General features: G+C 37.2%; 1 protein-coding gene across 1 annotated transcript; it reads right to left on the bottom strand.

Moving 5' to 3' along the window:
* Positions 1-40,269: 40,269 nt before the first annotated feature.
* Positions 40,270-107,444, bottom strand: LOC131041891 (uncharacterized). Its single transcript, XM_057975121.1, has 3 exons — positions 107,217-107,444; positions 40,511-40,572; positions 40,270-40,399 (listed from the first exon to the last, which is right to left on the bottom strand). Exons 1-3 carry the CDS (start codon positions 107,442-107,444, stop codon positions 40,270-40,272), a joined length of 420 nt encoding a protein of 139 aa, XP_057831104.1.
* Positions 107,445-144,179: the final 36,735 nt, after the last annotated feature.

The raw sequence follows: 144,179 nt of genomic DNA, 5'->3' as shown, positions 1-144,179 counted from the left end.
TTTAAATTTTGATGTGTAAAGATCACTGTCCTTAAACAATATAATAATGCAGTAAAATAATTAAACTATATAATATAATAATTTTTTTGAACCATAATAATCACGATTCGCATAAAAAAGATGCTTAAAAGAACTTTTCTTCAGTAATACTCATTAAGTATATTCAAACATAGAATATTACATCAAGCTAAATAACATAGCTCAAATAAGGACTTGGCTCTTGACAAACAATAAGGACTTGCAGGTAGATTACAAAACATCTTTATAATTACATGGTACCAGAAGAAATGTTTTGAAGTGAATATCTTTGAAATCTGCAGGAGAGAGAGAACATTATTAGGTCACTTTTCCACCCATCCACAAAGCAATAAGCTTCCCTGATTTAACTCTATTAGGAGAAGCTTGACCTTTCACCAAGGATCTAGCAGTCTGAAATCGGTATGCATGAAGGAATCTGGAGCAATATGTAATCACATACAATATAGTATACACATATCTAATGTATCATGCTTGCATACTTATATCTAATGCACATGTCTTTAGAATACATGATATGGGAGAGAATAATAAATCAAATAAGTAGTACATTTGAATTTGATTTCAAGCTTTGGCCAAAGCATCTTTTATATGCTGTACTACATGGCATATAAATTGCAGGCTAGAAAAGTAACCTACTATTCTATGGATACCTATATTTGGCACTCATCCATTCTCTCTCAAGTGCCTATATATATTGTACTACACTGAAATGTAGAAATTTTCATTTAAAAATGTTAAAATAACAATCAATCCATAAGATGAACAAAATCCAAATTGCCTTAATACATTAGGCAATGATTAATGATGTAAAGCTAATGCAATCTGTTACGTCCCGGAGACAACTGAGAGGGGGGGTGGGGGGGTGAATCAGTTGTCAAATAAATTTAAACCAAAAACAATTTAACCAACTTAATGCTTAATACCGGTAAACCAGTTAAGTATGCCGGTAGACAGTTATAATAGTTAATTGCTATATCGGTAAGGATTAGTGCATGAAACATAAACACAAAGTCATCCACAACACATAACACCAATATTTGTACGTGGAAACCTTGTAAGAGGAAAAACCACGATGGGAAACCTTACCCACAATCAGATGATACTACTACAGATAGTAAGTGTACATAAATTGGGTCTGCACATGCAGAAAGGCCAACAGCCTAGAGCTCACTGCTCAATCACAAAATGGGAGTCACACTGACTACAGTTGGATGGTTAAATCCAATAAGAATGTACTGCACAAAATAGCATCTTCATATGCTGGATTCAGTATCGGTGTAATGCTGATATGCTTCCACAAAAACCCTCCTTCAATCTTCAGATGATGTCTGCGTGTATAGCTCTGCTTAATCTCGCATATACCTTCACACAATCCTTTTTCGCATTCCACATTTGATCTTACAAATAAGATCTTACATTTATACCATAACCTAAGACCAATTTTAGTAGGTCGTCTCTACAAGATATTACAATAAAAACATTTTACAAACAATATAATATCCGATGCAATAACCGATTGAACATGTCGGCTTAATGTATTTATAACAATAATTAATCATCTCCATAGCGTGCCATGTTGATCTGGAAAAGACAAACCTGCCGGTGTAACCCTAGACCTATTTGTCGGTAACAACAAATATGCAACTATGAATATATCAATGAACAAAACTCTAGGACAAGATGTCCAGACGATGTCTTCGACATTACCAAGTGTTTTCCATGCCATTCCAAGTGCCGGTGATCATTATATCTTGCCGGTGAATCAGATACCAGTAACTGTGCAATAGTTACTTGCTTGCCGGTGAATGCTGCTGGATCTCCAAAGTGCTAGTGTTTTAGTAGGTGTTGACATCAATGACAAAACCATGCCAAAATACCAACACAATCTAGGTATGCCATGTACTACCACGAGGTCAAATGTTCAAAAACTTAACCTCTTAATGCCATGATTTTTCCATTTCGTCTTCGTAAGGATGCAACATTTTAAATGCACATGTGTGCAAGGTATTATACACCATTAATGGATAATGGCCACATTCTTGGCCTATTACGACATTTAAAATAGTCAAGACCTTCCTATCTTAATTACTCTCCTAGGCTAAGCGATATGTCACGAGTTTGCATGTAGATTGTAATGTCCCCTTCCTAATTTGACCTAGACTCTGCCCTAAAATCACAATTGCAACAAATTAGGGTTAGGGTTACATCTTAACAAGTTAATATCTCTTTAATAATGTGATCTTGAAATTGAATCCTACAATCACAACTTAAACAAACACACACACACATACATACATACATACACATATACATAAACACACACACACACACACATATATATGTACATACATACATGTATATATACGTATACACACATATACATATATACACATACACATACACATACACATACACATACACACACACACATATATGTTGTGTATATATATACATATATATAGGTATATATGTATATATATATATATACACATAATATATTGTTATGTGTATATATACATATATATAGGTATATATGTATATATATATATACACATAACATAAACACACACACACACACACACATATATAATATGTATATATATGTATATACCTATACATAACATGTGTATATATATATATCTATCTATATATGTATATATATATCTATATATGTATATGTATATATATACCTATACTTATATATATATATATATATATATATATATACATATACATGTATATACATATACATATACATGTATATGTATATATGTATATATATATCTATATATGTATATATGTGTATATACATATACATACATATATATACATAACATATGTGTGTGTATATACATATACATACATATATGTGTGTGTATACATATACATATCTATATATATGTATATACATACATACATATGTACATACACACACACACACACACACACACACATATATATTTGATCATTAGGGTTAGGCAAACTACATCATATTCATAGATTATCAATGATACTACACAAGCACATTAAGGTTTGGAGGAAGAGACATGATGAGCCTGCCCGAAGCCATTTCTACACCAAGCCTAAGAGTGGATGTCTACCACAATCCTCTTGCTTGGTGGCTTGTACCTACTTTCTCCAACCATTTCTCGTCTTCCTACAATCAATTGCCATCTTGTGGAGTTGGGTGGAGGTTGTAAGGGGTTACTTGACTCTATAAGTGCCCTCTTTGTCTTAGGCTGCAATGGTCCTTCTAGGATGGCCTGCTTACAAGCTCACTCGCCACCCTTCTCTTACTCCTGAGGCCCTTTCCCACATGATGGATTTCAGACAATCAGGCATTTCTCACATATTTAGCCACCATAGGCAGCATAATTATTATAGGCCGCATTATTCACCTCTTCTATGTACTTAAGCATTATTCATTATGCACAAACAACATATATTTATCTAATGTGCATGATGAAGAAGATCTAAACGTAATAGATATACCACTGAGAATTAGTTTGCTAACAATAGTGGAGATACTTAGGGATCTGCGGTACCCCGAGTTCTTGACTGGCATTTGTTTCCTCCTTGATGGCTGCTTATAATCTTTGGAACTAACTTTCTCGCTACTTGATCTGATGGTTGTCTGTGTTATTCAATGCTGATATTTCTGATGATGTTTGTTGATGATTCCTGATTTTCCCTTAAGCATGTTGAGTGCAGATCAGATATTGTTTTGGTGATTTTCCTTTTCCTGATTCGATGATTGATGATTCTAAGATTCTTAAGTGTGATTTGATGCTTGATGATTCTAAGATTCTTTAGTGTGATTCGATGCTCGATGAACTTATTCATAAATTTACTTCTTTCAGACAGTTCCCATTAAATCAGATTTTTGTTCTTAACTGGATCATTTTCTAATTTCAGATCCAATGCCTCCTCTTCTTCTCCATATCACTCACTGCCCCTTGTCTCATTAAATGACTTCTCTTATATATCTTATTTCATAAAGAGACACACCAATTTATCAAGCTTTTTGATTTAACAATACATATCTATTAATTACACCCTTTGCCTTTTCTAATATTAATCGCTGCCTTTGTTGGTAAATACTAATCATTGTTTATTCTTTGTCATCTTAAACAAACTCTCACCTTTTGCTGTTCTTAATTGCTTCACTTTATGACTAGGACAAATTTGTCTTATTAATATATAGCGCATCATAAGCAAGAAGGTCCATCATTTAAGCTATCTTTGCTGCTCTATTTAATTATTGTCCAATAGTTTTACTTTTGTTTATTCTTAGTTTTTTTCCTTTTAACACTTGATTTTTTAGTAATCTCTGCCACTTAATTAATGGTTGACTATATTAAGCATATTAATTGTGTGATTTCTAAATCACATTCTTTGCAGATCTTTTTACATACGTTGTATATCACCACACACCATGAAGTTGACTCTCTAGTCACTGCTTGTACCCTTTGACCCTGTGCCTCTTCATCTCACATGGCTTCTGGGAATTTGTAACTGATTCGTTTCTTTCACAATTTGCCGATTAGGAAAAAGACTTCAATCTTGACTGTAGCAATCAGTTTGGGATTGGTTTAGGGAGATGGAAAATGGCGAAGTCTTACTAGTAAGGCCATTTTCCGATTACTGATGCACAACAATGTGTTTGTATAAGGTGCAACGGAGGTACATCATGGTGGGGACATGAAAGAGATGGTTATGCATTTGAGTATCAAATAATATAATCAATAATATTCTTGTGTGAATATTGCTTTATCCATGTGCATCTGTGTGTTTGGTCAACAATGCAGGTTTATAGCAGCAGTGATTAACAAATAAAATACTATAATTCAACAATAAAATCAGCCTTTCTATTTATTCTGTTTCTCAATATGAACAAATATATACTTGATGAACAGCAATATCATCATATAAGTTTACAACAATATCTTTGTATTGATGCGTGACAATATCATCATATTGATGCACAACAATATCATCACATTAATGACATTAATGTGCAGCATTGTCATCATATGGATATACAAATTGGATAGCAATAACATCATTCCGGTATACAACAATATCATGTTGTATTTGTGTGTGTATATATATGTATACACAGACAGGACTATGGATAATCCAATCCCACACCTGTATTAAGGAATAGATAAAATTGCAGTGAATAGTTAAAGTTAGTCTGATCAGGAATATTTTGTACATATCTATTCACACTCTTTTTTAGAGGCTTACCCATATTTCTACACGTTTATTTTATGTTATACTCTTTAGATTGGGGCTTAAAGATCCCTTTTCTCAAGATCAAGGACATTCACATGTAATGGACTGGGACCCGAGAGACTATGTATTTGATGGAGCCACTTCCACTTTGGGCTGTAAATTTTCCATCCTTTACATGTTGATAGAGCAACAACTAAGCTTGACCATGAGCAAGCATTAGGTATATGGTGATTTATGTTTTGAGACTAACATGTTGACACATCTTGATGAGATCATATAGGGTTACAGGATGCTTGTTGAAGATCTGCAACATGATAGAAAGTCACCTAAATTGGGCCACAATTTCTAGCTCCCTTGCCTTTTTGACAATTGCTAACATGAGGAAAGAAAACACCATAATGATACACATTGACTGCACAAAGGTTGACCGAGAAACATTTGAACTCTTTGGCTCCGAGATCAATGAGCTCATTGAACGGTTAATTTTCAATCATGAGAGGAAGGCTTCTGGTATGCACATGATAGGTCTAGGAGGGGCCAACATGGACACTGAAGGACAATGGACATATTCACCCAGTTGTCACTTCACCCCATTTGAAGACCAAATGGAGATAGTTACGAGATAGTTACCTTGGGGTCTTTGATGCTAGATGATGGAAAATTGGGTTTATTTGCACCTACGTCAGTTAAAATGAAGATACCATTTGCAGTTTGTCCTTGGACAGATTCTCAGCAGAATGTTGAAAATTTATTGATGGTTTGGAGGCCTTTGCAGATGTTCTTGGTCTTTGGCCATTCACTCTTGACAAGTTTGTACCAGCCCTACATGATTATGATTCAAGATTACTGTGAGAGACAAATGTCAATCCTTAAAAAACAATTGTCAAGGACATAGAAGATATGGCAAGTGTCATTTCTAATGGACTTGGAGCAAACCAGAACAATGTTGGTTTGGTTGGAGGGGGGCACCCACAACTTGTTGAGGCTGCATTTGCATGGGGTTTTAGCATAAATGAATGGCATCAACATTTAAATTTCTTAAAGTGGCCTGAAGTTCTACACCAATTTGCATTAGTAGCAAGCTTTGGACCTCAGTTGGAGAAATGTAGATCATTTCACGAGCACTTGAGAGATGACAACGAGGGCCAAGAAACTGAAGATGCAAGATCGACTCTCTGGTTTGGTGCAATGGTGGCAAGTGTTGTTGATAAGATGCAAGGCAAAGGCTCAGGTCATTCACACAGATGTAGGTACTGCTTGACACATGGTATAGTCAAATATGCAACCTTTCATGTCCTGTCCTGTTCTTGGAAGGAGGTAATGGGCTAACAATCTTGGAAGTTGCAGAAAAGACTCAGGAGTTTGGTTTGAAATACCTGACAACCAGCGAGACTCTATAAGCAAGAATAGTTGTTGTGCCATCAAGAGATTCAAATCTTTTTGAAAGGGTTGTTTCTTGTCACAAATGGAAGTAGACTATCACATTTTGAGAAGAGTTCCTCTCATAGAATTGTTGGTGGAAGGGTTCCACTATGGAGGACAGTCACTCCAACCATTGCAACTCAAGTTTTGGGCAAGAGGTTATAATGCTATAGCCATCAGATGGAGAATTTCACTTTTGGGAACCAAGCTATAGGAAATGATGTTGGAGCTTACACTTATAAGGAAGTGGTCATTAGAGGAAAAGCAATGATGAAGCAAGGAGAAGAGGATAGTTTGGTTGTTGCAATATGTTGCCTTGGAATGAAGTGGGTAGTGCCCCTAGAGTTGTCATTGCTTGAGGATAAGCAATATTTGGGACAGGAGGATTGTCATGTCCCCTTTGTGCAAGAGACATGATTTAATTATTTAATTTAATCAGTAGTGTTTTTTAAACACTAATAAATAATAAAACATAATATAATATTAATATTATTAATAATAAAGATATATTAATAGATATTTATAAATAAATTAGCTGGGTTGACCAACATTGTAAATTATTAAGTTTAAATATTTGAATTTTCTTTTTGGAGCTGACTTGGGGTTTTTGGGATCCAAGGACAAACAAGTATAAGAGCAGGTTGATTTCTTTGGTTAGTTGTGTACGATTACTTAGACGATTTCTACATTTTTTATTTTTCGAAGGTGTTGTATGTTCAGATGAAAACCGTTTCATGAATGCATGGAAGGTATTTGGATAGACATCCAAGTGCCTCTCGTTGGGGGCTCCATCTAGGCTAGTAGGTTGAGCTAATAGAATCATTGTTTGTTTCAGGGAATAACTGCAAGCGAAATTGGAAGGATCCACATCTCATCATTGAACTTATTAGGGTCGTTTGTGGAGTAATTTAAAGCAAGTGTCTAAATTGGGTGAGAACATCTCATCATAGCCCGTAGCCCCAACGGGTTTGAAAGGGCGTCAAAAGGGCATTCACATAGTGATGTGGCATTTGGTTTATGCATCCAGGTGATTCGCAAGACAAGAAGATACCTACTCAAATTTACTGATCAAAGGTTCATTTCAAATCGACATCGACCTCCAAAAAATGCAATGCACATGTGTAAGTTTGCATGCTACAGTCACCATGCTAAAGATAGAGATTGTCCTCCACAATCAGTAATCAGATCATTCATCCAATTGCTGAACTAGGGGATTTCTCAAGGGAATGTGTTGCTAGGAAAGTTAATAATTGGTGAAACTAAGTGGAAACGCATCATAAATGTTCATAGTGATTCATTGCTAAGAAAGTGCAAACCATGGAAATTGAGGTATCATTGGCACCAAAGGTTGGCCAATATTTTGAAAATTGTATATCTTTAGATCTGAGTCAAAATAAAATATATTTGCTATCCATGCAATTTGAAATTTACACTTTCTTCTAGCAAACGAATTGTAGTAATCTACATTAGTTGAATACCATTTATATGTGACTGGAATTCTAAGATGCAAATTTGAAATGTCAACTTAATGTGAATAGTAAACCTTTCAGTCAATTGTTTATATAACTAGTTTCTAATTCTCAGTTCATGATATTTAATGAGAAACAACTCCCTCGTGGTGGTAAATTACATCATATAGAATTCTCAATGGGAGACTATCAACATGGCATTGGGGTAGTACTTATGCAAGAAGGGTGCCCATTGGCATTTGAGAGATAGACAACTTAAAGGAAAGAACTTGGTAAAGCCCACATACAAGAAATACATGTTAGCCATAATTCATGCAATTAAACAATGGTGTCGATATCTAATGTGAGGACATTTCAAAGTCAAGGCAGATCATAATAGTCTATAGGTTTTGGAGCAATGATTGTCTTTGGAGGAGCAACAAAAATGGGTCACCAAGATGCCACGGTATGAGTTCAAATTATTTATAAAAAAGTAAGGAGAACATTGTAGCTGATTCCCTTTTTTGATAGGAAAAAAAGAGGAATCAATAATTTGTGTCATTCGACGGCTGCAATAGGTTCCATCTTGTTTAGATAAGTATATTTGGAAAGGAGACTCCTTACGGTACAAAGACTGGCTCTTTTTGTCCAAAAATTCTTAGTAAAAATCTAACATATTGTCTCAAATGCATGACCTACCAATACGAGGACATTCAGGGGTCTTAAAGACCTATCACCATATAAAAAGGATTTGTTTTGGGAGGGTCTTAAGGGGGATTCAAAAATATATATGGCTGAATGTTTGATATGTTAACAAAACCAATGGCAAAAACGTAGGCCTCTTACAAGCATTAGGCATACCAGGACAATGCTGGAAGGAAATATTGATGGACTTGATTACTGGTTTGCCAAAGTGAGATAACCTTCATGAGATTTTGGTTGTTGTGTGTAGACTTATCAAGTATGGTTGCACATTTTTGTGGATCCTCTCATTCCTTTCAGGCTAGTACTATGGGAGAAGTATTCATGGAAATGGTACAAAAACAACACAATATTCCCAAAATCATTGAGATTGATCATGACCTTCACGAGTATCTTTTGGAAAAACTTATTTACAGCATGGGGCACAAAACTAGTACGTAGCTCATCTTATCGTCCACAATTAGATAGCCAAACATAAATTTTGAATAAATATTTGGAAGGATGTCTACATTGCTTTGCCTCCAACAAACAAGTACAATGGTCCAAATGGCTTTCACTGACAGAGTGGTGGTATACCACATCATTCATAGATTAATGAAAATGACCTTGTTTGAGGCTCTTTACAGATACTCACCCTCCACCATCTACTAAGAACATATTTATAGGGTCATCCCAAAGATTTTATAGTAGAGAATCATATTCAACACCAACAAAGAATACTTCAAATCCTCAAGGAAAATTTAATTGTGGCTTAGAATAGGATGAAACGAGAAGCAGATCAACATTGCAGTGAGGCATTTTAAGGAGGGAAAGTGGGTATTCGTTTGATTGTAAGTCTGCAAACAAATGTCACTTAAGAAGCATAAGAAGATCAAGCTTGCACCTTAATTTTATGGTCCCGTTGATGTGTTTTTTATGCACTTGCGAACACAGAATAAAATACCAAGGTATCTTATCCTCTCTTGAACAAAGTCTCTCATATGCTATGCTTCGCGATCAAATGAGACAACTCCAAGGTTACGAAACGTCAGGTCTTGACTTGTGGATAAGCTTAGTGGTTTGATGTGATAAAGCTGGAATCACAAGGGGACTTACGTTGTACATGAATGCACAATCTTATTATGGATCAGTATAGGTATGTCGATAACTTAGGATTTGGCAATGAAGCTCCAGACTTAATTCTTACTAAAAAAGCGGGGGGAAAAGGAATAGGGTTCAGGAAATCTATTCTAAGCCGGAAATGATGAACAAATCTAGTGGAATCAAACTAGGCAAGGTCTCACAAACAGGTATTGACACAAGCTTAGTGCAATCGTCTAAGGTATACTTAAGGATTTTCAGACGTTGACACCATCCAAGTTGATGCTTGTCAAGGGACACGTAATAGTTGAAGTTAAGCTTACTCAAATTTCCAGTTGACCACACAAAGCGCACTTACCAGCGGTAAGAGGTTAGTGGTATGGATTAAGGATTCCACACAAATGAATTCAACAAATCTTTTACTCAATCTAACATACATGAAAATAAATTCTAAACTAAAATTTTAATCTAACTTGGAGGAATTGAGAACTATGAATGCAAAGACAACACTTGAAGAGCAAAATCACCAACAATTGAACAATGATTATGATTCAAATAGCTGCAGTATATACCAACAATTCTACAAAACTCTCTCTTACAAATGAGAGGCAATGAGGTTTATATAGAGCCTCAAAATAAATGAATGGCTTAGATTGATTCAAGATCAACAACCAAGATTACAAGATAAAACCCTAATTAGGGTTGTACAACCACCATTACATTGGCCAATAAGAAACGAGGGTAGGTAAGATAAATAATATTTGATGTAGCACCATGTGTCACCTATTCCCTCCTTGAATGAATGTTGACTTGGTACCCTTTGATTGAACGAATGGTGACTAGGATGCCACCTCAACTTGCCTTGCAGACTTAATCAATTTGCCTTGGACATTCTTCATCTTCACAATGTTTGGAATCCCTTATGATACTTTGCATTCCATCCTTATGTTAAGGAATTCCATGAATTGTTTGTTAGGAACCAGAAGGGCAACTTGGGGGGGGGGGGGTGAATCAGTTGTCAATGAATTTTAACCCAATTATAAATTAATCCAACTTAATACTTAATACCGGTAAACCAAACTTAATGCCGGTTAATAGATTAGCAGTTAATATCAATACCGGTGAAACTTAATGCATGAAACAGAATGAGAAACAACATCCACAACACATAACACATATATTTTTGACGTAGAAACCCTATAAGGGGAAAAACCACAGTGGGAAACCTTACCCACAATCAGATGATACTACTGCAGATAGTATGTGTATACAAATGGGGTCTGCACATGCAGACAGGCCAACCGCCTAGAGCACACTGCTCAAATGGGAGTCGCAATGACTACAGTAGGATGGTTAAATCCTAGAATAATGTATTGCTTCAAAGTGCATCTGCAATGCTGGATTCACTACCGGTTTAAGCTTTGATAAACACCTTTAAACTTTCCTTTAACCTTCAAATGATGTCTGTTGATTCGCTCTATGATCTGTTCATATGATCTTCAATATTCGCACATACCATGACCATACCACAATTCCACATTTCATCTCACAAATGAGATCTTACATTTATACAAAACCTAAGACCAAATGCTAAGGTTGGCTCACTAAGAATATTACATTTAAATCAATTACAAATAAGTTTTGATGCGATACAACATGTCGGCTCAATACATTTACAACAATATCCAATCAATAAATCATCTCCATAACGTGCCGTGCTGATCTGGAATAGATAACGTATACTGGTCCATAACCTAGACCAATCTGCCGGTAACAACAAATATGTCAACCCGATTAGACCAATAACCAAAACACCAAAACAAAGTATCCAAACCATGTCTTCGACATAATCAAGTGATATCCAGATGATAACAAGTCATCATCAGTATCGGTGAACCATATAACTTGTCGGTGAGCATATACCGGTGACTCTGCATAAGTCACTGACCTTGCCAGTGAACACAATGTGCCGGTTCAATAGTAAACCAATATAACCATAGTGCCAAATCAATAATGTAGATCTCCAGAAGGATAAGTGTTGACATCAATGACAAAACCAATGCAACACATCCATAATACCAACATTGTTCCCTCCTTATGTTTGGAAAATTTCCCAATCTTGGAATCCTAAAATATTTCCTTCCTTGACGCACTTTGATATTGAAATTCCTTGATGTAGTTTTGGATTTCTTGATGTAAAATCCTTTGTGTTCATTTCTTGAACTTGCTTTCCTTCATTTGTTCACCATCAAAGTGAAGTCTTCTTCCTGATTGATCTAGTCCTCATCTTCGCCTTCTAGAATCTCTATCCTGAATTCCTCATCCAATCTTTGAAGTATTGATCTTCCTTATCCGCATTGCGTGCATTCTCCTTCACCTCAAGCCTTGATCATCATGCTTCCTTTCCTCATAACAATCCTACAAAACGAATAAGCATTGAATCAAACACTAGTATGATAAACTTAACTTCAACCTTGGTGGGAAATTCATCCGCATATGGACTGATCATTCCTCAAAACCATCCGCATTATCCTTGTCCATTCTTCACTTGGTGGAAATTTGATGCCTATCTGGACAACTTCCTTCCTTTGTAATTCCGCCTTGCAGTGGAAATCTGACCCTCATACGGACTTGTTGTCCTTGAAAATCTTGTGTTGACTGGATCACCATTCTATGGAGTGGAAATCCGGACACCATCAAGACTTTGTTCCTGACATTTGTCCCAACATGTGATAGGTAATCTTAGAAAATTGTAACACCAATTCTGGAAAATATGAAGGTTCAGATTAAAGTCTGGAAGATTTTCCTTAAGAAAAACCGATTTTCATACTTAGGATAAGTCTGATCATAATTGCTAAGTCTGAAGACACCCATGTAAACTCAGAAAATCAAGTATTTGGAGCCCAAAAATGAATGTCCAGGTCTGGAAATATCACTTGGAGGTCTGAAAATGCTTAGAAAGTGACTGATTTTTGATATCAAAGTTGTAATAAAAGTGTGATTTTTTGAGGACAAAGTCTGAATACGCTCTCCAATGCCTGAAAATACTTAGAAAATGGTGTATTGAAGTCTGATTTTTGATTCTTAAGTCTGAATACACCCTTTGAAAGTCTGAAAATGGCTCCAAAAAAGTTTAAAGACACTCTGAAAATGATGAATATCAATGGCTAGAAGTGGTCACAGCCCTGTCACATGCTTGCATTTGAATTATTTTGACCTTCAAAACTTAGAAATGGTCACATCTGGGCACAACTATGTGGCTGGAAATGAAGTTTCAATCCAAAGACAACCTAGTATACTTAGAAAAATATCAAAATTAGTGGCCAATAAGTATACCACAATTCTGAAAATGCTTGGAAAATGGTGTGGAAAAGTCTGATTTTTAGTTCTTAAAGTCTGAAGCCACCCTTCCAAGGTCCAACAATGGCTGCCCAATGTCTGAAGACAACCTGCGACTTCAATAAATCAGTCATTTAAACTTGTCGCAGTCATAGGAAACACCTGTATTTGATGGATTTCACCTTCCGAAAGTGAAGTTTGTCAAATCTAGGCACAAACAAAGGGCTGGTAAAAAATATCTAAGTCTGAAGACAAATCTGAAAATGGAGTTTCAGACTTAGATCAGCAATGGAAGCTCCACCAAATGCCCAAAAAACTCATAAGAAATGATGCCCAAGTAAAAATTTTCAAGTTGGCAAGTGGCTGGAAATGAAAATCAGTCTGAAGACAACCTACAACTATGGAGTTTCAGACTGAACAACAATGGCAGCCCTTGAAAATGCACTGCAAACTCCTCCAAACAGCCCTTAACTAAAATTGCCTTAGTGTGGATGAGTTGGGCAATGAAGAATAATTCTGAAAATGTGTTCCCAGCCAACAATGGAGTTCAAATCACTCCCAGCAAGATCTGAAAGCAAGGTTGCATGGGTACGGGGGTACTTGGAGACTGGTGCTGGTACTGGTACGATTATTTTTTCAAAATAGGAGACGTGGGTACTTGGAGATGCCAATTTCTTTTAAATATAATTTAATAATTTATAGAAATTCTGAAAATATAATGACATTGAACATTAAATATAATATAATAATTTAGTAATGGCTGTTGCAATGTTTTAAGAAATCCTTGCGACTTGCATTTGTTTTGAGCATTGTTTTTTTTCCATTTGTACTACATTTTGATTTTTTTGTTGCCTGTGTTTTTTTTTAAAAACATTTTAAGGCTTCCTTTTTTTTTGTTTGGCTTGGAGACGGTGGGAGACGGGTGGATACATTAGCGAGAAGTCTCCTCTCTATGGAGACGTTTCCAACGAAGTTTCCGGTGCGGGAGACGCGTCCGAGTCTCCGGTACGAGTACCTAGGGGTTTGGTACGAGTACCCATGCAACCTTGTTTGAAAATAATGGCAGCCCCTTAACACTAAAAAATATCACCAAAATTCATCAAGATATGGAGGAATCAGCCTCCCAAATAAAATCGTCCAACTTCAGCCATGGCGCCACCTTCCAAATCTTTAAATCACTCTCAAAAACTTGCTCCAATGGCTGCCAAGAAATATCGCCCAGTTGGGAATAGGCAGGCAATGAACAACAAAACTAACTTTCAGCTCCAAATGTGTCAAGTAGACACTTCACCAAAATCACCCAAATCAGCAACTTAGCAATCACACTCAGCAAATATAATGATATTTTAATGCTGGTCACCTCTCTTTAAACATGTTTTCACCTTGAGTTTTCATCACACAAGCAATGTGGGATAAAACATTTGCACTTTTACACTTGTTGTGGGAAAATCAACTTGCTTGGGAAATAATATTTTATTTTTTATTTTTTAAAACATTGCAAGTCATTAAATAATTGTTTTTTAATTTTTAAATAATCGTCAACACTTATAAAAACAATTAAATTTGGGGTCAATTTATTTAAAATATTCCAAAATTTAGATCAAAATTAGCCCTTGGGGGAAAATCGCCCCATGTTGGGATAAAAATCCTAATAAAAACGCATTAAAAATCATTAAAATGCTCTTGGGGGAAATTCGCCCCATGTTGGGATAAAAATCCCGACAAAATTTCATCAAACTTGCACATAAAATAGGCCAGGGGAAAATCGACTTGGGCATGGATAAAGAATCCACACAAAAATTCACGTCATTTGCAAAAAATACTCCCTGGTGGAATTTCGACCTCGGTCTGGATGAAATCCGGACTCAAAATTCATCATATTGCTCTCAGTGGAAAATCGACTTGGGTATGGACTGAGAGTCTGCACAAAAATGTGCACTAACTTGTCACAAAACAGCTTGGTGGAAAATCGACCCAGGCATGGAATTATCCTCAATAGTCCGCACTCCTGGTGGAAAGTCGATAGCAGTCTAGAAAAATCCTGACACTTAGCCAAATTTTAACACTTCTAGGGGAAAAACGACCCAGGCATGGATAAACAGTGGTGGAAAATCATAGCTAGTATGGATTTCAGGGGAAACCCATGTGTAGTGTGGATTTTGAGTGGGGGAAAAGGGTGGGTAGTCTAGAATATGAGGGGAAAAGAACCTCTAGCATGGAATTCGACCTTCTAACCCTTGGAATATGGATTTCCCTTAGGAATTTGGCATTTTAACCACTCAAAATCGCTTAGAAACTTCAAAATTTGACTTGACTTAGGCAAATTTTCCAAAAAAAAAGAGCGAAATGCTAGGAAATTATCGGGATAAAGTGCGAAATCAACTTGAATAATACCTAGGAGCGAAAAAACAACTCCAAAAAGTCTGAAAATACCTTGGCACTTTAAAATCACCGATATGCGTGTTTAAAACACGTTAACACTCAAGAAGGTCAACACTTAGCAAGAATAAATCAAAACCCTAAGGCAACCCCTAGACTTAGGCAAAACTCAAGATCACTCTAACATTTTGACATTTTAAACACATAATCCTATTCAAAATTCAAAAAACTCTGTCATCGGCAAAGGCAAACACTAGGAAACTAGGCAAAACTTCTACTCTAAAAAGTGAAAAGTGGGGGTCCCCTGTTGCAATGGGGCAATGTGTGAAGACGTCACAACAAGTCCCTACAAGGTTTTTCATCAGATCAACAATGTAGTGTAGAAGTTGGAACTTCCACTCTCTTCTGAAATTGATTCTATATTCATGCATCTTGCCAAAGAAAGTAGTAGACAAAAGGCTTCCAATTGAGTTAGGATAGCTTAAGTTAGATGAAGGCAATTTTATTTTGGAACTTAAGACAGTCATAGAGAAACCAGTGAAGCAGTTGTGAAACTAGCCATTTCTGAATTCCTAATTAAGTGGAAGAATCTGCCAGCTGGAGATGAGGAATTCAGCAGAAGCATCTAGAGCTTCTAAGCATTGAGGACAGCACTTTTTTGAATGGGATGGGTACGTTACGCCTCTAATATTCTTATTCCCAAGTGAAATATTTTTAGGCACTTTTGGCATGCTTAAGCTTAGTTTTTTTTGTTTATTAGCTCTAGTTAATTCCTCAGGCCTACCTAATTAGGATGAGGGGTGTGCCCCTACCTAATTATGTCTATATATAAGGTAAATAAAGGCTCTTCCAAAATATCATAAGTTAAAAGATGAATTTCATATTCTTTTATTCTTATTTTTGGAGGTCGACCCCTCTCAGTGTAGTCTGATATTTTATTACTTTTTGCCTTTTGTTCAAAGAAACATCCTAAAATTCCATACCAATGCATCTGTGAATTGCTTTCCCCCATGCTGCATTCTGTCTTTCCCCATTCTCTCTTGCTTGCAAAGTTTCACTGCTCAGCGACCATAGCATATGGTATGAAAATATAGTTGAACTCACAAGTGGTTTCTCCAAGGGTAGAGCTTTATGGTAATGCTTTTGATGAACTTGTTGCAATTCTTCAAAGAGGAGGAAGCAATAGGTGATGAGCTACATCATTGTTGTTACAAGTCTCTGGGGTAGAAAACTTAAGTGTCACATGCCCAACCCTTTATTTTTCTACATGCTAATTAAATCCTTGCGATTAATTGTCAATATTTTTCAATATTGCTGTACATGGTGAGATAATGCATTCTGTAGGTCAAGACTATGAGTCCACACGTTTCAAGAGGAAGGTGGTTGTACACTTCTGCTACTAAGTGTTGCAAGAATTCTTGAAATTATCTTTGACATCAGACACCAGATTTTTTATATCCCTCAAAACCCAATGATCCCAATTATTTTGGCAACTTTTAATAGTGAAAAACCACTCCAACAATGATGTAGAAAGGCAAAAGTGAAAAAATTATCCAGCATTATCAGAAGTTTTCTTCCTTAAATAAAAACCATGAACCTTGTCTTTCTGGACTGACAAAGAGGGGTTAAAATGATGTTTAACGTTATGCTTTGTGGATGAGAAATTTGCTAGTATGGTTGCCATTTATTGTTTTCAGATTTTAATTAATCAAACTAGATGAAATGTTGAACCCTATTCCCTTTAAGGACTCAGTCTATGCGCACAATATTTAGTTCATTTAACATGGTGAAAATCTTAAAGGGTCTGAAAGGATCAATTTTTGTGTTTTTGTTGGATAATGTAAATCATCGACAGTTTTCCTTTTCCAAATCTTGTTTATCGGGGGTTTACTCTTATGTCCACATGGGTATAGAATGTGGTAAACATGGCCACATTCTTGAAAAAAATTTCTTGGATACATCTGAAGTTGCGATGGAATTTTTAGGTTGTTGATATTTATCAACTTCATTAAAATTTAGAGGCAAAAAAGCTATTCTGTGCTTTTCATATTCTATTGTCATTGTTAAACTGCAAGAAAATAGCATAATGAATGTTGTGTGCCCTGGTATAGGCTTCGATATGAATTGATACCATTTTTGAATAATATAATTACCATGATGCAGAGGAAAAAAGTCACTGAACTGTAACATTTTTAATTGCTACTGCTTGTATTTTAAGAGAAAAAGCGACTTTGTGCATTTTGATATTCTATTGTCATTGTGAAACTGCAAGAAGATAATAAAATGAATATCTTATGCTACCCAATGCTTAAGGAAGCACCGATTTTCTTAATTGTGCTCATTGGCACTTATTCCTTTTGGATTCAATGCTTTTGCAACTTAAAACGCTTAAATTTGAGAGGCATTTGTTTGGTATCACAATGCTCCTAGGAGTTTGCATGTGAACATATAAACTCAAATTTTGGTTAGTAACTCTAAGTCAAGTAGTATGCTGGGTGACCAAGCAGCCTGGGTGCTAAGCTCTATAGCTGACTACTCTCATGAAAGTTAACTACGTACTGTTTAGATGTGATATGACTGATGACTCTGGTTGTATCATGCACATAATAGAATAGGAGAGACTTGGTTTCAACCTCTCCTGACAAATGTCACTTATGCTCATCTTTGGAAGGAGATGCTGTTGAATAATAGTACGGAGTGGCCCTGGGCTTGCACAATGCGACAGGAGGGAACAGGCAAGGAAGAGGGCTTCTAAGCTCCCCTTGACTATTGGGCCTCTCGGAATCAATCTGAAGGTTGGAAGTCATCCTAAAGGTCAAGGAAGTCGAGGCTCTCAGCCAATGGGAGAGGGCCCTTATGAAGTCAACCTGTAGGTCTAGGAAGACCCTTGACCAATGCGAGAGAGCCTTTAGCTTGGTGAAGGTCTTACCTCAATCCATAAATTGAGTTTCAGCTATAACAGCATTTAAGCTATTGAGGATGACCAACCCTCAATGTAATATTTGTACGTAGTTTAATTTCTTCAAGACATAAGAGTTTTAAATTTGTAAGCATCACAATTACTTAAAATTGCTCACTGAGTTGTAGCCATAAAAATAAATAGCAGAAACAAGATCCAGATGAATCAAAGTGGCGGGGGAAGATATAATAATAAAACACAAAATTTTGGATCACTTGTTGACTTTTCAGTTTACCAAGAAGAAAAACATATACAGAAGGGCAATGAACACCCCAAATAAGCTACTAAATGTTGTGTTCATTTTTTGTTTGTTTTTGCAACCAAGTTTATTGCTTAATTATTGACAATAATGATACAAGTTTATTTGCACCTCCTTTTCTAGAATTAGCATTGCGTCCATGAATGATTGTGTTGATGTATGTGGTTAGCAATGGGAGTGTGTTGATGTATGTGGTTAGCAGTGGGAGATATCCCAAAGCTATTACTACACTATGTTTTATATTTGCTAGGTGAGCCAACCTTGATGGAGCAATTCATATATTAAATATGAAATGGAATTAATTAATTAATGCATTAGTCATGAGGGCTGACCCTTTGTGAAAGGGTACCACTATGGATTATACCAAGACATGTAGGGCTTTTAAGAGGAAATGTGCTCGCGGGTGACGATAGCAGTTTATTGTTTATGGTTGGGAGGGCAACAATGACCTGAGTCATTGCCCGTGGTTAAACGAGCACCCAATTAACATGTTTGATTGCTTACATCTTTGATCATCAAACTTCAACATGGTATTAGAGTGGGTTTCAAAATTTGATCAGATTTGTAAGTTTCTTTCTTAGTAATGATAGATATTCTGGTGCCTCATGTGCGATACATTGGTGATGCCTCTGCTAGGAGTGGGGGAGGATGTCACCTGTGTGCAGTATAATGGGGGTTTCATTAAGGAAATGGAAAGCCCTCATCCGACTTCACCTCCACCCAGCGCTGTAGAAGGAGTGGTGCTGCACCTAAGAATCAGGGACGATTGCTTTGGCGATTATTGTTTACAGTCGGATGATGGAGCGCCACATCGGTGCTACATTGGGCAGTCTTGAGGCAGTGACAACAACAAGAGGGATTAGGTTTCCTGTTACAATTGGCGACTATTATTTGGGCAGCGGGTTGCAACTGCTCATTCAACAATTGGTCGAGAAGGATCCAAATCGCTATGTCACCTTGCCGGCATTGAAGGCCGCAATGCAAGCTATGCTGGTGATCAAAACTATGGATGAGCATTTCAATTTCGATGTCGGGCAGTGCATTGTTTGTTAAGATACTTTTAAGGAAGGATCAGAGGCGTAACAGATGTTTTGTAAGCACATATATCATCAACTTGATTCATTTAAGAGATCGTGTGCTATCTGGCAGAGTGTGAAGGACGGAGTGGAGGGCGCTATATATTAGAGAGTGACCACTCTTCTTGCAGGAATATCGATTATCTTGCCGTGTCTTTGACGGACAAGGATAACATCGACAACCAAAGCAAGTGAGATTACAATTGTAGGAGGATCGAGGATGTCGATGTGATGCTCTCGCGGGATCTTGATGTTTGCCTTCCCCTCTCAAGCATACATCGACGCCTCCACTTCGAGCAGAAATTGGAGTTTGTGAAGAGAAATTGGACGCGCAGAGTAGAAATTGGAGGTGCAAAGGAAAATATGAGCAACAACAATGGAGGAAAGAAGCTTGATGCACAATTCAGTTAACAATTTCATGGGATATGAGGGTTTGGAAGTAGTTAATCCTGAAGGTGGACAAGATGATGTTCATCAAGGAAGATGGCAGAGAAAGTTGGAACATTGGAGACAATACCCTTCAGGTGCAAACTTGCTTCTGGGGGAGGGAAACCCTCAGGTGCAGTACGTGGGATATTTTGACAGTAGATTCGTACAGATGGCTGTCAACATCATCAGTGAATTCAGACGTGTAGTCTTGAAAAGCGCTCAAGTGTGGCACTTGAAAAGATTTTTGATTTGAATGAGGACGACCCAAGAAGCACAAGAGATTGCATTCAAGGAAGGAAGACCTTGATAATTGCTGCAATGAGATTGAGTTGGTCGCTGGAGACGTTTCTTTGAAGAGGAGGAATCAATATTCAGAGGGAGTGATATTTCATCAGAAGCAACCTTGGACAAGGAGGTCAAAAGGTTGATATCAGCTTCAGAGGGAGTCTGCGAGAGAAGTTTGAGGTGCAAGCCTTTGTTAATGCATTCTTCTCTGCGAGAGAAGTTTGAGGTGCAAGCCCTTGGTAATGCATTCTTCTTTGCGAGAGAAGTTTGAGCTGCAAGCTCTTGTTAGTGCACTCTTCTTTGCGAGAGAAGTTTGAGGTGCAAGCCCTTGTTAATGCATTCTTCTTTGCGAGAGAAGTTTGAGGTGAAAGCCCTTGTTCCACCCTCTGCGAGTAGGTATGGTGGATCCACCCTCTGGGAGTAGCCATGGTGGATGTCATGTGAGAGACTCCATGACTTAACACTTGTGTTTATTCACCCTCTGGGAGTAGCCATGGTGAACGTCATGATGAGACGACATCGCGTTGAGGATTACGTGATTGGCACTTCTGTTCATTTGTTTTTCCACCCTTTGGGAGTAGCCATGGTGGATGTCATGATTCCATGACCTGTGCTTATTCACCCTCTGGGAGTAGCCATGGTGACGACATCGCATTGAGTGACTCCGTGATGGGCACTTGTGTTCATATTCATTTTCATGCATGGGAGTAGCTATGATAGATCCACCCTTTGGGAGTATTCATGGTGGATGTCCCTGACATGAGTACCTGAGAAGATGTCTCCCTAGCTAAAGAGGGAGTGTTGATATATGTGGCTAGAAGCGGGAGATATCCCAAAGCTATTAATACATTATGTTTTATATTTGCTAGGTGAGCCGACCTTGATGGAGCAATTCACATATTAAATATTAAATGGAATTAATTAATTAATGCATGAGTCATGAGGGTCGACCCTTTGTGAAAGGGTACCACCCATGTATATATGAGGTGCGATCTCATTCACTTCACTATGGATTATACCAAGACATGTAGGTCTTTTCAGAGGAAATGTGCTCGAGGGTGACGATAGTAGTTTATCGTCTATGGTTGGGAGGGCAACAATGATCCGAGTCATTGCTTGTGGTTAAACGAGCACCCAGTTAACATGTCTGATTGCTTACATCTCTGATCATCAAACTTCAATAGATTGATCCTGTTGACTCGAAAGGCTATATATTGTACATGAGAATTACTTTAGTTCTAGAGTATATGGGTGGCTCCACTTGGACATGCTATCTCAATTACACGACTTTTAGACTTTTCGATCAAACATGGGCTTTGATCAATGGCACTTCATCCTATGGTGAACATTGGTGACTTTTGAATTAGTTAGTTGTTTTAATAGACTTTGTGATTCTAGTGTTAAATTATTTGAGCATTACGAGGAAGACACATCGCCAAGTTTGACTGGTTCGATCCTCTGCCTCTCAAAACCTTGGATGACTTGAGTTATATATTTTTATGGACATGAGAATTCCACGAGTCCAATTTTATTCCATGCTTTGGGTTTGGAATGTTGATGTCTTTAAGTTCAAGGTTCAAGGAGATGTGGGGTCCCTATAAAACTTATTTAATAATTGACTTGGGCTCAGAATTAACAAGGTTGCTTCCAAGTGCTTGTCCTTCAGTATACACATGTCGCACAATTTTTTTTTACTCGAGTGGATCAATGGTTGAGGATTCTCCTGTGAATCAATGAACACTAATAATTCTTAGACTAACTACAGACACAAGCCATTATTAGTTCTAATTCATTCAATCAACTTTGTTTCATAATTAACAAGTTATTGCCTCCAAGGCCACCTACAGATGCGAGAACATTAAGGACTTGGATTTACTTGGGTGTCTTGATTTGGATTTCTCAAGGATTCATCTTTGGGGTCATATGGATGCAAGCCTCATACTAAACTAATTCATACACTTGAGTCTGGACTTTTCAAGATAGACTTGCAGATAGCTACATTTCCATTTTTGCTATGATCAATTTTAGATTGGAATTGAATTCAGGAGATATATTATCAAGAAATTGCTTGGCAAATAGATGCCTAGAACCTAGAAACCATGGCTTCTTTGTATAGATTTATATTAAATAGAATTAAATTGGTCTCTTGAAGCAATTCTATCTGTTTTCTTCGTGCAAGGAAAACATGGAGACTTGAAAAGGAAAACCAGATCATGGTTGAAGAGTAGAGAATTAATCTTTTTGCTATACATGGATCATTATGGGTCTCTTGGAATCTTCCCCAAGGACTTGTTTTAGCTATGTTCCTTTAAATATCCATTACACTGATTCCATCACAATACAAAACTTAGAGGATAATGATGAAGCCTTAGTATTAACGATATGTTCATATCAATATAATTCATTCAGACATAATAAATAGTTGAGTTCCAGGGCCTCATTCTACAAGCGCGCTAATTGGCATATAACTTTTCTGAACTACACATTCTGGGATGGATATGCTATTAAATTTACTATCAGTTAATATGATTAGTGTTTTTATGTATATTGCATAATATCACCTAAAGATCATTTAGGACTTGATTCAAAATAAATCTTAGATTTAGTTGAGAGAAAGAAAGTATTAGTTACAATTGACATTTACAAATGACAACATGAAATTCCTAGAGATAAATTGGACTAATTAGCATACTCTCACTAGCTAAGCTCTTTAGATGGCTTATAAGTTCACTCTCCATTAAATTACAAGAACTGTAGATCATCCTCACATAGACAAGATGACTTCTTGCTTCTTGCTGCACGACTTTGATGATACTTGCAGAGTCTTAACATTATCTTCCCTTTTTCATCTGCAGTCATATTAGGTAATAATGAATATATAGTTCAATCTTGCAACTAGACATGAATACAATTAAATTATCAATTCATTGATAATATCATTCACCTTTATTGCAACCATAACTGCATATAAATCATAGACTACAAGAGCAAGTATTACCTATCTCTCATAAGAGTGTAAAGGGCTTTGATTGGAAGCCAAACCTAAGTATCAAACTTACTTTTCCACTCGGCCACCCTCACAACAAGGTATTCAACTTCACAAGGTGACAGTGAGGTGTGTGGCCATTCATTAAACGACCTCTTGGATTTTAGAAGTTGTCTCTTCATATATTTTGGTGGGTGAAGGGAGTGGGGGTGGTGAAGAGGGATAGAAGGAAACATCATTTTAGAACAAAATAATTAGAGGCAATATAGCAAGAGCTTTTGAGAACTAATCATAAGATGAGAAACATGATATTTCAACAAATAAGCACATAACACCACTGTCTCTTCATATTTGGAAAGAGAAAAACATATAAGGTCATGTAGACACATAACATAATATTCAGATCCTTCCATAGCTGCAAAATATCTTACTGACCCTTTAGTTCATCAAGTAGCATGATATGATATCAAATAAAAAATTGCAAATTACCAAAGGAGTGTAACTACTCATGATTCAAGGATCTACGCAATTGAATTGGGATCATAAGAGCTAGAAATTAAGACAATATATTATACTCACAACTACATAGAACATTAAATCATTCATCAATGAGATCTAACACACAATAAAGGCGAACTCAATTCAATGTGATATGTTTTCCCTCAATCATTCACGAACTTAAGATTAAAGTTTAAGTAAAATAACAAATTCTCTAGAGAATTCATAAAATTGATGAACCACTTACAAATTAAAAGTTGCAGACTTAAATATATCATAAGCACTAATTGGAATCAATGAGCATGACAAAAAAATTGCTAGCATATTTGCCACATGTATTAATCGTCATGGCATTTGTTGCAACGACTTGAGCTCACAATAAAAAATCATCATCAGTTCCTCCTTTAGGCGAGAAAAAATGTCACTTGGTTATCCGTCACTTTTAGTTGCAACTGCTTGAATGCAAAACCTCATTTCATGAACAAAACTTCTCTTCAGACACCTGTCACATCTTGGTCTCTCCTTGGGATGAACCTTTGTCTATCTAGGCATCAAAAATGAAAATACCAAGAAGAGTTAAAAAAAAACTAAGTCCCTCCTTGGCAAGATTTTCATTTTTGTTGCTGAAAATGCTTCAAGATCTTAGCTCAACCACCAAGTATCAACATCTTCGCATTTCTTGTTGATTCCTTTTTAGCTTTCCTCTTCTTTGAAATGTGGCACTTTGTTGGGCTTTTCCTAAAAGTTTAACTTTCTACCCATTTGAGATTTTGTGGGGCTGTCGATATTTTGATAGAGACTTTGAAAGCAAGAACCTATTTTAGAAGAAAACGTGTGAAGGTGACAAATGGTGGCTCCGCACGTCTTTAAAGAGAGAAGTGGATTGCAAACCTTCCAAAATCTTGCCTTTTTACCAATTGTCCATTGCATGCGAACTACCAATCACCTCAAAAATAAAACGAAACCCAAGGATAATGGAAATAAAAGGGAGGCAAACTGACTATTAAAATCAATAGATAAAAATATAGAACAACCTGCAACCGCTGTAGACAAGTCTATAGATTTGGTGACTTTGTAGGGCTCCCTACCTGTAGGGAGAAAAAACTCAGGATCTTTGGTTCTGCACCAAAACTGCAAAAAGGAAAGGAAGAAAAAACTTATAATTTTTGAAGCATAGACTATAACGGTGCCTGTTCGCATCAGGTGGCTGATGAAATAGTTGCAAAGCTTCATAAGCTTGATCAAGATCAATCATCTCTCAAAAGTAGATGCTTGTTAAAGCAAGAAGTGAAGCTTCCAAGTGAAAGTTTAACTAAGTGAGGGGGTGCAATATCTACTCTATTTCTGCCAAAGTGGGTTCAAAACTTGGTGCTTGTAAGGACAAGTGATCTTGCTGTCTTTGATCCAGTAATTGCGTTATTAGTTCTTCATTCAACACTGCCCCATTTGGAAGAAAAGAAGGGAGCCCAAACTGGACTAATTGCTCAATATGACTTCTCATATGAGTCACAAAGAGCTCAAGGGTTTTAAGACATTCTTTGGTCCTAAGAGATGTTGAATTGCATTCAATGTATTCACTGGTCTTCTTTGCAACTAATCTTTTAATACTAATGCCAACAACAACCAAGAAGTCATTATTCACCACATATAACTTTTTGATCAATGACTTAGATTTAGTTACCTTAGGAGCAATGTTTTGCAATATTTGCTCAACTATAGTTCCAACGTTTGTTGCCAGTTTTTGAGCATCCACAATGAGTTGAAAGGTTGGATGGCAGGAGGCGACGAAGGTCTTGATGTTCTCCTAGTAAGATACATACAATTGTTGTATCATGTGGAAAAAATTAGCTGGCTGAGTTGAAGAAGTTAGGGTAGCTTGCAAATGTAACAAGTTTTGATCTTGAATCTCCTTCTGCAATCTACTAACTTCCATCCATTAAAGAGGCAACATTTTCTAGTTGGAACTTAACCAACTCTTGATTCCTTATTTGTAGAGTAGACTCCACCATTTCCTTATTCCATTTCTCAGATTCTATTGATGCTCAGGCATCTTGTAATTCCTTTTGAAGTTGGATTAATTGACCCTCTATCAATTCTTTAGCACTTCTCTCTTTTTCTATATTGGCCTTCATATTAGTTATCTCTTTAGCAATTGTTTGCTCAATTTGCAGCCTTTGTATTACTTGTTGCTCCCGAACTTGGAGTTGACTCAAATCTTCCCTCTCCTTTTTTTAGGGGCAATTGTAGTTGTCAAATTATCGAGTTCAGTTTGAACCCTTCTTTTCTCTATAATTTCCTCAAGAAGGGTTGTTGATGATCTTTCTTCACGTTCCTTTCTTAAATCATTGATTTCCAAATCTTTTGTTCTTATTTTATCTTCTTTCCTTTCGAGCATGGCATCCATATTTTGCAACTTTGTCTCTAACTTGACTTCTTGCTCATCTTGAGGAAATCCAAAGTAATCCCTTTCTGTGTTACTTGCATAAATTCAACTTTATCTTGGGGGGTGGGGGTGGGTGGAACTCATGTCAATTTCGATGGCATGCACTGCTTAATCGTTTGATTGCATATGTCCTTTTGGTTTGTTGACATTAGGAGCCTTCGCTACAATCATAATGATCCGGTGTTGGCTAAGCAACATCTTTTGCTTTTCTTTTCAATGTTCTTTCTACTAGATTCTATTGAGATGCTTGCACTTGATTATCCCACACAATTGGGGAACCAATATCCCGTCCTGCAAATGGAGCACCTAGAGGCAGACCAAAAGGAAATTGAATGATAGGGACTTGCTTTTGCACTTCAGGTGAAGCCGTTATTGGGAAACTCAAAACTTTCGAGGAAAATTGAGGGATGCTCTGCAAAGTAATTGTTGTCCCCGAAGAGCCAAAAATGTTAGATGAGGTAGAGAAAGGACTTGATAGGGAAAAGGGTGAGGTTGATGTAACTTGTGCAGAGGTAGGAACCATTTTCATGGATGCAAATTGCGGGGTAGGGGTTTGCACTGATACTTGAGTGGTAGCTACAATTGCAGGAGATGTTTTACTGATGTTGGGAAAAGGTGAAACTTACGATGTAGGTTTGGAGGCCTTGGCTAGTGACACATTTGCAAAATATGACGTTGGGGAAAAGCCTTGTGTGCTAGGGAAAACATCTACAAATCTTGAAACAAAGACATGTGCAAAGCAATTGACTAGAGATTGAGACGAAGAAAGGGGGAGAAAAACTTGTGTTGCATAAACCATAGAAACTTGTGTGGCGGCAATTACCTCTTCTTCATTCTTAGAGTCTTCGAAATATTTAGGATTGGTTTTTTGTCTCCTTTTCTTTTTCTTCGGAATTGTTTTTGTTGGAGAACATTCAAATTTAGGGCTCACGCATTGAATCACTTTAGGGTTTTGAATGATACTTCTTGGACTTCCCCTTTGAGTCACTATAGGTTCCATAGGCATTTACACTAGTGGAGGTCTGATGACTAGCCGTTGTTCTAGTATTCTTTCTTCTTGTTCCCGTTCAACCACCGCCTTCTGGATTGTCAGATGATCTTAAATGCCCTTCTTCCCATTTTCTATCAAAGGCATCATCTAGATGATTATCTTCGATTTGGGAAGTCACATCTTTAGTTTCTTGATGAAAAATCCAGAAATCTGCTATTTTTTCTTCACTCCAATCCTGATCCCTTAATTGCTTCTTTAGACTTGTATTTTGTGGGAGGGTTTTGCACTATCTTTCACTGTATAGAAATCATGCTAAGACGACCTTTGGTGAATAGGTATAAATTTTAATTCTATATAGGTTTGAGCATTCAAGGCAATAGGATTATGCCTTTGCTCCTAGTATGGCCACGATTGATAGATTGGGGCAAATTACCTATCTCTCAAACAATTATTTGGGTTATGTTTCCAAGGGTCGCAGATGACATCAAGTAGCAGGTGGATGAGTTTATTTGTCAATAATAGCTCGACTTTCTTTTTTCCTAAGGCAATTCCATCTCTATTAAGCGGGGGCTTGTATATCATAGTCTTACCCCTCCCTGCCCCAATTTGATTGTTGACTATTGAGAACTTTCTCAACAATTCTATGGCCAAGGTTTTGTCTGTTACAAAATTAGGTAACCTAAAATGTTCTTATGAAAAGCCATGTATGCAAATTATGGTAAAAATTAATCCCATAGAACCAATTACAAGGGAGAGACCTTTGTCTCAACCACTGTGTTTGCTGTACAGTGAGCCTAGCAAAGGGGTGTTGGGAATTTTGCTGAACAATGGACAAAAATTGATCCGAAAAATTATAATAATCATATGTTGTGGATAGAACATGGGTACACCTATTGACTATGAGTTTCTTTCTTGATGCATCAGTTCATTTAAATGAATATGACCATATCTTTGGAAGAATTGAGCATTTTGATATAAAAGCATGTGCACTAGGAATGAAAAATACCTGAATTTAGATTCTTTTTTGTATTCTTGTAGTTGCTCTGTCATATCCTGTGCAATATTGTCTGCAAAATCTAGTCGAAAGAGATCTTTATGTCTTTGAAGCCTATAACCTAAAGCTACCTAAGATTATGCAACCTCTTCATTTGACTCCATATCAAAGATAAACGCCATCATTGAAAATACATCTTGCAAATCTTGCAGAATTTTTTTCAAGGCTATCAGGAAAGCTGAAAGTTTTGTCTCATTTGTCTCAAATTCTCCATTAAAGAAATTAAGTTTTTACCATTTATGCTTGGAATAATATTCCAGCTTTCTCTTGTCGAATTTCTAGATTTCGACTACTTCAATGGGGATGTGTAGCATTTCTCGAATAACCTTTGCGCTAATAACTACTCAGATCTCTCCTCCTTGAATAATTTTCGTACGTGCATCAAAATACAATGCACAAATACTTACTAGCTTAGGAAATGCAATGCTCAAATACTTACCAGCTTAGGGGATGGATGGATCCATGGAACCATGAACTATGGAAGGCCTGAATAGTAGAACCCAATGTTGAGACATGGACCAGCTAGGACTCGAACCTAGGACCTTCCATATGCTGTTGGAGTGCTCTACCATTGAGCTACTAGCCCCTCTTGGACCGGTCCATCATCGGTCCGGGTGTGGCTTATTTCCAACACCAACACCCCCCCTTAAGCCACACCTCTTGTGTGCTTGGGGCTCTTAGCCTGGACCTGGCTCTGATACCATGTTGAGACATGGACCAACTAGGAATTGAACCTAGGACCTTCCATACGCTGCTGGAGTGCTCTACCATTGAGCTACTGGCCCCTCTTGGACCAGTCCATCGTTGATCCGGGTGTGGCTTATTTCCAACACCAACACCTGATGCCTACAAACTTATATTTCTATTTACTTTCTCTTTTAAGCCTTCTATTTAGAGCACCTTCATGAAGGCTTTTGGGATTATGGCACAAACTCGGGTCGTAGATACCATCAACATAATCAAATACCTTCTTGAGGATTCTCTTCTTGAGGAAGTGGGTGAGGATCTTGGGGACTTCCTGATGCTCGATTCTGATTCCTTTAATATTCACCATTCTACCTATGCTCGCATCTTGGTGGACATTGATGTGTCTAAGGGATTGCCTGCAGAGATTAAACTTAAGGGCCATTGGATTCAGCCTTTGGACTATGAAGGGATTCCCTTTAGATGCAGAAGGTGCTTTAAAACGGGTCATGTTGCTGCCAAATGTGATCTTGGTGTTACTAAGAAACGCTCTGTGTCTTGGTGGAACGGTGCTTCAACTCAACATTATTCTGTTGTGAAGAACTCTTCACAACGAAGTTTTTCCCACGTGGTTACTTAGGACAGCCCGACTGCCACAACGGTCCCGTTGACGGATGGGGTGGCTTCCCCCTTGGTGGGTGACTCTGTTTCCTCGCGGCCTGAGGTGGCTGCTGGGGGTTGTGGGTTGCCGATTGGTGTTTCTTCTATTGAGTTTGTGCCTCCCGTTGCTGTTAGCAAGGAAGGTGATGTTGCTGGCTCTTTGGTTACTGTATTTGCCCTGGTTGCTAGATCTGACCGGTCTGCTGGGCCTATTCCTGTTTTTGGGGAGATTGCTGGTGCAGTCCTTTTGCTTGGTTCTGTTACTAGGGTTGATTCTAGCTCTAGCCTTGCCGGTCCTACTGGAGCTGCGTCGTATGCAATTCACTCCATGGTTGCTGGGTTTCTAGCGCTAGATTCGTTGTAGTGGCAAGATGAGGCTGCTAAAGTTGAAGATGGTTGGATTAAGGTCAAAGGCAAACATTCTAAGTGATCCTCGCCTTCTTTTGACTTGACCCTTCGATCCCGCAAGAAGGGTTCCATAGGGAAATCCTAAGTTAGGGGTAGGGTTGTCTTTACCCCTATGAACAGCTGGAACTTTCTTTGCTTTTTTCTCATTGCTGCCCGTTGTTTGTTATAGTCTGCCTGCAGTTCGGTTTTTCTTTTCAGACAACTTTTTCTTTGGGGTCTCTACTCTTTCTTTGTTTTGTTCCGTCTTGTATTGGTTCTGTTCCGTGTTGTGAACTTGACTGAATATCTCATGTAGTGGGTTGCAAGAGCCCGTTTTAAAACGTGTTTTGTATAGGGTTTCGGGTCCCTTAAAAACCTGTTTTTACTTAATCAAAAACATAATCAAATGCCAAGAAAGGATTGACAATGTCCTTTTGTTTTACATGCTTTAATGTTCTGGTACCTTCAACTAATGGCTTCAACTAATGGGCTGTAGCATATGATATGTTTGCAAAAACATCAACATAGAGTGATGGAATCACTAGAGCACCCAAGTTGGAACCTTGTTCAACCATACTGATAATTCTCCTTAGCAAATCCTTTTCAACAAATTTTAATTTTTTTTTAGAAATTCATAATTCTCTGCAAACCCATAAAACTTCACCCTTCTCTTCATCTTCTTTTTCCTTTCTTAATGCATGCAAAATGGGTTACAATAAAAGGCTCATTACTTTTTTAGTGTTTGTTAATCTTTATAACTACCACCTTCTTGGGAAAAACACTTTAATGGCCTATTAAGCCACCACACAATAGGAATATGGCTTGAAAGGCGACATAAGGACTAGGGTGGAATGCAAGTAATTAAGGCCTTGGTAAAAGGTGACAGATAGTGGTAATTTCATTGCGTATTTTAAATTTGAAAGAGGACACACTGGCAAACTCTGGAAAGGACACCTACCAACTTGTACCTTATGGTACTTATTGGAAGCTAAAACAACACACAACTAAAAGAACAAAGTAATATTTACAGTCCTGAAAGGGACATGGCCTTCAAAAAAATGTTTAAGCTGGATCCCATTGACAAGAATCCCGAGAGAATCACCTTCCATATTTCCTAACTCAAAAGAGTTGCTCTTTTTGCATTTAATGATGCAAAAATGACCTCCCCACAACATTGAATTTCGCATGCTGACTTGACTTAGTGGCGTGCTCATCATATTTCAAAACTAGGCCATCTTCCTTAAAACTGGGGTTTGATGACCTGTTGGTGATTGGCTAAGGCATCAATAGCCTTCTCTCTAGTTTCCTAAACATTTAACAACTCTGATAACCTTACATCAGCAAGACCATTTTCCTCTATTTCCATAGATTTGAGCAATTGTAAGGTGGGGATTTCCATGGAAATTTGCAAAACAATTTCTTTATCGTACACTAACTCATAAGGAGTCATTTTCAACACTTAGTTTGGTGTGATACGATCAATCCGCAAGGGCGACTGCAAATGTTTATGCCATTCTCTTTGATGTTTTGATCCTACTTGTTTAATAATCTTGATTAAATTTTTATTCATTGATTCTGCTAAACCATTCCCTTGTGGGTAATAGTTTGTGGATGTTTTGAGGAAAATCCCATGTGGCAATGCAAATTATAACATCTTGCAACTAATAAAATCTCTTACATTATTTGGGATAATCGCTTTTGGTGGGCCGAACCTAGCTACTAGGTCTATAAGGAAATTGACTATCTCATACTCAGTAACATTTTCCAAGGGAGAAGCTTTCGATCAGGAATTGAAATAATTAGTGGCGGTTAATATCCATTTATGTCCAACACTAGATGCAGGGTTAATCATTCCAATGAAATCTAAACCCCATTGAGCAAATGACTCATCTGTCGCGATTGGATTTAGTGGCGTGGCTAAATTTTTTCGCTTGCCAACAAAGAATTGGCATTTTTGACATTTTTTGATGATTTGGTGGCAATTTGCAAATATAATATGCCAAAAATATTTCGCTCGTATGATCTTGACAACAGTAGTCTCTACCGAATAGTGTCCTCCTGAGGGGAAATTATGCATTCCATCTAATTTGTTTTGGCTTGAACCTTATCCACATAGCGGAGGACATCTTTAAAGTTCTTCTTAAACATAACCACTTCTTCAACTAAAGAATATCCAGATCCCTGCAATCTAAAAATCTCCTCTTGAAAGGAGGCAAATTCAACGGATATCTACCACTTTGCACAAAGTTAATTTGATCAGCTATCCAACCATTTGCAGGGTCATATTGATTAATCAATACAAGCTCAGGAATTTCATTTTTCTCTATTTTTGGCTCACTTTCTATGGCTAAGTATTCACAAAGCTCTTTTACACGGATCACCTTAGTTGGTTGAATTTGAATGTCATATTCCAGGATTTTGGTGATGTGATTGGCTCTTTTTTTTGTGAGTTCTCCTTCCATTATATACTGATGTACACTAAGATGTGCCATGTATATCAAAAATTTATTACTTGTGATCATACATCGAAACTTCTCGAGAGCTTTGATAATGACAAAAGCTTGTTTTTCCACGAAGTTATATGTTCTTTCATATCTCTTAAGGGTCCTTGAGTGAAAATCAATTGGTGCTCTCCTTTTCTTTCTTCATCCCTTTGGGTTTAACATTGCTGCAATACTATGCTCGCTTCCATACACATAATGAAATCCTTCGAAAAATCCAGGTTAACCAACACTGGTGCTGAAGCTATAACTCTAATTTTTCGAAGGCATTTATTCCCTCAAGGGTCCACTTGAAGCTTTGGTCTTTCGTCAACATCAAAGTGATTGGATGGACCAATTCAACAAAATAAAAAATGAATCTGCTAATGAAAAACATCTTCTTGAGGAAAGATTGCACACCTTTTTTATTAACGGGTAGGGGTAACTCTTTAATAGCTTTCACTCTATCAAGGTCAACGGATATCCCTTCTTTTGATACAACATAGCCAAGGATTTTCCTTTGCGGAACTCCAAACACACATTTCTTGGGGTTCAATGATACCCCAAAGTCCTAACATCTTTTGAAGACTTCTAGATGATCATAGTGATTTGTTTTCCTTTTTGAAAACACACTAAGGTAATCTAGATAAATCAAAGTTATTAGATTTATTGGATCCTTGAAAGCAATATCCAGAACTAACACTTAATAGTGAATGTGGTCTTATGTTGATCTTCCTCTAGAACTAACACTTGATTATATCCAGAAAAAACCATTTAGTAGTGAATATCTTAGACCCTACGATCATTTGCAAAATTTGTTCCGTGGAAGGCAATAATTAATTCTCCTTTAGATAAGCTCTATCTAGATCATGAAAATCCACACACAAACGAGTATCCCCATTCTTCTTCCGAACTGGCACCAATTTGGATACCCAGGTACTATGCTTAATTATATATATGATTTTAGGATCAATGAGCTTCTTTAACTCTTGAGCCATAAGAGATTCAATTTTGGGGTTCACTAGCCTTTGTTTTTGCCAAATTGTCTTAGCTCCTATAGGCTCTATAGTATGCTGAATGATTCTAGGATCATATCCTTTGAGATTTTCATAAGACCATGCTATGACTCCTTTATACTAGTCACATAGAGCTACAAATCATTCAATATCCTTTTGGGGAACTTCTTTTCCAACCTTCAACTTCTTTCCATCACCAACTTCTAGATTAGTGTAGTCTCCTTTATCAGTAACAAATTTCTACTTGTCATTCCTCACATCCAGGGAATCAAAGAGGTTCTCCTAGGTTATCAGGCCCTTGGGAAGCTTATTGCTTTTAAGATGAATAATTTGATCTTCGTAAATTTCCTCTCTCTTTGGCTGGAGCTGCTTTGCGAATTCTCCATCTTGTTGAATGCATAGTGTAATTTGAGCATCATTTTCAAGAACCTACCAATTCATATCATTATCTGGGATTGACAATCTCATGATCACCCAGATCGATTGCTTATTTGTGATCAAATTTGTAACCACGTCGAGTTATGATTTGATCATGGTCAGTTGATTTGTTTCAACATTTTGTCCCCTTGGAATCACATTAATGTCAAAAGCTTCAAATTTTTTGATCAAGTCCTAGACTCTATGTCTATAAGATCTCATACGCATGTTCTTCAGAGTAGAGGTGTTCCACACTTACTTGATGACTAACTCAGAATCTTTGAACTCTCTCAAATTTTTTTATCCCCATTCACTAAGCTAAATTGAGTCCTTTGACAGGACCCTCATATTTAGCTTCATTATTGGTGCAGGAAAATTGGAAGTGGAAAGCTCTTTGAGTTCGCTCTCTAGTTGGAGAAATTAGATAGACACCAGCTCTTGAACCGGCTCTGCATCTTGCATCATTAAAAAAAATTGTCCATAATTTAGATTTATGGGCATTATTGTCTTCAACAATGCTTCCTTTTTTTAAGTGATTGACAAAATGGGTTGATCTTCATCATAGATGACATATGTCCCAAGACTAGTAGCATGATAGTTGCCAAAAGGGTCACTATCTATGAATTGTTTGAGCAAAACTTCTTCTTCGCTCCTATCCCCAATCAATTCGTCTTCCTCCAAATCTTGATACAATACATCTCGACCTTGGAAAAGGAAGTATGAGTGGGTTCAAAGGTCATCATAACATCATCTTCTATGTGTTTAGGGTGTAAAGGTGTTGAACACACTAGATGTTGAGAGGGGGGTGGGGGGTGAATCAACATTCACTAAAAATTTCAGACTTTAATCTTGCATCTAACAAGTTCATTCCTAGCACTCACTTCAAAGAGTATTAAATGATAACATCATAAAATCATTCACACCATTTACACATGAACACCGATATTTTATACGTGGAAAACCCAAACTAGGAAAAACCACGATGAGCACCAACTCACATAAATGATCTACTATATAGAAATGTTTTACAAAAAGGGAGCTCACTGCTTTGGACTTGTAGACCAAGGCTAACTACTCTTGGTGCAAAATACAACAAAAAGGACTTGCACACTAAAGCTAACTACAACAGGCCAAGATACAAAATTACGACTTATAGAAAAAGAAGTGCATGAATGAAGGCATCTTAGTATGCCGATCACAGTCTCTGTTATAGCACAAATTCTGACCTTATTGAAACATCTGGACCTCCAAGCCTCCAGATTACTGTTCTTATATCAATTGTCACCTTTGTACTGCAATCTCTTCTAATGTAGTAACTTTACTCGCATCGTCATCCTTACATCAAGTCACAGGGATTCACCATTGTATTCCACACATCATATATCTATATCTTTTGTCTATCCTGCACACACACACACACACACACACACACACACACACACACACACACACACACACACACACACACACACACACACACACACACACACACACACACACATTCAGAACAAAAACATCTTCACCAAGTCGACCAAAAGAAAGATTGTAACATGGATGCATATCTCTGACCCAAAATATACAACCAGACCAAAATATGAAATGCATAGAACATAATCCAGACGAAAACAAAAACCAAACGTGCAACACTGGACCAAAATAATACTTCACATGCCATCACCAGACCAAAAATATATGTTACATCTAAGTCTGATAGCATAACCCGAATACATGTACCAATCATATCATTTCATAATTGCGTAAGTCTGGACTAAAACAACCAACACCCGAACCACAATCATCAAATTTCCAACGGTCCTCATCACAAACAATTAACCAACACATACTAATATCAATCAGATCACCTACCAATGCAAACTATAAATGTCCAAACCATAGTACCAATCCATAGTGACCTTAGGTCCAAAAGCATAACCGTAAATACTTCATCACTATAGCTAACTTTGCTGATGTCCAAACTAGAACCCATCCGGATCACACTGTTTGACATCAATGACAATAAGGCATTTATTTGTAACAATCTCCAACAACTTTCATTTTTGTTTCACCCCGTGTCTTTCTTATTTCAAAATTTTCTTCTCTAGTCATCTCTTTGCAAGTATCTACTGGTATTTCCACGACATCATTTGCAAACTGATTTTCATTATTCTGATCCTCGGGTACATTCTCCTAACCAATGACCTCAATATATTATTGTTCTATTACATCAACTGTCTCCTGTTCAACTTTCAGTTGTTCTATAATAATAGGAGCTAGCTCAAGTTGAATTTGATAATCCGAAACCGCTTCCAATCGACTAGTGTCAATTGTTTTATCTCCTTCTTCCCTTTTACGAGCAACTGCACTACCACTAGATTCATGGACACTCAATCTTCTGTTTGTTTTCTCTGGAGAGGCAAACAAGGACTTTACTACTTCTACTACAACTTTGGCAACAATATCATCTAATTATCTAATAATCCTTTTGATATCCTTAGGATCTTCACCCATAATTAGATTCACCCTTTCCTTCTTTCAGAACCTTGTGTAAAGAGCTTGCTGGACCTTACCTCTAGCAACTTTAGACAATGGACTACAAACCTTGTCAATAACAACGATCCAAATATCATTTTATTTCAATATGGCTGTGTTCCTCTTCTCTATCAATGCTTCATATAAATTTTTAGGAACAAAATCTTGAATATCACATAGATTTTTGTCAAAGATAATAATAAATCCGATTATAGCCTTCTAATCGTTTCTTTATCAAACGAACATGATCTCAATCATTTCTTTATCAACCGAACGTGATCTCAATCGTTTCTTTATCAACCAAATGTGATTCATCATAGATATCCACTGCATAATCCAAAGATTTTCTACCAAAAATTGCGCTAACAAGACTATCTAATTTAAGAGATTTGACATGCGGATCTATTTGTGGTTCTTTCACGTCTTCCATCTTTCATGTCTTCCATCTTTGTTCTCTTGGTCTTAGGACTGATAACAAATTTTTCTTTCTTAGCTTCCTCATCATTGCTACTTTCAGCCTTTTCAACTTCTACTTCGACAATGATAAGCTTTCTTTGTACTTTTACCCTTTTCCTTGGTACATTCTTCTCACTGGATGCAAATTTTGAGGGAGTTTAAGAGGAAATGAACATCATCGGAGGGGATGCAGATACCGATCTTGTCACTCTTTGTGCATAAATGTTTGTAAATCTGGGCAACCCCATATTATTGAATATCTTTTTCATTCTTTTGTCAAGTACCTTGCTAGACCTTTCATTTTTTAGCTTCGCTACAATTTCCTCCACAATTTCAAAGCAAGGTTCATTAAGGTCTCTTTCCAACTCACTTATTTCTGCAATCTTAGTTTTAGCCAGTTCTTGCTTAATCATGCAACTAATCAGGAGCCAAGGAAGAATGGTCCTCCATTAGTACTCATTTTTTCATCAACACTTCCTATCTAATTTGCATCAGTATAAGCTTTCAGAGTGAAGTCTTACCCTTTGGTATACCACAATCCAAAATCTTCTATTCCTTTCAAATATTTGAATATCCTCTTTACTGCAACATGTGACTCTTTTGGTTCTTGTTGAAATTTGGTTGCAAGACAAATATCATATATGATATCTGGTTTGGTAGCAATCAGGTATAACAATTATTTAATCATTGATCTGCACTTGCTTGCATCAGCCTTAGGAGATTTATCATCATTAGTCAACTTGCATCCGATAGTCATAGGAGTACATATTGATTTGAAATTCTCCAATCCAAACTTATTTAACAATTCTCTAACATATTTTGACTGAGAAATAAAAATACCTTTATTGTTTTGATTTACTGGCAATCCAAGAAAGAATTTTAACTCACTAATCATAGACATTTCAAATTCTTTTTGCATTTCATTAGCAAACTTCTTGCACATGTCATCATCTCCTCCAAAAATTACAACAACAATTAGGATCTTACTTGAGTCAACTTTGAAGTAAAGATTGCTATCAACAAACCCTTTTTGAAAACCTCAAGATTTAGTAGATACTTGTCTAACCTTCCATACCAAGCTCTACGAGCTTGCTTCAACCCATACAACGTCTTCTTCAATCTGCAAACAATGTTCAAATCATCTGACAACTTAAATCCTTCTGGTTGCTCAATGTAAACTTCTTTTAGCTCTCCATTTAGAAATTGAAATGTTTTCATCAACCTCCACATTTGCAGTTTCAACGATTTTACTCAACCTCATGTTATAACATTTGTAAGCCTTGCTCTTTATAGAATAACCTAGAAATATACCTTTATCAGCTCTGCTATCAAACTTTCCAAGATTCCCTTTATCTCTCCGGATATAGCATTTACTTCCAAAAAAATTGAAATACCTTACTGATGGAATCCTTCCATGCCATAACTCATATGATGTTTTCCCATACTTCTTGAATAGAACTCTGTTAAGGGTATATAATGCAGTGTGTATTGCTTCTCTCTAGTAAATTTTTGGTATATTTGCCTCTTTAATCATAGTTTTTGCTACGTCTTGTATAGTCCTGTTCATTCTGTCCACTATATTATTCTGCTGAGGTGTCTTCTAATTCTATATTTCTCATAGAAAGTATCAAATTTATTAGAAGTAAACCGACCTTCTCTATCAGATCTCAAGAATTTAATCCTTCTATCAACTTCATTCTTAACTCTAGCTTTGAATATCTTAAATTTTTCTAATGCCTCTGATTTTTCTTTTAGAAATGCAACCCAAGTCATTCTAGAATAATCATCAATTAAGAACATGAAATACGTCTCACCTTGTAAACTGCTTGTTCTATTGAGACCGCATAGGTCTCTGTGTACCAATTCCAATAATCAAGTAGAAGAATGTTCCTTTCCTCTGAATGTTCCTTTTGTCTACTTTCCCACTTGACATTCTTTGCAAATACTATTATCTGGTTTAGTTAGTCTCAGTAAGTCTCGCACATCTCTTGTCATAGTAATCTTCACAAAATTATCAAAGTTGATGTGACACATCCTTTGATGCCATAGCCAACTTTCATTGATCTGAGATAATAGGCAATGATCAGTAGCAACTTCCAATTGATACATGTTTCTACTTGTCTTTTTCCCTGCAACAATAACAGTTCCATATCTCTTCCGGATCTCACAACCACCATCCTAAAAAAACAACATTGTAATCATTTTCACACATCTGCCCAATGCTCAAGAGATTATGATGTAATCCTTTCACATAGTAAACGTTGTCAGTGTTATGCTTTCCATCAAAAGTAATAGAAATAATTTTAACATTCTGAGTGGTCTGATCATCCTCAAATCTAATAGAACCACCATCATACTTTTCAAGCTTTACAAACTTACTTTTGTCTTCGATCATATGATTTGAACATCCACTATCAATCAACCATTCATTTCTATCTCTTCTAACATAAAATGCTGATGCAACAATTTCAACTACCTTAGACATCTCATTATTGCTAGGTTTAGATTCATCTTTTTCAACCAAGAGTAAACAATCACCATCTTCATAATCTGACTCATCATCTGAAACACCAACATCATCTCTAACATAGTAGGATTTCTTATTGAACTTTCTTTTGTTTTCCTTAAACTTTTGTTTTGTTCCTCTCTCCGGACATCTAGATGCATAATGAGTAAGTTTTCCACACTTAAAACATTTAAGAGGTAACATACCTTTATACTTGTCGGTTCCTCTCTTTAGCTTTCTCACAAAGTTCGCTTCCATTTCATTCAGGCTCTCATCATTTGAATCTTCATCTGAAGCTTCTGATGTTTTAAATGTTGTCTCAGTTTTTGCTTTGTTTTTTCCAAACTTCCTCATCTCGAATGCTGTTAAGGTGTGATAAAATCGTTCTCTGGTGAATTTTGACGGATCATAAGTTTCCTCAATAGCCGAAATCTTATCATTGTAACATTCCCGTAAAGTTCTCATAATCTTTTCTATCTCCTTGTCATCCAAAGTGTCACCAAGATCTTAGATCTCATTTACTACACTATCAACTTTATGAAAATAGCTTGTTATATCTTCATCTTCTTCCATTCTCAAGTTCTCATATCTACCTTTAGTATCGCCTTTAGCAGCCCGCATCTTAGCTAGCTTAACTCTATCATTTTATTCATAGATATTGTTCAATCTTTCGTAGACTTCATAAAAAATATCTAATGCAACAACCTTCGCCAATTCAGTTTTAGATAGGGCACTAAAGATAACATACCTCGCTTGCTCATTTTCTTCATAAGCTTCAATCTCATCCGGTGTAGTAGGTCCATTTTCCGGCTGCACATACTTGGTCTCCACAACTTTCCAAGTCTTGTAACTTAGAGAAATCAAATATCCTCTCATCTTCACTCTCCAGAAGCTATAGTTGGATTCTTCAAAAGTAGGAATAGTTAGTTTATGTGCCATCGGATCTTACTTGAGTAGTTACTCTCACTTTCTGGAAACCAAAGTTCTGATACCAATTGTTGAATATCCCAGACAACTGAGAGGGGGGGGGGGGGGTTGAATCAATTGTTAATTAGAAATATTTTACTTTTCCCACAAAAATAGATCCAGTAACGTAAACTCAAATTACTTAACCATAAGTATAAATAAACATGAGAGAGCATACACAAGTAATACCAGATATATGTGGAAAACCTAAGGAGTGAAAAAAACATAGAGAATGCTAATTCTCAATTATAAAAAAACCTATTAGGGTGACATTGGTTAAGGTGATTTTTACAAAGGTGGCTCATTGCCAGAATGCTCACTGCAGGTGGGCTGGCTAAAACTGCCAAAAAAAGGAGGGCTCACTGCTCAGAAGAAGAAAGAAAGAAAAATAAAGAATCCACCATTGAAGCACAACTCCCACAATGCTGCAATGCTAGAAGAAACCTTTGGCTCATTGCCTCCGATATCAAACAACAATAAAACACATCCTAACTAACCGCTCAACCACAACTTCACATAACCTCACACACATTCGTAGATTATAGATCTTCTTTTTCAATCAACTTACTTCTATATGTTCTTCATTATGATCATCCTTATTTATACTAATATCTGAAATAGAATTTTCCAAGTCGACCAAGGAGATAATGAAATATAATTCAAAATAGGTTTTCACTAAACATTCCCACAGTGAAGAAGAATGAGAAGTGGACCACACCACAACACATTATCTATCAAATCAACACGTTATAAAAATGCCACAATCTATGGAACAAAATATAGAGCATTCAGGATTAACTGGACCCAAAATGGACATATCTGAACGACCACAACTCTAAAGTATACCATCATGTGCCAAATCATAATAGCAAAGGTAGATACATGAATAACATAAATCCGAGATCTTATCAACCGAATTGGAAATGCGCATAAATGCAAAGCTTTGCAAACTCTACCAATTAACATCATCATCACTGCACAGGCTTCCAAAGCACAACTTTCGGACCACCAAAACACAAGAATAACATCTCAAGGAAATATCCAATGACATACCAACACATCATGAACACATATACAACATATAAAAAATGCAGAGAAAAAAAAAGCACTGAAACATAGATTCAGTATGTTGACATCAATGACAACCATACCGACTCATTAAACATCTTCACATTTGCAACATTTTCTCGGATTTCTTTACCGGTAGGGTGCCATTTGCACATAAACCTGTCAAAGCCCTAATAGAATCCTTTGGAATTTTATACGGTTTGTCCAAGAATACTGTGTCCCCGTGAATTCCACTTGAAACAATTTTAATTCACTCCATATCATAGGAAAAATCAGGAAATACCCTCCAGATATTTAACCTTAACTGTGCAATATTCTTAGACTGGTTTTTAAGGGTAATTGAGTTTTCTTCTGTCAAATCTTTCTCGAGATTGTTGAATTTCAAGCGACTTACCTCTTCCATTTAAGCATGGATATAAGCCCTAACATCCTTGGCAAACAAACAGTGTAGACGAACCTTATAAAATACACCTACAATATCTTTCTCGATGACCACATATGGATATGGCTTGACTATAGGTTGTGGCTTTAGCTCGAGATCATCAACAACTAGAATTGGCATATTTTCGGAAACTAGGGTTTGTTCTTGACGAACACTAAAATCACTCTTGATCACACTGAAATCCTCTTCTCAGATAGGATTTCTTGACATACCAAATTTGCAAGTGAACAAATGAGCTAAAAAGTCCCAATATATTCATATCAACTAGGGTCTGACAAATATTAAATGCACTCTCACAAACATATTTTTGAAAAACTGATAAATGCAATGTTTTTGTTACTTTTCTCGGTTAACAGTGTTGTGAACCAACCAGATCATCCAAAATCCTCCAAAAATGACTTCCTTAACTCTATCATGTAGAAAGAACTTTAGCATCAAACTATGCAGGGGTTCTTAAGATCTTCTTTCAACTCTCCCCCTCAGACCTAACTGTCTTTAGCAATTTTCAGAAGAGGGCTCAACACCCATAGTAAGTGCGGATCCATCTTCAATATTTTCCTTAACCTTATCTTCTATTTTCTTTACCCAAGTCATCTTCATTTTTTTCTTCTCCCGATTGATATCAATTTTCTTTGTTGAGCCATTAGATTTCCTAGTCTTAATTTTGCAATGTCTCGTAATGTGTCCTATTTTGTTACAACTATAATATATTGGACCTTGCTGAGATACACCATGATTCATTCTGCAATTACCAGTTCTTCTGAATCTCCCATTTTTCCTACATTCAACAACTTTGTGCCCATATGAATTGCAAGCATATCATACTCCACTAAAAGACTGAGTGTAACTCATATTTCTATATCCATTCCATATTATTCTACTTCTACATTTAGTAGCCTTATGTCCAAACTTATTGTAAGAATAACATCTTAAGATAATAGATTGATTTTTGATTTGATTTCTGCATTCACTAGCTCTATGTCCAATTTTGTTACATGAAAAACAATTGCCATTAAAATAGTATGTAGTACCCCTACCCTGTATAGACCCTTTTTGACCTGATTGACCAAGGTTGACTTTTTAGTGGCTTATGTGGATGGTTAATTTATTGTGATTGTGATGCTTTATTCTGGTATTATGCTTGAGAGTGTGATTGGTGAATTTGGTTATGCATTATTGCTTATTGATGAGTAGCTGTAAACTTTGCTTCTGCATTGTATTTTATAAATGATGAAATGTTAAGTTTATTTATGTGTTACTAACGATTGACTAACACATTTGCTTCATGTACGAGTTGGTTTATGTGTATGTTATCATGTTGTGTGGAAGTGTATGGGTGCGAGAAGATGATTTTCCGTCACTCATTTTGGTGAGACACGAAAAGTCACGATTCTCTTTCACCGGTGTGTTTACCATGTTTGTGTTTATATATGTATGCGTGGTTCGGTGATGCAAGAAATTGTAGGTACAAGGTACCGACTCCACTTGGCTCCACAGGTCTGAGCGTACCTAATTAACTCGATGGAAGTGGAAGAGATGGTTCTAAGGCCCTAATGTTAACCCTAGCCTTGTTCGTTGTGAGCGTCGTCAGTTTATTGGCTACCCTATCAGTTCGCCAAGTAGGCCACTTTTTCGACATTGGTATGTGGGCCATGTCTTTATTTTGTTTTAGTCAAATGTTGTGTGTTATGCATTTTGTGTATTTAATTATTCTTTTATTGAGTAGTTATGGGTAATTAATGTGTGTTGTGTTTTTTTATAAATGAAATTAAGGATAAATTAAATTAAGGTCATTTTTGTGGTTAATTAGATAATCGATTATTCTTAATTGTCTAGTTAGAGTGAATGTTGAATTATTAGAAAAAATTATATTATGGCTTGAGTAATTGTTTTATTTTTATTTTTAAAAGAGAAAGAAAGTTGATTTTTAATTATTAAGTTATTAAATTATTTATTGGCTTTTAGTGTTTTAGAAAAAAGGATAGAATTTTTAAGTTAGTTATGTAAATGTTTTAAAATAAATTAGATTTTCTATTATTTATTAAAAAAGTGAATTTATGCCCTAAATTAGATTTTGGAGGAAAAGGGCTTTATAATTGGAAATTTTTTGGAAAAAGGGGATTCTTCTCATGCTGGAGAAAATTTCTCCTTTCTGCTGGTTATGGGGGTTTGGTGTGAACCCTGGTATTTTGGGGAGGATTGAGATGGCTCTTCTCAAATTTCCTCTAGGAAAGCTCTGCAGGTTGGCTGTCTGAATTCTTTTGCTTGTTCTTTTTTTTAAAATTTGTCTGTGATTGTGTAATTGTTTGTTCCTTTCTGTTGGGGCAAAATTGGATTCTTGGGTTTTGATAATTCCCCAATTTTCTGTTTGGGAAGAAAAAAATTGGATAGTTTTGGTATTTAAATCTTTGTTTCAGATTGTTTTATCAGTTATTGTGAATGTTTTACCCTTTTATTGGGTTGCCAAAAATTCATACCTAGTTGTTGGGTAGAGGATTGGTATTTTATTTGTTATGCTGCTGAAAACTCTATTCTTAAATTTTCATTTGGAAATTTTGTTTTTAAAAAAAAATTATCAAATAAAAAAACGGGGGGGGGGGACTGTGCATCACAAACCCCATGACGTGGGAAGAAGGCACCACAATGTGGTGCCACTCAATCCACCATGGTGGGGAAAGACACCACAACCGTGGGGTTGGGGGGAGAGCCCCTTTCTACCACATAGTGGATGGGGGGGTAAAATTGGTGCACAACACATTCCATTACACATCTATTTTCAAGTACATGGTGGTGTCTACAGGTTCATTTGTGATGCAATAATGGGTTGGATCAATGATCACCCTTAATGTAATTGAATGCCTATTTGTATGGTCAATACTCTCTTAGGTGAGCATATAAACCTAGAGGTCTATTAGGCCATGAAGGCTTGGAATTTGGATTTTCAAAGTTAGTATGTCCAGGATGTTGTCTTAGGTGTTTGGAGTCTAAAAAATGGCAGATAATGACCTTGGATGTGTTTCCATAAGGTCTAGGTGAACCGATGTTGTCCTAAGTTGCAAAATATTGCATTTGTTGTCAAGCAACTTTTCAAAGTTGCCGGTAGGATGCCAACTACTTCTCCAATGGTTCTAACTATTCAAAAGTTGGTTATGTTGGAAAAGGTTTATATATGCTTGGACAACCGTAGGAAAAAAGGATAAAAAAAGGAGTCAAAAGTTTTGTAAAGTTTGGTGGAGAAAGTGAATAGAACAAGTTTGATTTTGCCATAACAGTGATATTTTTCTGTACTATCTGTACAGAGCGTGAGATCTACTGATGAATTTTTTATCTGGTTAGAAAGAACCTTGGAACACCCTTCCAATGCATTTGGTCTGACCTCTTGAAGTAAAGTTTAGTGGAAGTTATAAGCGTTTTATCCTCCGTAGGTTTGAAACCCTCCATTTTCAAGGGTTACCATGCAAATAAGACCCTTACTCGCAATCTACTCATTGGGATCCAATAGCCATGGGTAGAATGCAAGTTAGGGACATGTATTTTGAGATTCTAGAGGGGCGAGGTCAGAGGAGTTGGATAGTACATTACCACCAAGCCCTAGTCTAAACCAATTGAGGGTTTAGATTAGATTAGATGAGTTTCATTGAGTATACAATGAACAATGATGAGATGATGAGTTGAATTGATGGAATTGGAGTATTTGAACATAGAAGAAACTTCCCGAAGAGTTGGAACCTTCTCGTGATCCCATTCTCATATACCTCCTTTGTGAAATTGGTCTAACTTGATCAATTAGGCCTGTGACCCAAGTAGGTGTTGAAGAGTGCTGGAATAGGGTGGAATTCCAATCTTTTGTAATCTGATAGTAATCTCGAAAGGGTGTCTGAAACCTAAATTTGTCTAGGGAGTTTTTTGGTGTTATCTAGAGAAAATTCCAAAAAGACAGTGAAATAGGGCTACTAACAGGTAGACCGGTGTCGGTAAACCTGTGTCGGTAGACCTGTACCGGTAGGCTTGTCTAGACCTCAAAAGCCAATATTTGTCTTGTTCTTCAAAATAGCATTGTGGAAGATCTTGATAGGTCTTAGGAAGTGGGTAGAAGTGTTGTGTCATCCCTGGTTAGGGGTAAGAGTTTGATTTCATAGTTGAGGTGTGAATGGTAGGGAGACTCAAGGTAAAGAAGACCAAGGTGTGTAGGTGGGTTTATCACCCTACTGCTGCCAACCTCTGCAGCAGGTGGTATCAAAGCGTCAGAAGAGCCTTGGAGAAGAATAAAGCAATGGAAGATGCAACAGAGAATAGTGAGGAGATTCCCACTAGACCCATGATAAACATGGAGTTGGCCAAGATAGTGAGGGAGCAGACAACTAAGAATAAAAGGATGGAGGAGGAGATAGAAAGGTTGAAGAAAGACCAGACAGGCAAGGGAGTTGCATTAGCATCTGATGGAGAAGGAGAAGAGGAAGAAGAGAGACTATTGATGCCGACAGATCAAAGGCAATTTGTTGAAGCCCTCAATAGGTTAGGAAGAAGAGATAATAGAGCAGAACTACCTACATTCTCTAGAAAGATGAATCCAGAAGAGTGTATGGATTGGATAGAAGCAATGATCAATTATTTTGAATGTGAAGAGGTACCTGAAAACCAAAGGGTGAAGGTGGCTAAATCCAAAATGAAAGGTCCAACTCTTAGTTGGTGGAACTTTCTACAAAATGAAAGAGACGAAGAAGGAAAGAGACCTATAATTTCATGGAAGAAGATGGAGATAGAGATCAAAAGGTAGTTTGTACCTAAGGACTATGCGATAATCTTACACTAGAGATTACAAAATCTAAGGCAAAATGATTTGGATGTCAGTACTTACATTGAGGAGTTCCACAGGATGACCCTTAAAAAAAAGATGCTAGAGAGTGAAACACAAAAGCTAGCAAGGTACATGAATGGTCTTAAGTTCAGTATTCAAGATGAACTGAGTTTGTTTAACCCTGAATCAGTTCACAAGTGTTTTCAAATGACACTTAGGATTGAGGAGAAGCAAAAAAGAGAGAGGAGAGCACAATAATAGAGGAAAGGGTACAAGTTTTAGAGGCAAAGGTAGATTCAATGGAAGAGGATCATCTCCTAAACCCCAAGGAGAGTCCAGCCATCAGGAACAAGAGGGAGAATCAAGGAACAAAGGTAGCTTTAGAGGAAGGAGGGAAAATGGTAGAGGAAGATTCGGTGGAAGAGGACCTAGTGTCTTTACCGGTAGGTTTTTTTCATGCAACCAAGTTGGGCATCAGTCATTCAGATGTCCTGAGAAACTAAGCAATGGTAGCCATGGAGGTGATAGGAGGGCACATCTAATACAAGAAGAAGATAGTCAAAGCACGACCTCCTACCACACAAACTTCAAAGTATGTAGATCTAGAGAAAGGAGAACTCTTGATGATCAATAGGACCCTCTTGAAAGTGCCAACCGTCAAAGAACCACCTCAGAGGAAATCTCTTTTCAGAACCTCCTGCAAAGTGAAAGGCAAGGTATGCAAAGTCATTGTGGACTTAGGGTCCACATATAATATAGCTTCTGTTGAAATGGCTTCTAAGCTTAAATTGCAAAGAATACCTCATTCCCATCCTTATAAAGTGTCTTGGTTGAACAAAGGTCAACAAGCCCTGATTAGTGAGCAAGTTTGGGTATAATTTTTAATAGGTGAATACAAAGATATGGTGTTGTGTGATGTAGTAGAAATGGATGCTTGTCATCTGCTACTAGGAAGGCCTTGGAAATATGATTTAGATGTTAGACATGAGGGAAGGAAGAATGTTTACACCATCACCAAGAATGAGGTGAATTTCACTATGACACCTCTTCCGGATGACAATAAGGATAAGCACACTATGACTAGTGTCATGCTAGTAGATGAGAAAGAGTTCATGAAAGGTTTGAAGGAGAAGGATACTCCTTGTTTTGCAATAGTTGTCAAGCCTAGGACTAAACCTAAGAAGCAGCTTAAGAACCAAGAGACAGAAAGGAAAGTAGGTCCTAAAGAAGTTCAAAATCTACTAGACTGGTATAAAGGAATAGTTGCAGATAGTACCAATTCCTTACCCCCTCAAAGGGAAATTAGTCATTGTATTGATCTCATACCAGGTGCTACACTACCCAATAAGGCAACATACAAGCTTACCCCTGAACAAAATGCAGAAGTTGCAAGACAGATCCAAGAATTTCTTGAGAAAGGGTTCATTAGAAAGAGTATAAGCCCACGTGTAGTCCCGGTAGTGCTAGCTCCTAAGAAAGAAGGGCCATGGAGGTTGTGTACAAACTCTATGGATATCAATAAGATAACAATCATATATAGATTCCCAATGCCAAGAATGGAGGACTTGATGGATTGTTTAGGAGGGGCCAAGTATTATTCCAAAATGGATTTAAAAAGTGGTTATCATCAAATAAGGATCAGAGATGGAGACCAATGGAAGAAAAATTTTAAGACCAATGAAGGCCTATTTGAGTGGATGGTTATGGCATTTGCACTTTCCAACACCCTTAGTACATTCATGAGACTCATGAATGAGGTTCTTAAGCCTTTCATTAATCATTTTGTAGTAGTATATCTAGATGATATATTGATTTTTCAGTAAAGATATGAATGAACATCTAACACACTTGGATTTGGTGTTGCAAAGGTTACATGAGGAGCAGTTGAAGATTAATTTGGATAAATGTGTCTTCTTGTAGGAAGAACTAGTGGTCCTTGGATTTGTGATTTATCAAGGAAATTTGAAAATGGATCCATCTAAGGTGGAGGCAATCTTTAACTGGTCAATCCCTTAGTCAGCAAGTGAGGTAAAAGGTTTCTATGGATTAGCAAGTTTTTATAGAAAATTTATGAATAATTTCAGTGGGGTTAGTGCACCAATGATAGAAACCATAAAAGGTGGTAGGAAATGTCAATTTGTTTGGACTAAGGAGGCTGATAGATCTTTTGATTTTTTGAAAACTAAGATTTCATAGCAACCTATTTTGGTACTCCTTGACTTTCATAAGGTTTTCACTATTGAATGTGATGCATCAAATAAGGCCATAGGAGGAGTCTTGAGGCAGAAAGGTAGGCCAGTGACATTTTTTAGTGAGAAACTAAATGAGGCAAATCAAAAGTATTCTACATATGACCTAGAGATGTATGCTATGGTGCAATCCCTTAGGAAGTGGAGAGATTATCTCTTACCTAAGGAGTTTATTGTATATACTGACAACCATGCTCTAAGGTTTTTGAACATGCAAGAGAAACTAATTCACTGACATATGAAGTGGATGGAATATCTTCAAGCTTACACTTTCACTATTCTACATATGAAAGGAGTAGCTAATAAAGTTGTCGATGCACTTAGTAGAAGGAACTTAGCAATCCAGGAGATTCAATTGGAAAGCATGGGAATAAATGCCTTGAAAGAGATGTATCAAGGAGATGACGATTTCAAGGAAGCCTATGAAGTTTGTAAGGACATGAATGACATGTATCATACTGATTTTCTGATTATATCCTCCAAGAAGGCTTACTTTTCAAAGGCAGTCAACTTTGTATTCCTAATTGCTCCATGAGGGAAAATATTGTAAAAGAAAAGCATTGTCGAGGTTTGTCAGGACACTTTGGATTTTATAAGACACTTGAATTGGTTAGGAGATTCTACTTTTGGCCTAGGATGCAGTCAGATGTGAGAAAATATGTGACAGAGTGTGTGGTATGCCATAGGGCAAAAGGGACAAGTTAAAATACAGGTCTATATACTCAATTACCAATCCCTACTTAACCTTGGGATTCAGTTAGCATGGATTTTGTCTTAGGTCTTCCTAGGACTAAATCATGATATGACAATATATATGTTGTTGTGGACAGGTTTTCCAAAATGGCACACTTTTGCCATGCAAAGTTACACATGATGCTTCCAATATTGCAGGTTTGTTCTTCAAGGAGGTTGTTAGACTTCATGGATTACCTTTAAAAATTATCTCAGACCAGGATCCTAAGTTTGTAGGACATTTTTGGAGGAATTTGTGGTGTAGGTTAGGGACAAATTTGTCCTTCTCTTCTGCTTATCACCCTCAATCTGATGGACTGACAAAGGTGATTAATAGATCCCTTGGTAATTTGTTGAGGTGTTTGACTAAGGACCATGGGGTCACTTGGGATACTATTCTTTCACAAGCAAAATTCTCATATAATGACTCTGTGAACAGAAGTACCGGATTGAGTCCTTTCCCAATTGTATATGGAACCCATCCTAGAGGTGTTCTTGAACTCAGAGAAGTGTAGAATATTGAAAGGAGTGCTCAAGTGGATGATTTAACTAAAGTGATGAGAGACATACATTAACAAGTCTGGGATAGATTGATACAAACCACTGAAAATTATAAGAAAGCAACAGATGTCACAAGGAGAGATGTTCAGTTTAAAGTGGGAGACATGGTGATGATTCATCTCGAAAAAGAAAGACTCCCTAAGGAGAAGTACACCAGGCTACTCATGAAAAAGATAGGTCCTTTTAAGGTCCTAAAATGATGTGGAACAAATGCATACAAGATAGATCTACCCCCTGATGTTGGTTTATCTCCTATATTCAATGTATTTGATATATATGCATATAAAGGTTCTGTGGATGTTGTTTGTGTTGCAGGTCCATTTGATTCTTCCAATCTAGCTATGTTGGAAGGACTTTTTTCCCCTCTCAAACCTGAGGTTGAGTGCATTTTGGATCAAAGGGTTAGTAAGAAAATAAGGAGGAAGACTTACTTGGAGTACCTAATCAAATGGAAGAATCAACCTTTAGAGGATACTACATGGATGACTTCTGAGGCCATTGAGAAGACTGAAACTTACTTTGTAGACATCTAAACTCAAGGGACTTGAGTATCTTTTGGGCCTGAGAGTATGGTGCAGAGCACATTCCATTACACATCTATTTTCAAGCACATGGTGGTCTACAGGTTCATTTGTGATGTAATAATGGGTTGGATCAATGATCACCCTTGCTGTAATTGAATGCCTATTTGTATGGTCAATAATCTCTTAGGTGAGCATATAAACCTAGAGGTCTATTAGGCCATGAATGCTTGAAATTTGGATTTTCAATGTTTGTATGTCCAGGATGTTGTCTTAGGTGTTTGGAGTCTAAAAAATGACAGATGGTGACCTTGTATGTGTTTCCATAAGGTCTAGGTGAACCAATGTTGTCCTAAGTTGCATTTGTTGTCAAGCAACTTTTCAAAGTTGTCTGTAGGATGCCAACTACTTCTCCAACGGTCCTAACTATTCAAAAGTTGGTTATGTTGGAAAAGGTTTATATATGCTTGGACAATTGTAGGAGAAAAAGGTCGAAAAAAGAATCGAAAGTTTTGTAAAGTTTGGTGGAGAGAGTGAATAGAACAAGTTTGATTTCGCCATAACAATGATATTTTTTCATACTATCCGTATAGAGTGTGAGATCTACTGATGAATTTTTGATCTGGTTAGAAAGAACCCTAGAACACCCTTCCAATGCATTTGGTCTGACCTCTTGAAATAAAGTTTAGTGGAAGTTATAAGTGTTTTATCCTCTGTGGGTTTGAAACCCTCCATTTTCAAGGGTTACCATGCAAATAAGACCCTAACTCGCAATCTACTCGTTAGTCTAACCCATATACATATAAATAGGTTATTCACATGTATATGTATATGTAAATGATTGTGTGAAAACAAAGGCTATATGAATAACCATCAATTTTGTTAGTCTAAATGATTTTAATTTGGAAAGGATTATTTTTATTTAAATATTGAAGTTAGTTTTCAAATGTATTTTAAATATTATTTTCATTAACTTGAAATTCTAAGTCAAATGGTATTTGTTATAGCCAAATTGACTTAAATTGAAATGACTATATATTTATTTTTTTAAATGATGGTTTATTTATCTTACAAGTTGATTTTATTCTTATAAAGGGTGTATGGTTTTAAATCAATTATTGAGTAAGTTTATTTGGTTGTGTGTCTACTTAGACCATCCTTATGTGTTATTCCCTATTGTGGATTTTCTTAAGTGAAAGAGTCAGTTATTGAAAGAGCTGCAATTAGATAATGTTAGTTTGTAATTATATTTTGAGTAATCGTTATGATTCCTTAACATGGATGAGTTTAGAGTGCAAGTATATCCTTTTGAGTTTTTACTCTGATTGGTAGATTCTTGGTGTTGATTTGAAAAAGTATTTTTCATGTCATGATGGCATGATTGTTGAATGTAGTCTATCATGCAAATTGATTTGGTTAAGTTTTGATTGTGGCCGTACTTACGTTATTGTGGTTTTGGTCTCGTCTTATGGATAGACTAGTTGTTCGTTTCACACCTCTAGTGGTTTAACCTTGGTAGAAGGTTTGTTAAATAAAATTGTTCTTCAATGTTGTTTTTGAACTCCATGTGTTAGTTGACTTTTGTGTTTTGCCTTTGGGTTCTTTGGAGGTTGTATAGTGTCATAAGGAAGAGCGGCTTCTAAGTGGGGCCGAGGCCCAAAGTGGCTGCTAGGATAACCCCTTTAGAAGTTGTGTAATTAGCGATAACTTAATTAATTAATTGAGTTTGGGTTTCAAACATTAATCAAGATTAATCGTGCTCCACTCATGGTTGAGTGCTAGTATAGACTTAGGATGTAGTGGGAAGGCTTGGAATGACAAACAAACTACCTTGTCTTCACAAAAGGTTTGTTGGGTCCGCATGAGTCATGGATGGGGGCCAAGGGTTCGGGAGAGGCTACTAGGATAACCCAGGATGGGGGCTAGGGCCTATGGAGGCTTGCCAGGATAACCTAGGATGGGGCCGGGGCCTATGGAGGCTTGCCAGGATAATCCATACCAGCTATGCAATAACACTCTTCCCTTATGCTCACTAGTGTGTAGTAATGTGTTGGTTTTACTTGGAGCACTCTTGTGAGAGTCATATTTGTATGCTTATGTCTGGTGTGAGTACCTGCTGTACATGTGAGACCATGTGATGCTTTGGTGTGGCTTACTTGAGGGCCTTAGTACTATGTCCTAGCACAAAAGGGTGGTTCCTTTTTGGGCCACATGGTTGGGTGGTAGTGCGACTTTCCATTGGGTATTTTGTTCGTACCTTCTTGTGATGGATTAGCTTCACAGGTGCTCCAGATGTTTCTCTTGGATTCTTTTCATTCCATTGTACCAGTTGGATCCTCCTTGTGTCCTTAGATCATATTTGTATATCTTAGACCCTTATGTGGTCCATTGTATCATATGTTATATGTATACCCTCATGGAAGTTGTATTTTGATGTAATCATTATGTAATTTATATGTGACTTGATGTATAATTGCAATTGTAATACTGAATTATTTTTGCAATGTAAAAGAAATGTACTATGATGTGAGTTAGATGTTAAGATTTCTATCTTTAATTATATCATTGTTGTAATTTAATTTAATGTGTTAACATGAGTGAAGTATAGCAATGTTATTGTTATCTCATGCAAAGTATGAACAATCATTGATTAGTGTAATTAAGATTCTAATGGTTAAATGTATTTCTTAAATGGATCAATTGACCTTACGAAAAAGATTAGTTTAATTAAGTAATTCACATTGGGAAACCCTTTAGGAGTTTGAGTTAAGTCTTCCGCATGTGCAACTTCAATTGTAAGGTTTATCTTTTACGTTAATGTGTTCTAATTAATTAAATTAAAACATTTTGCACTCTTTTCGAGTGTTTGTAGCTGTTTCCTTTAGGGTTTCTTGGTGGGGCATTACATAGTACTTGGATGCAGTTGGTGTGAACCTTCTATCATTCTTCTTGTAGTTCCAAAGCAAAATCAAATTAGATTATTTCTTATTAGTATCTTTGATCTTTTCTTTTCCTTTGTTTGTAGCTTTCAAAATTCTCAAAACCAAGTCCATCTCTATCCTTATTTTGCTTCTAAGCACTTAACATGGCATCAAGTACTTCACTTCCACCTTTTTGCTTCAGACCTTTGTCAATTTGTTCCTTAGCATCTGTCAGTTCCTTCCTCAATTTATGTACTTTCTTTTTAGGTTTGGTACATTCCTTAGTTTTTCTATTCAACTTTATGTCAAGATCATCCATAACTTTCCTTCATCAAGTAGGTTTCTCAAGTAGGCAACTTTGTCTTCAACCTTTTTGCACATGAATCTACTTTCATCCAATCTGCCAAGGCAGATCTCATTTCTCTTTCCATATCAATAACACCTTCAACTTCCCAATCATGTTGGTCCATAACATCCATATCCTTAGATTCAAACATAGTGTTCAAATCCTAGATCTAACTCAATGGTTAAACTGTCTCTTTAAGAACTAAAGATTTGATACCAATTGTTGAACACTACCAAATGTTGAGAGGGGGGGAGTGAATCAACATATACCAAAACTTGAACAAATTAAAAGATTTAAACCATAAAATACATTAAATAGATATGGAAGAAAGTAAATAACAGAAGCAACAAAAGCATCCACACAAGAACACCAAGATTTTTACGTGAAAAACCCAAATTGGGAAACACCATGGTGAGATTCAAATCACAAAAAATATATATGTTTACAAGGTTTGTATGCCATAGGCCAGGGAGTTCACTACTTTGAACTTGCTGTCTAAGACACATTTCCTCAAAGCAAGATACAAATGAAAGACTTGCACAACTAAAGAACACTTATTCAGGGAAAGATACAAAACATCTATTCAGATACAATGAAAATAAAAAAATTGAACTATATAGAAGATTGGCATCTATCAATATGCAGATAACAGTTCATAGATTAAAGTTCATTTGATTTATTCTATACTGTGACACTTTTAGACCTTTGTTTCACTTCAAACTCGCATCATGTATCTGTCTATATCAACTCCACATCACACACACAATAAATCAACTAATTTGCACTATATATATAAGCCAGATCAACAATTTTTCTTAAGGTTGGCTACAAGAAGATGTAACATGTATATTTATGATTAGCCCATAAAGGATCCATGCACCTTATGTAAAACGTACAAGTAGGTTATATTGAGTTGGAACACCATCCAAATTCCTCCAAAACCATTCTATGTACTCCATACACAACCACACACAAAAATACCTTCTTAATGTACACAAGCTTTTAATTCGGACCAAAACTAAAATAAGCAGATCACTACAAAATAAGTTAAGATATTCTAGGAGCATAATCCAATGACTGATAACACCCTTGTAATACTAGCACGATGAGGAATGCAATGCATCCCTTCTCAACAATCAAATCCTATACAAACTCTGATCATAATCATCTGAATTTAACCCAATATTGATTAGAACAAACACAATACACATATACTCAAGAAACACATCATGTTATCCTTATTTTCCATCTGGAACATCTGTAGATAGATTCTAATCATCCGCCTAACATTTGAAGCATATATACACATTTTGTGCTTAGGTGGATCAATTTGTACACAACTGGACTTCATCTGGACCAAAGAGTTGACATCAATGACAATTTAAATGACATATTTGCAACAATAGTCACTAATTAAAAAACAACCACAAATTATGAAATCATTTTATTTTCATGTTGTTAGAAATATTCTAGGTTAGAAATACTATTCTCAATTGCTAAATAGAGGTTTAATTTCTAAGAATAAAGCAAAATTCAAGGTTTAAGCATGCTTGTCTTGGTATATTTTCATTGAGAATCATATGTTAATATACAATATCTGAATATAATTTTAAAATTGATGAAATAGGGTAGACAACTGAGAGGGAGGGGGGGTGAGTCAGTTGTCACAAAAACTCACACAACTTAAACTTATTCTTAGATATGATAATAAACATGAAATCATAAATCACCAACACATCATGAACACACATAAGACCAAGAGTTTTGACGTGGAAGACCCTGTTAGGGGAAAAATCAAGGTGGGGATGAACCCACAAAATAAGTATACTTTGTTAGAAGTATCACAATGGGAATGCACATGCATTCAGATACACTGCGTAGAGCTCATTGTTCAAAACAAAAAGGCTCACTGCCTATACAAACAATGACACAGTCATGGATAGGAGGGTTCTCAAAGAGAAAAATTCGGACTGTGCAACAAGAGTAACACAACATAAGGAACACGATGTGATGGAGGCAATGCAGAAACAAACTTTATTATATCAAGGAATTCAAATACAAATTGGCGAGCAATATGCATGCTTACAAGATTTGACACACATGCTTGATTACAAACATGCTCAAATACAATATCCAGGTTCAACCAAGAATGCGAGTCAACTCCGAACCTCTTCACCTCAAGATTGATCTTTTATATCTGTCCTACTTATGTCTAACTACTTGATTATATTAATTTATATGATATTCATAGCTCAAGGATGATATGCGTCAGTCCAAGATGATAACATTTGTTGATGAAGAGGTAACGTGTAAAACAACAAGGTCGGCCTCTGCCAAAGGAAGCCCCTTGAAAAAAACATAGAATGATGTGCAGTGTAAGATGAAGGTTGGCCACAAGCCAAATAACGTTGGAAGAAATGAAATTAGGCCCCGCAAGCTACGAAAATGATCCGCAAGATCCTCCATTAACAGATAGGTCCAAGTGGTTCTGATGCTCCTGTCAGAAAACTGTCTCATATTTTGGAAGCGATAACTTGCTGAAAAAAGATCCAAACGTACTTCGGACTTAGGATAAGGTAGATGAACATGTCCACAAACAAAATCCAGCTCCACAAGATCCAATGTGCAAATGTACTAAAACACATAAAGAAATGCTGAAACTGCAAAACAAAAAGCAAAACAAAAAGAAAATGTTTTTGGTTGATGCAAGATTGCCAAGAACCAGGGATGCTACTACATCAAACATTTGGAGTTGATAAAAAATGAGTTGCTCACTTTGTAGGGTTCAGAGGAAAACCAAGACGGTCTGACTCTTCTTGAGAAATCCATGATGAGTCTTCAACTAGTCTACCCTTGCACTTCACAAGATATTCTCTGTATTGATTGCCTCGGGTGCTACGCCCAATTCTGCTATCCAAAATATCTTCAATTTGGTCTGGTACCCTCTGGGGTATCTACTTCTCTATGTATGTTGCACTGTCATACTAAATTCTGCTTCATGATACTGATGTAGGTTTGCAATGTTGAATATAAGTGAAATACCCAAAGTATAAGGTAACTCCACTTCATATGCATTTCCAGAACTAAATTTCTTCAAGATCTTATAAGGTCCAAACTTCTTCGTCTTCAAATTATTGTAGGTTCTAATTGGAAATCTTTCTTTTCTTAGATACACCATCACTTCTTCTCCAACTTCAAATTCCCTGTGTCTCCTCTTTTCATCTGATGTATCCTTATACTTACTGTTCATGTCCTCCAAAAGCTTTTTGACCTGATTATGTACTATCTTCATCTGTTCTGCAAATGTTTCCACCTCTACACTCCTCTTATCTTCATTACTAATGTCTCTCAACTTTGATATGCCTCTAAGGTGTACTCCAAGAACAATCTCAAAGGGTGTTCTTCCAATACTCCTATTCACTAAATTATTGTAGGAAGACTCTACTTGTGCAAGGATCAAGTCCCAAATTTTGATATTCTCTCCAACTAAACATCTCAACAAATTTCCCAAACTCCTATTTACTACTTCTGTCTGTTCATCGGTCCGTGGGTGAAAAGTAAAACTGAATTTCAAATTTGTCTTCATCTTCTTCCAAAGTGTCCTCCAAAAATATCCAACAAATTTAGTGTCTCTGTCAGAAAATATATTCTTAGGTAATACATATAGTCTCCCCACCTCTTTGAAAAATAGGCCAGCTATATGTAGAACACAAGATGCCACTGAGAGGGGGGATGTATCAGTGGTTTCCAAACTTAACCCTTTTAATCTTAAATGTGTGTATTGGTTAGCAAATCTAATACAATGCGAATATACTAGTGAGATAGGGAGAAGACCAAAATAAAAACCCACACAAAAGACACATCACATAACACCAGATATACGAGGAAAACCCAATTGATGCAGAGCATCTATCACAAACCATAAAACCTTCATTCAAGGGTATTACTGACCCAAAACTAATACAAGATCTTAAACTTGAATCAAGAGGCATATAACAAGATTAACCACTCTTCTAAACTCCAAACCAATTTCAAAGGTTATATTCCATTCCAACAGACCTTCATTCAATATATCAAATCATAACATTCACCATAACATGAGAGAACAAATTCTTTATTGCCATTGAATACCCTAGTTCAGGGTTTCATCCTTTAAAAACTGTTTTCACCAAAATAATCACAAATTATTTAATTATTAACCAAATTAAGTAAAACAAAAATCACTAGAAAGAGGATTTAGATAAATTTCCAACACATATACCCTTTTGTCATTATGATTCCTCATGTGACCACACCAAATGCTGCAACTGGACTGCTGCTGCCTTCATCATGAACTGTAGCAAACATTCATCAATATTTTTTTACATATTGATCATAAAATAAAATAGTCCGGTCAGACTCTAGATTACTAAGTTAAAAAAATTCACTCAAATATTTAGCTAGATCCAATAGTTAAATAAAACGTTATGAGGATTTTTCCAAAATGGGTAACCCTTGGCAGAATTTTGACAATTTTTGTAAAAACAAACATATCTTGCCAACTACTCCACAAAAATGCATAAGAAAGGATTCATCTGAAAGCTATTTCATTAATATATCATTCAATAACATCTAGATATAAAAGTTACACCAAATTTGATCCTCCATGGATCTATGACAATCACAAATTCCTTAAAACCTTATGACAGTTTGAGGGTTTGATGGATAATCTTTGTCATATCCCCTCCAAACTTCTCTACCCCTTTCATTTCGACAAAAAATGGTTTTATAAACCATTTCCAACTCCTTCGTAACTACTCTAAGCACCTCATAACTAATAGATTGCATTCTTACATTTTTGTTGCACTTTTTGGCAATGTTGCAACTTTGCAATTTTTACAAATTTTACATTTTTGACATAAAAGACTCTAACCCTTACATGGACACTTTTAACACTTCAAGATGGACCAGATATGACATCTTTGGACAAAATGGGTCATTTAGCCTTTTACATATTATGATTCAATGGACTCAAATAACCTTAATACATTATGAATGACTCAAATACAATAAAATTGCTCATATTATTACTTTTGACCTCCTGTTATGCTTGTGTGCTTAGGTGCCTTTGCACCATACTCCCAACCTTGAAAAGTTTCCAAGTACCTTGAAAACATGGGTACAATGACCTGCAAGAAAAATTTTGAGTGAAATTTTCAGCTTTGTCTTCATCTTTACCTTTTTATGCCTCTTTATGTTGCTGCTTCCTTCTCGAACAATCGCTTTGTGACTCCTACCAATGGAGTTTGTAGTGGCTACCATCCAAGTGCTTTTACCAACCATAAGTCCACCTCTCCATGCTGCATCACCTTACCAACAACCTCTTTGCCTCTCTCCCTAGTCTTTTGGCAACCAATGAACCATCCAATGGCCCTTGAAAGACCTTCCTTGTTTGCCCACACACAACACCAACTTCCTCTTGCAGCTAGATGGACAAGCACCTGCAACCAAATATACTAGCAACACAAAAATTCAAATCTTCTTGGGCTAGGTCTTGGTGTGGATTGCCTCTTTCAGCGCTCTACCCACACACTCAAGCTCTTCTATCTCTGATACCAATTTTATGCAGAGCATCTATCACAAACCATAAAACCTTGATTCAAGGGTATTACTGGCCCAAAACTAATACAAGACCTTAAACTTGAATCGAGAGGCATATAAAAAGATCAACCACTCTTCTAAACTCCAAACCAATTTAAAGGTTATATTCCATCCTTAGAGACCTTAATTCAACATTTCAAATCATAACATTCACCATAACATGAGAAAACAAATTCTTTATTGCCATTGAATACCCTAGTTCAGGGTTTCATCATTTAAAAATTGTTTTCATCAAAATAATCACAAATTATTCAATTCTTAACCAAATTAAGTAAGACAAAAAGCACTGGAAAGAGGAGTCAGAGACCTTTCCAACACATATACCCTTTTTTCATTATGATTCTTCATATGACCAAACTAAATGATGCAACCAAACTGTTGCTACCTTCACCAATCTATTTTTCACCATGAACTGTAGAAAACAGTCATCAATAAATTTTTATATATTGATCATAAAAAAAATCGGTCCAGTCAGACTATAGATTACTGAGTTAACAAACTTCTCTAAAAGTTTTATCTAGATCCAACGGTTAAATAAAAAGTTATGAGGATTTTTAAAAAACGGGTAACCCTTGGCATGGTTTTGACAATTTTGTAAAAACAAACATATCTTGCCAAATACTCCAAAAAAATGCATAAGAAAGAATTCATCTGAAATATATTTAATTAATCTATCATTTAATAACATCTAGATATAAAAATTATACCAAATTTGATCCTCCATGGATCTATGATAGTCGTAGATTCCTTAAAACCTTATGACAATTTGAGGGTTTGATGGATAATCTTTGTCAAATCCCCTCCAAACTGCTCTACCCCTTTGATTTCGACCAAACATGGTTTTATAAACCATTTACAACTACTTCCTAACTACTCTAACCACCTCATAGCCAATGGATTGCATTCTTACGTTTTTGTTGCACTTTTTGGCAATGTTAAAACTTTGCAATTTTTAAATTTTTTTGCATTTTTGACATAAATGACTCTAACCCTTACATGGACACTTTTAACACTTCAAGATGGATCAAATATGACATCTTTGGACAAAATGACTCATTTAGCCTTACATATTATGATTCAATGGACTCAAATAACCTTAATACATTATGAATGACTCAAATAGAATAAAATTGCTTATATTATTACTTTTGACCTCCTAGTATGCTTGCGTGCTTAGGTGCCTCTGCACCACCAACATGGAAAACATCTCGGTGAGAAATGCTGTTGGAGTCTACTGCTCCAATCCAACCTTATAATAAACATTGTTACAAAGTTTAGGGCACCAATCTAAGGAGCACCAATCCCTGAGTTTAGTGCAACAACTGAAGGAGCACCAATCCCTGATTTAGGGCACCAACCCAAGGAGCACCAACCCCTCATTTAGGGCACCAAACCAAGGAGAACCAACCCCTACTCCATGCTCCAACTCAGTGATTATAATGACTGAAAATAATACAATGATAATATCCTAGTTACAAATGAGTTCTGTAACCTCACAATCAAATCACTCTACCAGTTCTACTCTTCTCAACCGGTCTTCCTCTGCTCTATTTTCTAGTTCACTTTTCTCTGATCTCCCTGCTACAACTTTACTAGTTTAGACTTTACCTCTTCTCTGCCGGTTTACTATTCTCCAACCCACTGCCTTGTCACTACCGGTACTCTTCACTCTTTCGGTTCTGTTCACCTTGCTAGTTCTGGTCACTCTGCTAGTTCTGATTCCTCTTTTGCTCAGTCTCTGCCTTGCCTAATCTCCCCTGATTCTCACTTTGCACTGCTTCTCAATCTGCTACCTCCTTACCGGTTGGAACACTACCAGTTCACTTGACTGCTATAATCTTTAGCAGATTACCGGTTACTTTGGCCTCATCGGTTTAACCCTCTGTTAAATCCTCTTATTAATTAACCTTTAGATGCTCAATATCTTCACTCTTCTCAGTTAGATCAACTCTCTATTCACACTCTTTTCCTACATTTGGCAGCATCAAACACTAGGATCTTATATCTGCATATTTATGCTCGAGCTTTCCCACCAAGATGAACATTCAAATTTGGCGTGCGCTAGGGTTTTCTCTACCAACCACAAGGCATATCAAATCAGGTCGGATCATGTCTCTGGGATTGACCGCCTGCAACAGATCACTCAACTCCACCAATCTCACTGCTTCCAATTGACGTTTTCTATATTCAACAAACATGACAAACTAATCATCGATCTGCTTCTATCAGTTACATTAAATGATCTCTCGGTTGCCACTCCAAATCTGATCTGTATCTACACAACCTGCATCGATCATCACAACACAATGGTAAACCTTTCAATTTGCCTCAAGCCGTACACCTCTGCAACTGATCCTTGTATTTCATATTCATCATTAATGTTTAACCTATCATCAACTACCTCACCGACAAATTCGATGATGCACTGTTCACTTGCCACTTGGAGACCACGTGGTATCTCAGTCGGTATCCAACTCATCTGATCATGTCGGTCCAAGCTTAGTCACTGATTGAACACATAACTGGTATACTTCATACTACCGGTCTTCTTACCATACTGGTCATGCACTAGTCTTTCAACCTTAGAACTATGCAGTCTTCTGTTTTGGCGGTGGGATCACATCAGCTCGATCACCAAACTTGTCAATCCATTGCATGATCATTTTCATCTGATGGGAGCCTTTCACTTCTACACTCTTTTCTCTCTTACTGGTTGATATTGACATGTCAAAAATCTCCAATAAAGACCTTCTAGAATACTAGTAGATATGTTTACTGGTTGACATTACTCCTATCTGCATACCGATAACATCCTTGATGATACCATGCCATCAATCTTCAACTGTCTCCATTTGTGGCAACACCAATCTCCATCTGCATTCCGGTTGCACTCTCTGTCTACAGTGCTGAACCTTTCCTTCTTCTTCTTTAGCTTAGATATCATCTCAACCAATTTGTCAAAGTGACAAACTCATCACAACTTGCTCTTCCTCTCCTGTCCTGGTAGCACATCATGCTTACTCTTGCTGATCGGGTGCACATCTCTGGTTTTACTTTTTTCATCCGGTGTGTGCCTTATCTCAGAGGGTTATGATGCATTCCATGCATATCGTGAGATAAGCTAAGTATTACCACTTACCGGTGGAAGTGGATCTTTGTCACTTGCTAACCACCATCTGATAGGGACTGATTGCCAATACATTTCTTTTTCTTCTTCTGGTATAGCACTGATATGACTTAGCTGACAATCAGTCGACATATCTTCAATCAGGCACATAACCGGGTAGACATCCCCTTTGTCTACCTTACTAACTTGCAGCATCCCAAACTATGTCGGTCATATCATCTTCATCTAGTGGGAGTCCTACTATATGACATCCAACTACTTACCGGTTGTGTGCACTTTCTCCATTTGCTCAACCTTTCTTTCTTTACCAGTCACATACTTACCTGTTGGCAACAACACACTGCTAAACCATCACTTATCGGTTGTCATATCATACCAGTCTTTAATACTTTCTCACTGGTCAACATTCCATACTTTCCAGTGACATGCTATACCGATTGACATCAATGATAACACAATGCCAACAATCTCCCCCTTTGGCATTGATGTCAACACATGTAGTATCTGGTATACTACTGTCTTATCTCTCCCTCTTTGACAACAATGACAAAGGGTATTGACAGAGCTTTCTACTGGTTGCTTCTCCTCCTTTGGCCATTTCACTCTGCTTCCTCTCAATCCACAACACTTGGGATAGAGGAATTAGACACCAACTGACACCAATTATATATACCAATCTAATACTAATTCTAGAAAAATGTGTCAGTGAATTTCACTTACCTGTCAGTTAGACTATATCTTCTCCCCTTTGATATACAAAAAGTTATTCTGACACCATTTTCCTAATACCAATCTGATATCACATGAGTATTCTCCCCATTGTTGTAGGCAACTCTCTCGGTGGTCCAATTGTGATTTAAATTAAGTATAAATTGAATAGACATTGAAAGACCTCACAAACTGTTAGGTCCCAGAGACAACTGAGAGGGGGGGGGGGGGGGGGGCGGGTGAATCAGTTGTCTATTAAATTCAAACCAAAAACAACTTAACCAACTTAATGCTTAATACCGGTAAACTAGTTAAGTATGCCGGTAGACAGTTTTAACAGTTAATTGCTATACCGGTAAAGATTAATGCATGAAACATAAACACAAAGTCATCCACAACACATGACACCAATATTTGTACGTGGAAACCCTGTAAGGGGAAAAACCACAGTGGGAAACCTTACCCACAATCAGATGATACTACTGCAGATAGTAAGTGTACATAAATGGGGTCTGTACATGCAGAAGGGCCAACAGCCTAGAGCTCACTGCTCAATCACAAAATGGGAGTCACACTGACTACAGTTGGATGGTTAAATCCAATAAGAATGTACTGCACAAAAATAGCATCTTCATATGCTGGATTCAGTACTGGTGTAATGCTGATATGCTTTCACAAAAACCCAACTTCACCTTCAAATGATGTCTGCGTGTATTGCACTACTTAATCTCGCATATACCTTCACACAATTCTTTTTTTCGCATTCCACACTTGATCTTACAAATAAGATCTTACCTTTATACCATAACCTAAGACCAATTTTAGTAGGTCGGCTCTACAAGATATTACAATAAAACATTTTACAAATAATATAATATCTGATGCAATAACCAATTGAACATGTCGGCTTAATGCATTTACAACAATAATTAATCATTTCCATAGCGTGCCATGCTGATCTGGAAAAGATAAACCTGTTGGTGTAACCCTAGGTAACCCTGGACCTATTTGCCGGTAAAAGCAAATATGCAAATATGAATATACCAATGATTAATTCATTAAGATAAGATGTCCACACGATGTCTTCAATATTACCAAGTGTCTTCCATATCATTTCAAATGCCGGTGATCACTATATCCTATCGGTGAACCATATACCAGTAACTATGCAATTCTTACTTGCTTGCCAGTGAATGCTGCTAGATCTCCAAAGTGCTAGTGTTTTAGTAGGTGTTGACATCAATGACAAAACTATACCAAAATATCAACAATCTCCCCCTTTGGCATTGATGGCAACACAAGATGGAAAAACCATCAAAGTGCCAAAACAGAAATGCCAAAAACCAACAATCTCCAAAAAGATCATAACCATAATACAGAGAGTAATAGTCTCTCGTAAACAATAATCTCTCCCCTTGGGAGCAACATGTGTTATCCAAAGTTTCCATACCAATCTCTCCAAAAGATAATGTGTTTTTCCATATATATCTCTCCCCCTTTGACATCAAATGCCAAAGTTATAATAAAACCAAGTTCATATACAAAATACCAATCAATTCAGTATACCAACTACTCCCCTTGAGAAGTAGCTTCCTCATCAAAGACCGGAGTAAAAGATTTGTCTTTTAATTCTGCCGGTTGATGACAATCATCAATTGTCTAAGTCTCTACCGGTGGTGGTATAACTCCAAGCTGATCTCTGAGATATTCAGAAGTCTCCTTAGGCAAAGGTTTTGTGAAAATATCTGCAAGTTGTTCTTTAGTGTTCATATGAACCAGTTTTATCTCCTTTTCTTCAACTTTTTCCCTTAGAAAATTCAGTTTGATAGAAACATGTTTTGTTTTAGAATGTAGTACTGGATTCTTAGATATATCAATTGCTGCAGTGTTATCACAATATATGTTAATAGGTTCCTTGCATTTTACCTTTATGTCTTTCAACATTTGCTTAAGCCATAGTACCTGCGTACAGTTAGTTGCTGCTGCAACATATTCTGATTCTACTGTTGATAAAGATGTACAACTCTGTTTCTTACTCAACCAAGAAACTAGTCTGTTTCCAAGAAAGAATGCTCCGCCGGTGGTGCTTTTTCTATCATCCACATCTCCTGCCCAATTTGCATCTGTGTATGCACATAATTCAAAGTTTTCATCTCTAGGATACCATAATCCAAGATTTATAGTGCCTTGTAAATACTGGAAAACCCTTTTTACTGCCGATTCATGATTTTTCTCTAGGATTACTTTGAAATCTATAAACAATACATACTGCATGCATAATATCATGTCTAATTTGTGTTAAATACAATAGACCTCCTATCATAGATTTGTATTTAGTTGGATTAACAGGTGTAGATTCATCCCTTTGAGATAATTTGTCATTTGTAGTCATAGGTGTGCTTATCGGTTTAGAGTTCTCCATCCCAAATTTCTTTAGTAACTCTTTCAAGTATTTGGATTGATTCAAGAATATACCTTTATCAGTCTGTGAAATCTGCAATCCTAAAAAGAATTTTATTTCTCCAATCATAGACATTTCAAATTCTTGCTGCATTTTAATAGAAAATTCTTTACATAATCCATCTTCTCCTCCAAAGATTATATCATCAACGAATACTTCTATAATCAAGATGTCATCATTAGTTATTTTGTAATATAAATTGCTGTATGCATTTCCTTTAGTAAAACCAATCTTTAGAAGATACTTATCCAATCTTGCATACCAAGCTCTTGGAGCCTATTTTAATCCATACAGAGCTTTCCTTAACCTGCAAACCATATCATTGTCATCTGTCAAAGAAAATCCATCAGGTTGTTCAATGTATACTTCCTCTTCAAGATCTCCATTCAGAAATGCACATTTAATATCCATTTGATAAACTTTGTAGTTCTCGTGTGCTGCAAAAGCCAAGAATAATCTGACTGCCTCAATTCTAGCTACCGGTGCAAAGGTTTCATTGTAATCAACTCCTTCTCTCTGAGAATATCCCTTACATACTAGTCTTGCTTTATTTTTGACAACCTTACCATCTTCATTAAGTTTGTTTCTAAATACCCATTTGGTTCCAATTACATTTTTATCTTTAGGCCAAGGAACTAATGTCCAAGTGTTATTTTTCTCAATTTGTTCTAATTCTTCTTCCATAGCTTTAATCCAAAATTTATTTTCACATGCCTCATTAACAGATGATGGTTTTATATGAGAAATAAGACATACCTCTTCATTTGCCAATCTTCCTCTTATCATAACTCCTTTAAATTTATTTCCAATTATCTGATCTTCAGAATGATTCAATCTTACATACCGGGGTGTCTTTGTTTGCTGTTGTTCTTCAATTATTGTGGAATCCTCAGATGGTACCGGGGTAACTGGATCTTCATTATGTACCGGTGGATTTGGTGTAGGTTTATTTGTCACAATTTCTGTTGCCGGTTTAGAGTCTATATACCTTGAAGTTCCTCTGAATTGTTCATCAATTTTTACATTTGTACTCTCAACAATTTTCGACAATCTCTTGTTAAAACATCTATATGCCTTGCTCTTAGATGAATAACCAAGAAATATTCCTTCATCACTTCTAGGATCAAATTTGCCAATAAACTCATCTCTTCTAATATAACATCTACTTCCAAAAATTCTGAATATTTAAGAGTAGGAGCATTACCAAACCATAGTTCATGAGGGGTCTTACCAGTTTCACCTTTGATGTGAACTTTGTTGAATGTATAGACCGCTGTGCTGACTGCTTCTCTCCAATACACGTGGTAAATTTGCTTCTGATAACATACTTCTTGCTGCATCCAAGATAGTTCTATTTTTCCTTTCAACAACTCCATTCTGTTGTGGTGTCCGAGGTGCTGATAGCTATCTTCTGATTCCATTCACTTCACATAATGTATTAAAGTCCTTAGATGTGAATTCTCCTCCTTGATCTGATCTTAAGCATTTGATTTTCTTATCGGTTTCATTTTCAACCATTGCTTTGAATAGTTTGAACTTTCCAAGTGCTTTTGATTTTTCTCTGAGAAAAGTAACCCAACACATTCTAGAATAGTCATCAATGATTAGCATGAAATATCTATCACCTTGTAAGCTTTTAGTTCTAGCTGGACCACATAAATAAGTGTGAATCAAATCAAGAACATTATTGGATTTTTCTGGAATACTTTTGAAACTAGCTCTAACTTGTTTTCCAAATTGACATTCCTTACATATTGTATTATGAGGTTTGACAATTTTTGGTAGATCTCTAACTGCCTTAGTAGTACTGATCTTTACCATGCAATCAAAGTTTACATGACAGAGTCTCTTATGCCATAACCAACTTTCAGCTATATGTGCAATCAAGCACGTCTTTTCACTGTTATTCAAATGAAAGATATTACCTCTAGTCTGATTACCGGTTGCAATTTCCAAACCAGTTCTATTCATGATTTTGCATTTTCCATTTTTAAATTGTAACTGAAATCCTTTCTCAACTAATTGACCAACACTTAAAAGATTATGCTTTAATTCTTCAACATAGTAAACATTATCAGTGTTATGCTTACCATCAAGAGATATTGTACACTTACCTTTGATTGAACAAGCTTTGTCATCTCCAAATCTTACTAAACCTCCATTGTATTTTTGAAAGTTCAAGAATTTACCTTTGTCTCCTGTCATATGATGTGAGCATCCTGAGTCAATTATCCATTCATCTTTTAGTTCAACTTTAGCTGCTAGGGCTTGTTCTACCGGTTGAATAGTAGGTGCCGGTTGATCTTCTATTATAGCAACAAAAACCCATCCATTGTCTGCCAAATCCTCATCAGAATCATCAGTTACACCTTCATCAGCAATGTAACAAGATTGGTCTTTGTTCTTCTTAAATCTGTATCTCTGATATTCAGGATTAGGCTTGTATGTTCTTCTAGCTTCTTCTCTTAGTCTAGCATGTCTATCAGGGCATCTCAAAGCCATATGACCAATCTATTTCAGTTAAAACATTTAAAGGGTGCTTTACCTTCATACTTACTTCCAGTTGGACCTTTAGGCATTTTCTTTGCAAATAGTACTTCAAGTTCTTCATTTTCTTTCCAGTTTTCTTCAAGTTCTCTTGCATAAAAGGCTTTCCAATCAGATTTGTCAAATAATGGAGCAAATTATGTTGATGCTTTAAAGGCTAAATCTGTCTTTATAATAGCAACATGACCAAATTCTTCAATTTCAAAAGCTAAAAGTTTTCAAATCAATGTATCCCTAGTTACTGATGTATTAGGCATTGTTCTTAACTCATTTATAGCAGTAACCTTCATTTTATATGCCGGTGGCAATCCTCTTAAGATTTTTGAAACAATTTTATCCTCACTTAAGGTTCCTCCACAACATTTAATACCCAAAACAATTTCATTTACTCTTTCCATAAAAGCAGAAATTCTTTCATCTTCTTCCATTTTCAGATGTTCATACCTGACCCGGAAGCTTTCAAGTTTTGCAATTTTGACTGTGGAATCTCCTTCATTCGGTGTTTCCAACTGATCCCAAATAACTTTAGCAGTAGACCTATCTGATAATCCCATGATTTGTTGATCTGATAATGCGCTCAAAAGTGCTTCTCTTGCTTTGCAATCATTTTCCTCATCTTTAACCAAGGTAGTTGGACTAGGCTGACCAAGTACAACAACAGTGTAACCTTTCTTTGTAACTTCCCAAACGTCTTTACCAATGCAATTTAGATGTGTCTCCATTCTGATCTTCCATATGCCATAGTTGGTTCCATCAAGTTTAAGATTGTCCTTTCTGAAATAATTAGTAGACATTGGATCTCCTCAAGTTGTTAAACTTTTGCAAAAGAGGACTAAGCTCTGATACCAATTGTTAGGTCCCAGAGATAACTGAGGGGGGGGGCGGGGTGAATCAATTGTCTATTAAATTCAAACAAAAAAGAACTTAACCAACTTAATGCTTAATATAGGTAAACCAGTTAAGTATGCTGGTAGACAGTTTTAACAGTTAATTGCTATACCGGTAAAGATTAATGCATGAAACATAAACACAAAGTCATCCACAACACATGACACCAATATTTGTATGTGGAAACCCTGTAAGGGGAAAAACCACGGTGGGAAACCTTATCCACAATCAGATTTTACTACTGCAGATAGTAAGTGTACATAAATGGGGTTTGCACATGCAGAAAGGCCAACAGCCTAGAGCTCACTGCTCAATCACAAAATGGGAGTCACACTGACTACAGTTGGATGGTTAAATTCAATAAGAATGTACTGCACAAAATAGCATCTTCATATGTTGGATTTAGTACCGGTGTAATGCTGATATGCTTTCACAAGAACCTAACTTAACCTTCAAACGATGTCTGCATGTATTGCACTGCTTAATCTTGCATATACCTTCACACAATTCTTTTTTTCGCATTCCACACTTGATCTTACATATAAGATCTTACCTTTATACCATAACCTAAGACCAATTTTAGTAGGTCGACTCTACAAGATATTACAATAAAACATTTTACAAATAATATAATATCCGATGCAATAACTGATTGAACATGTCGGCTTAATGCATTTACAACAATAATTAATCATTTCCATAGCGTGCCATGCTGATCTGGAAAAGATAAACCTACCGGTGTAACCCTAGGTAACCTTGGACCTATTTGCCGGTAAAAGCAAATATGAATATACCAATGATTAATTCATTAAGATAAGATGTCCACACGATGTCTTCAATATTACCAAGTGTCTTCCATATCATTTCAAATACCGGTGATCATTATATCCTGCCCGTGAACCATATACCAGTAACTATGCAATAGTTACTTGCTTGCCGATGAATGCTGCTAGATCTCCAAAGTGCTAGTGTTTTAGTAGGTGTTGACATCAATGACAAAATTATACCAAAATACCAACACAAACAAGGACCGATGAGAACATCCCTAAGTCTCAAACATACCGATACAACCATAGACACATGATGTCTCTCTGTGTTTAGTATATCTAATACCAATCAGAAGATATGACTGTGAACTCCCCCTGAACCACAAATCTCAAGTCTTCATTTCCTGACAGGTCCTTTACCGAGACTCCAATCTGCACCTTATACTGATAGAGCTGATCATATATGATCCACATATGGTCTTCCACTTCCATGATATCCATCACAACTCGTGACATGATCTTACATGACCACAATGTCAAACCTCATCACCATAAAGTCAACTATCAAGCCAGTAAAATCAAAATGATGTATGCACATAAGGTCAACTACTAGACCAACACATTTGTCATTAAGGTCTTCTCCATTATCATCTGAGACATAGCTTCCTCAATCCACACCACATGAGTCACTGCAATGATCCCATAACACATTGACTCACATAATTTGCAATTCCAGTCAATATCCATACCGGTAACATGTTATACATATCGGTTTACCATATCGGTCCAATATCTCTGTAGCGTAAGAATTAGGAATCATCACAAGATAAGTAAATCAATCAAAAACATTAAACATGATAGCTCAATCAAAGAAATACTCATTGCAATGAACCTAATTCTAAAGCACATTCAATAGAGGTATGAAAATGAAGCATTCAAAAGAAAACATTATGCAAACCAGATTCAAGATTGAATACTCCTTCCATGCAGCTCCATTGTTGTTCTTTCCTCTTCAATGGGTTTGTGGATCTCACCTACAAGTGCTCACACAATTGAAAGCAAGAAGGCTCAAGAGTACTAGAAACGAAGGTTCGGTAGAAATTCCAAAAAAATGAAGGGATTGATTGAAGAAAATCATCCAATTTATAGAGAAATTGGATAAATGACAAGATTGGCATGATGCAATTCAAATGGAAATTGCAAATCAATATGACAAATTATGACAAATTATGCACTTTCCATGCACAATTTGATTGATTGACAATTTGATGACAAATTATGACACATTCTATGTCAAATTGATTAATTATCAATTATGACAATTTATGACAAATTGAAATGTCATTCCCATAGAATTAGGAGATGAAATAGGAGGGAAAAGAAATTAGAAATTTGAAAAATTAGAAAAATTGAAATTGATGAAAATTAGGAATTAGAAATTGATGGAAATTAGAAATTAGGATTTAGTGAATTAATTAATAATTTTTCATTTATTAATCAATTCACAAAGAGGAATAATTAGCCAATTAAATAAAGATTTAATTGTAATGAGAAGACCTAGGATAAATAAGTAATTTATTTAATCCTAGAGGAAGAAATGACAAATTAGGTTAAATGAATAAATCATAAAACCCTAGAAGACGAATTAGAAATGCGAAAATGACAATTAGGTCTTGATTGAAGATAATTAATGTCATGATTTTGAATTGATAAATGACCAGTGCGACAAAATGATTTGATTGATAAATGCGCCAATTGACGAGGAACAATGACAAATTGATCCAAATTGACATAATTAAGACAGACAATGATCGATAGCGAAATGATCGCAAAATGACGAGATTGAAAAGAGGACAAAAATCGACGACAAAATAGATTGCAAAATGACAAGATAATGACCACGATCGATGACAAATCGATCGCAAGATGACAAGATTGAATATGACAACGGTCAATGACAAATCGATCGTTAAAATGACAAGATTGAAGGATTGATGATAAATCGACAAGATTGATAAGAGGACAAAATCCTAATTAGGATTGACGATGTCCAAAATGATAAGATTGATGATAAGATTGATAAAAGAACAATGATTGATGACAAATCGATCGCAAGATTGATAGGAGGACAAAACCCTAATCAGGATTGACGATGTCCAAAATGATGACAAATAAGCATGCTCATTGATGCAATAAGATAAAATCGATCAAAATCATGACTGGATAATGTTGTCGACAAGACCAAATTCGAGGACGAGATGATTGAAGAATGTAGAAGAATGACTCGATGCTCGCAAATGATAAAAACCAAGTGCGTGACATAGGAGAAATGTTAATGCGACGCAAAAACCTAAAATGAGGCAATGCGCAAATGTTAAAGTTTGACCTCGCAAGCGTTGACCATTTTTGAGTGTCTACAATCTCTATCGGAACAATTTGTCCATCAACCTCTGTCTTCTTGTCTCAAGTGTTTCTGATCCCAATTGCAATTTTAACTATCCATTGACACATGCATCAATAATCCATCTTACATGTGTAGATGTGTAGCCAAGGCAACAATTACACATACTGTCATCTCATCTTCTTCCTTGTACTCACAACAAACCTTCATTTTCTTTGTCTTTTTTTAATTTGGGGGTGAATGATATGATCAATTTGTCACTCCTTAAGAGATATCACATGTGCATTTATGCACAATGCTGATCCATGGTTCTACTCTCTTCCTTCTTCCTCCATACCTTCTTGGTCTCCCTCCTTTTCTCATTTGCAGTCTTTGGAGTAGTGCTGACCTCCTTCTGCTGATTGGTCCTTTCTCCAACAACATTGCTGTAGTAGAAGACTATGTTCACGCCAAACAATTGATTAGAGGGCCTTCCATCACACCTGTTTGATCTTCTTCTCCTGATGATGCTATTGTAACCAACTACCGAAACCGGTAGATTTCTTGTTCTTGCAGGAATATTTCTCCTTTTGTTCCATGCCCGTCTTTGATTCTCATATGCTCTATAACCATTTCCATATTGAGCATGACTATTATACTGGTTTCCATATGACTAAAATTTCTTCTTCCTGCATTCATGGCTTTTATGGCCAAATCCATTGCATCTTTGACAAACTAAATTGTTGTTCCTAGGAAAAGCATTTTGTCTATTCCTAGACCTCATTTTGCATTCATTTGTCCTATTACCATAGTTCTTGCATGAAAAATAGTAACCAGAGAAGGAGGGCTTACAACTTACAAATTAATTTTTCCAAGCATGATGTGATCTTACTGGCTTTGTTTCTCCATTTCTAATTCCCCGAGGATTGTTCTTGGGAACAATAACATCTCTTTGTCTTCCATAGGCAGAAGGTCTTCTAGGCTATCTTCTTATGTTCCCATTTATGATGAAGCCTTCTTCTCTTAGCTTTCCTTTCCCTTTAGGATCTGCATTATTCCTCCTTGCAGCACCGGTCTTCATCCTCATGTCTTCACCGATTGTAGTCAGGTCTATCTTCCTTCTTGGATAATTTTTGACAGTGAAGGTCTGTCCTTTGTTGTTTCCATTTGTGGAGACAAACTGAATTTATTTGTTGGAGACAACCTTGCTTGTGGAGCATTCAGCAAAACCATAACCTAATCCTTTGCTATCCTTGGAGTGCTTCCATTTGTTCAACATTTTGTCCAAGGCTTCAATGCTACCACTAGACCGGATCCTCACCTTGAGCTCATCTTGGCTCTTCTCAAAATCTTTCTAAAGATTCTCCACTTCTCCTTTTAGCCTCTAATATTATTTATTATTTGCATCCACTTTAAGCTCCAACTCTTCACATCCACTCACCTTGGCATCAAAGACTGATTTTAATTCATCAATCATTTCTTTGGCTTCTTCTAGTTGAGTTGTCAACATGCAGATATTCTTATTTGACTCTTCAAGACATGTTCTCAACTGGCTGCATTCTTCATGAATTGAAAATTTGTAATTCTTAAATTCATTCCTAACATTTTTCAACTCATCTAGGACACTTACTAGCTCTCTTTCAAGATCAACTTGAGCTTCATCATCTTCTTCATCTTCACCATCACTGCCAAACATATCTTGCCGGTAGGATTGATCTGCATGATCACTTTGAGATGTGTGAATCTCACTTTTTGTCTGTTGATCCATGAATAGATGGGTTTCTTCTTCATCATTGTTGCAACAACTGGCTGATCTATCATCTATATACTCATGTGTTCCATTTCTCTTCTTGCTCTAATAAACCGATTTTGCAATGCTAGGTCCATTTCCATATAGTTTCTTCAATCTGTCCCACAAACTCTTTGCCAATTTGCATCTGTCCACATGTGAAGAAATATCACCAGAGAGTCCACTAAATATGACCTTCATTTCTTTAACATTACACTCATATCTTCTTTCATCTTTAGGACTGATGGGAGGACTAGTAGGACTAGAATAGCCATTTACTACCGACATCAAGACATCATACCCTAAAGAGGACATGTAGACTTCCATCCTACAACTCCATATAAAACAGTTCGACCCATTAAACAATGGAGTGGGGATTGACTCAAAATTAACCATTGTGTTGTCAAAACCAGAATCTACCTAAGCTGGAGAAAGCTTATCTAATCGGGAACATAGGCTCTGATACCAATTGTAGCACAAGATGCTACTGAGAGGGGGGGTAAATAAGTGGTTTCCAAACTTAACCCTTTTAATCCTAAATGTGTGTACCGGTTAGGAGATCTAACACAAGGTGAATATACCGGTGAGATAAGGAGAAGACCAAAATTCAAACCCACACAAAAGGCACATCACATAACATTGGATATATGAGGAAAACCCAACATGGGAAAAAATTCGGTGAGAAATGCTGCTGGAGTCTACTGCTCCAATCCAACCTCACAATAAACACACCCTTGATTTAGGGCACCAACCCAAGGAGCACCAACCCTTGCACCAAGCTCCAACTCAGTGATTACAATGACTGAAAATAATAAAATAGTAATATCCTGGTTACAAATGACTTATGTAACCTCTCACAATCAAATCACTCTATCGGTTCTACTCTTCTCAACCGGTCTTCCTTTTCTTTGTTCTCTGTTCATTTTTCTTTGATCTCTACTGCAACTTTACCATTTCAGACTTTACCTCTTCTTTGTTGGTTTACTATTCTCTGATCCACTGCCTCTTGTCACTACCGATACTCTTCACTCTGTCGGTTCTATCCACTCTGCCGGTTCTATTCACTTTGCTAGTTCTATTCACTCTCTTGGTTCTAATTCCTCTTCTACTCAGTCTCTGCATCACCTAACCTCCCCTGATTCTCACTTTGCACTGCTTCTCACTCTACTGCCTCCTTACCATTTGGAACACTACCGATTCACTCGACTGCTACAATCTTTAGCAACTTATCGATTACTTTGGCCTCACCGATTTAACCCTCTGTTAAACCCTCTTATTGGTTAACCTTTAGATGCTCAGTATCTTCACTCTTCTCAGTTAGATCAACTCTCTATTTGCACTCTTTTCATGCACCTAGCATTCCAACATCTGGGATCATCAAATACTATGATCTTAGATCTGCATATTTTTGCTCAAGCTTTCCCACCAAGACGAACATTCAAATTTGGCGCACGCTAGGGTTTTCTCCACCAACCACAAGGCATATCAAATCAAGTCGGTTCATGTCTCTAGGATTGACCGCCTGCAATAGATCACTCAACTCCACCAATATTGGTGCTTCCAGTACATGTTTTCTATATATAGCAAACACGACAAACTAATCATCGACTTGCTTCTATCAGTCACATTAAATGATCTCTCGGTTGCCACTCCAAATCTGATATGTAGCTTCACAACTTGCATTGATCATCACACCACAACAATAAACCTTTTGCTTTGCCTCAAGCTGCATACCTCTACAACTAATCCTTATATTTCACAGTCTTCATTAATGTTTAACCAATCATCAACTACCTCATCGACAACTTCGATGATGCACTGTTCACTTGCCACTTGGAGACCATGTGGTGTCTCAGTCAGTATCCAACTCATATGATCATGTAGGTCCAAGCTTAGTCACCGATTGAACACACAACCGATATACTTCATACCATTGGTCTTCTTTCCATATCGGTCAGGCACTAACCGGTCAACCTTAGAACTGTGCAGTCTCCTGTTCTACCAGTGGGATCACATCAGTCTGGTCACCAAACTTGTCAATCCACTGCATGCTTATCTTCATTTGATGGGAGCCTTTCACTTCTTCTCTCTTTTCTCTCTTACTGGTTGACATTGACATGTCAATAATCTCTAATGCAGACCTTCTAGCATACTGGTAGATATGTTTACCGATTGACATTACTCCTATCTGCATACTGGTAACATCCTTGATGATACCATGTCATCAATCTTCAATTGTCTCCATTTGCATTCCGGTTGCACTCTCTATCTGCAATACCAAACCTTTCCTTCTTCTTCATTAGCCTAGGCATCATCTCAATCGGTTTGTCAAAGTGACAAACTCATCACAACTTGCTCTTCCTTTTCTGTCCTTGTAGCACATCATGCTTACTCCTGTTGATTCGATGCACATCTTTGGTTTCACTTTGTTCATCCAGTGTGTGCCTTCAACCACCTTCCTTATATCTCTTAACTATCTTATCTTAGAGGGTTATGATGAATTCCATGCATATTGCAAGATTATCTAAGTATTACCACTTACCGGTGGAAGTGGATCTTTGTCACTTGCTGACCACCATCTAATAGGGACTAGTTGCCAATACATTGCTTTTTCTTCTTCCGGTATAGCACTGATATGAATTAACTGACATTGAGAAGAGACATCTTCAATCAGGCACATAACTCAGTAGACATCCCCTTTGTCTACCTTACTAACTTGCAGTAGCCCAAACTCTGTCGGTCATATCATCTTCATCCGGTGGGAGTCCTACTGTATGACATCCAACTTCTTACCGGTTGCCTGCACTTTCTCCATTTGCTCAACCTTGCTTTGTTTACTGGTCACATACTTATTGGTTGGCAACAACACAACGCCAAACCATCACTACCCGGTTGTCATACCATACCGGTCTTCAATACTTGTTCACCAGTCAACATTCCATACTTACCAATGACATGCTATACTGGTTGACATCAATGACAACACAATGCCAACACTATATGCATGACATCTTTTGTCTTCTTACAGGGAATGAAATGTGCCATATTTGACAATCTATCCACCACCACAAATATAGAATCATTTCCTCTCCGTGTCTTAGGCAATCCTAGTAGGTCCTCCCAAGGTCTCTTTGGAGCTCTCAAAGGCTTAATACAATCCAATATTTTGACTACTACCTTTTGCAAATTGAAAAATTCTACAACTCTACACAAATTTCTTGACATCCCTATGAATTTGAGGCCAGAAGTAGTTCTTACTAACCAAGGTTACTGTCTAATCAACACCAAAGTGTCCTTCTAATCGTTCACTATGCTTCTCTTTTATCAGATTCTCCCTCATAGAGCGCCTAAGTATACACAAATTGGTTCCTCTGTATAACATCTCATCCTGAATGAAATAATCCAACCACTTGTTCCTATCCACCGTAATTGGTTCTTTACAAGCTTTCCAAGGTTCTACAAAATATGGGTCATCCTGATACAAATTTTTCAATTCTTCAAAACCCAATACGTCCACTATCATCTCTATCAGCAAGTTCCTCCTTCTACTTAAGGCATCAACAAATTTATTTGACTTTCCACTTCTATGCTTCAAAACAAAGGTATAACTCTACAAGAACTCCACCCATGTCATGTGCGTTTGATTCAACTTACCTTGACTATTCAAATATTGTAAAGCTTGATGATAAATATACAACACAAACTCTTTAGGTAACAAATAATGTCTTCGCTTCTTCAATGATTGAATTATTGCATAAAATTCTTGATCATACACAAAATATCTCTTTCATGCATCATTCATTTTTTCACTAAAATAAGCTACTGATCTTCTTTCTTGTCTCAAAACTACTCTAATTGCATTCCCATTGGCATCACAATCCACTTGAAATACTTTGCTAAAATTTGGTAAAGCCAACACAGGCTGATTTGTCACCATCTGCTTCAATAACTCAAAAATCCTGTTTGCTCCAGATGTTCGCTTGAAATCCTTCCTATCTCCTCTCATTGCTTTTATTAGAGGACTACAAATTGAACTGAAATTTTTGATGAACTTCCGGTAGAAACTAGCCAACCCATGAAATGATCTTACCTCCCTAATTTTTTCCGGTGTAGGCCATTCAACAATTGCTCTTACCTTTTATGGATCCATCTTCAATCCATCCACGTATCTCACAAATCCCAAATAGACTAGCTCTTCTTTCATGAAACTGCACTTTTTAATATTTATCAACAACTTGTCTTTTCTCAATCCCTACAAAACTTGTCTCAAAAGCAACATATGCTCTTTCTTTGTCTTACTGAAAATCAAGATTGTATCTAAGTACACAATAACAAACTTACCCAAGAATTTCTTCAATACCTGATTCATTAATCTCATGAAAGTACTCGGTGCATTAGTCAATCCAATATTTATCACCAACCATTCATACAATCCTTCATTTGTCTCTATCTTCCACTCATCTCTTTCTCTGATTCTGATATGATGGTATCCACTTTTCAAGTCTATCTTTGAATAGTATTTGGCTCCACTCAAACAATCCATTATGTCATCCATCCTAGGCAAGTGAAATAAATTCTTCACTATGATCTTGTTTATTTCTCTAGAGTCGATACACATCCTTTATTCTCCATTCTTCTTAGGTGCTAATACTGCTGGAAATGCAAAAGGACTCAAACTTTCTCTGATCAAACCTTCCTTAAACAACTCCTCCACTTGTCTATTCAACTCCTCATTTTCTACTGGTGTCATCTGGTGTGTTGCTTTGTTAGGAAAACTAGCTCTCGGAATCAGGTCCATGCAATGACTATGATGCAGGAGCATCCCCGGTTCTTGACAATCTTGCATCAACCAAAAATATTTCATTTTTCAGTTTTGTCATTTGTTCATTTCAGTAGTTTAGTTTATTAGATTTCACTGGATCCCTTTGTGTTGATCATTTCTTGTGCGGAGCTAGATTTGGCTTGCATTCCATTTCTTCTACCTTGTTCTTGAACTGCATCTCATTTGGATCTCTTTCTAGCAAGTTATCACTTCCAGATTGGCTGACAGTTTTTTGTTTCCAGACCTGTTTGAGCTTAACTACTAGTTGGCATTCCTGAGTCTCGCTGAGCAATTCCTTGACGTGCGGAGTCGGTTGGTCCCTTGTCAGATGATCTTCAATGCTTTTCCAACCTTCCTGTTGGTCCACACTTTGTGGTGATTCTTTTTCAGAGGATTTCATTTCATATTTTGGGGTCGACCTATCTACACGTTTCATTTTCCCACCTTGGGGAATGAGATCTTTCTTGGTCGACCCAGATGTCTTTGGATGCTATATATTGTTGTATCTGATCTTAGGATGGTGGCAGTAGTTGATAGCATGATCATTAGATTGTCATTTAGATCCAATGAGTGATTCCTGATTGATGCATATGGATGTAATTTTGTAATAAGGCATTTCGCTTGCATGTAAGCCCAAATGTTGCTGACAGTTGTAATTGGTTTAATATTATGATCTATGCTTGATATGGAATTCTCTCTCTCTCTCTCTCTCATGTTGCTTAGTGTTGTTTTATAATTGTTGCACAATCCGGATTTTCCTCATTGAGGATCCTCCTCACCGTGACTGTAGCAAGTGGTATCAGAGCGAAGGTTACATCTTGTTGATTTTATTGTAGGGTGGCAGATTGTGGATCTAACTTGCAACTGTAGAGGACTTTCTTCGATGGTGTGAAGAGGAAATATGAGAGGTGGAGCTCAGAGAGATGAAGACCCAACGATGATGGATATGTTGAGATAGATTGCGGCCCGCTTGGAAGCTGTTGAAACGACCCAGAGAAGAGGTCGACATATTGAAGATGTGAGTGATGATGAAGAAGAGCATAATGTTGAACCAACAAATGGATGTCAGCCAAAATTGGCGCAAGATGATGAGAGCTTGATAAGAGCTTTGACTGGTGTGAACAGGAAACCACATTCTAACCCATCGAAGTATAGTGGTAAGTTGGATTCAGATGAGTTGATAGACTGGATTACCGAAATGGAGAAATACTTTTATTTTGAGGGTACCAGTGAAGAGAAGAAGGTGAAATTTGCTTGCACTAAGTGATGAATACTAAGAGGGGGGTGGGGGGTGAATTAGTATACCAAAAAATACTGAACTCAAACTCTTAAATAATTTAGCAGTTAATCGGTATAACAGATTTACTAACAAACCAGTTAAGACAAATGCAAACCAAACAATAAATAAAACTTTCACCCACAAGAGCACAATCAACATAACACAAGAAGTTTTGACATGGAGATCCAAATGGGAAAAACTGCGGTGAGCAGAAACTCACAAGTAACTATCTGCAGAATAGAAACCAGACCGGTTAAGGTCATACAATGTTCTTCACCAGAACAGATCATGTTAGGAATCTAGATCTCAGTTAGGAAATAAGTCCTGTTAAAGACTACCTTGTGAGAGGATTTCAGATTCACAGTTGTGAACCACCTTGTTACAGGATTAACAAAGCTTTGATGGGCCTACCCAGTTAAGGGCTTTAGACTTGTCGAAGATATGAGTAATCAACAAGCAGATGATCTAGATACTAGCCCAATATGCTTGGTTAGATCCTTGATAGCTCATTGTTAATGCACATTAACATTACTTCAGTCTTCAATATCTCCACACTCTGTTTCTACACACAGACCTAATCTTCTCTTCTATAATCACACATACAAAACCCTCATCAACTAAAACCCTAGACATGATGTCCTTATAAAGGAGTCTGATTGCATGTCGGTCCAATAGGATTACATTACAAGTTCCTAGGTTCAGTGCATCTAGACACATTTGGTAACACGACACAAAATCACCGCCAAAGTATCGGTGGATGATAAATCATCATAGAAATACCGGTTGGTAACTCATCATAGAGTAATATCGGTTTATTACCAATTACCAGTTCATACATTTTACCAGTTGTCAAAATGAAGACTGGAAAAATGTTAACTACCGCTTTGTTCCTTCATATCGCTTGAGATCCTCGAACCGCATGAGGTCTTCATACCGCTTTGGGTCTTCAGTTAGCTTGTGACCAGTAAACACCTTCTGCATAACACTGATAGTCTAAAGACTATAATACATAATACCAGTTGGAACAATTACCGGTTGAGTATAACTCATACATAAAGAAAGTGATCATAAAACAAGTGTGTGTCCATCAATGACAATCACAACATCATCAAAATGCCAACAATCTCCCCCTTTGGCATTGATGATAACACTTAGGAAAATTTTGACATCTAAGTGTTTTTACAACAAAAATATGCCATAATCAAAATTACTCCCCCGTAAGCATATACACTATTCTTTTTGCAAAAATTACAATGTATACTACTCCCTTAAAGAGATAACATGAAAGTATACATAATATGCACCAAAATTTTAAGTACTACTCCCCCTTTGTCAACAATGACAAAGTAATGCAGAATAACCCCTGTTTCTCATTAACATTAAAATGAGTAAATGTTTATGACAATAATGAGTGAAACTTATCAAAAACAGATTTAAAATCCTACATAAAAGTCTTCATGGCTAATGACCATGACTTAAGTAATGAGGTAGCCACCTCACTTTCCGTCTGCAACTGTGATACCTATTCTTCCATGGCATCAATTGTACTTATCTCTTGAGTTACTGTTAAAACTTCTAGATTGAGAAAGAACTTCTAAAGAATTTGCAGTCTAGGTAATAAAACCAGTTGAAGCTCCTGCAAATCTCTTTTCCGGTTGCTAATCTCCAATTCTATTCTGGCAGACTGAAGCTGATACCGATGAACAGTTTGCCCATATGTAGTGAAAGAAACATATGACATCTTAAAGTTGCTTATGTATGCCTGCAAATCAGATTGTAGTTTATCCTTTTGTGCAAGCACATCATCACAAAATAGATGGGGTTGGCTTATTTTTCTCAACAATAGTTTTCCCTCATCCATATCATCTCTTATATCCTTCTGCTATTTCTGAAGTTGAGACCAGAGCTCATTCAGTTTCTTTACTAAGGAAGTGTTTAGTGCCTTTTGATGCTTCTTCTGTGCATTAGCTTCAACAACTTCTTCCAGGCATTTTACCTGGTCCTCTACAACTGTACATAGAAGTTTTAATTTGGCCAGAGAGGAATCAGTACCGGGGAGGTTGGTACCTGGAATCAAAATGGTAATGTGTTATTATTTACTAATTTGTCATTAGTTTTATGTCCAAAGTCATCCTATACACTCTAATCAGTTAATACTACCGAAATATTCAGTCGGTAAGCATTAAAGCAGTCGATTACAGAAGAAAGGAGTCATAGAGTTAAGTATACACCGAGCTGTCTACCGAGTAACATTCTATGTCTACTGAGAAGAACAAAGTATCCAAATGTATAGTTGAATTTGATAGAGGGAGCATAGAACACAGAGTAGTGAACACCGAGCATTGATCACAAGAGCATGCAAATTAAGATATGTACAGTATATTGATAAGGGGAGTATATATTTGAATATGTTACTATTCATTGACAATCGTATACACTGTCATTTTAGTAAAATTTTGTCAGTATATAGATTTTGAGTTATGACTTTAAAAAGAGTTTTGTCAAACATACGAAACTAATGTCAAAAGGGGAGATTGTTATTATTTACTAAGTTGTCATTAGTTTTATGTGCAAAGTCATCCTATATACTCTAGTCGGTTAATACTACCGAAATATTCAGTCGGTAAGCACTAAAACAGTCGATTACAGAAGAAAGGAGTCACAGAGTTAAGTATACACCGAGCTGTCTACCGAGTAACGTTCTATGTCTATCGAGAAGCAAAGAAGGTATACCGAGTAATCTGAACCGAGTAGAAATATGTTACCAGATTCAATGAACCTGGACACATATGTGGAAATGTGTTACAAGAATTGAGGAACATGGAACCGTTATCACATAGGAAATTGCACTTCAAGATTTTGTATGATTTTGAGGAAGTTCATCCAATGAAATAATTTCTATGTTTTTTCATTCGATGAATCTTGTTTGTAAGATCGAAGCATGAATAGATCACCGTCCCAAAGATCTATTTATATAGAGTGATTTGAGAATCAAAAGAGAGAGACATATGTGATAGAAGAGTTAAAAAGGAAAATCATAAGAGGACACATTGAGTTGTGACTGCTATGACTGACAGAGATATTCAAAGGTCACCGAGAAAGTCTTCAGAAAATAGTTTAAGGGACAGAGTAAATAAAAGGGTTTATCGAGTTGATTTATCAATTACCGATGTATGCTATGAGCAAGGTAATTTCATATTGAGCACATAGAATCTGCTATAACATTTCAGATGTAAAGTTGCAGATATTTGTAAAGATTTTATTGAATCATTTGAGTTGTAATAGAAACCTTTAACAGGGTAAAAGACTCTAACAAACTCTATAAATTGTAAAGCTTTTAATCAGGTGCAACATTTTGTATAAGTGTTGTGAAATCCTTTAGCAAGGTAGATCTAAAGATCTTGATACTCCTAATAGGGTAAGCTATCAGAAATAGCTAAACATGTAGCTCTAACCGAGCAACCTTTATTATTGCAGTAGTGAAGTTGTGGGTGCCATCCCCACCGTAGTTTTCTCTCTAACAAAGAGTTTTTGCGTAACCAAAATATTTGTTTTATGGAGTGAAATGTGTATGAATGTTATTTCTATAGTTATGTGTTAGTTTTATATTATGAGATCAATAGTTTACAATTTATGTTTATCAATAAGATTGTTTTTGGAGAAAAGTTTTGAAGTACTGATTCACCCCTCCCCTCTCAGTAGATTAGCTTTCCTAGTTGGACCTAACAATCGGTATCAGAGCTTCAATCTTGGAAAAGGGTTTAATAGCCTAAAGAGAAAGATATTATCAATGTAAGGCTACAAACAATCTCGGAGAATTGTGAATCTTCAAGAAGAATTGGATCATGCCAACCAAGTGATTGCAGATATACAGAGACAAATGCAAAGATCACTGAAAGTCAGAAGAAGGTTGTCTGATGATTTACAGGACTCACAAGAGTTGGTGGAACAAATTGAGACATCATCTGAGAACAATATATCAGAAGAGACTGAAGAAATGATTGGAGAACTGAAAGAAAAGAACAAAGCACTGACTAGACAACTGAAAGCAATGAAAAGAGAACATGAACATTTCAGCACACAGATGACTGAAAATCTTGATACATTAAGAACAACTAAGGATAACATAAGAGACATGGAAAGGGAAAAACAACCGCTAGAAGCATTGATGTCTGAAAAGAATGTGTTGGCATTTTTGATGTTCATGTTGTGATTGTCATTGATAGACTCACACTTGCATTACGGTCCTCTTTATATGTATGAGTTAGAGCACAATCGGTATTTGTTCCAACTGGTATGTTGTAGGTATGTTATATTATAGTCTTTAGACTATTGATGTTTTGCAGAATGTGTTTACCGGTCTAATGCGGCATGTTGACCCCAAGCGGTTTGTGGATACCAAGTGGTACGAGGGATTAAAGAAGCATAACACATTTTTACCAGTCTTCATTTTTGATAAACCGACAACCGGTATTTTGTATGAACCGGTAATAATCTGTGATGAGTTACCAACCGACATTTTGTGATGAGTTACCAATCCACCGATTGTTTGACGGTGCTGACACACTGGCGGTGCTTTTTGTGTCATGTTACTGAGTATGTCTAGATTCATTGAACCTAGGAAATTGAAATGTAATCCTATTGGACCGACATGAAATCTGATTCCTTTAAAGGACATCATGTCTAGGGTTTTAGGTTGTTGTCGAAAGGGTTTATGTTGTTGCTAGGGTTTAAGGTGGTTTAAAAGTTGGAAAGAATATGAATGTGTAGAAGACTGAAGTAATGCAAGAGTGCATTAAGAACGAGCTATCAAGGATCTAACCGAGCAGTCTGTGCTATTAGATAGATCAAACACTTGTTGATTACTCACATCTTTGACAAGTCTGTAGCCCTTAACTGGGTAGGCCCAAAATCCTTTTGTAAAATTCTCTAACAAGGTGGTTCACCTCTGTGAATCTAAAATCCTCTAGCAAGGTAGTCCTTGATCAGACTTATCTCCTAATAGAGATTGCGATTCCTAACAGGATCTATTCTGGTGAAGAACATTGTAAGACCTTAACCGGTCTGATCTTAACCGGTCTGGTTTCTATTCTGTAGATACTGACTTGTGAGTTCCATCTCACTGTGGTTTTTTCCATTTGGGTTTCCACATCAAATATCTTGTGTTATGGTTGTATTGCTTTTGTGGGTGAATTCTTTATTTGCACTTTGGTTTGCATGTGTGATAACTAGTCTGTCTGTTAAACTATTTTATCAATTTATCTTTAGACTGTTTAAGAGTTTAAGTGCAGTGTTTTTCGGTATACTAATTCACCCCCCTCTTAGTATTCATCAATTGGTATTAGAGCCTACCTTTCTATAAGTTTAACCACTTGGAAAGAGATATGGGGGAATACACCTTGAGGGAACTTACTCTATGGCTCACTCAGTCTGAACAAGCCTATGATTATCTTATGGTCAAATACAAGGCATCTCAAGCAAAAAAAAGAGAACATGCAGAAAAGCTGATGGAGCTATCTGAAAATAGTTCTGCAGATGAAGCAGACATGGAAGCCCTAATTGCACAAGTAAATAAGTTGAATGAATCAAAATCTAACCTAAGAAAGGAGTTGGAAGGACTAACTATCCGGATGTGTCAAGAGCTTGAGAACCGTAGGAAAGCTGAATATCTAGTGAAAGAAAGAGATCATGAGATCTCCAAGCTAAAACAAGAGATCAGTTCCCTAACTGCTCAACTCCATGCTAGCAAAGTGGAAAAGGATGACATGCAAGGTGAAATAAATAGTGCCATCTCTGAGAATGAAAACTTGATGGAAACAAATGCTGTTATTTCCAAAGAACTCTCTGAGTCAAAGGAAGTACTTGCTAAGTTCAACAAGAGCACTGTCAAGCTAGAGCAAAAGCTTGAATCTGCCAAACCGGTGAAGAATACTGATGGACTTGGCTATTCCAGTCATGAGAAAGGTGAGACCTCTGGCACAAATGCTAAAGCATCAAAGAAGCAACTAACATTCAAAGGAAAAGTTAAGCAAAAATTCAAACCTGTTTGCTTTAACTGTCTTAAAGAAGGACACACTGCCAATGTATGTAGGAGCAAAACCTACAATAATTTTCCTTACTTTATTAACAATGTACCTAGATCTAATAAGTTCAATGGTCATTGTTATGCATGCAACAAGTTTGAGCATAAAGCATCTGAATGCAAGTCTGTCATGAACAACACCAGAAGATATACTCAGAGGACCCAAGGAGCTGGTCCGAAATCTTTTGTGAACCGAAACCACAACCGGTTTAATGTCTTCAATCATCAGCCAAGAAGCGGTGGCTATCAAGCGGAAACCAGATGGAGAGCAAACTGTATGGTTTGTCATGGTCATGGTCACTCTGCTGCAACATGCAGAAGGAAGAATGGAAACATGAACAATGGACCTTGGAGAGCACCTGGATTGGTTTGCTATCACTACAACAAACTGGGTCACATTGTAAGATTCTGCAGAAGCAGAAAGAGTATATTTGATGATATACCGGTCACTTCGAAAGGAGGAATTGATGTTGAAATAGTTCAAGTGGACAAGAACAAAACCTGGAAGAGGAAACCAGTAATGTTGGAAGAGGAACCGGTTTCTACACCTAGTGTGGAAATATCAGAATTGGCAAACTAAGCTTCAAAAGGCTTAGGGGGAACAAATGACAAAATGATTTCGAACCCCCGGTTTATATTGGCAAAAAACCTTAACCGGTATGTGATACCTGTCACTTGGCAGAAGACCAAAAATGGTAAAAAGAAGGCAAATTAGGGTTTATGCCTTAATGGAGGAGCATTAATGATGGTAGGTGAGGACTATGTTTAAAATCATTTTTGAAATTATTTCTCACTATCAGTTTTTGAGTGAAGAAAAGTTTTTCGAAGAGCAGAGCGACGAAAAGGCGATTTGAGCAGAGATTTGGAGAAATTGAGAAACCGCAAAGGAGATTAAAATTCAAATAGCAAATGGTCAAGTGGAGAACACAAAGCAGTGATTCAGCTACCAACGAAGTGAGGAGTGAAGGAGAATCGGAAAGCCCTAAATTCACATGTTTTAAAAGGTATTTCTCGAGTTCTTAAAATTTCTACAATGACTTCCGCATCTCATACCAGTTCTAGTGCATCTATTGAGTCTGAAAGTTTTATTCAACGGAAGTCAAAGTATAATGCCCTATCACAAGTTTTGGCTGGAGTGATAGTAGAAGAGGGAATTTCTGACTACATAGATTGCAAGATTGAAGACCTAGGGTCTCTAGCCATCCACTCCCAACTAGGTCTTTTTTGTGGAAAGGATAAGAAAATCAAACCAGAGTATAGTATCTTGGAGAAGAAGAAACTCCATAATGCTGTATACTTCCTGGAAGACTTTACAGAGGATCATATAAGGATCATTTTGAGCAGAGTCCATGGTGACAAAATGTACCTGGAGAGGACACATGATTTCACACCACAGACAATTCATGCAGTCACCGGTTTCTACAATATAGGGGAAGTACCATCCCTTAGGACGGTTAGCAAGTCTGAAATGTCCAAGCTCACCGGTTCAGTGAGCGACTCATGGGGCATGACTATAAATTAAATCAAGGATGATTTGGTTAAGTATGCTTGCATGGTGATAGGCTACCAGACATTCTTTGCCAGCAGAATCAACTCTGTATCTACTGCAGTGGTAAATGCCTCTTACCAGATGATAAAGGAGGATGCATCATTTGACCTATGCACCAGTATGCAGAGGCAACTCCTATTGAACCTGAAATCAATCAAACAAGATAATGCACTGAGGTTCAAGTTTAGACAACTATTGGTTGGGTTTTTCTTTTACTTTCAAGGATACTTCCTAGGAGTGGGAGACATTCAGTGGTCTGCGGACCAACCGGTTACCAAACAGATAAAGGAAAGTTTGCAAGCAGTGGGAACCAGTTATCTTGAAGTTCTGAACAAGTATTTTGATGAGTTCAGATGAAAAATGAGCCGAAGGATGAGGATCTCAGGTGATATCGTCAAGAAATATGAAGATGACATTTGTTTCACCATCAAGGTGCATCAATGCATAATGGAGGCTGTTGAGCTTAGACAGGAAGAAGTTGAGCCAATGGGCTATGAGGTGATGTATGACATGCTGGAAGGGTATGCCTCTACCCTTATTGCCTCACTCTTGATTCTAAGGTGAAGAGAACTGACACCTACCTAGAGAGGATAGCACCGTTTGAGGAACCACCAACAGTGAAAGAGAAAGAACCGGCAGTGAAGAAGGCAAAGGCAGTGCCTGCAGCATCAGCACCGGTTACTACTGCAACTCCAAGAGTGACCAAGCGGTCACCAGCTAAGAAGAAACCGAAAGCTGCACTAGCTATAGTGTTCTAGAGAAAGAGGAAGACAAGGAACACCTCTCCAGACTCAGAGGAAACTGTGTTTGAGGAAAAGCCAAAGAAAACACGTCAAGCAAAGAAGAAGACCAAGAATGAACAGACATCTTCTGCACCGGTAAATATAGATATCTCCTCCTATAAACCTTTGACACATTGTCAAAGATCAATAAAGAATATTAGGAGAAAAGTGTTAAATGATTTACTTGAGTGTTTTGATGACTTCAATGAGGATGAAAATGAAGCAGTTGAAAAGGAAATAATTAAGTATCTGTATAGTAATGACCGGCCGCCCTCAAAGATTAAGTCTCAGACACCAGATTCTTTATATATGTCATTAGATAATAGATGGCACATTGCCATAGAGAAAGAATAGAAAATTAGAGAGAAGGTTTTTGCACAATACTTTCCAGACCTGTCAAATTCTGAATTATATGATGTTATTGATCTAAATAAAGGACTCTTCTTCACTAGAAAAAGAAGACTCTGGCTGTTAGAAGGTAGAGTTGTTGATGTCGAAAAAGACACCCATCTGTTTATGCAAACTGCTGTCCAGACTCACAAAGCACATCTGGCCAACCGACAAGCAGAAGAAGAACCAGCTATATCCAAACCAGATGAGGTATTTGATGATGAAGGTAATCTAGTCATTGAACCAATCGACACCATTGATGTCGATGCTCTGGACGTTGAGGATGATACTCAGGAAACACCATTTGAGGCAACAAGACAGAAGCAACAGGCTAAACTGGCTGATAAGCAAGCCGAGGATAGATAGGAAGCGGCAAAGGAAGAGGCAGAGCATAGGAAGAAAGATGAAGAGGAGAAGTAGAAGAAGGATGAAGAGGAGAAAAAGAAGCAAGTAGATGAAAAGAAAAAGAAAGAAGAGGAGGATAAGGAACAAGAGAAAAAGAAGGAAGCAGAGAGGAAGAAGAAGGAAAAAGAAGATAAGGAACAGTAGAAGAAGAAGGAAGCAGAAAAGAAAAAGGCTGAAGAGGACAAGGCAAGAGAAGCGGTGAAGAGCACCCAGATGGAGACTTCGAAGGCAATTGAGAGTCAAGCCAAACCGGCTGACGTCTCTAGTCCTATAGATCTCTAGTCTGCAAGTGAATTGGAGCTAATGCAGAGCATCAAGGTTGCTCAAGAGCACCTTGAAATAATTTGAAGGAAGAAGGAGTAGGATGTAATTCAAGCGGCTGTGGACACACTTACCGATTTGATACCCGATACAAATCTTCCCAACACTGAATCATCACTAGCAAAGCTTAAGCTACTATGTATAGTAGTGGATGATCAGGTGCAGAGCCTGGAAGAAGTAGCTAAGGCAAATGTCAAGAAAGAGCATAAAAAAGATCTTAACATTGCTCTGGTAAAAAAGTTGAATGAGCTCCGGTCTGAACTGTAGAAAGACCAAAAGGATATAAGGGACACTTTGGATGAGGGAAATTTGCTACTTAGCAAAATCTGCCAACCCCATCTATTCTATGATGATGTTCTAGCTTAGAAGAAAAAGCTTCAAATAGACTTACAGTCTTACTTGAGCACATTCAAACCACCTTATGATTCCTTCACAACTTATGGGCAAACCGTTCACCGGTTTCATATCCAGTCAGCCAAAATGGAGCAAGAGATCAACACATGGTCTAGAGATTTGTAAGAGCTACAACTAGTTTTACTTCTACGTCTAAAAATTCTTCAGAAGTGTTATCTGAACCTGGATGCCTTGATAGTTACACAAGAGATGAGCATAGTTGATGCCATGGAAGAACAGGTCTCCCAGATGCAAACTGAGAAAGAAGTGGCCACCTCCCTACTTGAGTCCTGGTCTCTATCAATGAAGCAATTCTTGTAGGACTATAAATCTGTTTTTGACAAGTACTATTCCTTATTGTCATAAACTTTTATTATTTTTATATATCAAATGGAAACAGGGTTGTTTAGCGGTACTTTGTCATTGTTGGCAAAGGGCGAGAAGTATTCTATTTTGGAGAAGTATCTGGTACTTAAAATTTTGCTATATGCTTTGATATATGCAATATGCTCTGATATCTCAATGGTTATGCTCTGTATGCAAAATTACTATACATTGTATTGATTAAGGGATAGTGTATATGCTTAGGGGGAGCAATTTTGCTAATGACATATTTTTGTTGTAAAACACTTAGATGTCAAAATTTTATTTTCCTAAGTGTTGCCATCAATGCCAAAGGGGGAGATTGTTGACATTTTTGATGTTCATGTTGTTATTGTCATTGATGGACACACACTTACATTAAGATCCTCTTTATATGTATGAGTTAGAGCACAACCGGTATTTGTTCCAACCAGTATGTTGTAGGTAAGTTGTATTATAGTCTTTAGACTATTGATGTTTTGGAGAATGTGTTTACCAGTCTAATGCGGCATGTTGACCCCAAGCTATTCGTGGATACCAAGCGGTACGAGGGATTAAAGCGGCATAACACATTTTTACCATTCTTCATTTTTGATAAACCGACAATCGGTATTTTGTATGAATCGGTAATACTCTGTGATGAGTTACCAATCGACATTTTTTGATGAGTTACCAATCCACCGATTGTTTGATGGTGCCGACACACTGACAGTGCTTTTTTTGTTGTGTTACTGAGTATGTCTAGATTCATTGAACCTAGGAAATTGAAATGTAATCCTATTGGACCGACATGAAATCAGATTCCTTTAAAAGGACATCATGTCTAGGGTTTTAGGTTGTTGTCGAAAGGGTTTATGTTGTTGCTAGGGTTTAAGGTGGTTGAAGAGTTGGAAAGAATATGAATGTGTAGAAGACTGAAGTAATGTAGGAGTGAATTAAGAATGAGCTATCAAGGGTCTAACCAAGCAGTCCGTGCTATTAGATAGATCATACACTTGTTGATTACTCACATCTTTGACAAGTCTATAGCCCTTAACCAGGTAGGCCCAAAAGCCTTTTGTAAAATCCTCTAACAAGGTGGTTCACCTCTGTGAATCTAAAATCCTCTAGCAAGGTAGTCCTTGATCGGACTTATCTCCTAATAGAGATTGAGATTCCTAACAGGATCTGTTCTGGTGAAGAACATTGTAAGACCTTAACCGGTCTGGTTTCTATTTTGCAGATAGTGACTTATGAGTTCCATCTCACCGTGGTTTTTCCCATTTGGGTTTCCACGCCAAATATCTTGTGTTATGGTTGTATTGCTTTTGTGGGTGAATGCTTTATTTGCATTTTGGTTTGCATGTTTGAATACCGGTCTGTCTGTTAAACTATTTTACCAGTTTATCGTTAGACTATTTAAGTGTTTAAGTGCAGTGTTTTTTGGTATACTAATTCACCCCCCCTCTTAGTATTCATCAGAATGATGAAATCACAAGAATGACTATAATTCAACATAATCTTTATGATCAAATGGGTTATGCACATCATGAAGCAAATCTAAAAGAAAATGAGAATCAAGCATTGAAACTTGAATTATCAAGATTGACCAATGAACTTGAAGCAGAGAAGAAATCAAAAGAAACACTGAAGAAAAGTTATGAAGCATCAAGGATGTTGGATGAGCAACTAAATATAAGAAGACCCAACAAAGGTGCAGGACTCAGTTACAAAAGAATAAACTCTACCGAGAAAGGAATCAACACCACCGAGAGAGGGGAATCATCAAAGCAAGCTGGAAACAAGGAGCACAACAAAGGAAAGAAGCCTATCTGCAACTACTGTGGAAAACAAGGACATACTGCCAACTTGTGCCAAATTAGAAAAGGTAAGCAACCGAATGTCACTAGGTATGATGGTTATTGTTACAATTGCAATAAGTATGGTCACACATCTAAACAATGTAGGACAAAGTCTGCTAGCAATTTTTAGAAGGCAAAATTCAAGGGGTTTTGCAAAAAATGCAATAGATATGGTCACAGTACCGAGAAGTGTTGGTTTAAGCAGAAAAACAATATGAGGTCTTCACAACGAGCAAATACTAGAAGCTACCGAACTCACACAGATCTTAACCGACAGTATACTATAGTACCATGGGATTACAATACAAGAATATGATGTGAATGCTATGGAAGATATGGACATATAAGTGCAAACTACATGATAAGGTTTGGAATGATCAACCGAAGATCATGGAGAAATCCTGGAATGACATGCTTTCATTGTCATAAAGTTGGACACTTGGCTAAAGATTGTAGAGATCAACCTAGAGGAGATATTGAAGAAATAAAAATCAAACTACAAAAAATCTGGAAAAAGAAGGAAATTGAGTCAGAAAATGAAGAAAGCACCTTACCTACCGAGTTAGGTGCATCTACTTCGAATTAATCAGTAAAGGTATGAAGGGATTGCATTCTCTCAAGGTTAGATCTTAACAGTTCCTACTTTATCATTTACTTAATTTAAAAATTTGCATAGCTAAGATGCATTAGCAAGTTTGAAATTCTATCTAGTCTTTTGGACTACCAGAGAAGTTGGTATGTCCAGGGAGCCTGTCTAGTTGGTAAAAGCGTAAAAAATAAGTTAATCGATTTAGTGGAACCGAGTGCATTTAATGTTTTCTTACCTAACTGCACAAAGCCCAATAAGGTAAAATGTATACTTAAAGTTCTTCTCGAGGTCATTTTACACTTACTAGTTATCAAAGGAGAAGAGCTAAGTGATTCAGAGGCGATCATACATCTCCCGAGCGTATTTCAAGGTATTTATACAACAATCTCAAACACATTTTTCAAGCCAGTTAACCGATCAATATCAGTTGTGAGCATTTGCATTATATTTACTAAGATGAAAGCATTTTCTGGTTAGTTAAAACCCTAAGCTCATTCGTTTGTAGAAATCCAAGTTTAAAATGGCTCCTAAGTTGCAGAAACCTGTTGTAGTTGAGAATATTGAGAAGCCCTCACTGAAGTATTCCTTACCTCCCAAAGTGGCATCTGAACCTGATGAGAAAACTACATTTTCTCTTATTTTGGATAGGGTTCTATTGGTTGAAGATGTCAGATTCTACATTAAGTGTCGTGTTGAAGAGCTAGGTCATACCGAGATCAAAGACATGTATGATGAGTTATGCACCGATGGAATCCTATATAGAAAGTATGAGCATATCAAAGTCAAGGGATTAACCAAAGCCCTAACCTATCCTCGAGTCTTCAAACCCCAATGGGTTAAATTTTTTTTGAGTAGAGTTCATGATGACTTTATGTGGTTAGAGGAGCAACCGTTCAAAATCACCAAGGAGACCATTCACATAATAACCGGATACCCTATATACGACCATGCCCGAGCACAAAAAATGATTTCACAGAAGGAATTGATAACTTTAATCGGAGTTGAGTCTGACTGCAGAGGTCTTAAATTGAATAATGTTAAAGATGTAGAGCTAAAGTTTGCAATTAGAGTCATTGGTTATTGTTTCTTCCAATCGGCAAGAGAAAACATTGTACCTTGTGCAGCTGTAGATCTGGCCTACAAGATTGTGAAAAAGGGTATGAAGATTGATCTATGTGAAGTGTTGTTGAAAAACCTATTTGAAAATCTCAACACTATAAGGAAACCTAAGAAGAATAACTCGGAAAACACACTAAAGTTTGGGTCACTCTTAGTGTGCATGTTTTTCTATTTTCAGAAATTCTTCCCATCAGCCGGTAACATAGTTTGGGAGTTACACCGACCAATCACCCATCAAATAAATGACTTTATCAACCAGTTAGGTGATAATTTCAATGAGATAATGGATGACTACTTCAACAAATTTCAAGAAAAGATGCATAACAGGTACAAAATCCCACCTCAGTTAGTGGAAAAATATAAGGATGATATATGTTTTGAAGTGGACATCGACTACTGTTATGTCAATGCAGTAGATCCGAGAACTCAATCTCTACCATCCATTGGTTATGAGATGGATCTTGATATTTCTTAACAACAGATAGATGCCTTTCTGTCACTTCCAAGGAATGCTACCAAGATCAGGTATGATACCTATGAAGAGGTAAAAGAGAAGGTACAAATGAGCATAGTAGTACCGAAGGCTACAAGGAAAGCCACAAAAATGATCAAAGTCCTAACTGAGAAATTTGGAGAAGGTTCTACCTCCACTCCTATAAAGAGTGATCAACTTACAATTGAGGAAGAATCTGAGGCTCAAGAAGCAACAATTACTCTGAGCACCGAGTTGCCAAAGGGAAAAATATTGAAAAAGAAGAAACGGGATACACCAAAGGTATCACTGACTCCTCTAGTAAAGCGCCCCAACACTAGATCATCTGCAGTGTCACCCGATAAGAAACAAAAAAAGGTTGAATTGCCTAAAGTTACAAAGACTTATAGAAAGTCGACTAGGAGACTCATTTTGAATGAGGAGTCAAGTGACACAGAATTTGAAGACAAAAATAAATTTTAGATTGTTAAAAGCACAAAGGAAGATGTACACAGTGTTGACAATTTTTGTGCCAAATTGAAACAATATGGTGGATTTGGGTCATTTAGGTATGTAAAATATGAATCCTGGATAGAAGAAGAAAAGAGACAAATAGAAGAGTCAGTTGTATGTACACTTCTTAAATTCTGAGTAGTTCCATTGGAAGTAAGTAATTTTCTTCCAAATACATTATATTCTCACATTGATAAGAGATGGAAATATGCTATGGACTCGTAGAAGCAGATAAGAGAAAGAGTTCTAGTACATCTCTTTCCAGACATGTCAGTAGATGATATTAGAAATCATTTGAAAAACTACCAGACAAACTTTCAAGTCAATCATAGAGCCTTGAAAATGATGAATGGACTTTATCTTGAAGTCAAAAAGGAAACAAAAGAAAAATGGCAAGAAATCTTTAGAATTCAGACTGAAGAAACTCAAGGTGAAGTTGAAATAGTTGAGATTACCGAGCAAGATCCTGCTTCAACTATTCAACAAGATGAGGATGTCATGGACACTGAGGCACCAAAACAAGAGATGATAGAAGGAAATGCATATGCCAAACTGGTATCTAGTGAATCAGTTTTGGAACAAGTCAAGTCCTATCCTCCGGTAACTCAGCAAGTTTCAACCGAGAAACCTTAGGACATTGATCAAGGCAAAGAGGGTCAACAATCTACAAAAAGAGAATTTACTTCTCAAGCCACCGAGGAACAGACTTCTCAAACACTTGCATGCACTGAAACTATTGCCACTGAGACCCCAAGCAAGGAATCACCGAAGGACACATCAGAGGCTAAGGGAACCGACAAAAGTGTTGCCTCTACCGAGTAACCTATCGAGGGTGAACAAGCCTCCAAAGCCATTGTACTCGTTCAACCAGTGAAAGCCTCATCATCCAAAGAAAAGAAGGTGAAGAAGCATAGTTTCAAGGTAGATTTGTCAAAACCTATTGTGTTGCCAAATGTTGACATTTCAAAACTGAAAGGGCAAACACTTATTGAATTCGGAGAACTATGTAAAGCCAAAACAGAACAAGAAAGACAAATGGCTATTCAGAAGAAGAGCCAAGTACTTCAGAAGGTTAAAGCATTATTGACAGACATGCTACCTGAAGCTACCATGAATAAAGATGCTGCCATCCATATGTATCTGGATGAGCTACTCACTAAATTAGAAGCATAAGGAGTAGACGCATCAGAATACCTAAGCAAGTTGAAGGAAAAAGAGCTGACTGCCAAAATGATTGAAGAAGTGCAGAAAGCAATTGCCATAGGTAAAGTCAAGCTTGTTAGACTCATTGCTAAGTTGTCCCCTCAACTCAAACATATTCTTTAATTATTTCAGAAGCTTTGTACATTTTCATTATTTATTAAGGATATCAGGCATAAGACCAAAGTTATTGAACAAGAGATTACCAATCTCTTCAATACATTGACCACCGAGCCAAATTCTGTTCAAAATTTCTATACCAAGCTACAAACTCTTATGGCTCAACAGTTAGAACTTTTGAATGAAGAGCACAAAATAAGGATGGATATCATGACTCTTCAGACCTTATTTATTCCCCACTTATCATCAGTCCAAGAGCAAATCAACCGAGCTACCCACTTATCCACTCAACAAGAGGGAAGCACTTTAGATGGTTTGATTTCACTGTTAGCTGATATTACAGCTCAAAATTCTCTAATGGACAGTGTCAAAGATGCACTCTCCACTGCTCTCACCGATGCCACTACAAAGTATAAATCTATTTTTGACCAGTTACCTCCACCTAATGGTAACTAGTTTTGATGTTTGTCAAAATGGGGGAGTATACCGAGTATGTACCGAGTATAAGAGTGTACAATGTACTGAGAAGAACAAAGTATCCAAATGTATAGTTGAATTTGACAGGGGGAGCATAGAACACAAAGCAGTGAACACCGAGCATTGATCACAGGAGCATGCAAATTAAGATATGTACAGTATATTGATAAGGGGAGTATATATTTGAATATGTTACTATTCATTGACAATTGTATACACTGTCATTTTAGTCAAATTTTGTAAGTATATAGATTTTGAGTTATATCTTTGAAAGGAGTTTTGTCAAACATACGAAACTAATTTCAAAAAGGGAGATTGTTATTATTTACTAAGTTGTTATTAGTTTTATGTTCAAAGTCTTCCTATATACTTTAGTCGGTTAATACTACCGAAATATTCAGTCGGTAAGCACTAAAGCAGTCGATTACAGAAGAAAGGAGTCATAGAGTTAAGTATACACCGAGCTATCTATCGAGTAACGTTCTATGTCTATCGAGAAGCAAAGAAGGTATACCGAGTAATCTGAACTGAGTAGAAATGTGTTACCAGATTCAATGAACCTGGACACATATGTGGAAACATGTTACAAGAATCGAGGAACAGGGAACCGTTATCGCATAGGAAATTGCACTTCTAGATTTTGTATGATTTTGAGGAAGTTTATCCAATGAAATAATTTCTATGTTTATTCATTCGATGAATCTTGTTTGTAAGATCGAAGCATGAACATATCATCGTCTCAAAGATCTATTTATACAGAGTGATTTAAGAATCAAAAGAGAGAGACATGTGTGATAGAAGAGTTAAAAAGGAAAATCATAAGAGGACACATTGAGTTGTGACTGCTACGACTGATAGAGATATTCAGAGGTCAGCGAGAAAGTCTTCAGAAAATAGTTTAAGGGACAAAGTAAACAGAAGGGTTTATCGAGTTGATTTATCAATTACCGAGGTATGCTATGAGAAAGGTAATTTCATATTGAGCACGTAGAACCTGCTATAACATTTCAGATGTAAAGTTACAGATATTTGTAAAGATTTTATTGAATCATTTGAGCTGTAATAGAAACCTTTAATAGGGTAAAAGACTCTAACAAAGTCTATAAATTGTAAAGCCTTTAATCAGGTGCAACATTTTGTATAAGTGTTGTAAAATCCTTTAGCAAGGTAGATCTAAAGATCTTGATACTCCTAACAGGGTAAGCTATCATAAATAGCTAAACATGTAGCTCTAGCTGAGCAACCTTAATTATTGCAGTAGTGAAGTTGTGGGTGCTATCCCCACTGCAGTTTTTCTCTCTAACAAAGAGTTTCCGCGTAACCAAAATATTTGTGTTATGGAGTGAAATGTGTATGAATGTTATTTCTATAATTTTGTGTTAGTTTTATATTATGAGATCAGTAGTTTACAATTTATGTTTATCAGTAAGATTGTTTTTGGAGAAAAGTTTTGAAGTACTGATTCACCCCTCCCCTCTCAGTACATTAGCTTTCCTAGTTGGACCTAACATAAGGGTGTTAATCGTAGTGTGAATGACATCCTGCTCCTTTTTGCTCCTCAATGCTTCCAGTCTTTCTTGTGCTAGCTTTATGCCTTGCAGCAGCTTCGATTCATCTGCAGATTGGAGGTCAATAGGACTAGTGATGTCAGCTAGTTTGGCTTGACCACCAGTTGCCTTTGGAATCCCTGCTTGTTTGTTCTTTTCTGCTTCCTTCTTCTCTTTTGCTTTTTTCTTTTCCTCTTCTTTCTCCCTTTTCTCCACTTCATGCTTTTTCTTCTCTTTCTCCTTCTTTCTTTCTTCTTCTTTTCGCTTTTCCTTTTCTTGTTTCTTCTTCTCCTCTTCTTTCCTCTTGTCCTCTTCCTTCCTCTTCTCCTCTTCTCCTCTTCCTTTCACTTCTCTTCTCTTCATTGTTGTCATTTTTGATGATTATGTTGTGATTGTCATTGATGGACACACACTTGCTATGAGATCACTTTTTGTATGTATGAGTTATGCTCAACCGGTATTATGTTATAGTCTTTAGACTATCGGTGTCTTGCAAAAAGTGTTTACCGATATCAAGCGGCATGAGGACCTCAAGCGGTTCGAGGATCTCAAGTGGAACAGAGCAAAGGAACTAGAAGCGACAATTATCATTTTCCCAGTCTTCATTTCTGTCAAACATTAATCTACTAAACTGGTATTTGTTTCAAACCGGTATTACTCTGAGTTACCAACCGGTAATTAGCAAAGTTGTATAAACCGGTAATACTCTGTGATGAGTTACCAATCAGTATATCTTTGTGATGAATTACCATCCACCGACACTTTGACGGTCATTTTTTGCCGTGTTACCAAATGTGTCTAGATACAATGAACTTAGGAACTTGCAATGTAATCCTATTGGACCGACATAAAATTAAATTCCTATTAAGGACATCATGTCTAGGGTTTTAATATGTGTGTAGCTATTAGGGTTTGACGTGGTTGATGAGTTCTTATGTGTGATCTTAACAGAAAAGATCAAGTCTGTGTATTGTAAGAGAGTGTGGATTTACTGAAGACTGAAGTAATACTAAAATGCATTAGCAATAAGCTATCATGGATCTAACCAAGCAGACTGTGCTATTTGCTAGATCATTCACTTGTTGATTACTCACATCTTTGACAAGTTAGAAACCCTTAACCGGGTAGGCCCAGAAAAGCCTTTGTAAATCCTCTAACAAGGTGATTCACATCTGTGGATCTAAAATCCTCTCACAAGGTAGTCCTTAATAAGACGTATCTCCTAACAGAGATTGAGATTCGTAACAAGATCTATTTTGGTAAAGAACATTGTATGACCTTTACCGGTCTGACCTTAACCGCTCTGGTTACTATTCTACAGATAGTTACTTGTGAGTTTCATCTCACCGTGGTTTTTCCCATTTGGGTTTCCACATCAAAATTTGTTGTGTTATGGTGATTGTGCTTCTGTGGGTGAATGCCTTACTTGATGTTTGGTTTGCATTTGTGTTAACCGGTTTGTTAGTTAAACTGTTATACCAGTTTACCGCTAGACTAATAAAGGGTTTGAGTACAGTAATTTTTGGTATACTAATTCATCCCCCCCTCTTAGTATTCATCAATTGGTATCAGAGCCAACCTTTCTATAAGTCTAACCACTTGGAAATAGATATGAGAGAATACACTGTGAGGGAACTTACTCATCGGCTCACTCAGACTGAGCAAGCCTATGATGAACTTAAAGTCAAATATAAGGCCTCTCAGGCAAAAAGAAGAGAGCATGCTGAAAAAATGATAGAGCTAACTGAAAACAGTTCTTCTGATGAAGCGGACATGGAAGCCATAGTTCAAGAAGTTGAAAAACTAAATGAGTTCAATGCCAACCTAAGAAGGGAACTTGAAGGACTAACTATCAGAATGTGTCAAGAGCTTGAGAACCAGAGGAAAGCTGAAGATCTGGTAAAAGACAATGATCACAAGATCTCCAAGCTGAAGCAAGAGATCAGTACACTTACCGCTCATCTTCATGAAAATAAAATAGAAAAGGAAGAAATGCAAGGTGAACTACACATGGCTGTTTCTAAGAATACAACCTTGAAGGAATCCAATGCTGCTATTACCAAAGAACTTACTGAGTCAAAGGAAATACTTGCTAAATTCAATAAGAGCATTGTCAAGCTAGAGTAGAAGCTTGAGTCAGCTAAACTGGTAAAGAATACCAATGGACTTGGTTTCTCTGAATATGAGGAAGGTGAGACCTCTGGAACAAAAGATGGAGCATCAAAGAAATAATCGACACCAAAGGATAAAGGTAAGTAAAAGTTCAAACTTGTTTGCTTTAATTGTCTCAAGGAATGACACACTGCTAATGTATGTAGAAGTAAGGCTTACAATAAATTTCCTTATTTTCTAAACGATAAGCCTAGACCCAATAGATTCAATGGTATTTGTTATGCATGCAACAAGTTTGGGAGCATTTGAATGCAGGTCTGTCATGTACAACACCGGAAGGTATCCTCAAAGGAGTAAATGAGCTTTTTCTGAACCCTCTGGGAACCAGAACCCAAACCGGTTTAATACCTATAATTATTAGTCAGGAAGCAGTGGCTATCAAGTGGCAACTGGATGGAGAGAAACCTGTTTGATCTGTCATGGTAATGGTCACACTACTGCAACATGCAGAAAAAAGAATGGAAACATGAACAATGGACCTTGGAGAGCACCTGGAATGATTTGCTATCATTGCAAAAAACTGGGTCATACAACAAGGTTCTGCAGAATGAGAAAGAATATATCGGATGATATACCGGTAACTCTAGAAGGAAAGATAGATGTTGAAACCATTCAAACGGATATGAAGAAAACCTAGAAGAAGACGCCAAAAGAAGTGATTCAAGAAGAACCGGTTTTTGCACCTAGTGTGGAAGTCACTGAACTGACAAACTAAGCATCAGAAAAGCTTAGGGGGAGCAAACGGTGAAATATATTGAACCCCCAGTTTAAACTGATAAAAGACCTTAACTTGTAAGTGATACCTGTAAACTGGTAGAAGATCAGAAATGGTAAAAGGCAAATTAGGGTTTATGCCCTAATGTGGAGCATTTATTATGGTAGGTGGAGAACTTGTTTAAAAGGATTTTTCAAGTCATTTTTCACTTATCAGTTCTCGAGTGAAGACATTTTTTTAAGCATTGAGTGATGAAAAGTGATTTGGATTGCGATTCGAAGAATTCTCAAAATCTTGAAGAAGAATCAGAAGTGAATATCAATCGATCAAGTGTAGAGCACAAAGCGATATTTCAACAACCGAAGGAGTGAGTGACAAAGTGTAATTTGCAAGCCCTAAATTTTGAAATACGAATGTATTTCTCAAAATCTCTTTGTTTATCATGGCTTCCGCATCACACTCTAGCCTTAGTGCACCCATTGATCCAGTAGACTTCATTCAAGGAAAGACAAAATACAATGCCCTATCTCAGATACCCACTGGTGTTATAGTGGAGGAAGGCATTTCCAATTACATTGACTATAAAATTGAAGACTTAGGATCTCTTGTAATCCATTCCCAGTTGAGTTTGTTTTGTGGGAAGGACAAGAAGATTAAACCAGAATTTAGCATCCTGGAAAAGAAGAAGCTTCATAATGCAGTCTATTTCCTTGAAGAGTTTTCAGATGATCACATCTGCATCATTCTGAGCAGAGTGCACGGTGATAAAATGTACTTAGAGCAGATGCATGACATCACACCAGAAGTAATTCATGCCGTCACCGGTTTCTATAATGTCGGTGAAGTGCCAGCCCTAAGGAATATCAGCATGACATAAATGACCAAGCTCACCGGTTCAGTGAGCGACTCACGGGGAATGATTGTCAATTCCATCAAGGACGATCTGGTCAAATATGCATGTATGGTGATAGGATACCAGACATTCCACGCTAGCAGAATCAACTCTGTCTCTGCTGCAGTGGTAAATGTTGCCTACCAGATGATCATGGAAGATGCATCATTTGACTTATGCACATGTATGCAAAGGCAACTTTTGGTGAACGTAAAGTTGATTAAACATGACAATGCCTTGAGATTTAAGTTTGGACAACTATTGGTTGGGTTGTTCTTCTATTTCCAAGGTTACTTCCCAGGAGTTGGAGATATTCAGTGGTCTGCCGACCAACCGGTTACAAAGCAAATCAAGGAAAGCCTTCAAGCGGTTGGAACCGGTTATCCATAAGTTCTAAACAAATACTTTGATGAGTTCAGATGCAAAATGAGCCAAAGAGTGAGAATATCAGGTGATATTGTCAAGAAATATGAAGATGACATTTGCTTCACCATCGGAGTTGATGAGTGCATAATGGAGGCGGTTGAGCCTAGACAGGAAAAAGTGGAACCAATGGGATATGAGGTAATGTATGACATGCTAGATGGGTATGCCTCTACCCTACTCGCCTCACCCCTTGATCCAAAGGCAAAGAGAACCAGCACCTATTTGGAAAGGGTTACACTGGTTGAAGAACTGTCAGTAAAGAAGGGAAAGGCAGTGCCTTCAGTATTGGCACTGGTTACCACAACAAGTTTCAAAGTGACCAAGCGGTCACCAACAAAGAAGAAACCGGAAGCTACACCCGCCAAAGTCTTTGGGAGAAAGTGGAAGACAAAAGAAACCACACCAGACTCAGAGGACACTGTGTCTGAAGAACAACCTAAGAAGACTAGGCAAATGAGGAAAAAGACAAAGAATGAACCGATAACATCTGCACTGGTAAATATTGATATTTCCTCCTACAAATCTTTGACACATTGTCAAAGAACTATTAAGAATATTAGAAGAAAAGTACTTGGTGATTTGAAAGAGTGCTTTGATGATTTTAATGATGATGAAAATAAGGAAGTAGGATAGGAAGTCATCAATTATTTATGTATTAATGACTGGTGGCCATCAGAAATTAAATCTGAGACACTCGATTCTTTGTATAATTCTTTAGATAACAAGTGACGCATTGCCATAGAGAAGGAACAGAAAATAAGAGAGGAAGTATTTGCACAATACTTTCCTAATGTGCCTAAAACTAAACTTTATGAAGTAGTGGAAAGATATAAGGGTCTCTTCTTCATGAGAAGAAGGAGACTCTTGTTGCTAGAAGGAAAAGTTCGTGAAGTGGTAAAAGATACCCACTCTCATGCCCAAACTGCTTTAAGGTTGCATCAACTGGCTGAAGCCAACATGAAAGCTGAGCAAGAACTGGCAACCAATAAACTAGATGGAGTATATGAAAGTGAAGGAGAATAGGTCATTGATCAAATGGATCCTATTGATGTTGATGCCTTGAATGGTGAAAATGTCACTCTGGGTACACCATCAGAAGCGACAGGACAGGAAAAATAGGACAAAGAAAAGGCTACCAAGGAGAAAGTGGAAAAAGAGAAGAAGCAATAGGAAGTTGAAAAGAAGAAACATGCAAAAGAAGAGAAAAAGAGAAAAGAGGAAGAAAAGAAAAAAGAGGAGGAGAAGACGAAACTAGAAGAGGAAAAGAAAAGAAAAGAAGAGGAGAAGAAGAAACAAGAGGAAGAAAAGAAGAAGAAGGAAGAAGAAAATAAAGAAGAAGAGAAACAACAGGAAGATGAAAAGAGAAAGGAAGAGGAGAAGAGGAAGCAGGAAGAAGAGACGAGAAAGGTAGAAGAGAAGAAGAAGCAGGAAGAGGACAAGAAGAAGAAGGATGAAGAAAAAAAGGAGCGAAAAGAAGAAGAGAAGAAGAAGGAAGAAGAGAAAAGAAAGAAAGAAATAGAGGAGTAAAAGAAGGCAGGAGAAGCTAAGTTAAGAGCCAAAGAGAAGGAGGAAGCGACATAGAGCACACAGGTGGAGACCCCAAAGGCAATTGGTAGTCAAGTCAAATCGACTAACTTTACCAGTCCCATTGACCTCCAATCTGCTAATGAATCGGAGCTGCTACAAAGCATTAAGCTTGCTCAAGAATGCCTAGAGGTGATAAGAAGGAAGAAGGAGCAAGATGTGATCTAAGCTGCAGTGGCCACTCTTACCGGTTTGATACCTAGTACCAACCTCCCCAGTATCGATTCCTCTCTATCCCTACTGAAACTCTTATGCACAGTTGTGGAGGACCAGGCACAAAGCCTGGAAGAGGTTGCCTAAGCAGATGCCAAGAAGGAGCATCAAAAGGCTTTGAACACTGCCTTGGTGAAAAAGTTACATGATCACCAGTTTGATCTGTAGAAGAAACAAAAGGACATCAGAGATGCAATGGATGAGGGGAAATTGCTGCTCAGTAAGATATGTCTACCCCATCTATTCTGTGATGATGTGCTTGCCCAGAAAGACAAACTGCTAACTGATTTGTAGACATTCATAAGCACCTTCAAGGTGCCATATGACTCCTTTACTGCTTATGGGCAAACCGTTCACCAGTTTCAACTTCAGGATGCAAGAATTGATTTGGAGATCAGCAACCGAACCAAGGATTTGTAGGAACTACAACTGGTTCTACTACCAAGACTACAAATACTTCAGTAGTGATATCTCAATCTGGATGCCTTGATGGTTACTCAAGAAATGAGTACTTTGGATGCCATGGAGGAACAAGTATCCCAGATGCAAACAGAGAGTGAGGTTGCTACCTCATTACTTGAGTCATGGTCCTTATCCATGAAGCAATTTATGCAGGACTTTAAATCAGTTTTTGACAAGGTTCACTCTTTATTGTCATAAACATTTATTCAGCTAATAGAAACAGGGGTTACTCAGTTGTATTTTGTCATTGTTGGCAAAGGGGGAGAAGTATTCTGGTATTTAAAATTTTGATGCATGCTATGTATACTCATGTTTATCTCTACAAGGAAGTAGTATACATTTTCTTTTCTGCAAAGGGATGGTGTATATGCTTAGGGGGAGTATTTTTGATTATGGCATATTTCTTTTGTAAAAACACTTAGACGTCAAATTTTTTCCTAAGTGTTGCCATCAATGCCAAAGGGGGAGATTGTTGGCATTTTTGATGATTATGTTGTGATTGTCATTGATGGACACACACTTGCTATGAGATCACTTTTTTGTACGTATGAGTTATGCTCAACCGGTATTATGTTATAGTCTTTAGACTATTGATGTCTTGCAAAAAGTGTTTACCGATCTCAAGTGGCATGAGGACCTCAAGCGGTTCAAGGATCTCAAGCGGAATGGAGCAAAGGAACTAGAAGGGGCAGTTATCATTTTTCCAATCTTCATTTTTGTCAAACGGTAATTTGCTAAACTAGTATTTGTTTCAAACCAGTATTACTTTGAGTTACCAACCGGTAATCTTCTTTAATAGTCAAACCAGTATTACTCTGAGTTACCAACTAGTAATCGATAAAGTTGTATAAACTGGTAATACTCTGTGATGAGTTACCAATCGGTATATCTTTGTGATGAGTTACCATCCACTGACACTTTGACGGTGATTTTGTGCCATGTTACCAAATGTGTCTAGATACAATGAACCTAGGAACTTGCAATGTAATCCTATTGGACCGACATGAAATCGGATTCCTTTTAAGGACATCATGTCTAGGGTTTGAATATGTGTGTAGCTGTTAGGGTTTGACGTGGTTGATGAGTTCTTATATGTGCGATCTTAATAGAAAATATCAAGTCTGTGTACTGTAACAGAGTGTGGATTTATTGAAGACTGAAGTAATGCTGAAATGCATTAGCAATAAGCTATCATGGATCTAACCAAGTAGATTGTGCTATTTTCTAGATCATTCACTTGTTGATTACTCACATCTTTGACAAGTTAGAAACCCTTAACCGGGTAGGCCCAGAAAAGCCTTTGTAAATCCTCTAACAAGGTGATTCACATCTATGGATCTAAAATCCTCTCACAAGGTAGTCTTTAATAAGACTTATCTCCTAACAGAGATTGAGATTCCTAACAGGATCTGTTCTGGTAAAGAACATTGTATGACCTTAACCGGTCTGACCTTAACCTGTCTGGTTACTATTCTGCAGATAGTTTCTTGTGAGTTTCATCTCACCATGGTTTTTCCCATTTGGGTTTCCATGTCAAAATCTCTTGTGTTATGGTGATTGTGCTTCTATGGGTGAATTCCTTACTTGCTGTTTTATTTGCATTTGTGTTAACCAGTTTGTTAGTTGAACTGTTATACCGATTTACCGCTAGACTGATAAAATGTTTGAGTACAATAATTTTTGGTATACTAATTCACCCCCCCTCTTAGTATTCATCATCCTCTTCTCCTCTTCCTTCCTCTTCTCCTCTTCTCCTCTTCTTTCCTCTTCTTTCCTCTTCTCTTCATCTTTCTTTTTCTCTTCCTCTTTCTCTGCTTTCTCTTTGTCAGCCCTTTCCTTGTCCAGCTTCTTCTTCTCTGCTTCTTCTTTATCCAGTTTCTCCTTTTCTGTGTCTGGAGTGGCATGTTCATCATCTAACATGTCCACATCAATAGTGTCAACCTCTTCTGTAGTTGGTTCTCCTTCATCATCGAATGCCTCATCCGGTTTTCCAATTTCCGTTTCCTTTTCATCTTCTCTATTTGCTTGAGCTACTTTATGCATTTTCACAACTGCTTTAGTATGGGAGTGTGTGTCTTTCACCACTTCAGAGGCTTTGACTTCTAGTAGCAAGAGTCTTCTTCTCATGAAGAATAGACCTTTGTGACGGTTTATAATTTCAAACAATTCAGAGTTTGAAGCATCAAGGAAGTATTCTGCAAAAATCTTTTTTCGTATCTGATGGCGACTGGTCATGAAGACACAAATAATTAATGACTTCCCATTCTGTTTCCTCTTTCTCACTATTTGTAAAATCATCAAAACATTCCTTCAGATCACTAAGAAATTTTCTTTTAATATTCTTAATAGTCCTCTGACAATGTGTCATCGGCTTATAAGAAGAGATGTCAATATTTACCGGTGCAGATGATGTAGGTGCATTGCTGGTAGTGTTTGCTTTCTTCCTTGTTTGCCTGATTTTCTTAGGCTGTACTTCAAGTTCTGTATCGTTAGACTCTGGTGAGTTGCTTTTGGTCTTCCGCTTCCTTTCAAATACTTTAGCGGGTGCAACTTCTGGTTTCTTCTTGGCAGGTGACCGCTTGGTCACTTTTGGGTTAGCTGAGGTAACCGGTGCCGATACCGATGGCACTACCTTTCCCTTTTTCACTGAAGGCTCTTTAACCGGTGTTACCCTTTCCTAGTAGGTGCCGGTTCTCTTTTTCTTTGCATTTAAAGGAGAGGCAATCAGGGTAGAGGCATACCCATCCAACATGTCATACATCATCTCATATCCCATAGGTTCTACTTCTTCTTCTCTTGGCTCTACTACTTCCATTATGCACTCATCTACTTTAATGGTAAAGAAGATGTCTTCTTCATATTTCTTAATAATGTCTCCAGATATCTTGATCCTCTGACTCATCTTCTGCTTGAATTCATCAAAGTATTTATTCAAGACTTTAGGATATCTGGTTCCCACTGCTTGGAGACTTTCCCTAATTTGTTTGGTGATCGGTTGGGCAATAGACCATTAAATATCACCGACTCTCGGGAAATAGCCTTGAAAGTAGAAAAATAGACCTACCAAAAGCTGTCCAAACTTGAATCTTAAGGAACTGTCCTGTTTGATGGACTTCAAGTTTAATAGAAGTTTCTTCTGCAAACAAGTGCATAGATTAAATGAGGTGTCCTCCATGATCATTCTGTAGGCAGCATTTACCGCAGCAACCGAGACAGAGTTTATTCTGTTGGCATAAAATGTCCGATATCCAATCACCATGCAAGCATACTTGACCAACTCATATTTGATGGTGTTGACGGTCATTCCCCGTTGGTCGCTCAGAGAACTGGTGAGCTTAGTCATTTCAGTCTTGATGACCTTCCTTAGGGCTGACACCTCACCAATGTTGCAGAAACCATTGACGACATGAATTGCTTCAGGCGTAATGTCAAGCGTCCTCTTGAGATACATCTTGTCGCCATGCACTCTACTTAGGATGATGTGGATGTGCTCTTCCATGAACTCTTCAAGAAAGTAAACCACATTATGAAGTTCTTCCTCTCTAGAATGCTGTATTCCGATTTGATCTTCTTGTCATCCCCACAAAATAGACCTATCTGGGAATGAATCACTAGGGATCCTAGGTCTTCTAATTTGCAATCGATGTACCCTGAAATATCTTCTTCGACAATGACTTTGGAAGGTATTTGGGATAGGGCATTGTATTTCATTTTTCAATGAATGAATTCAGTTGAGTCCATGGGTACACTAGAGATGGAGTGCGATGTAGAAGCCATGATTAACTGATAAAAAAGAATTTTGAGAAATACCTTCAGAATTTTGAAATTTAGGGTTTGCAAATGTAGCTTCACAACACACCACTTTGGTTGCTGGATTACCGCTTGGTGTTCTTCACTTGATTAATTGACAATATCTCCAGATTCTTCTGCAAGATTTGAAATCTCTCCGAGTTGCAAGTCGAATAGCCTTTTGTCGCTCTGCACTTGAAAAATTCTTCGCTCGAAAGCTGATAAGTGAAAATGACTTTGAAAATTCCTTTTAAACAAATTCTTCAGCTACCATAATAAATGCTCCACCGCTAGGGTACAAACCCTAATTTTGCCTTTTACCGCTTCACATTCTTTTGCCGATTGACAGGTAACGTATACTGATTAAGGTATTTTATCGATATAAACTGGGGGTTCGAAACATTTCACCGATTTGTTCCCCCTAAGCTTTTCTGAAGCTTAGTTTGCCAGTTCAGTGACTTCCACACTAGGTGCAGAAACTAGTTCATCTTGTGACACTTCTTCAGGTTTCTTTTTCCATGTTTTATTCATTCCTTCTTGAATGGTTTCAACATCAATATTTCCTTCTGGAGTGATCGGTATATCATCTAATAGGTTCTTTCTCATTCTGCAGGTTCTGGCAAGGTGTCTCGGTTTGTTGCAATGATAGCATACCATTCCAAGTGTTCTCCATGGTCCATTGTTCATTCTACCATTCTTCCTCCTGTATGTTACAGCAATGTGACCACTACCATGATAGATCAAATAGGTTGCTCTCCAACCGGTTGCCGCTTGATAGCCACCACTACCTGACTGATGGTCATGGGCATTATACTGGTTTGGATTCCGGTTCACAGAGGATTCAGGAAAAACTCCTTGAGTTCTTTGAGGATATCTCCCAATGTTGTGCATAATAGACCTGCATTCAAATGCTCTATGCCCAAACTTGTTGGATGCATAACAATTTCCATTGAATCTATTGGATCTAGGCTTATTGTTTAGAAAATAAGGAAAATTATTGTAGGCCTTATTTCTAAACACATTAGTAGTATGTCCTTCCTTGAGACATTTAAAGAAAACATGTTTAAACTTTTTCTTACCTTTATCCTTTGATTTCGGTTGCTTCTTTGATGCTCCATCTTTTGTTCTAGAGGTCTCACCTTCCTCATAACCGGAAAAACCAAGTCCAGTGGTATTCTTTACCGATTTTGTTGATTCAAGCTTTTGCTCTAGCTTAACAGTACTTTGATTGAATTTGGCAAGTATTTCCTTTGACTCAGTGAGTTCCTTATAAATAGCAACATTGGATTCCTTCAAGGTTGCATTCTCAGAAATAGCTATGTTTAGTTCACCTTGCATTTCTTCTTTTTCCACTTTACTCTCTTGGAGATGAGCGATAAGGGCACTGATTTCTTGTTCAACTTGGAGATCTCATGATCTTTTTCTTTTACCAGATCTTCAACTTTCTTTTTATTCTCAAGCTCTTGACACATTCTGATAGTCATTCCTTCCAATTCCCTTCTCAGGTTGGCATTAGATTCATTTAGTTTTTCAACTTCTTCAACTAGGGCTTCCATGTCTACTTCATCAAAAGAACTATTTTCAGTAAGCTCCATTAGTTTCTTAGCTTGCTCTCTTCTTTTTCCCACCTAGGCTTTCTATTTGACTTTGAGCTCATCAAAGGCTTTCTCAATATGAGTGATACGATGAGTAAGTTCCCTCACAGTGTATTCCCCCATATCTTCTTCCAAGTGGTTAAACTTATAGAAAGGTTGGCTCTGATACCAATTGATAAATACTAAGAGGGGGAGGGGGGTGAATTAGTATACCAAAAAATACTGAACTCAAACTCTTAAACAATTTAGCAGTTAACCAGTATAATAGATTTACTAACAAACTGGTTAAGACAAATGCAAACCAAACAACAAATAAAGCATTCACCCACAGGAGCACAATCACCATAACATAAGAAGTTTTGACATGGAAACCCAAATGGGAAAAACCACGGTGAGATGAAACTCACAAGTAACTATCTATAGAATAGAAACCAGACCGGTTAAGGTCATACAATGTTCTTCACCAGAATAGATCCTGTTAGGAATCTAGATCTCTGTTAGGAGATAAGTCCTGTTAAAGACTACCTTGTGAGAGGATTTCAGATTTACAGTTGTGAACCACCTTGTTAGAGGATTTACAAAGGTTTTGCTAGGCCTACCTGGTTAAGGGTAATCAACAAGTAGATGATCTAGATACTAGCACAGTATGCTTGGTTAGATCCTTGAAAGCTCATTGTTAATGCATATTAGCATTACTTCAGTCTTCAATATCTCCACACTCTGTTTCTACACACAGACCTAATCTTCTCTTCTATAATCACACATACAAAACCCTCATCAACTAAAACCCTAGACATGATGTCCTTATAAAGGAGTCTGATTTCATGTTGGTCCAATAGTATTACATTACAAGTTCCTAGGTTCAGTGCATCTAGACATATTTGGTAACATGACACAATATCACTGCCAAAGTGTCGGTGGATGATAACTCATCATAGAAATACCGGTTGGTAACTCATCACAGAGTAATACCGGTTCATTACCCATTACCGGTTCATACATTTTACTGGTTGTCAAAATGTTAACTATTGCTTTGTTCCTTCGTATCGCTTGAGATCCTCGAACTGCTTGAGGTCTTCATACCACCTTGGGTTTTCAGTCAACTTGTGACTAGTAAACACCTTCTGCAAAACATCGATAGTCTAAAGACTATAATACATAATACCGGTTGGAACAATTATCAGTTGAGCATAACTCATACACAAAGAAAGTGATCATAAAACAAGTGTGTGTCCATCAATGACAATCACAACATCATCAAAATGCCAACACTAAGTTGAAAGGACATGCGTCATTGTGGTGGGAACATTTATAGACTGATAGACAAAGGAAGGGAAAAGAGAAAATCAAATCTTGGGATAGAATGGTGAGTAAGTTGAAGGCAATGTTTTTACCAGCAGTTTACCAAGTTAGTTTGTTTCGAAGGTTGTAGAATGTGAAACAAAAATAATCTAGTGTGAAGGAGTATACTGAAGAATTCTACAAGTTGAATATCAGATCCAGACATGCTGAGGATGAAGTTGAGAGTATTGCAAGATATATTAATGGGTTGTGGATGTCTATACAAGATGAGATCAATTTGGTGAAATTGCAGAGTGTGGAAGAGGCTTATCAATATGACTTGAAAGTTGAAGAGATGTTGAATAAGAGACATGAGCAGAAACAGTGAGGAAGAGGTGGAAGATTTTAGAGAGGCAAAACCTTTACCAGAGGTGGAAGATCATTCTCAGAGAAGAACAAAGGAAAGACAAAAGAAAAAGTTGATGACAATTCATACCAGAGAGATGATAGGAATTACCACTAGAATGGTGGACAAGGTGGTTACTGGAATGAGGGTTTCAAGAGAGATGAGAAGAGGAAGTTTACAGGAACTTATTTTAAATATGGTGTAGAAAGACATCGAGCTTTCAAATTTAGAAAATGAAATTCAAATAAGAGGATTGAGAATGGTGGAAGAACCACTTTTGCAGAGGAAGAACCTATCGGATCCCTGATGAAACTAGAAGATGGAGAAGCTTTGATGATAAGGAGAACCCTATGTCAGAATGAGAGAGATCAAGAATCGTTGCAGAGGAAGAATTTGTTTCAGACAAGGTGTAAGATGGAAGGTAAGTGTTGTAAATTCATAATAGATAGTGGAAGTTCGGATAATTTAGCCTTGAAGGAGATGGCGAACAAGTTGAAGTTCCAGAGGTTGAAGCACCCTAAACCCTACCAGATAGCATGGATTCAAGATGATCACAAGGTATTGGTAAGAACACTGGTTGGTTAAATTAAAAATTAGAGCATATCATGATGAAGTTGTGTGTGATATTATGCCTATGGATGTATGCCATATTTTGTTAGGAAGACCTTGGCAGTATGATAGACAAGCTGTGCATGATTAGAGAAATAATATATACACCATTGTTGCAATGGGATGAAACAAACTTTGTTGCCTTTGGAGGAACCACTGAAGAGTGAGATTTGCACGAATGTTAGAATCTGTTTGGTTGATGGAAGGAAATTTATGGATGGTTTTAGAAGTGAGAATGTGTGTTATGCATTGATTTCTAAAGATTCTGATTTGAAACCAGAGGAAGGAAAACTGAAGGAAATAAAGGAGTTGATGGTAGATTACAAAGACATCATTTCAGATAATGTACCTGATCGATTCCCCCCTCTGAGAAGCATCAATCATTGCATGGATTTGATTCCTAGAGCTACTTTACCTAACAAGGAAACACATCAGATGACACCGACTGAAAATGAAGAGTTGAATAGACAAGCGAAGGAGTTGCTGAGGAAAGGTTTGATTAGAGAAAGTTTGAGCCCTTGTGGAGTACCTACTATGTTGGCACCTAAGAAGGATGGAGAATGGAGGATGTGTACCGATTTTAGAGCCATAAACCAGATTACAGTGAAGTACCGATTTCCTTTGCCTAGGATGGATGACATAATGGACTGTCTAAGTGGAGCCAGATATTTTACAAAGATAGATTTAAAGACTACATATCATCAGATTAGAATTAGAGAAGGAGACGAATGGAAGACAATATTTAAGATGTATGAAGGACTTTATGAGTGGTTGACAATTCCTTTTGGATTGACTAATGCACCGAGTACTTTCATGAGGTATTGAAGAAATTCTTGGGTAAGTTTGTGATTGTGTATTTGGATGACATATTGATTTTTAGTAAGACAAAAGAGGAACATTTGTTGCATGTGAGACAAGTTTTGCAGAGGTTGAGAGAAGATAAGTTGTTGATAAATCTGAAGAAGTGTAGTTTCATGAAGGAGGAACTTGTGTATCTAGGTTTTCTGATATTTGCGGATGGATTGAAGATGGACCCTGAGAAATTGAGAGAAATTGTTGAATGCCCTACACCAGAGAGTATTGGAGAGTTAAGATCATTTCATGGACTGGCTAGTTCTACCGGAAGTTCATTAGAAATTTCAGTGCAATTTGCAGCCCTATGACTGAGACAATGAGAGGAGACCGGAAGGATTTTAGGTGGACATTTGGAGCAAACAAAAGTTTTGAATTGTTGAAGTAGAAAGTGACAGAGCGACCTGTGTTATCCTTACTGGATTTCAGCAAGGTATTTTAGGTAGATTGTGATGCAAGTAGGAATGCGATTGGAACAGTATTAACCCAGGAAGGAAGACCTGTTGCTTATTTCAGTGAAAAATTGAATGATGCAAGAAGAAGATATTCAATGTATGATCAGGAATTCTATGGCATAATTCAAGCTCTGAAGAAGTGGAGACATTACTTTTTCCTAAGGGAGTTTGTGTTGTATATGGACCATAAAGCATTGTAGTATTTGAGCAGTTAGAGTAAGTTGAATTAGAGACACATGAGATGGGTTGAGTTTATGCAGAGTTACACTTTTATTTTAAAACACCGAAGTGGGAAGTAAAATAAGGTTGCTAATGCCCTGAGTAGAAGAAGGAATTTGATGGCAGAGATGAGAGTTGAAGTATTGGGATTTGATGAATTAAAGACCCTGTATGAGGAAGACTCAGATTTTGCATAACCTTGGATAGCTTGTAAAGAAACCGTTGTAACCGGCCAGAGCAAATGGTTAGATTATTTCCTTCAGCATAGGATGTTTTTTAGAGGAATTTAGTTGTGTATACCCTAGAGTTCTATGAGAGATAGTCTGATTAAAGAAAAACATGGTGGAGGATTAGCAGGACATTTTGGTATTGATAAGACAATGGCTTTGGTGAGTGAAATTTACTTTTGGCCTCCGATTCATAAGAATGTAAGGAAATTTGTTCAAAGTTGCAAAATTTGTCAAGTTGCAAAAGGGAGTAGTCAGAATGTGGGATTGTATAAACCTTTGGCAGTACCGAAGAAACCTTGGGAAGACTTTAGCATGGATTTCATACTGGGGTTACCTAGGACTCAGAGAGGAGATGATTCTATATTTGTGGTAGTGGATAGATTTTCAAAGATGACACATTTCATACCTTGTAAGAAGACAACTGATGCTGTACATGTAGCAAACCTATTTTTTAAGGAAGTTGTGAGACTACATGGGTTACCTAGGAGTATTGTTTTAGACAAAGACACTAAGTTTGTTGGTTACTTTTGGAGGACACTTTGGAAGAAGATGAAGATGGATTTGAAGTTTAGTTCTACATTTCACCCACATACAGATGGACAGACAGAGGTAGTAAATAGGAGTTTGAGAAATTTGCTGAGATTTTTGACTGGAGATAAATTTGGAAGTTGGAATTTGGCCCTTGCACAAGAAGAATTTGCATACAATAATTCAGTGAACTAGAGTATAGGAAAGACACCATTTGATATTGTTATCGGAGTGAATCCTAAAGGAGTATCAAAATTGAGAGATATCAGTTGTGAAGAAAAAAGAGTGCTGAAGTAGAAGCATTTGCAGATCATGTGAAGTCGTTGCATAGTCAAGTGAAACAACATTTGGAGGATATGAACCGGAAGTATAAGGAGAAGGCAGATGAGAAAATGAGACATAAGGTATTTGAAGTCGAAGATGAAGTGATGGTCTATTTGAGAAAAGGGAGATTTCCAGTTGAAACTTATAATAAGCTGAAGATGAAAAAGTTTGGACCTTGTAAGATCTTGAGGAAATTGTTAGAGTATTCAGGTATTTACTTGATTAATTAAACAATATTTGTTTAATTATTTAAGTTCCCTTTATCTCTTTTACACTTAAGCTAAGGGTATGTGCAGGATCATGGTGTGCCAAAATAGGCCCTTAAGTGGCAATGAAATTTCAGAAAATCAGAGTTATGCAACTTGACATGAAAATTTGAATAAGTTGTGAACATTATTTTTAAAATATGTAAGAAGAGAATATATATAGAAAATTGAATTTAGTTTCTAAGCTACTAGTTTTTTTTTGGAAAAAAAAAATCCTATTTGATGAAAATTTCAAATTTCAATGCAGTGGTACTAAAATTTCAGGAAAAAAATAAGAAGTAGACGTATGTCTGACCACCCTAATCAAAATCAAATCATAATATTTTTTTATAATATTTATAATATAAGTATTAGACTCATGTCCGGATGTGACACATATTTTTTAAATTTTTTTTATAAAGTAAATAATTATTTATGAATTTTTTACTACAACTTTTCAGAAATTCAGAAACTCCTACGTCTGACCACCTTAACTTGGTCAAAACCTTATGATTTTTTTTTTAATAAATTTTTCCCTATAGTAGACGAAGCATAGGATGTGATGCATATTTTAGATTCAAAAAATGTTATACCATTTGAAAGTTATGAGTGTTTTTCAATCAGTATATCAATCAGGACTATTGTCAGAATTTAACTAGAAAATAAATAATAATTATTTATTAAAGTCGAAATAAGACATGCCTTATATTGTTGGAAAGCTGGGAACGTCCTTCAAAAACCCTTTTTGTTTTATCAATTTTAGCTACAAAAGAAGTCGTCAGCCACTAGTGTAAAGTCTGGAAAATCAAGGAATACTGAAAAACACATTTTTTCAGTTGACTTTCCAGGCTTGTCACTTCCAAGCCAAATACCAAAGCATTCCTGAGCCGAAATTTGAAATTTGACTACAAAAATCGGATATCCAATTTTAATCAGTAAATTATCTAACTAGATTTGCCCATAATTAATCTAATGTTTATTAATATATTAATTTATAAATAAATTAGTATATTATATTAGGGAGAGAGAGAGAGAGAGATGGGGAGGGGGAAGGGAGAGAGATAGAGAGAGATAGAGAGAGAGATGGAGAGAATAGGGGAGAGAGAGAGAGAGGGAGGGAGGGAAGGGAAGGGAGGGAGTGATGAGAGAGAGAGAGAGAGAGAGAGAGAGAGAGAGAGAGAGAGAGAGAGAGAGTGATGGGTAGGGGGAGGGAGAGAGAGAGAGAGGAGAGAGAGAGAGAGAAGGGAGAGAGAGATAGAGAGAGATTAGGGGAGAGAGATAGATGGAGAGATTAGGGGAGAGGGATAGAGAGAGAGAAGGAGAGGGAGAGAGAGATTAGGGGAGAGAGAGATTAGGGGAGAGGAGGAGAGAGAGAGATTAAGACACCATAGGACCCAAAGCGACCCAATATGGTGTCATAATGGGTCATATGGCATCCTAAGGGGTCATAAGGGGACATGGGAAACCATATGACCCCTAAGGACAACATACGACCCCTTATGACACCATGTGGTGTTATTAGGGGTTATATGGTGTCCATAGGCATAATATGGTGTCCTAGGACACCATATGACCCCTTAAGACACCAAATTGTGTCATTATGGGTCATATGTTGTCCTAAGGGGTCGTAACACACCATATGACCCAAAGCCACCCAATATGGTGTCATTAGGGGTCCTATGGTGTCCTAAGGGGTCATATGATATCTTAAAGGGGTCATATGACACAATATGACCCACTAGGACACAATATGACCCATAACAAACAAATATGGTGTCTTAAGGGGTCATATGGTGTCCTAAGGGGTCGTAGGACACCATATGACTCCTATGGACACCATAGGACCCCTTATGACACCATATGGTGTCATAAGGGGTCATATGGTGTCCTAAGGGGTTGTAGGACACAATATGACCCAAAGTGACCCAATATGGTGTCATAATGGGTTGTATGATGTCCCAAGACACTATATGACCCCTATGAACACCATAGGACCCCTTAAGACACCAAATTGTGTTTTTAGGGGTCATATGGTGTCCTAAGGGGTCATATGGTGTCCCATGAACCCTTATGACCTCTTAGGACACCATATGACCCCTAATGACACCATATTGGGTTGCTTTGGGTCATATTATGTCCTGAGGGGTCATTTGGTGTCCTACAACCCCTTAGGACACCATATGACCCCTAACAACACGATTTGGTGTCTTAAGGGGTCCTATGGTGTCGTTAGGGGTCATATGGTGTCTTGGGACACCATATGACCCCTAATGACACCATATTGGGTTGCTTTGGGTCATATTGTGTCCTAAGGGGTTGTAAGACACAATATGACCCCTTAGGACACAATATGACCCAAAGCAACCCAATATGGTGTCATTAGGGGTCATATGGTGTCCCAAGACACCATATGACCCCTATGGACACCATATGACCCCTATGGACACCATATGACCCCTAACAACACCATAGGACCCCTTAAGACACCAAATCATGTCGTTAGGGGTCATATGGTGTCCTAAGGGGTCGTAGGACACAATATGACCCCTCAGGACATAATATGACCCAAAGCGACCCAATATGGTGTCATTAGCGGTTATATGGTGTCCTAAGAGGTCATAAGGGTTCATGGGACACCATATAACCCCTTAGGACACCATATGACCCCTAATGACATAATTTGGTGTCTTAAGGGGTACTATGGTGTCCCAAGACACCATATGATCCCTATGAACACCATATGACCCCTTACGACACCATAGGACCCCTTAAGACACCAAATCATGTTGTTAGGGGTCATATGGTGTCTTAAGGGGTCGTAGGACACAATATGACCCCTTAGGACACAATATGACCCAAAGCGACCCAATATGGTGTCATTAGGGGTCATATGGTGTCCCAAGACACCATATGACCCCTATGGACACCATATGACCCCTAACGACACCATAAGACCCCTTAAGACACCAAATCGTTGCTGGCATATGTGCAGAGTATGTTCACATGATGATATTATATGTTGTCATTGATGTCAATATGATGAAGAGTGAACCGGTATATTAAAGTAAGCACTTGCAAGAGAACTGCTATATGTAAAAAAGTGAAGCGGTATGACTATCCAAGTGAACTGGTATGTTAAAATGTGAACCAGTATATGTGAAAAAGTGAAGCGGTATGTTTTTCCAAGTGAACCGGTATGTTGGAATGTGAACCGGTATATGGAATGTTTTGTATCAAGGTTTCATATGGTATGACTATCGGTTGGTAGTCTTAGCTTCAGGGTTTCCGGTTGAAGTGTTCTATACCTGTGTGATTCAACCAATAACATCGAGTGATGAGTTAGCATTGTAATGAAGAACAAATTATGTTGCCATGTTAGCCTTGTGCGCATGAAGGATCTTGATCTTGCATGAAGGAGATTGATCCTATCTACCTCGGAAATGTGTGAAGTCTCTATAAATGGTGGAGAATGCGTGATGGGTTATCAACCTCCAAGAAGTGGTGAAGAACGAACGATGGAGAATGTCTTGAGATCTATTTAAGACTGTTGTAATCAATGAAATATGATCAACGGTTAAGGTTGAATCAATTGAATTGCTAAACCTAATTGTTTAGGATTTAGGGTTTATGCTACCGACCTATATGTTTCCTATAAGGTCGATGTTGTTTTTCGTGTTGAGTTTTTTGGAAAATGTTGTGTGTATCTAAGTGCAAAGATACATGATTCTTGCCAGACTAGATAAGAGAATAGATACCTGCAGAGTGTGAGTGCAGAAGGAAGGAACTAAAGCAGATCCGTATTGGCATTGAGTGCTATTACCAAATCATTGTAATACCTGTTAACCTCTAACCACTTCAACAGTTGGCAAATCCCTTAGCAGGGTAGCTTTAACTGGCTTGCTCTAAAATCCTTTAATAGGGTGACTCAAAATCAATGAGTTCTAAAAATCCTCTAACAAGGTAACCTTTAACAGGGTTTAACCCTTAACCGGGTATTTTAGCCATCCCTTAACCAGGTGATCCCTAGTAGGATCGGTTCCTAATAGAACCTATTGTAAAGTCTTTAACCGGACTAGGCTCCTAACAGAGCGGACTTCAAAAGGGTTCAAAGAACAACATGTGGGTATTATCCCCACTGTGGTTTTTCCCAGTTGGGTTTCCACGTGAAAAATATATGTGTTATGTGTGATGCTTTTCATGTGATGCTTTGTTATTCTCTGTTAAGCGGTAAAGCATGTTGAACCAGTAAGTCTTTACATTTCTGTTGTAGTATTACTAGTGTATGCATATGGTTGAAGTGGAAATAAGATGTTAGATTGTGTGGTAACCTGAGTTACTGGTTTATGTCTTTCACTGTGCTTAACTGGTAGTAATCTGGGTTTAGACCGGTGTTATTGCTTGCCAGTCAAAGTGCAGGGTTCTCAGTCAAACCGGTTCAAGAAAAAGTTTTTTGCCTGTACTGATTCACCCCCCCCCCCTCTCAGTACCAGTTTGGTACTAACTGTTCATCATTAATTCATCAATTGGTATCAGAGCATCCTCCAGGTTCTCTGTGTTGTAAGCTTAACCGCTTGAGGTAAATATCCTACTCTAATGATGAAGAAGGAAGGTCCAAAGTTCAACAGAGACAACTTTAAAATATGGAAGGACATAATGAAGATATACATCAGAAGCATGGGTGCTCAACATTGGAGCTATGTTGAGAATGCTTATGTTATCCCTGCCGGCACTCTCACCGATGACCAAAAGAGAGAGATTCAGGAGAATGGGCAAGTCATGGAAGCCCTAATTAGCAATTTATCTGACACTGAGTTTATTGATGTTTAGGACAAAGAGAATCCCAAAGAAGTATGGGATGCTCTTGATAATATCTATGGCAGTGATGAGCATGTGAAACAAGATAAGGAAGAAAGCCTTAGGGGAAAGTTTGAAGACATGCAGATGGTTGAAGGAGAGACAATTCAATAATATGGAATAAGAATCAAAATTGTTGTTGGAGATATCAAGAGTGCAGGTGGTAAAATGGAAGATTCCACTGTTGTTAGCAAAGTTTTGAGATCCTTATTACTGGTCTATACAATAAGGGTTGCTACTATTCAAGAGTTGAGGTCTGTAGACAAGACAAAGGTATTCCTGGACTTCATCATTGCAAAGTTAACAACTTATGAGATAAATAATTATGATGGCAACATTTAAAAGACTGAATCAACCTTTAGAGCATCTGCTGCACCATCTAGAAAAGGCAAAGAAGCTAGTACCAGTGGTGAAACAAGACAAAGTAGAGAAATGGATGATGAGGAGATCCTAATGGAGTTTGAAGCTCTTCTTGCCAAGATACTTCCCAAGGGAATCGGTAAATACAGAGGTAAGCTTCCTTTGAAATGCTTTTCTTGTAACCGAATAGGACACATTGCTGTAAACTGCCCTAATGGTGACAACTAGGATAAATCGGAGAGGTTCAAGAAGTTCAAAGGAGGAAACCGGAGAAACTGTTTTGTAGCAGTTGATGAAGGTGTCACTGATGAGGAATCAGAAGATGAAGAAAATGAAGATATTGTGTTTGTAGCGGTCAAGGAAGATGTGACAAACAAGAAGGCTCTTGTCTCCCACTTTGATGATTCCAATGAGTGGATTATTGATAGTGGCTGTTCTCACCATATGACTGGTGACTGGAGTAAGTTTCTATCTCTGGAAGAGTATGATGGTGGTGTGGTTCATTTTGGTAATGTTGCACCATGTATGGTAAAAGACAAAGGGTCCATCTCTCTGAATGGAAGAAACAATGCTGACAATGTGTATTGGGTAGAAGGTCTTAGGCACAACCTTTTGAGTGTTACTCAATTGAATGATAATGGACTCACCCTGGAATTCAAAAATGGAGTATGCAAAATTAAAGGAAAGAATGGTGAACTGATGGCTACTGGTATGTAGACCAAAGGTAACCTATTTTAGCTAAATGCTAATGTCAGTACATGTCTTATGGCTAAGTTTGAGGATAGCTGGATATGGCATAGGAGACTCTACCATGTAAGCTTTAAAAATATTGTGAAGGCTAGTAAGATCAAGGCAGTTAGAGGATTTCCTATGCTAAGAAAACCAAAAAATCCTTTGTGTAGAGAGTGTCAACTAGGGAAAATGTCTTCCTCAACCTTCAAATGTAAACCTTTCACTGCAGATAATTTACTTGATCTTGTGCATACTGATTTGTGTGGTCCTATGAAAACTAGGTGTGTGCAGGGAGATAGGTATTTTATGATTCTTACTGATGATTTCTCGAGGATGATGTGGGTCACATTCTTGAAGGATAAATCTGAATCTTGTGGAAATTTCAAAGCCTTCAGAGCACTTGTAGAAAAAGAAACTGGTAAGAGGATTAAGTGCTTAAGAACTGGCCAAGGAGGAGAATTCACTTTTGGTGAATTCAACAAATACTCTGAAGAGAATGGTATCAAGAGGCAACTTTTTGCCCCCCGGACTCCATAGCAGAATGGTCTAGCTTAAAGAAACAACTAGACTGTGGTTGAAGCAACTAGAACTATGTTGATCCAAGGAAAGGTTGCTCACACCTTTTGGAGAGAAGCGATGAGCACTACAGTCTACACAATGAACCAAGTACTCATTAAAAAGGGCAAGGATAAAACACCTTATGAGTATTGGACCGGTAAGACACCAGTGGTAAGCTACTTTAGAGTGTTTGGTAGTAGATGTTATATCAAGAGGAGTGAACATCAGAGCAAGTTTGATGCTAAATGTGATAAGGGAATATTCCTAGAGTACTCCACAAAGAGAAAATCTCTCAAATGTTTCAGCAATAGGACTCAGAGAATTGTTGAAAGCATCAATGTTAGAGTTGATGAAACTTCTAAGAAATCTGAGGAAACCGACAGTGAGCAACTAGGAGATGAACTGGTAGTAACCTTTTGGGAACCGGTTGCAAAACATCCAAGCACTAGTAACAGTGCTCCTACATCGGTAGATGCTGATACTGATGGAGATGGGGATGAAGAAGGAAAGCTAGAGGAAACAACTAAGATCATTCCTAGGTATGTAAAGCTGAATCATGATCCAAAGCGGATCATAGGAGACAAGGATGTAGGAATTCTTACAAGAAGAAAGATCAGAGAAAACTCTTGCATGATCTCTGAATTTGAGCCTAAAACATTCAGAGAGACACATAAAGATGAAGACTAGATCAAGGCAATGGAAGAGGAACTTGACCAGATAGAAAAGAATGGTACATGGTCTTTGGTACCCAGACTGGAGCATAAAAATGTCATTGGCACCAAATGGGTTTTCAGAAATAAGTTGAATGAAGATGGCTCAGTGGTTAGAAACAAAGCCATACTGGTGTGTAAAGGATATACCCAAGAAGAAGGAGAAGACTATGGAGAAACCTTTGCTCCAGTAGCTAGATTGGAAGGAGTTCATATGCTTCTTGCTTATGCAACATTCAAGGGATTTAAAGTATATCAAATGGATGTAAAGTCTACATTCCTGAATGTAATACTAGAAGAGGAGGTGTATATAGAGCAACCAGATGGGTTTTCCCTATCAGAAGATAGTGACATGGTGTGTAGGCTACATAAGGCCTTGTATGGACTAAAGTAGGCACCTAGAGCATGGTATGAACGCTTGCACTCCCATCTTGTGAAGATTGGATTTGAGAGATCAAGTGAGGATAGTAATATCTACCTGAAGTCAGAAGGAGATCTGATTCTGATCTGTGAGGTATTTGTTGATGACATAATCTTTGGAGGAGATGATAAGATGAGTCATGATTTTGCAGATGAGATGAAAAAGGAGTTTGAGATGTCACTTATAGGGGAGATTAAGCTCTTCATTGGACTATAGATTCAACAAATAAAAGATGGAATCTTTATCACTCAGTCCAAATATGTCAAAGAGGTGTTGAAGACCTTTGGCATGGAAGGCAACAAACTGGTTGGTACACCGATGGTGACCGGTTGTAAATTATCCAAAGAGGATGACTTAGGGTTGGTAAATGAGAAGGAATACTAATCAATGATTAGTAAATTGCACTATGTAGTAAATAGTAGATTGGACATTGCACATGCAGTGGGCATTGCTGCATGGTTCCAGAAAAGCCCAAGAGATTCCCACTTGGTAGCAGTCAAGAAGATTTTGAGATATCTGAAGGGAACTATTGAATATGGATTATGGTATCCATATAGTAATGATTTCAACCTGAAAGTGTTTACAGATGCTGACTAGGTTGGTAATGTGGATGATCGAAAGAAGACAATCGGTGGTGAATTCTTTTTTGGTGGAAGACTAGTCTCATGGATGAGTAAGAAACAAAGCTGTATCTCTCAGTCTACAACAGAAGCAGAGTATGTTGCAACATTTATGAACTGCACCCAGACAGTTTGGATGAAGCATGTTTTAAATGGCTTCAAAGTTCCTATATCTGAACCGGTAAGTATATTTTGTGACAACACAAGTGTGATTAACATCTTCAAGAATCTGGTTTTACATTCTAGAACCAAGCACTATGAGCTTAAATATCACTTCTTAAGGGAAAAGGTTCAGAACGAAGAAGTTGTACTCGAACATGTTTCTAGTAAGGAGTAGTTAGCAGACATATTCACCAAGCCTCTACCGAAGGCTACCTTTACCTATTTGAGAGGTGAATTAGGGGTGCTACCCCTTCAAGAGGTGAAGTAAAGGTGTTTTCTTCACATCAGTCAGGACTTACATTGATATATTTTTCTCAGGATTGGTGTATTGAAGGATGCTACTCCTTAGGGGGAGAAACATAGTAGAACATAGATGTTTATGCCTTCACTTTGGAATTGTTGTCAAAGGGGGAGAAGATATGAAGTGGAGAAGATCTCTGCAATATTGGGGGAGAAGATGTGATGCTCAGAGATATCTCAGTATATTGCCATCAATGCCAAAGGGGGAGATTGTTGTCATATGTACAGAGTATGTTGACATGATGATATTGTATGTTGTCATTGATGTCAATATGATGAAGAGTGAACCAGTATATTGAAGTAAGCACTTGCAAGAGAATCAGTATATGTGAAAAAGTGAAGCGGTATGGCTGTCCAAGTGAACCGGTATGTTGAAATGTGAACCGATATATGTGAAAAAGTGAAGCGGTATGTTTGTCCAAGTGAACCGGTATGTTGGAATGTGAATCGGTATATGGAATGTTTTGTATTGAGGTTTCATATGGTATGACTACCAATTGGTAGTCTTAGCTTCAGGGTTTCTGGTTGAAGTGTTCTATGCCTATGTGATTCAACCAATGTCATCGAGTGATGAGTTAGCATTGTAATGAAGAATAGATTGTGTTGCCACGTTAGCCTTGTGCACATGAAGGATCTTGCATGAAGGAGATTGATCCTATCTACCTCAGGAATGTGCGAAGTCTCTGTAAATGGCGGAGAACACGTGATGGGTTATCAGCCTTCAAGAAGTGGTGAAGAATGAATGATGGATAACATCTTGAGATCTGTTTAAGACTATTATAATCAATGCAATATGATCAACGGTTAGGGTTGAATTGACTGAATTGCTTAACCTAAATATTTAGGGTTTAGGGTTTATGCTACCAACCTATCTGTTTCCTATAAGGTCGATGTTGTTTTTCATGTTGAGTTTGTTGGCAAGTGTTGTGTGTGTATCTAAGTGCAAAGATACACGATTCTTGCCAGACCAGATAAGAGAATAGATACCTGCAAAGTGTGAGTGCAGAAGGAAGGAACTAAAGCGGATCTGCATTGGCATTGAGTGCTGTTACCATCTCATTGTAATACCTGTTGACCTCTAACCATTTCAACAGTTAGAAAATCCCTTAACAGGGTAGCTTTAACCGACTTGCTGCAAAATCCTTTAACAGGGTGACTCAAAATCATTGAGTTCTAAAAATCCTCTAACAAGGTAACCTTTAACAGGGTTTAATCCTTAACCCGGTGATCCCTAGTAGGATCGGTTCCTAACAGAATCTATTGTAAAGTCTTTAACCGGACTAGGCTCCTAATAGAGCGGATTTCAGAAGGGTTCAAAGAATAGCTTGTGGGTATTCATCCCCACCGTGGTTTTTCCTAGTTGGGTTTCCACGTGAAAAATATGCATGTTATGTGTGATGCTTTGTTATTCTTTGTTAAGTGGTAAAGCATGTTGAACTAGTAAGTCTTTACATTTTTGTTGTAGTATTACTAGTGTATGCATATGGTGAAGTGGAAATAAGATGTTAGATTGTGTGGAAAGCTGAGTTACCAGTTTATGTCTTTCACTATGCTTAACCGGTAGTAATATGGTTTAGACTGGTGTTATTGCTTGTCAGTCAAAGTGCACGGTTCTCAGTCAAACAAGTTCAAGGAAAAGTTTTTTGCCTGTACTGATTCACCCTCCCTCCTCTCAGTATCGGTTTGGTACTAATCGTTCATCATTAATTCATCAGTCGTGTCGTTAGGGGTCATATGGTGTCCTAAGGGGTCGTAGGACACAATATGACCCAGAGCGACCCAATATAGTGTCATTAGGGGTCATATGGTGTCCTAAGAGGTCATAAGGGTTCATGGGACACCATATGACCCCTAACGACACAATTTGGTTTCTTAAGGGGTTCTATGGTGTCGTTAGGGGTCATATGGTGTCCATAGGGGTCATATGATGTCTTGGGACACCATATGACCCCTAATGATAGCATATTGGGTCGCTTTGGGTCATATTGTGTCCTAAGGGGTCATATGGTGTCCTAAGGGGTTATATGGTGTCCCATGAACCCTTATGACCTCTTAGGACACCATATGACCCCTAATGACACCATATTGGGTCGCTTTGGGTCATATTGTGTTCTAAGGGGTCATATTGTGTCCTACGACCCCTTAGGACACCATATGACCCCTAACAATACGATTTGGTGTCTTAAGGGGTCCTATGGTGTTGTTAGGGGTTATATGGTGTCGATAGGGGACATATGGTGTCTTGGGACACCATATGACCCCTAATTAAGGGGTCATATTGTGTCTTACGACCCCTTAGGACATAATTTGACCCAAAGCGATCCAATATGGTGTCGTTAGGGGTCATATGGTGTCTTGTGACACCATATGACCCCTATGGACACCATATGACCCCTACCGACACCATAGGACCCCTTAAGACACCATATGACCCCTATGGACACCATATGACCCCTACCGACACCATAAGACCCCTTAAGACACCAAATTGTGTTGTTAGGGGTCATATGGTGTCCTAAGGGGTCTCTTTGGGTCATATGGTGTCTTACGACCCCTTAAGACAACATATGATCCATAACGACACAATTTGGTGTCTCAAGGGGTCATATGGTGTCCTAGGACACCATAATATGCCTATGGACACCATATGACCCCTAATGACACTATATGGTGTAATAAGGGGTCGTATGTTGTCCTTAGGGGTCATATGGTGTCCTAAGAGGTCATAAGGGTTCATGGGACACCATATGACCCTCTCCCCTCTCTCTCCCTCTCCTCCTCCTCTCTTTCTCTCCCTCTCTCCTAATCTCTCTCTGTCTCTCTCTATCTCTCTCTCCCTCTCCCCTAATCTCTCTCTATCTCTCTCTCTCCCTCTCCCCTAATCTCTCTGTCTCCCTATCTCTCTGTCTCTGTCTCTCTATCTCTCTCTCTCTGTCTCTCTCTGTCTCTTGCTCACTCCTCTCTCTCTTTCTCCCTCTCTCCCTCTCCCCTAATCTCTCTCTCTCTCTCTAAAATATGACTAATAAAATCCGATATAAGATTTAATCGGATATTGGATTTCAGATTTCTGCCATCGCCATTAATGTGGTAGTTCAGTAAATAAAAGGCGGCAACGGGAAAATTTTTGGGGACCACAAATTTATACATTAAAATCGGATATCTGATTTTTGTATATAAAAAAAGAAAAAAAAGCCTTGTGGGCCATTTTGTGGATTCGAACGGCCCACAGTCAGCATATTCTATTTTCTGTCGAGGATCATGGGTTTTCAGATAGGTAGAGACAAATTTGTGCTTTTGGGAGATTCTTAAAGTGAAAACTTACATTGTCAATCACATAGGAGCATATGTGTAGAGGGAAATGGGGAGTAGTAGTCGTCGGAAGTCTAAACACAAAAGAAAACTTTCAAATGACCAAATTGAAGTGTATAGAGAAAGAGATAGAGAATGTCATAGGAGGAGAAGACAAGGTATGTTAAATATTGCTAATGTTACTTCAAGTGAAGAGGAAATTGAATTTGAAAATGTGCCACAAGTTATTGAAAATGAAAATGTAGATTTTGAAAGTGAAAATATTGAAAATTTTGAAAATGTTGAAAGTGATAATAAAATGCTCAACATGTGGAAAATTTTGACATAGGAGGTGAAAATGTGGAAAAATTTAACATTGAAGGTGGAATTGCTCAACCAAGTGAACAGTATGTAACACCTAACTACTTTATAAATGAAGACCCTCTTATGGATGAAAGACAAATTCCAAATCCAAGACCTTCAAGAACCCCAAAATGGTTATTTTAAATCAATGAGAACATTATTACGAATCTTGAAGGCAAGAGGTCAACAAGAACTGTTTGGTTGTGGGCTACACAACTTTTCAACCAAAATTTTAGCAATAAGACATTGATCGAGCAATGCCAACTCTTTGTTCAATTGCTAAAGATAATAAAGATGAGACCATTGCTAAACAAATTAAAGATTCGTATGAACAAGAAGATGGAGAGAAATTCTATTATTGCAAAAAATCTATTTGACGCTCTCAATTCTATTGGAAATAATACCAAAGAAAGAGATAAGAGAGCCGCTTGAAGAGTGATTACAACCTCCTTAGTAAGCCATCAATTGAGGAAGGCTCGTCAAATGAGACAAACTTGTGTTGATTTTAACATAGATCGTAAAACTTTGGATAGAGCACTTGCACGAAGACAAAGACTTGATGATCCACTTCAACAAGATACATGGGCATTTGGTGGGAGGCTTCCACGTGTTGATAGAAAGTTGACTGACAATGTGAAGGAGGAGATTCAACAATTTTGGCACTCTAATTCTAGAGTGTCACCCAATGTAAAGGATGTTTTGAAATTAAGAATCGGAAAACCGAGACCGCACACCGCATCCCAAACATTTCTTGGAATCAAGCTAAACAATGTTGTACAATTTTTTTTGTGAATTACATCCAACTTTGCAAATATCACAAAGGGCCTTTGAATCTTTGAAACCATTTTATTGTGTTCCTCTTACGATTCACAATACTTGTTGTTGCAAGTACCATGTGGAGTTTTCAATGTACCATGAACTTTTATGTCATATTCGTTCTATGATGCATACTAATGAGATGTTGCAGGAGTGTGGTGCAATGCTATTTCTGAGATCATCGAGAGACTTGCAAGATCTATTTTTATGCCCTAGAGATGATGGCTGCTATTTCTATAGAAATGATTGTTTGAATAAAAAGTTCTCACAATGTGGTGGGTTGTCAAAGTTTGTTTCATGTTTTCATGAGGGCAGCGAACATGAGTTTGGAAAGAATTATGTTGAGAAAAAAAGATATGAGACAATGAAATATACTTTCAAGAGTGGAGGTGAAGGTTCTAGATGCGAATTAGTTTCAAGAGAAGTGAGTATTGCTGATTTTATTTTGGATTTTAAGGAAAATATTTTCTACAACTATGCAAGGCACACCCATAGGTCTCAATGGTTAGATCAACAATTCAAGATGTGTAAGAACTCTTTCCCGATTGGCACTATTGTATTAGTGGTTGATTTTGCAGAGAACTATACATTGCAACCATAGAATGAGGTATAGTCTCAGTACTACAATTCAGTCCAGATTGCTATTTTTGTTCACATTACATATAGACATGCTCCTGATAGTACATAAGAGGACAAGAAGATAATCAGGGAGTATCATTTTTATATGAGTGATGATAGATCACACTCCTCCGAGTATGTGCAACATTCTTTCGAGAATTTTTTTGAGTTCTTGCATGAGAAAGATATTGCAATTGACCGACATATAATATGGTCAGATAACTTTACAGGTCAATTCAAGAATGCCCGTATGTTTTATTGGTTGAGTAGAATGCATGTAGAGAGGCGTATACCTCATATTTGGTGTTTTTTTGAGGCAGGGCATGGGAAGGGAGAGCATGATGGAACAGGTGCATGTTTGAAGAGAGCTCTAGTTAAGGAGAAATTGAGGATTTCAGGTGCAAATTTCTTTGATGCACGTTCTATTGTTGATTGGTGTAGTTCAACATTGTCACATGGAGGTACTCTTGATTCAGCAGTGAGCAGATTCTTTTGGCTAGTTGAGGAGGGAACAATGGGAGATAGATTAGATTGTCAAACAATTAAAGATTCTTCAAAGATGCATTCATTTCTCAGCTCAGATGAAAGTACATGGACCATTTGGACATGAGCGTTGGCTTGTTTTTGTCAGAGTTGTGTTTGGTGTGATTGGGATCAGTGCGAGTCAAGTGAGTGGGTTGATACATGGGTTCCCCACTATCTAACTCCTTTATCTCAAACAATATCTTTGTCAAATGATGACATGGAAATTTCACCTAAGTATGATCGTGTATCAGATCTTGTACAACCAGGACATGTTTTTGCACTTGTTGCACCACAAGGGAATGAAGAGAGATCAGAATATTGGTTGGCACGATGTGTACATGGAAAACAAAAGCTAACACAACCAGTGACAGATGATGATGGATTCACATATCCTACAGATTCAGTTGTTGTTGTGGGAACTTGGTTGCGAACATACATGATTAGAAAGAATGGCATACCTGCATTTGAAGACTATGAGAGACACAAAACCATTATAATGTATTCACACCTTATTATAGCTACAAATGTCAAGTTGTTGAAGAATCAAGCAAAACCGAAGACCAAAGAGCTATGGATAGTGACTACTGCTGATCATGAAGTAATACTGGATACTCTTAAGCAAAGAGATGACCCTTCAGGCACACTTGAGTAGTAGGTCTTTAATGGTGCCTTATTTTTTTTATCATGCATTTAATTTCAAATAATGATCATTAAACCTTAATGATCAAGTTTGTTATGTGTATATTAAGGATGTGTTGAAAATGCAGGTCTATTGATGAACATTTTTTTTGGCAACACGGTTGTTGCATGCACATAGTGGGTACAATCGATATAATCAGAAGGGATGTATTTTTGCAACATGACTTATTATCATGCATTTGATGAGCTTTACAATTTTTGTTATTAGAGAACACTATTTGACAATTTTTTATGATAAAATTATCGCAAAAACTTTATGCTCATGCAGGTCTTTTTTGATGATATACAATAGTATCACATTATGATTTTTGCATCAACATAGTGGGTTCTGTTGATATAATTCGAAGGGACGTATTTTTGTGGTATATAATCTGACATTTTCATTTATTATCATGCATTTCAGTTGAAGTGATTATCATGAAGCCTTTATGTTCATCCATGCATTTTATGTGTAGACTAACAATTCTTAAAAATACAGGTTCATGCTAGATCATTCGTTGTTGACAAGACCCTCTCTTGGTGATGGTAAATATTCCTTTGTGCATTAATGAGATAAAATTTTGTGCATAAAAATTAAGTCAAGTGAATGTATTTCTATTTAGAAATGACCATATCTACCATCATCTTCAACCATGCAGAGAAATGCAGTGAGAAGGGCTTTAATCAACATGCGTCTTTCTTCAAAGTTATGCTTGTATACTTTGCAGAGAAACTGGTAAGTTTTGTAATTATACAATCTTGCGCGTCTTAAAAATGTTTCAAATGATCTATTTATAATTTGCCAAACTAATTTGTATTAAGTGTTATAATTTGTTTCAACACATTCATTCTGTATAAAAAGGTTACTTATTTTGGTCTTCATTTATATGCAGTCATTGCTGTACGTAAGCTTTTCTCTTAGGACATGAGGATGTCTGATGCAGATGAAGTGGGATGTTGTATTTGTATATGGATGTGAATTGATGTAATATTGTTATGATGATATACAATGTCCATGAACAAATTGGTTTATTTATATTGATGATAATGTCCATGTATCTGTACATGAGTACATTGGTGTAGTTGTATTGATAATGAAAAAAATCATGTTTGCATATCCCTTCATGGATGTCACATGCAAGTGTAATGGTAATTATGTGTATACAATACATGGAAATGTTGATGATCATTATGTGTCTATAGTGTAATGCTTGTTTATATATAATTTTAGCACTTAGGGCGCTCAAGGGACGACGTCGGTAGGGTATGACCCCGAGTGTTCGATCGAGTAGGGGAAAAAAATGGGAGTGTTCATATGGTAATAATGCCCAACTGGACATGTCAAAGCCGACAGTTCATCATCGCAACGAGCAGAATGAGAAATTAGCCATGCGACAACATTCGATTGAGTGAGTGACAATTTTTTTGCCAACCAAAAATTGCTGCCCTAATAAAACCGTAGGGCAACATGAAAAACCGAGATAGGCTTTTGTAGGGACCCCTCTTGTGGACTCGTAGGTTCAAACGGATCATTCACAGGTTCCATGAATTCCGAGTTAGGGCTCGTCAAAGTTTGACAATTTTGAGCACTTAGGGCGCTCAAGGGATGAGGCCGGTAGGGTATGACCCCGAACGTTTGATCGAGTGGGGGGTCAAAATAGGAGCATGCATAAGGTAATAATGCATAAATGGACATGTCAGAGCTGATAGTTCGTCATCACGACAAGATGAATGAGAAATTGGCCACGCGACAATATTCAATTGAGTGAGACTGACGGTTTTTTCGCCAACCGAAAAATTCCTGCCCTAATAAAACCATAGGGCAACTTGAAAAACTGAGATAGGATTTTGTAGGGACCCCTCTCACGGCCTCGTAGGTTCAAACTGATAGTTCTGATACTTAATATAAGTACAAATACAATAGCCAACAAGATGAGAGGGGGGGGTGAATCATACAAACTTAATCTTCCATAAAAACATCAGATTCAACCTCGGTAATATATACTTCAGTAATATAACCAAAACTGCTAAACATACAAACTCAAAAGCATATAAACATCATAAACCTCATAACACCAGATTTAACGTGGAAACCCAAATAGGGAAAAACCACTGTGGGATTTTGGACCCACTAAGAAATATACTCTTCTAGAGTATGCTCGGTTAAAAGCAAATTCTGTTAAAGATTACAAACAAATTGCTAGATGTGACCCGGTTAAGGGATTTCCCTCAGATCTGTTAGGATCTTCACCTTGTTAGAAGTGACCTTGTTAAAGGATTTCAAACACTCAATTAGAATGTCACCTTGCTAGAGGGTTTTACAAATAAGACTATTAAGTCCACTTAGTTAAGAGATTTTCTGTCACTTTCACAAAATAACAGTAATAAAATCTATTTGCAACTTCACATCTAAAATGCTAAAGCAAATTCTTATTTGCTCAATACAATCTAGACATAGAACTAATCTTGTCCATCTACTGGGCTTCTATACTCTATTATTCAAATAGGTCTTCAAGCTTCTATGCTCAGTAATCACTATGTAGCATCCCTGTGCATACATTTGCCTGCATACATTGTTTATCAATAGTTCCCCATTTATAAACAATTAGCTAACCGCTTAATCTCCTTGATCACATTTCCCATGATCAATCATAGCCATCAGATCTTCTTGCTTGACCAGGTTCAATGCATCTTTCAATCTGAAAAATGTTTTACCTCACCTTAGAACTTGCATACATTTCTTGGAAGTTGTGCTAGGGTATTGCGGTTCAATCTAAACTGTAGAACTTCGTGTTGATTTTCCATTGCCATAGATTCTTAACAAACTTTATTTATGACATACCAATCATTTAATCAGTTCCAGCTCATCATCTTCCTTCATTAAATAACGCATGTAAACATTTAATGCATTCAGTTACAGCTCGGTTACAACTCGGTAAATACTAAACTTCACTCGGTACACATTCCGCCTTCATTAACCGATAGCGATAACCTTAGGGTTTACCGACTAGGTTCTTTGGTTGGTAACATAGTATAGTATTAACCTTACAATTTACAACATATGTATGATGTCAAAACAATCTAAACATCATGATCTCATCATTGTCTAACTTGGTAATAGTTGCCCTTTAAATACCTTATTCATCCCCTTATTCATCATATTCTTTCCTGTGTCTTTTACTGACATCTTTATATTCTTCAAATCACACTTCTCAAGATATGGCAACATCATATTGAATTAGAAAATCAATTTCTTGACATCAATGACAAAATAATAATATCAAGACAGTAAACATCCTTAATCAGTTATATCCATAATCATCAACAACCTTCTCAATATCCTTATTGAAATGCCAACAATCTTCCATTGTCTGTTATAATTCCAAATGCTAACAAAAACAAATCATTTGCAGGTGCCACAGATTCCGAGTTAGGGCTCGTCAAAGTTTGACAATTTTGAGCACTTAGGTTGCTCAAGGGATGACGCCGGTAGGGTATGACCCCGAGCGTTTGATTGAGTGGGGGGGAAAAATAGGAGCATACATAGGGTAATAATGCCTAACTAGACATGTCGGAGCTGACGGTTCATCATTGTGATGAGCTGATCAAGAAATTGGCCATGCGACAACAATCGATTGAGTGAGATTGATGATTTTTTTGCCAACCAAAAAATGGTTGGCCTAATAAAACCATAGGGCAACTTGAAAAAATGAGATAGGATTTTTTAGGGAACCCTCTCATGGCCCCGTAGGTTCAAATGGATTGTTCGCAGGTGCCACGGATTCCAAGTTAGGGCCCATCAAAGTTTGATAATTTTGAGCACTTACGGTGCTCAAGGGACGACGCCGGTAGGGTATGACCCCGAGCGTTCAATCGAGTTGGGGGGGAAAAATAAGAGCATGCATAGGGTAATAATGCCTAACTGGACATGTCAGAGCTGACGGTTCGTCATCGCGACGAGCTGAACAAGCAATTGGCCACGTGACAACATTCGATTCAGTGAGACTGACGATTTTTTCGCCAACCAAAAAATTGTTGCCCTAATAAAACCGTAGGACAAATTGAAAAACTGATATAGGATTTTGTAGGGACCCCTCTTGTGGCCTCGTAGGTTCAAACAAATCATTCACAGGTGCCACAGATTCCGAGTTAGGGTCCGTCAAAGTTTGACAATTTTGAGCACTTAGGGCACTCAAGGGACGACGCCAGTAGGGTATGACCCCGAGCGTTCGACCAAGTGGGGGGGAAAAATTGGAGCATGCATAGGGTAATAATAGCTAATTGGACATGTCAGAGCCGACGGTTCATTATCATGACGAGCTGAACGAGAAATTGGCCACGCAACAACATTCGATTGAGTGAGACTGACGATTTTTTTGCCAACCGAAAAATTGCTTCCCTAATAAAACTATAGGGAAACTTGAAAAACTGAGATAGGATTTTGTAGGGACCCCTCTCATGGCCCCGTAGGTTCAAACAGATCGTTCGCAGGTGCCACGGATTCTGAGTTAGGACTCGTCAACGTTTGCTAATTTTGAGCACTAAGGGCGCTCAAGGGATGACGTCGGTAGGGTATTAACCCGAGCGTTCGACCGAGTGGGGGGGAAAAATAGGAGCATGCATAGGGTAATAATGCCCAACTGGACATGTCGGAGCCAATGGTTCATCATCATGATGAGCTGAACGAGAAATTGGCCACGCGACAACATTCATTTGAGTGAGATTGACGATTTTTTTGCCAACCAAAAAATTGCTGCCCTAATAAAACCCTGAGCATTCGACCGAGGTGGGGGGAAAAATAGGACCATGCATAGGGTAATAATTAATTGTATCAAGTATTGTTCATTAAATGAATTGTATTGTTCATGCATTGTATTGTTCATTGAATGAATTGTATTGTATTGTTGATTAAATGAATTGTATTGTTCATAAATTGTATTGTTCATTAAATGAATTATATTGTTCATTATACAAACAACACTTACGATGAAATGAAATGAATTGTATTATTCATTAAATAACCATTATTAACCATTATTAATTATTGGAATGAAGATTAAATATTTCCATGATAACACCACGCACAGATGAGTAACAATTTATATGATCGAATATCAACTTCTGTATATATAAAAATATCCAATGATTACAAATGTATGTCCATACATAAATATGGCATAAACGCCAACTGAAACAAAATGTATGTCTAAATACATGAATGTATGTCCATATACAAAATATACATGCCAACTAGACATGTAAGCATCCCAAAACTATCTATAACATCCTAAGCTGCTGATGGATCATCAAAATCGATCCTCTTCATCGCACTGCTCGACTCTGAAGGATCCTGCACAAGAAAAACAAACCATGATTAATATTAGTTATATTATATAATTCACATTCTAAAAGTTAACATAAAAATGAACTATAATTGAACTATTCATGTTTACCTCATCTTCACGTTTTCTCTTCAGCTTTGCAGGAATCTTGATGTATGTCTTCGGTAGAGGAGGTATGTTTTGAATATTTTCATACACAACCTACATATGTTCGGAAACATGACATTGATACAAGTTAGCATATAATTGTCACTGATAATAACAAATTATATCTGCTAATCAAAAAAAAAATAAACACACATCTACTCGAGGCATCTCTTCTTCTTCTTCAGGTATACTGGGTGTAGTCATCAAGGATGTGAAGCCAAGAATTCTCTCTCTATATACACAACAAGTATATGAAACTATCAATCTATGTCTAGACATGTATAATCACTACAAGTTATTTAAAATATTCATTCAATCATATTTGCATTCAATTACCTTTCCCTTGTCTCCAACTACACTACCAGATACTAAATCACACTGCCCCACACTCATGCTGCTTGTACCCTACAAGAGTAAAATAAGATATACATGCAAGTTACTACATAATCTAATTAATACCAATATAAATGATGAGTATGTATGTACAATAAAATACAAACGATTAGGTGCAATAATATATGTACCATCAAGCTATCAAGGCCAAATGAAATGGTCGACAAGGTGCCCTCCTGAATCTGTTTCAACTCCTCCTCGGTCATCAACTATTAAATAGACCATGTCAATAAAAATTAGTACTTAATATTATCTAGATTATAATTATTTTATTAAAATATAACATGAACTGTGAAAATACTGTAGTGTCGTAAATTGTACGCACTTGCTAGGGTGGTACAATTTCACACCTAGTTTAGCACCCGCCTTGGCGCATTTTGCATTTTGCATTGCATTTCCCCTTTAGCACTTAATTAATTAAATTAATTAGGTCTAAGGTTCTATTTTATCATCTCCCATATCATAAAGTTGGGCCCTTTTCATTAAAGTGTGCCCTTTTCATCTTATTCCTCCAATACATCATTTAATCAAAAACCCTAATTAGGTCCTATTTTGAACTTGGGGGCTTGATTTTGGGGGTCAAAACATCTCGAAATCAGCTGTAACTTCGGGATTCGCTCTAAAATCATCATATCCGACGACCCTGAAAATTTGGTGAAAATTTGTCGGGACCATGGCGTCCGGCGTGCACATGGTCCTGGACATTTTTCCCGAAATTTTAGGAGCGCGATCCAATCATAAAATAAAGCTTAACCCCAAGAAATTGGCGGGAGATTCAATCTCTAGGTCGGCCAAAAGTTGAAATTAAGACCTAGGGTTTCATATATAAGAGCTCTCTTTCTTCATTTGAAAGGATCCAGATTTTTTGGTTTTCAATGACCTTCTATGCAGCGAAAGAGCAGATCTTTGAAGACTTCAACAACATTCAACATCCATCCATCAAGCATCTATCAATTTCATTCATCCATTTAGGGCTTTGAAGACATTGAAGAGCAATAGGAGATTACCGACTGAAGATTGGCTTGTACCCCTCCCTTGGGGGTTGGGTATGATTTCATGTTGTTTTCATGTCTTTGCATAAGCTTCAATATATCATTTATTCATGCTTTAAATCACTTTGCATCTTGGTTTAGAGCATTTACATTATCATTTACAAGCAATTAGGGTTTACTTTCTAGGTTGCTCTAGCTTGCTTACTTGCATTTTAGGATCTTGCACACACACAAGGTCTGCACACACATTACTTTTACAATACAACTTGGCTATTTGTGGAGGTGGAAATCACCAAAGCGGGGGTTTGACTAAGGCAAAACCCTATATAGCCGCCCACCATACCTTTTCAGATATAAGTGCAGGTTTTGGGATTTGGACAATGCCGCAAGTTGTAGATCCGATGGAAGTAGACTGAGACGGAACAACACACCAAATTGCAGAGAAAAAGACCAGGACAGGGGCATGGGGCACCCTGGTCCTGCCAGGACAGGGGCGCTGGGCGCCCTGGTCCTTCTGTCAGACAACATTTTCAGCATTTTTGACACCTTTTCAGGTTGCAAAACAGCAGTTTCCAGAGCAGTTTCAGGTGCAGAATCAGGATAGTGGCGCCCGTGCCCCCGTCCCGAACATTTTCACTCAGATTTTAACACCAGGTACACATTTACATTCTTATCTTATCCTTGTGTTTACAGCTTTCCATTGTTTAAGTTCAATTCTGCAATCTTGTTATTAGTTCATACTTGCACTTTGGGGTTGGGATTGAACTTGCATCATTCTATCTTTCAATTGCAACAAAGGAATAGAAATCCTAATAGGTAGCCCGTGGCTTTCTCTTCCACAAAAAGAAGTAGCCAATTGTGTGATACCTCTAGGCTCTTTCGTATTCCACAAATGTGTGATTGAAAGTGAGATTAGGGCATGTTTGCTTAGTGTCACTTTTTCCCCCACACAAATACAAATCTTACCACTACATCATCAATGTATGATGACAGTGCCTCCTCACCTCTAGCATGTGAGGACTCCCCAGGGTATCCTCCAGTCTATGTAATAATATCTGGTGCATCATGCATCTCATGCACCTCATAATCTGCACCGTCCACAGGAGGATCAACGGGCTATCCAACTGGACCCAAGCATACATGCCCACACATGACACAACTATGGGGCACACATATGTGTGGAGCCGAGGATGACGTGTCAACACCACCGGATGCACCGCTACCATCAAGAGTAGGCTGAGTTACTGACCCATCCTGAGAAACCAAAAGGCTACTCAAAGAGGGAATAGCCGATATGGTCCGTGAAGCCACCTCACAAATGATATCAGGATGCTGCACTGTAGGTGGGGGATCAACAGGAGGAGGGGGGACATATGGGCCTTGGACTACTTTGACTACCCCAGGTCTATTTTGGGGCATACCTAAACCTACACCTTAGAAAGGTTGGATGTCAAAGTAGTTCACATGTTTGCGTAAAACAAAGTCATCATATAATTTTTTTATGAAATAGAAGGGGATATCAAGATTGTTGTTGGGTGGTTTGTCGAAAACCATCCACCAATGATCCCAAAAGTTTTTCACAATCCCATCATTTGTGCACCATTTAATAGGAAGTTTTATTTTTTGGGATCTACGGGTTGACCAGTGCAGGGATTGACAAACAATGAGGCGATATCGACTTTGGATATCTTGAGATCCTTGATATCCTTATACGACAAGCTATCTGCATATTTTTCCCTCATAGAATCTCGCCAAAAAAGGGCGACATTGTGCTCCTCAATCATGGTTTCCATACTCTTTATGACCAACGTGAGAGGATCAAACATTGGGTTTTGATGGGGGATCCTACGATATACTTCTGCAATCCCCCTCAATTCATTCAAATTTTGTGCAATCAAATCCTGAATTGAGGGGGGGTTTGGCAAATGAGGGTTTGGTTGTTGCAGTTGTGGTTGGTCAGTGTTTTCATTGTTATCCCCCATTTTTAACCTAATTGAATGTAAACAATTAAATTTAGTTAACAAATTTAAACAATTAGGTATTTGATTTAAAAAAACCTAGTTTTCATGAAAAAAATCATATTTTCAATGAAAAATCAAATAAACATTAACAAAAAATACAAAAAATGAATGAAAATGATTGAAAACGATAAAATTCTTACCTTTCAATCTATTTTTTAGCAATTTTTTGCCAAAACACCGGATATCGGGTGCACCGGATATCAGATTTTGATAAAATCGTGCAACCCATGAGTTAAAAATGACTTGCGGGCTGTCACTGTTTAAATATATTTGTCTCAGAAAATCGGATATCCGATTTTTATACTTAAATTATTTTAAAATAACATATATAATATAATAATATATAATATAATATAATATAATATATTATTATATTATATAATACATATTGTATTATATTATACATATTGTATTATATTATAAAATATAATTATATAATACATAAATTATTTTAAAATAACATATATAATACATATTGTATTATATTATAAAATATAATTATATATTTTATATTGTAATATATAATATAATATAATATTATATATTATATAATACGTATTCTATAATATATAATATAATATAATATTATATATTATAATATATAATATAATAATATATTATATAATACGTATTATATAATATATTATTATATTATATAATACGTATTATATTATATTATAAAATATAATTATATAATATAAAATATAATTATATATTATAAAATATAATATAATATAATATAATATAATATAATATTGTAATATATAATACGTATAATATAATATATAATATAATATATAATATAATATAATATAATATAATATTGTATTATATAATATATAATATAATATAATATTATATAATATAATATTATATTATATATTATATATTATATATTATATATTATATAATATATATAATATAATACGTATTATATAATATAATATTATATTATAATATATTATTACATTATATATATTATATAATATAATAATAAATTATATATTATATAATATGTAATATATAATATATTTTTAAAATTAAAATTACAAATAAAAATCGGATATTCGATTTGCATAGGTAATTACCAAGCCAAGGTGTACTGACACCTAGGCCAAACAAAAAGTCAACACAAATTTTTGCATTTTTAGGCGAGTGAAGAAGGCTATTTTTTTTCACATCGCCACTTTTTGGCCCCCCTTGATCCCGCACTAACCCCTAACTTTAGGTGCATAATATTAATTATTATGTGCAAGCCTAGGTTTTCCTTTTTAGGGTTTCTTGACCTATTAGAGGTTGGATTCTTTTCCTTTGTATTATTCCATTATCACATTACACATTTTGTGAATATTGAGCTCTCATCTTTTTGAGCATATTTTCTGTGTATTGTTTTTTTGTTATTTGCTTCCTTGCTTCTCCTTGTAACAAGTTATTCAGCTTGTAGAGATCTTTAGGCTCCTGTGGTGTTGTATTTCTCAACTCTCACATGGTATCAGAGCTTCAGATCTGCAGCTATCTGTTCTTGTTTTGATAATTTTTGGATTGGAAGCAGATCTGGGGTTTCAGGAAGTTTTTTTATACACTTAGAGATAGGCCTTTTTTTTTTTTTTAATTTAATTTAATTAATTAATTATTTTTTTCTGAGCACTTTGGACCTAAATGGACCTCATCATCATGCCCAGAAGGCCCAAAAACCCCTATAGTCATATAAAACTTGATCATTTTTCGCTCCTGAGCCTTTGGGAGTATTTTTTTCTAGTACCAAGCTGTACGACCCTAACACGCAGTTTGAGAAATTTTTTTTCAATTTTTTTTTTGCCTTTTTACGGCATGCAGGCCAATTTTTTGATTTTTTAAAAAGTAAAAAAAATAAAAAAATCAAAAAAGTTATTGAAAAAGGCGAAAAAAGGTTTTTTTTTGAAAAATCAAATTTTGTTTTTTTTGTTTTGGGGGGTTTCTCCACAGTACGCAGGGTACCGTGGGGGCCCCTGCCATGCTGCAGGCCGCCGTCGCTGTTAGAGAAGGCCCCGCCGACTGTCGGCGCCATCTGACCCCTGCCATCCCCGCCCTTCGACCCCCGTCGGCCAGCCCCTGCCTGCGACCCTTCTCCCCATCGCAGCACCTCGCCGCCGCAACAACTGCCGGACCTCGCCAGCCCACCTGCCGGCCCCGACCTCTACGCTGCGCCGCCCGCAACACCTCACCAACCTCCCTGCCGCCACAACTGCCTCACTAGCGCCCTTCCCGCCACTGCCGCCAGAAGCAACACCGTCATCGAGCCCTTTTTCGCCTACTGCCCCTGCGCTTTCCAATCGCCGCCATGGTTCCTCCGCTAGAAACCACAGCAGCACCGCTGCGCCACCCGCCAACCACCGAAGCGCCACCCATGAGCCACCTTCGCTCAGCCCTGCCCCGTTGCACTTCCCTCTTGCTTTTTTCAGGGAGGGTTGGTTTTTTTTCCATAACTTTGGCAAACAGAGTCATTTTTTCAAAAACGAATAGGCGTCGAAAAGCTGGTTTCAAGATAGACTTTGTGATGTTGGAATTTTTTTTCCAATTTTGCTATTTGACTGTGTTTTTTTCCAATCAAAGTGGGTTCTCTTTTTTGCACTCCGAGAGCCATAGAATGAGCATCCGAACTCCATTTTTCAAAAAATTTATATCGTTGGAAAGCTTGTCCTATGTAAATTCCAGCCATATGAGTTTTCTTTTTAGATTCTGCTCCAGGAATTTTTTCTTCAGTTTTTTTCTTTTTAGCACTCTGTGGATATCTTGGTTGTTTCAGGTCATGGGATCTCTTCTCTGAGTAGGATGTCTTGGTTTTGGTTCTTCTTTCTATTTCCAGTCTTATTATCATTGTAGCTTTTTTTATGCAAACACACTGAGATAAAGTGCCATCATGCATTGGGATCTTGCACATCTTGTGCCTTATTGTACATGCACTACTTATAAAGTGCCATGAGGGGGTTGATGTTTGCCTTGTTTGCCATCTACCTTTGTCTAGTGAGTGTTCCTTCCATGACATTCGCCTCATGCTATGTGTCAAGTGAGTGTTCCTTCAACGACACTATGTACTGTCTCTACACCTTCGATGTTCTTGGTACTTCGTCGTGCAGTTCTTGTTGGTCGATATTTTTAGTGTACCTATCCCTCTCCCTCTTCAGCATTATGGGGAGGTTTTTCCTATTGGTTCTAATGCTTCCATGGTTCGATTGATCAGCTCTTCAAGCTTTGGTTTCTCATGCCATTTGTATCTTCGAGTTCAGTTGTTTGCCTTTGTTTGCCTTTTGATTCTAGTAGTGTCATTTGAGGGTACTCATACAGATTATAGTCTTCTCTACCTGGTCATGTTCTCTTTCAGTGGAGGTTCTTCAGATCAACAGTTATTCTTTGACAGTGTTTGCAGGTTCTTCATGCTTCAATGATTCTTCTGATCTTCTCTTGTTCCTATCTTTTGGAACATTCTTGTTTGGAGGTTTTTTCAGTCATTCTTCTTGCCTTTTCCATCTTTGTTTGGAGTAGAGTTTTGTTTCCCACGTGGTTTTCTCTATTTCTTCGGTTCATAAAGATTTGGTTGTATTTGGGTACCTGATCAGGCCTTGTTGTCGGGACCCATCTTTCCTGCTTTCAGTAGTTGTTCTAGGTTTTAGCTTCTCCCTAAGTCTAGCTTAAGGGGGGGTGTTAGAGTATTCAGGTATTTACTCGATTAATTAAATAATATTTTTTTAATTATTTAAGTTCCCTTTATCTCTTTTACACTTAAACTAACTTTAGGTGCATAATAAATAATTCTTTTATTAATTATTATGTGCAAGCCTAGGTTTTCCTTTTTAGGGTTTCTTGACCTATTAGAGGTTGGATTATTTTCCTTTGTATTATTCCATTATCACATTACACATTTTGTGAATATTGAGCTCTCATCTTTTTGAGCATATTTTCTGTGTATTGCTTTTTTGTTACTTGTTTCCTTGCTTCTCCTTGTAACAGGTTATTTAGCTTGCAGAGATCTTTAGGCTCCTGTGGTGTTGTATTTCTCAACTCTCACAAAAATTTAATTCAAGTAATGTATATGAGGTGGAGCTACCAGATACCTTGGATATATCACATATATTCAACATTGTAGATCTTTATCAATATCATGAAACCAAACCCTATGATGATAGTGAACCGGATTTGGAGAAGCAGTTCCCTGAGAAGAAACCAGATGAGATTGAAGAGATTTTGGATAGAAAAGTCAGTAAGAGCACACGTAGAAGATAGTACAGAGTATACCTTGTGAAGTGGAGAGACTGACTAGTTGAAGATTCTTCCTGGATTTCTCAGGCAAAGGTGGACCATATTGGTT

The sequence above is a fragment of the Cryptomeria japonica genome, chromosome 1 (genome assembly GCF_030272615.1).
Source record: "Cryptomeria japonica chromosome 1, Sugi_1.0, whole genome shotgun sequence".
In the NCBI taxonomy this organism is placed as follows: domain Eukaryota; kingdom Viridiplantae; phylum Streptophyta; class Pinopsida; order Cupressales; family Cupressaceae; genus Cryptomeria; species Cryptomeria japonica.
This window is presented reverse-complemented; position numbering and strand designations above follow the sequence as displayed.

Excerpts from the sequence above, each read along its gene's own strand:
- LOC131041891 (XM_057975121.1), bottom strand. The coding sequence starts at position 107,444 with ATGCATAAAGTAGCTCAAGCAAATAGAGAAGATGAAAAGGAAACGGAA. Across the intron at positions 40,573-107,216 it reads AAAGGGCTGACAAAGAGAAA|CCGGAAAATGGACCTACTAC; the intron begins GCAGAGAAAGAG and ends AAGTATGTGCAG. Across the intron at positions 40,400-40,510 it reads GAAGAAAATGAGCAAGCGAG|AGTTAAGCTAGCTAAGATGC; the intron begins GTATGTTATCTT and ends ATAAAATGATAG.